At 38.4% G+C, this 144179-nt stretch overlaps 2 protein-coding genes across 2 annotated transcripts in view; both read right to left on the minus strand.

Annotated features, from left to right (window-relative positions):
* CMSS1 (cms1 ribosomal small subunit homolog) overlaps positions 1–341 on the minus strand; it is a 398583-nt gene extending 398242 nt beyond the window's left edge. Inside the window, exon 1 of the mRNA XM_039251962.1 lies at positions 152–341. Coding sequence (XP_039107893.1) covers positions 152–215 — 64 coding nt within the window. The 5' untranslated portion in view covers positions 216–341. The remainder of the gene's footprint in view (positions 1–151) is intronic.
* Positions 342–19184: 18843 nt separating this feature from the next.
* On the minus strand, positions 19185–88996 carry COL8A1 (collagen type VIII alpha 1 chain). Its single transcript, XM_039251952.1, is given in 4 exon segments — positions 19185–23759; positions 26499–26829; positions 73509–73617; positions 88946–88996. Coding segments are annotated over 2 exon segments (2235 nt in total). The 5' UTR covers positions 26827–26829; positions 73509–73617; positions 88946–88996; the 3' UTR covers positions 19185–21852.
* Between the last annotated feature and the right edge of the window lie 55183 nt (positions 88997–144179).

A 144179-nucleotide genomic window follows, 5' to 3' on the forward strand; every position in this document is an offset into this window, starting at 1 on the left:
AAAACTCTCGCACCACTTCCTCTGCGGTGCTCGTGCACTCCCACAGGTAGGCACTTCAGAGGCGGTTAGGGGCAGAGGCTTAACTAGGGATTTGGGATGGGGCGGAGCGAGGTCCGAGGAGGCCCTGCAGCAGCATGGGCAGAGTAGGTACCTGGACTGCTGGCTGCTCCGGAAGGCTGGTTCTCCCACCACTCGTCTCCAAGATCGTCTGCCATCTTCAGGCGGGAGTAGGTCTGGGCGGACCACCAAGAAAAAGCGGACAGCGGCAGTTCTTCTAGCGGCTTCCAAGCCGAGAGGCTAGCGTTAGCAGCACGCGCCGAGTCTCTCTCCAGACACCGTCGCCTCCGCCCCGCGGCGATGACGTCACACCTCCGCCCCACCTCCCCAGCCATTAGGTCTCTCTTGTCGCAGTTTCGACACAAGTACTGATGGGCAATATCTGTCTGGTAACTCAAAATAAATCTTCAGAAAAGCATAAAGTCAAGAAAGCACATAACTCCAAAATGATATTACCTTTTTAAATAACTTTTAAAAGAAACTTTCTTGGTTTTTTCCTTTTCTTCGCCCCCACCCCGAAAAAGCTACTGACGAAAGTGTGAAACAGGATGCTAAGACAATTTTTCCCTGTTGCGTTTCAAAGAACTTGTGCCGCGGGAAAAAAACCGGAGCACGTGGGTATGTTTTCGTTCGTGTGTCTGTGTTTGGGCATCTGTGTGTGTATAGTGTGCTCTTAGGAAACGTGCACGAGGATTCATGACCATGAATTGTTGGGGGCTTTGCTGTAGATTGTTGTACTGTTCTTTTTGTACGATGAGTTAAGAAAATGTTGACTGGCCCGAAAGGGCTCACCCACGAAAAGACGCAAGTGGTCCGGAGAGTTAAGAGTCATCCGTCTCCTTTACGCCCTCTTGTATTATGTTTGTTACCGCGTTTTGTGAAACGAGAGAAGAGAGTCCGTTACTGCTTAACTACTGGTAAGAGACTTAAAGCCTCATAACTCACCCCCGATGTGAAGTGGCAGAGATGGGCAAGGAATAGCTGCTGGGCGCTGAGTGCTGAGGCCTGCTGTAAAGTTAAGTGTGGACGATATTTTTTCAGAATGGTCTGCGTACACAAATAAAAATCACTCGAAAATGTGTGAAATACACGCACTGGGCATGGACTAGTGGTTTAAAGATGAGTAGGATATGAGCCCCCCTTCCAGATGTCACCAGCTAAAGTAAAGGAGATAGAATTTGTAAGAATAAGGATCTAAATTAATGATTGGATAGACTCTCGGAAATGACATTGCCGAAGAATCTTACCTGAAAAATTACCCCAAATCCACCTAGTGTCTTATAAATGTGTTACTGATTAGACTTTATCAGTATGCCTTAAGTATGCCTTACATGCCCTGAAAGGGAAGATATTAGTTACAAATGTGGGGAATGTAAAATAATCTGTAATCTTCAAAAGTAATGTGCCTTTCATGAGAAAATGTAGATGGCAGAAGATTTCAATGATATATGGGTTTTTTGAAAAGGGAAGTTAGATAAATACTAGTATGGAAGAGGAAGTGTTTTGACCAATAAACATATGAAATCATGCTGGGAAATAAAAAAGAGACCACAATGGAATACTGTTTTTCATGCAGAAATTGACAAAATTAAAAAGTCAGACACTGGGATGCCTGGGTGGCTCAGTGGGTAAAGCATCCGACTTCAGCTCATGTCATTCATGGGTTCAAGCTCTGCCTCTGGCTCTGGGCTGTCAGCCAGAGCCTGGAGTCTGCTTCTGAATCTATATCTCCCTGTTTCTGCCTCTCCCTCATTCATGTTCTGTCTCTCTCACTCTCAAAAATAAATAAACAAAATTTGTTTTTTAATCAGACATTACCAGATTCTAGCAAGTACATGCTTCAATGGGAATTCTTAGACCTTACTGGTATGAGTGTAAATTGGTAATAACCACTTGGAAAAGCAATTAGGCCCAATCCTGTAAAGGTAAACCTACACACCTCATGATCTAGCAGTTTCCACTCCTAAATATATACACTTGAGAAACTCTTGAACTCTATAGAATATTCACAGCAGCACGGTTAGTAATAGCAAAATAGTGGAAACAACCCAAATGTGTTTCTATAGGAAAATAGGTAACTACATTATAGCGTCATCATTCAATTAAGCATAGGAAATGAATTAACACGCATAACTCTATGGATATATTTTGGAAACATAATGCTGAGTTAAAGGCCAAGTTTCAGATGCCATTTTATAAAGTTCAAGTACAGGAAAAACCAAAAACTGTTGAGACAAAAAATACATATGGGATTTCAAGGAACAAGAGTGGTAAACACAAAATTTAGGATTTGGTGTGGCCAGGAGATAGGATTAAGAAGAACAAAAGTAATTTATTGGCACAGGTAAAAGATAAGGGAAAAATCCACTTATACAAAATAGACATATTCAGTAGAGTTAAATTAGGTACTATTTAAGAACTAAGAATTCCAGTTCACAACCCCAAATTTCAAATAACGCAGCTTCTAGACAGTTCTGCTCCCTTCCCATGTGAGTTCACTTTCCCACTGTCCTTGATCTTTTCCCAGGATCAGTCTTCATCTAGTGCCCTGGATCCCAACCCCTTTCATGTTGTAACCTCTTCCATTTCAGTAAGTGGCAGCACCGTCCTCTTGGTTACTTTGTCATCTGATTCATTGGTAAATTTGGTGGGATCTGTCTCCAAAATATATCCCAAATCTAACCGTTTAACCAGCCTCATCACTTCCACCACTCAACCTTGGTCTGAGCCACTGTGACAGTCTTCTAACCAGTCCCTCTGCTTTTCCTCTTTCCTCAGTCTTGCTTCCACACACAAGCAGTCAGAATCATTATCTCATTCCTCTTAAATGCCTTAGTTACCTCTTATCACACACCCAATCCCCTTTCACCTCTTTGGGGATTAGAATTTCATCTCTCCTATTCACCACTGTGGCCATAGGACCACAACAGTACCTGGCACAAATAGATACTCAAAATCTACAGACTGCCTGACTGAATTTGAACTTGATTTACTCTGATTGTTTTATTTACCAAACAACCTGATAAGTTTGTTTCCCAAGTCAGCTTTCTGGGCCAATTGCTTCAGGCTGAGAGTAGGCTCATCTTTTCACTCCAGTGTTGAACAAATATAGCCATTTTCTTTTTTCTTCTTCTTTTTAAAAATATTGTCATTTTCTATGGGTGCCATGATCTATAAAGGCTGGAAAGACTGAGTTAGAAGGGAAAAAAAAAGTTTAAAGACTGGTTTGTCAAGGCTCACCGTACAATGAAAGGAGCTTACTTGAAGCCTGGCATTCTTTGTCCTTGAACTCAGTTTATACATGTACTTTTAGAGAGTCCATGAATCCCTCATAATGTATTTAAACTTTTGCATCATATGGACAATAATAGTAACAGCAACAACAGCGTGTTTCAGGTTCTTTTCTAAGCAGTTTTTATCTTAATCATCTAATCATTGTAACACTGTGAGATACTACGCTGGATTGGATATTTTCCATTTACTATTCTCTACCTTTCTGTCTCCTATAAGGCTGATGTAAATCTCCCCTAAGCTCTGATTTCAAATTTGGGTTCAGCAAGCTGGAGGCATCAGTAAGAAATCAAAGGATGAGAGAAAAATGACACCCTATGTTGTCTTCTTTTCAAGGTAGGGACTAGGGTGCCACAAGCAGAGGCCTAATATGCAAAATCTAAAGAGGCACTCACTCTCAGGCTGGCACTTACATAAGTGTGAGAGCAGGTGCCTCCTAAACATTCTTCTGGAGGTACCTGCTTGCTTCACACTCATCCTGGCCCTCATCCTTCCACTGGAAGCCCAAGATTCCCTCAGACTTAAGGGTAGTAACAGCTCCCCACTCTTACTAGTTCTTGGGTTCCATACATCTGTTGTTTTCCTAAATCTACCTCATCTTCACGAATACTTTTACTAAAATCTTTTTGTTTGTTTTTGTTTTGTTTTTGAGAGACAGAGAGAGACAGCATAAGCAGAGGAGGGTCAGAGAGAGGGAGGCAGAGAATCCAAAGACAGGCTCCAGGCTCTGAGCTAGCTGTCAGCACAGATCCCGATGCGGGCCTCAAACCCACAAACTGTGAGATCACAATCTGAGCTGAAGTCGGACACTTAACCAACTGAGCCACCCAGGCTCCCCTAAAGTTTGTTTAATTGTACAACTTAAAGGGTTCATTTTTTTTCCTACCTGGACCCTAACTGGTAGACTTACTACTTTAGTTTAGTGTCCCCTAAAATCAGGCATGGTGTAGGTAGTTTATTTGGGATGTGATCTGGTGAGGGGGAGGAGACAGGAATAAAGGCAGGGAGAATGAGATGAAGGAAGGATGAATATTAAACTGGTTATATCTCTGACTTTTTATCCTCTTGGGGGCCCTGTGAGAAACAATGTAGACTCTGCCTTGGAATTACCTTCAGGAAGGTGAAGCCTAGGGCATTTATCCACTGACTGCCATCCACCATTGGTTGAGGGTTGTCGCCAGGAATTTGAATTTTCAGATACTTCCCAGGCTATGCTGCCACAGAAGAGTAGAGTTATGTAACTCATCATGCTTGGGGTGGAATGTTAGCAACTGCCCAGAACTTTCTCCCCTGGCTGGGCTGATTTCAAAGTGGGCTGAGGGGTACAAAAAGCATCTGCTCCATGTTTGTATTGTTATTCTCTCTATTTTATAGATGGTGAGGCGCAGGGAATTAAGTAACTTGCTCCAGTCACTCATCCAGTAGGTGGTTTCCCATCTGCCTATTGCTTTCATAACAAAAATGACCCGCATCCACTGGACTAGGGAAAAAACAGTATAGAAAAAGGAAGAACTGAATTGAGGATCATCACCATCAATTTGTGACTATGGTTAGGAAATAAAATTGTGAGGAAAAGAGAACCAAGAAATCATTTCAAGTCCTAAAAAATGAAAATATGATATCATCTTTGATGAAACTAGCAAAACAGAAATGAAGGAACAGTTTAAGGGTCAAATGATAAATTTGCTCTTAGAGAAGGTGGAAACAGACAACAAACAAATCAATAGATAATTTCAAATGATGAAAGTACCCTAAAGGAAATAAGCACTGTGACCTGGGTGTAAGGGTTAGTGGAGGGGTATGGCAAGAGTGGAGGATGGAAAGGGAGGCAGGGGCCAGACCTGAAAGGGCTTCTTAGCCATGGTAAGGGTTTCACTAAGGAGGCCATGGGGGATTTTTAGCCTGGGAGATCTGCTTGAATTTTCAAAGCTGGCTAGTGTGCAGGAACTGTAGAAGCAAGACCAGGTTGCAGACTGTGGCAGTCACCCAAGTAAGATAGCAATTGCTTGGAACATGATGGTAGAAATAGAATGGAAGAGAAGTGGGACTGGATGAGATCCCGTAGACAATGTGGAGAAGAGGATGCAGTGTTCCTCGGTGCAGTATACTGACTACATCCCACCTCCCACTCCGCCCCCCTATTCATGTTGAAATCCTAATACTGCCGTGATGGTATTTAGAGATGGACCCTGTAGGAGGTAGTTAGGTGATGAGGGTGGAGCTTCATGAGTGTATTTAGTGCCCTTATAAGAGGCCAGTGAGCTAGCTAGTTCCTTTCTAGAATGTGTGGACAGCAAGAAGATGGCCCTTTCTAAATTAGAAAGAGGGCCCTCACCAAGAACTTGAACTTCCAGCCTCCTGAACTGTGAGAAAGCTTGTTTGTTGTTTAAGCTAGCCAGTCAATGGTAATGTGTATGGCCTGAAATGACTAAGACACTGAGCCTCCACTATTCCAACATCAGGTAGAGGAGGAAAGACCAAAGAGCCCAGAGGAGAATGGCTAGAGAGGGAAGAGCAGAATCAGGCAAATGTGATGTTATGGAAGCAAGGAAGAAGAGTGGTCCCCAAACAAAGGTGTGCTGCTAAAAGTCAAGGAAGAGAAGGTATAATTATAGAAATCAGGTCCTTACAGAGAGGAACAGTTGGAGACTCAGAGCCAATGGAGAGATGCAATCTGATGGGAGTGGGGCCACTTGACTGCAACCAGATTTGATGGCATTCCTGTCTGTTTTTTTTTTTTTTTTTAAGTTTAGTTATTTATTTTGAGAGAGAACGTGCAAGAGCACGAGTGCGGGAGGGGCAAGGAGAAAGGGAGAGAGAATCTTAAGCAGGCTCCGCACTGCCAGGTCAGAGCCTGACTCGGAGCTTGAACTCACAGACCATGAAATCACGAGCTGGGCAGATATCAACAGTCAGACATTTAACCAGCTGAGCCACCCAGGCACCCCAATGACATTCCTATCTTGTAGCTTCTATTTTCTCAATGAATTCTGAGATCTAATAATGATCTGGTACAGTGGTTCCTAATTCTGGCTATGTGGTAGAATTTCCTGGAAAGACTTATTAAAAATTCAAACTCCTAGGTACTATCTTCCAGAGGTTCTGATTGAGTAAGTCCAAAATGGGGCCTGAGAATTCAGTTTAAGAATGCTTTGGAGATCTGATGCACTGTCAGTTTGGGGAATGACAGGTCTCTGGCATTAAGTGACATTTTAATCCCAAAAATGATAGAGGAGAAATGAACTAGGTGGGTTGCCATGGTATCTTTCTGCTAGTGTGTTTTTCTTATCAAGTGACCCTTTCTTTATAGTGATTTTGTCCATAATAAATAACCACTGAAACACCCTCTCTCCTCCCCACCACATAACATCTTTGACATCTGTGTGAAACCAAGAGTTCCCTTGGAATTTATTCTTTACCATGAGTGCATTTGGATTTGATTTATGTAGTGGTGTTAGGGTTGAATCCAATTTCACCTTTTCTTCAGGATAAGCAGTAGTCCTAGCACCATTCATTTAAACAGTCTTTCCTTTCTTCCATAACCTGCAGTATAGCTCTGTCATAGACCCAAGTGACCATGTGTTTGTGGGACAGTTTTAGGACCTCATGTTCTGCTCTACTGGTCATTGTCTATCTCTTTTCAGATGTCACAGTGTCTTCATTAGCCTTTTCATATTTTCCATACTGTTATCTCTTTGTTTTTGCCTTCAGGGTAGAACTGCCAGTTCACTAACCTTCTCATCAGTTGTAACGATATGCAGGGCTAACCCCAGTAGATTTAGAATAGATTGTATATATTCTGGGAAAAGCACTCTCGTATTTCTCCTTTACTCTTACACTAATACCACACTCACCATGCTTCTGATACAAGATGTGTATGTTTTCCACATATCAACCAATTCTCTGACACCACACCAATGGGGTGTTCTATAATCACTTCTGTTCTGACACTAACCAGAGTTAGCACAGACCCCAGAGATTAAGAGCTTAGTCCTGTAAGATGGCCCACAATCCACCTCAGATGCCAGTTGTATTGTCAGGTTGTCACCTGTGCTTCTGACATACTGGCTATAATCAGAGTTTCCCATGACCTCCTTGTTGGGTTTGATCATTTGCGAGAACAGCTCACAGAACTAAGAAATACTTATGTTTATCAGTTTATTATATAAAGGATACAGATGAACAGGAAGATGAAGATATGCATAAGGTCTAGAATGGTCCCAAGCATGGGAGTTGGGATGCGCCAACCTCTACATGTGTGAATGTGTTCGCCAACCTGGAAGCTCTCTGAATGCCATACTTGTAGGATATTTATGGAGGCTTTATCACGTAGGCATGACTCATTAACTTAATTTCCAGCTCCTTTCCTCTTCCTGGAAGAGTGGGGAGTGGGGCTGAAAGTTACAATCTTCGAATTATGACTTGACCTTTCTGGTAAACAGCCACACTCCAGGAGCCCATCAAGTGACACTTTATCAGAAAAAAATACTCTCCTATCATGCAGGAAATTTTAAGGAATTTAGAAGTTCCTTGTGTCAGGAACCAGGGTTAAAAACAAATTTTAGAAAGAAAAGGTGCTCTTTGTGCCCCTATCACTTAGGAAATTCCTAGGGTTTTAGGAGCTCAGTACCAGGAACTGGGGGCAGAGACATTGTTATTTTATTCAAACTGTGTTCTTTTTCATTATTCAGTATTATTTTGAAGCAAAACTGTGAATGCCCTACTCTATTTTCCCTTGGCCCATGTCTAAGTTCCCTTGCAGTTGTGGTGGACCGTTTCCATCATGCTGACAGGTTCCTTCCCTGAGCACCCCTACTGTCTTCTTCTTTGGCACCGTGGGAGCTTACTGAGCCAAAATTTAAAGAAGTTAATGCTCCCAAGGGCAACCAATGGGGAATAGGCATTAGTAGATAATTCCTCCAGGTTCTCTGTCCTTTGGTGGAACAATTCTCAGATGCACTTTACACAGCTTCTTAAAGTGTCCCCAGATCGACACTTTGTTGCTTTTTCTGTATTTCCTGTCTCTTTTCCCCACTCCCTTACTTGTGCTTCCTGAGATCACTTCCTCAAAAATCTACCTGCACCAAAGTCTGTCTTAGAGTCTGCTTTGGAAACAACCTAAAACTAAGATAGTTAGAATTAGAAATAGCCTAGAAAGCAGACCCGCAAGACAAAATTTGGGAGCCTGTTTACTACACTGATTAGATGGCAACAAAGATGTGATTGGTAATGGTGAAAAAGAGTGTTACAAACTTCTGGTGTACTATAGCAGCACAATTACTAAGACACAGTCACTTTACCTATGGTAGATTAGGAAGTACAGGTTGAAGGAGAAACTTTTGTTGTGTGAAATAGCTTCAGCACTTAAACGATATGAGGCAATTGTAGTTATAAAGATTGTGGAGTTGGCTGGTTGTTGTCAACTTCTCTAAAAGCTTTGGGGAAAGAGAATGATAGATTCTTATAAATTCTGAACATGCTAAGAAAGCCAGATATTATTCTTCGTAATAAGAGGCCATACTGTATTGGCCATTCAGCCCAGAATTTGATTCAAAGGGTGGCAGAATTATAAAGAGATTGAATGCACAGGTTGACATGTTTCCTGTGCTGATCTCAAGTCCCAAAAAGGAAGGAGAGAGACTCTGAGACGGGAACATTTGGGCAGATGTGCTTGAAGTCTCTAAGCCTCCAGATTTCTGAGCCTTCTGGGAATTCAGAGAAGGGTCTTTTCCCCCTGGCTGAAGAAAGTGGCCTTCTAATACCTAGAGACCACTCAAGGCCTATCTTAGTTGCCTCACAAGGTGATGTTAGAGCCCTGACCTCCCCTCGTTGCTTCTTCATCAATAACTACTATTAGATTTTAACACAGACAGTAAAAACTATAGTCTCTACTGTATATGAAAATTATTTATTCAGAAGAAAAGCCACAGATTAATATATGTATCAGTTGAAACCAAGAATTTCATAAGATAATGGATCTTGAGAGTATTGGACTAGCAGTGTGTAAAGCTGGGTAGGAGAGAGGTTATTGATATAGGGACACTCTGCAGTGGCTAATGATTTAATATGTTTCAGCAAGTCCTAACACCCTTTAAGAATGGCAGCTTGAAGCTTGGACACACTGGTAATCTACAGTAAAGGAGATGTCAGAATTGCTTTGGTAGGTATTAAGGAGAAGGTCAGGAGGCTCAGAGTAGTGGGCTTCTTAGAATGGTTTTACTTTGTATGCCTAGAGAATCTACCAGCTGACTGTTCCTTGGGAGAGCCTAGAAGACATCCTTTCATTAAAGCAGTAAGATTGCTGTAGTGAGTAGGTATTGACATAGTTGACAGGCTCAATGGTAACTGTCCTTTGCAGGCCAGAAATGACAGTAAGAGATGCTGTAGCATCATTGAGTGAGTGATAGAATTTCAGAACAGCAAAGGTAGTTGGCAGCATTTAACCATCAAATAAATGTAATGATCAATCAGGGATCCATAAAATGTAAGGGATCTATGATATTCTATAGACCATGGGTATTCCTAAGAGCAAAATAGATCAGAAGTTAATGAGGGTCTTGTTGACCTATGTAACAACAACCAAAACAACACAATTAAGAACTGGTGAACACAAGGCAGATGTCAGATGCCCGAGTGGAAAACCATGATCTCTGGAGCTGTTTCCAGATACGAGCTGGTTCAAATCCAGAGCGCATTGATTAAAGGCAATATGATTAAAGAAACTTCTTCCTTCTGAAGTTCTCTGCAATGCCACTAGTGTATGCACTACATACTCATACCTTTTCCAATGTAACCTGTGGCCTTCTTCTCAGAGTAATGGTACATTGAAAAAATGGAAAATACCCAGCTCTTTAAAGGGCTGTTGAATACAGGGTGAACTACATTGATTCAGGGAATCCTATAACCTCCTGTTAGAGTGGGCATATGGGTGCAAGGTAATAAAATCCTGACCCAAATCTGTATCATGGTGACTCCAGTTAATTTGTGTCTCCAGTTGCTGAGTGCATAATTGAAATGGATATATTTAACAACTGGTAGAACCATCACATTAATTCTCTGATCTGTGAAGTAAAAACCATTAGAATAGGAAGAGCCAAGTGGAAGCCCCTGCAACTGCCTCTCTCCTCCCCACTCCTCAGCAAAGATAGTAAATTGGAAACCCTATCTCACTCGAGTGGAAATGCAGAGATTAATGTCCGCCTAAAAGACCTGAAGGTTTCAGGAGGGTTGGCTTATCAGTATGGTGCCCCTATGCCAGATGGGCCATGTGAAATAATGGGTTCATAAACTTAAATGGTATATGTAATCATAGAGTATATACCAGGTGTTGTATCTTTGGTTGAATCTGTCAACACAGCACTTGCTATGTGATTTTTTTTTTCCCCTCCCCAATTGCTATGTGATTTTGATCTGGCAAATGTGTTCTTTAAATCCCTAGCAAGGGGCCATCTGGATGGCTCAGTTGATTAAGCTTCCAACTTCAGCTCAAGTCATGATTTCATGGTTCTTGAGTTCGAGACCTGTGTTGGGCTCTGTGCTGACAGCTCAGGGTCTAGAGCCTGCTTCACATTCTGTGTCTCCCTTGCTCTCTGCTCCTCTACTACTCATGTGCTCTCGTGCTCTCTCTCTCTCTAAAATAAACACTAAAAAAATTTAAAAACAAAATCCCCAGCAGGAGAGAAGATCAAAAGCAATTTGCATTCACTTGGGAAGATTGAGTTCATATTCACTCAAAACTGTGAATGCTTTCCTATGTACGCTCCCAAGGCTGGTCAACTCTCCTGTTCTTTGTCATAATACAGTTCAAAAGAACTTTGATTATTTTATTCTTCCTCATAATATCATATTGATCCATTATATTGATTAAATCATATTAATTGAATCTAGGAAGCAGGAAATGGCAAATATTCTAAGTGCCCTAGTAAAATACATGTATGCCCAAAGGTGAGAGATAAGTTACAGATGTTTAAGATCCTGCAACATTGATCACATTTTTAAGAGTGTGGGTATCAGGTATGTCTGGATATCTCCTTCATGGTAAACGAAAAGTTCTTGCATCTTTCATCTCTTACCACCAAGAACAGAAATGGTATAAATGGTATTTGATTTACTTCTGGGTTTTGCAGGTAGCCACTTGTAAACAATGCTCTAACCCATTTATCAGGTGACTCAAATGGCATTGATCAGATGCCAGTTAAGTCAGGTGACTCAAAAGGCTACCAGTTTTGAGAAGAGAGGACTCAGCAGCAGTTCCAAGCTGTGATACAAACTGCTTTTCCACTCAGTTCATAATGATGTGGCAGATCCCAAGGTGCTAGGTGAAAGATAATGATGCTGTGTAAAATCTGGCTGGACCTAAAAGGAGAATCACAGCACAAACTCCTAGGGTTCTAGAGTAAGGCAATGCCTTCCATAACTTGACCATTCAGAAAGCAACTACTGGCATGATACAAAGCTCTAGTAGAAACTGAGCATTTGACAATGGAACATAAATAATTATATGAACAGAGCTGCCCTTCAGGACCTAGGTTTGATAAAGTCGGGTGCACACGTCAGCAATTCACTGAACAATAGAAATGGTTTACATGAGTTCACATCTAAGCGGGCCCAGAAGTCTTCAATAAATACATGAACAGATGGCCCAGGTCCCCATGTCAGTTGTATTCCTCAGCTCACACGTATGGCCTCCCAGCATTTTCCCTGTGACCACCTGATGATAGAGGAAAATATTCAAGACTGGTTCAAGCTTGGCATGTTGGTAGAACTGAAAATGGACTGTTACTGTACTACTGTGCTCCTTGGAGAGGGGCCACAAAGGACAGTGGTAAGGACAATGCGCAGAGCTCCTAGGTGTACATTTAACCATTTCCTTTGAATGGAAAGAGAAAGTGAGATCAGGATAAACAGTCTTTATTTATTTATTTATTTATTCATTTTTAATTAATTAATTAATTAATTTATTATTTAAGAGCGAAAGTGTGAGATGGGGAGGAGGCAGAGGAAGAGAGAGAGAGATAGAATGCTCAGCACATAGCCTGATGTGGGGCTCAATCCCATGACCCTGGGATCATGACCTGAACTGAGATCAAGAGTTGAATACTCAACTGACTGAACCACCCAGGCACCCCAAGGTTAAACAGTCTTGAGCAATAGTGATTGGTGTGTTTGAGTGGGTCAAAGGCCTGAGATATAATATTTGTTCAACATCAAAGAAAGCTGGGAAGAGGCATGTGGAGGGACCTAAGGGAGTGGGCAAAAGTGTGTGGATCTTTGTGTCCCATGTCTAGGTCCACTGGGGAGTATCTACCACAGTCAAGACACTAAACAACCAGACATGGCACGTTGTATTTTCTAGAGATAGCCACTAATATTTCCCATCCTGCGTAATTTGCTTACAGTATGACACTTATTCCTTGGCATGTTCACTTGGAACCTAGATGTCATGCTATGAGAAAACCCAAGGTAGCCCACACAGAAGCAACCTGAAAATAAAACATGGAGGTATTCCTAGCTATAGCTCAGCTGAGGTCTCTGCTAACAACCAGTATCAATAGCCAGACCTGTAAATGAAGGTATCTCTTGGTGATTTTAGGCCCCGGTTGTTGATTCACCCTCCGTTGTAGTCCTAGACATTACAGGGCAGAGAGAAACCATCCCCACTTGGTTCTCTACAGATTCCTGACCCACTGAATTCATGATAGAAAAAAACCTGCAAGTGGAACTGCTTTTCCTCTTTCAGCCATGAGAGGGAGCTCTTGTTCTTCAGTGACCTGTAAGTTGCTCAACAGTGCTCACTCACTTCCTTTCTAACTGAAGCAGGGTATCTGCTTAGCGTGGCAGTGAGTTTTCCCTTTCTTCTGGTGAAGTCAGGTTGCTTAAGTAAAACTTACTTTTGTTTCTCTCATATCTTGAGTGTGTATAGGCTCTATAAAGATCCCCTCAGTATAGGATGAAAAACCCTACTTTTAACTTAATCTTTGGAACCATAAAATTGGGATTCAGATTTCATGTTTATGCTTGAAAAAGAAAGGAAACTCAATTCTAGTTTGCATTTTGGGGCCTCTGGGTGAAGGTGGACTGTCTGGCATTGAGGTCTAAGTTCCTGGGAAGGTATCATTTACTCAAGTAGAGAAGGTGCAGTGAGTGGCAGTCCCCGCAACAACCTGCAGAACTTCCGTGTCAAAGGTTGGGACATACAGTTTTTGGACCACCACAGTGGTGGTGCTTAGACTCCTTACCCATTTGGTGAACACTGTGGTAAACTGGGAGGTAAGGGAGGCTGCTGGAGTCATTTCCAATTATCTTCTACATCATGGGCTATTCCTATTAATAGGTAGTTTTTCTTCTAGTTTTTTTTTTTTTTTTTTTTTTTAGTTTTTAAAACTGTGGTAAAATGCACATAATATAATGTTTACCATCTTAACTATTTTTAAAGTGTACAGTTTAGTGGCATTCAGTACATACACATTGTTATGTAGCCATGACCACCACTGATGACCAGAACTCTATCTTGCAAAATTGAATCTCTATATCCGTCAGCAATAACTCTCCATTCCCATCTTCTCCGTTATTGGCAACCTTCCTTCTATTTTATGTCTATAAATATGACTAGGTACCTTATATAAGTGGAATCATACAATATTTGTCCTTTTGTCACTGGCTTATTTCTCTTAATAATGCCCTCTAGTTTCATCCATGTTGTGGCAGGTGTCACAATTTCCATTTTTCTTTTTTTTTTTTAAGTTTATTTATTTTGAGAGAGAGAAATAGCACACCTGGGTGGGGGGGTGGCAGAAAGAGAATCCCAAGCAGGCTCTGCACTGTCACCATGGAGCCCTGCACAGGGCTTGAAATCATGAACCATGAGATCATGACCTGAGCCTAAATCAAGAGTCAGATGCTTAATTGACTGAGCCACCCTGATGCCCTTCGTTTTTTCTTTTTAAGGCTGAATAATATTCCATCCTACACACATACCACATTTTGTTTATCCATTCGTCCATTAATGGACATTTGGGTAACTTCCACCTTTTAGGTATTGTGAATGATGTTGCTATGAACATGAATGGACAAATATCTGTTGAATCCTTTTAATTCTTTTGGGTATATACCCAGAAGTAGAAATGCTTGATCATATGGTGATTATACATATTTTTTGAGGAACCACTGTACTGTTTTCCATAGTGCCCAGTTTTACATTCCCATCAGCAGTTTAATTTTTAAAGCCACATATGGGGACACCGGGGTGGCTCAGTTGGCTAAGCGTCTGACTCTTGATTTCAGCACAGGTCATGATCTCACAATCGTGAGATTGAGCCCCAAGTCCAGTTCTGTGCTGACAACGTGGAGCCTGCTTGGGATATTCTCTCTCTCTCTCTCTCTCTCTCTCTCTCTCAATAAGTAAATAAATAAACAAACATTAAAAATAAATAAATAAAGTGCTCTTATCTCCTAAGATTCACCAGAATTTGGCAACATGGTCCTCTGGTAGCTGGCCTTTTCTACTGTCTCTGGTAATGCCAATAACTAAGAAATAACTTCAGAACTTGGTTGTCTCTGTTTCTCTTTGAGGCAAGCTAATATTCTGAACCTTCACTGGTAGTTACTTAGACAGCTGAGAACTTTTATCTTTCTGCCTTGAGGCAATATGGTATAATAGCTCAGAATGTGGACTATGAAGCCAGATGCTTGGGTTAAAATCCTGGCATTGCCATTTAACAAGTTACTATGGTATAATTTCTTTAGCTATAAAATGGAGCTAATAATAGAGTTACTATGAGGAGTAACTAAGTTAATATAGAAAAAGTAGTTTTGGGTACGTGGTTTGGCACTCAGTCAGTGATAGCAATTGTTACCCCTCTGTAGCATACCCTACTACTTCATCTGCTCTTCCAACTATTGTAAAAGATAGTAATTATTATTACTTACTATTTTACAGGTCCAAAAGCTAAAGTTTAGAGAGGTTAAATAATTGACTCAAGGTGACCAGCTGACAAATAGAAGAGTTGAGATTTGTTCTCTGAATCTGGCCCAGAGCCCTTTCCTACATCTTCTGTGTTGATTACTCTGGTTTAGTAGAGCAAATGACAAGGATCACTTCATCTTTAATGGGAAAAGCCAACTATTATTACCAGTAGACAATCAGAGACTGGTAGGGTAAACATTTCATGAGCTTTCTCTCTTGTATCTCTCATCCCATGAATAAAGAGCAGATGTGAACATGCTGCCAACTTGTTAGATGAAAGGTGACTTGGCCATGCTCATTACAAAATTAACTTTTAGGTCTTTCCAGGCATGTGAAATGTAAGCCTCCCCAGGATTCATAAACTTTAATTTAGAAGTGCTTTTGATTCTAATAAAAATCTTTTTTTACTTGCAATAAGATAGCAAAGAAAAAAAAAATCTCCGGAAAGGTTCTGGATTCCTCAAAGGAAAATTTGATTAGATGGTCCTGTGTTTCAGTAACACATATGAGAAACTTCTGAATAACTTGTTAAAATAGAATGATATGCCCCACTTTTGATTTTAAATTCCATTACATTTGTCTCTAGGAATTAGCAAAGAAATCTTTTTCTGATAATAAAAATCATTAAGAGGTATTTGATATCATAAAAAAATGAGTTGTTTGAAGATAAAATTTATCATGATATAAATGCTGGTTTTGGAAGTGAAAGAAAGCATCAGAAATTTTGTATAACTCTTTGCTAGAAGAAAGAGAACTCTAAGTCTTACTCCATAGAGATTTTTCTTCTTCATGCATGATAGGGGGTGACATGAACATTTGTATTATTAGAGTCACAAACCATTAAGGAGAAAACTTTTCTGAAATATAGTAAAATATGATTGATTCTTTTTTTTTTTTGGCCCTGTGTACTTAGAATTCATTGTAATTACATATGGATTGGGATGATAGCTATCTTTGCTGTATCTATTATGAAAGATTTCTTAAACAAATTCTTGTAATAAGTAAAGAAGGATATTTTAAAGCTATTTAATGTTTTTTATCTGCAAATGGTGCTACTAATTTCAAGTTGACCTTTTTCTCCCTTACTACAATAGGCCACAGGTCTCTCTCCAGGCTGGTGGATCTACCTTTCATCTTCCTACTAAATGCATTTTCATCCCACTGTCAGGGAAATCCCACAAGTCTATAAATAAACTGAGTGTCTCCTCATTTCCCTGCCTGGCATGGGCTTTTCTAGTGGACTACCTGTGTCTGTCCATGGCGCCACTTCCAGGTGTATCAGTGAGAAGAAACCACCTTTGGAACAAGCTTCCTTTTCCCTCATAAGGCCATCCTAGGATTGTCCCCAAGTTCACCTTGGTCTTTCAACTGTCTTTTCAATTTTCCATTCTTCTTTGTTTAATTTCCTCGTCCTTAAACTAGTTCCATTGTTTTGCATTCCTTAAATCCTGACCCTTGACCTGACATGTGACCTTTACTCATGAGACTTGTTTAGGACTGTTTACCACCAAACCATCATCCCGTTCTGGAATGAAGCTGTTCTGATTTCCTCACTAGTTTTACTACTTGTAATTCACCTTCTTCATAGGCTCATCAAGGTAACTTTTCTAAAATACTTATTTTCATACCATTTTCCCACTTAAAGATGTACAATGTCTTCTTGCAGCATATTAGATAAAGTATAAATGCCTCTCTCCTATATGTAAAGCCCTATATCATTCGACCCTTCTTTGGTTATTAACTTAGTTTCCTTTACTAGTGCTTGAGTAGATCCTCTGATCTAGTTAGGCTATTTCCATGATCCCAAATTGCCCTGTTCCCCTCCTGCCCCAGAAAACACACACACACACACACACACACACACACACACACACACTCTCACAAAAATAGCTGTTTCCTCCTCTCTATTAGAGGAACAGAGCCTGTTCCTCTTGGGATGTCCTGTGCTATTCAAAGTCCATCAAATTAAAGGTGATTTCTTTAAAAATCCTCTCCGAAACACTGTTATTAGGTTTCATCCCACACTGAGCTTCTAAATAACCTTGGACTACATAACCTTCTGTGGAATCTTAGAATCCTAGAGCAACTTATACCAACTTTAGCACTGCCTCCCAGAGCTGCCTCGAGAGATTCATTCTTCTTTCTTCCTTCTGACTAGGTAAGGGACCAGCACTCTGTGAGGGCTGTGGATGAAAGATGAAACAGTGCCTGCTACTCTCTCTCAAACACGGGATACAGAAACAGGTCAGTTACAAGGCAGGGAAAGTAAAGGGACAGAAGTCACAGGGGAGAAGGTGACTAACTGTGAGCAGTCCGGAAGAGGAGGTGATGCTTGAGCTGTGTTTTGAGGGCTGAGGAGGAATTATGCAGGAGACAATTCAGAGCATTTCTAGCAAGGCAGCAGCATGGAATGGTCTTTTTCTTTCTGAATCTAGCATGCATCCCATCCCGTGTGCATCCTCTCCGCACCGCGCCACATTTGTTTATATTTGTTTGCATATCACATGGAAATTAATCTCTTATTTAACAAGCATCTTAATATGCTCCAAACAGAAGATGATTTTTTTTTTTTTTTTAAGGATGAGGGCCATGTTTTCTGTTGCCTTTGTATCCTTCACATTGCCCTTGAGTACTAATAGTATGAAATGCAGAGTGGGGCTACTTTGTGTTTTGTTTTAAGACAAGGGGATGCTACAGACCTATTATGATGGATTTGCCTTGCTTGTCTAGCACTCTGAATTCCAACCATTTATTCCTCCTTGCTTGGGTCTCCTGTATCCATCCTTCTGTTTACTTTTGTGACAAACAGTGTGTGCATACAAGATGATTGGTCCATGTTATGGAAGAGTCTTTACAGTCTTTAGCTGTGGAATGAAATAGAACTAATTGGGCTGATTGGGAATGGAAACTGTGGTCTTGGGCTTCCAGATTGATGGTTTAAGCAAGTGAGTCAATCAGCCCACAGTTGGGTGATACACACTTGCTTATGGAGTGGTTTAAATGGTTTCTTTATAATATCATAGACATAGTTACAATCATTCTGAGCTTGATAAATCATTGCAGCAGAATTCTTTCATCAGTGATGCTTAAGACCCTTAGATTCTTGAAACAGGTCTACTTCTGCTCTGTACCTCTACTCCCCACTATCTCCCCTTAAAATATTTGGCTCTAGTGTGGCAAACCAAAAAGAGTAGAGTATTTGAGGATTGGTTTCTTGTTGGGGAAGAAAGGTTTGTTGCAGTTTTTTTCTTTTATGATGGATGTGACAGATGCAGCAGCTCATTGTCCCCTAATATCTGTTCTCTCTTCTTCCATGTTAAGAGAATCCCTGATTTCAGCTGGGCATGTGGTTACCCTGAATAAATACTCAATTTCCCACACTCTCTTGGCAGCTTTGGGCAATGTGACTAAATTCGGAACAATGGGATGTGGGAGGGAGTAATGTAAGCAACTCCTGGGTTCAGTTCTTTAATTAGGGAGCATGCTCTCCCCTTCCTGATTTTTTTACCATCCCACTGGCTGGAATGTAGCTATGATGGTTAGCTGCCCTGGACCTTGGGGATGAGGGCAACAACTTTAGGGTGGAAAAGCAGCAAGATAGAAAGAACCTAGGGCCCTGACTGAGCTGCTACCAGCTGGCCCTGGACCGCTGATGCTCAGACCTGTTGTGTCAAAGAGAAATAATCATCTTGTTTAACCTATGATTTAGGTCTCTGTTTCAGCAGCTCATTATTACATAGGGGGATAAAAAAATTATGAGGTTCAGTGTCAGCTGAGTGATACAAACAAGATGAGAAACATACTTTTAAAGGTATTTAATAAGTCTTTTTTTCAAATCAGTACAAAAATTTAAATACAAAAGTGATTTGCTATTGACAAGTCTCAAATCTATCATGGAAACTCAAAAAAGTTACCAGTCTGTTCACCTTTCATGGTGTTCTGTAAAATATTTGAGAACAGTCACCCACTACAGACATTCTTTTCCTCTGTGGGATGTCATACTGCATTAAAACTCTCTGTTTAAATAACATAATGCCAATTTGGTTCATTTCACATGGAAAAGTTCTAGTTGATTTTGAATTAAGTAGGGATTATAGCACTATCCCTAGACTTTCAAACATGTGGTTGTTTCATCTGCTTTTATGCTAATGTGTTAACAGGATGTGCAACACTTAAGAGGGAAACACAGACACATATATAATTATTTAAAACTCTTTTTTAAATTAAATGGAGTAATTCATTTAGCTCTGAGATTAGCACCATTGTAGAATACACAGTATTTGGCATAAATTTTGCTCCTCCCCTATTTAAAAGTTAGAAGCATATGCCTGATGATATACACACTCACACACATTTTATATATATATATATATATGTATTTTATATATATATATATATATATATATATATGCAATTGAGTAACAACCAATAAATAAGTTGGAAGGTATTTTAAAATGTGAAATTTGGTTTTACCTAAAGAGGTACTTTCTTACTTGGTGGAATGAAAAAGCCCATACATGTACAGATAAATACAGATTTACAGATCAACTGATCTGACTTGCTTCCAAGCCATTTCAATGCATCTGTTTAGCTGAAGGAGCCCAGTGGATCCTTCTTGCCTCCATAGTCATCAGTCCAAAACCAGCATCCGCAAGACGAACCTGAAGGATATTTGGCCACATAAACACTGTCTGTTTTGAAAATGAAGATTGGGTTGGGTATCTTTTGATGGGAAAAGTTTGTCATATAATTAGCAGTGAATAAGAAACCCTCTGGTAATGAACTCATTTCTCTGTTTAAGAAATTGACAAGAATGGTGCTCCGATACCATCTAAGGGAAAAGACACCTATTAGGTTGGGGAGGATTTTCTTGATGGTTAAAATGTTTCAGATTTGACATAGACACATTTCCATGTGTGTTTATACCGTATTTATTTGTGTATTTTTCCATCTGTACCGTTCCCCTCAACTTCTCACTTGTAATTTTGAGGAAGAGATACAAGATTTCACCACTGTAACCCCACATTATATCCCCCAGTGCCTTATAGTGTCAGCAGCACACTCATAGCTGACCAAAATATTTTGTCTGCGTTTTGAGACCAGATTTGAATGCCCGAGGCAGTTAATATGTACCTAAGCAAAAACCTGGAAAGACACTTATTTTTCTCTTAAACTTGTATTGATTCTTGACTTGTGCTGAGTATGAGGTGACAAAAGAAGCATGGGCTCTTATTTCCCCTTTGACATTTGAGATAGCTCTTCCATAGGTTGCTCCTAAAGAAGCCGTTTGTTTCCTACAACTTTAGTTTCTACACTAGGAAATATTACATCTATTTTTTTAAATTTAAAACTTCAAAAATAATTTTTTCAAAAAAAATATTTTCCCATGTAATTCTGAAACTTCTTTTCCTCCCCAAATAAAGAATGGCTTGGAGTTTTGGAAATTGACTTTGGGAGCTCAGACATACCAATTTGAATATATACTACACCAGGAAATTTCTTCAAAATTCAATAGCTACTGAGAAACACTTATAGCTCCTTCATGGATGAAACCTCATTGTAGTCACTTGTATGGGTAGGCAAGGAAGGGGAATTTTTATAGGCATGTAAGCAATTAAAAACTGCTGTTGATAATGAACATTCCACAAAACTGGGAAGTTACTATATTTTTTCTTATGACTTCCACGTGTGTATATTGGTTGGGTCATAGTGGAAATTACATGAAGGGAAGAAAAAAGAAAAAAAATTACAGAAAATAAAACAAAAAGAACCCTTGAGAAAGAAGTGAATTAACTACTGCTCCTGTCTCCCAGTTGGTTTTTTAGCTTCTTTTGGGGCACTGTCTATGTCCCTCAAATGTCTCACCCAGTGCAAGGCACAGAGAAGGCACTGAATGAATTACACGGCGGTCTATTGGTTCACTTGTTCTTTTAGAGAGACTGGACAGTTCTGAGTAGGACTTGTGCTGAGAAAACATACAGCCTCTGACAGGAGGGAAATATCCCTTGGACTAAAACCCCACTGGTCCCCCCTGATTCCCTCCCACAGGGCCTGTAACACAGGAGACCCCTTCTTCCACATTCCATGGCAAAATACCTGCACAAATACAGAGGAAATTTTGCAAGTAAATACGGTATGTAATTGTTATCATTGACATTTCTTTAAGCCATATTTATAAATCTTTAAACAGTATGAGCAAATTACTTTCATTAGCTATGATCTTTCATACTGAGATACTCTGAATGATCTGAATAAGCAGGTTATGGAAGCATATAACAATACAACAGCTAATATGATTCCAGTGGGTACAACACAAGTGTCAGTACTTGGTACAAAAATCTATCCCATCATTTTCAATTACAGGCTGCTGTGCAGAGCATTAAACATGCATCTTAGTTTTTATTTGTACACGATGGTTCAAATTTTCACTGAAATATAACTTTCCAACTATATAATGTTTCGAAGCAATTATGTTTTTCATTTGGATTTTTTCGGTGCGTCATTTTCTTTTCTTCTAGTAAATCTCTTTCTTTTCTTTTTTACATGGGATACAATAAATATCCTGAAAAGGAGGAATGGACATACTGCCCAGCATACAGTCCTGCAGCCTGTTCTGAGGGCATCTGGAGGAACACTCGGTCTCCGGGCCTGAGCAGCAGCACCGCACTCCCAGATGCCTGGTCCAGAAAGCCCTTTTTATACTCATCGTACGTGTACATCATGGGCTCATTGTTCTTGAACAGAGCAACCCACACGTTGCCCCCCTTGCAGTGAACGTGGTATGCAAAGTAGTAGACCCCGGGGACCTCGCAGGTGAAGATGCCTGTCTGTGGGTTGTAGTTCTGTCTGCCATTATAGAGCAGTTTGTCAAACTTCACCGGGGCCCCCACAGGTGGGAAAGGTGCAGTCAGCTCAGCTGTAAAGGCAGGCATCTCATAGGCTGGCCCTCCATTCTTGCCTTTCTTAGCCCCATAGGCATGGGGAGGTTTCACTCCATCAATTCCTAGCCCCATGTCTGGCAGATACTCTCCATGGGGTGGTGGTGTAGGGGGCATCACAGCCGGAGGACCTGGAGGGCCTGGAGGGCCTGGGGGCCCTGGAAGGCCCGGCTGCCCTTGAGGACCAAGGGCACCAGGCTTCCCTGGGGGGCCGTGAAGTCCTGCTACTCCAGGCTTCCCTACTCCAGGGAACCCAGGGGGCCCTGGGATGCCTGGTTCCCCTTTGGGGCCTGGCATTCCAGGTGGTCCAATGGGCCCACTGGGGCCCGCAATCCCTGGGATGCCTGGAGGGCCCTGTAAACCCTGGTCCCCTGGGATTCCTGGCTCTCCCTTTGGTCCAAGCAGCCCAGGAGCACCAGGGAGCCCTGGTAAACCTTTGAGCCCAGCTTCCCCCTTGGGCCCTATGGGACCTGGCAAACCCCTCATGCCAGGAGGCCCTACTTCACCAAGGAAACCTGGCTTTCCTGGGAAGCCTTGAAGCCCTGGCTCACCCTTGGGACCTGGTGGCCCCTGTGGCCCTACTACCCCACCTTCTCCTTTGGGTCCAGGAAAACCAATAGCACCTGGAGGGCCCATAGGACCTGGGATTCCTGGCAGGCCTGGCTCTCCTGGGGGACCCCCCATTCCCGGGGCGCCTACTGGGCCTTTCTCCCCTCTTGGTCCCAGAGCCCCAGGAAGACCTCCTATGCCCTTGTCACCTTTGGGTCCTGGGAAGCCTGGTTTCCCAATCCCTGGAAGGCCTGGGGGTCCGGGAAGCCCTGGCAGTCCTTGCTCCCCTTTTCCACCTGGAAATCCTGGCTGGCCAGGGAGCCCATCCTGGCCTGGTTTCCCAACTCCAGGCATCCCAGGAGGCCCTTGAACTCCTGGGACCCCAATAGGGCCTTGTGGACCAGGTTCTCCTGGAGGACCTGGCTTTCCCAGGGGACCTTGGGGCCCAGGGAAGCCTGTCACTCCTGGTTTGCCCACTCCTGGAAGTCCAACAGGGCCAGGAGGGCCGTGCATCCCTGGAGGGCCCTTCAGACCTGGCAGACCTGGCATCCCAAAGCCCTTCTATCCTTTAGGACCCTGGAGGCCTGGAGGTCCTGGTGGTCCTTTGGGTCCTCGCTCTCCCTTTGCACCTGGCTGCCCTGGTAACCCTGGCCCACCTGGTTTCCCAATGCCAGGAAGTCCATGAGGCCCTGGAGGCCCTTGTGGTCCTGGGATCCCCATAGGCCCGATCTCCCCTTTTGGTCCAATTTCACCTTTTGCCCCAGGCATTCCCATGGCTCCTGGCTTTCCTGGCATTCCAGGCATACCTGGTTTTCCAATTCCTGGATATCCCTGTGGCCCTGGCTTTCCTTTGGTTCCAGGTATCCCATGACCTGGTAAGCCAGGGGGCCCAGGCGGTCCTCTTGGGCCCGGCTCTCCACGGGGACCTTGCTCCCCTCGCAGACTGGCTAATGGTATTTCTATTAGGAGAGAGGGGATGGGAGTCGGGAAGGGGGGGAAAAAAGAGAAAAATTAGTATTTATTATTCCTCACTTAAAGGAAGTCATGACGATTATTATTTAGTTTTGACACCTTAGCTTGTTACTTACTGAGAAGAAAGACTAGGAATGTTGTGCTCATCTTCCAGGACTGTGTTATCAGTACTTAAAGGACAATCAAGCTGATAACTGCTTTGTCATGTTTGAAATACTGTTTTAAGAACTGATATCTACAGCTGCTTTTATCAGCATTGGTTATGTAAAAAGCTAAAAAGTAGTGGGGAAACATTTTTCTAAGTATAAAAGTTCTGTGATGGTATGTCTGCTATGAAGATTTTGGAAAATTCAAAGAAGGATGAAGAAAAATCAAAGTTGCCTATAAGCCCACTACTCAAGAGGTAATCACTTGACATTCATATGTATTTTCATCTCATATATTCTAGGTGTGTGTGCGTGTGTGTGTGTGTGTGTGTGTGTTAAACAGTGTCGGAGTTCTTCTCTGTTTTTATTTTCTTTATAACTTACTCTACCAAATGTATTTTTCCATGTCCTTGATTTTTAATATATTTTCTATATATTAAATATAATTAACATATTTTTAATGACTAAATAATATTTCCTATTTAATATTTATGGCTAGATAGTATTTTTATATATTAAATATATATTAAAATATATTAAATATATATTTTGTGGCTAAATAATATATCCTCTTAATGCTGAAAAGCAGTATGATGTGCTTAAGGAAAGTAATTATTATGTGGCTTCCGGGGAGAATAGAAGCATTCTATTTTGTATGTAGCTTAATAACATCTTTCATATCTGTCTTCTAGAGCCAAAGAGATTTGCTTAATTCCTTTAATGTGCTATAGGATTTCCTAAGCCTCAAATATGAATTCTTAAATAAGTTATTCCTCATTTGCAAATTAGGTTTCAGACAGGAGAAGTGAGTACGGCACTTTAGGCTGACAAGCAGTGTGGAGAGGAATTGAGCTGGGATCGGGGGCAGAAAGCTCTTCTTGGCCTTGAAATGAGATCTGGACTGGGCCACTTAAGCCTTCACTGTCTCTGATTGTCTCTCTGTGCAGCAAGGTTAATATAGTCACACTATAAGATTATAGATATGAAAGATGGTATGCTTTCTCAGATTGTTATTAAAATACAAAGCACATGTTTGTTAGGATGATTATGCTGTGCCTTTCACAGCAACACAACTCTGGGTCTCTATGCTACTGAAACGAAACGTAAAGAAATGAAACTTATGGTCTCAAAGTTTTATTTTAACAAAGAATCACATCTTAATCCTGACCATTATATTTTTCATTGAGCTACTGTCAGGGAACAAAATAGAACCATAGAACTTATATTCTTAGCAAATTCCCCAATTGCAATCTGGTACCCATCAGAATAAGTACAGGAAGTGCTACGAGCCAGGCAGCCCACTCAAGAAAGGAAGAAAAACAATCCTGATAATCCCTTAAGTGGAATATTAGCTCCTAAAGAGAAGAAAATTGGGAATACTTCTTTTATGCTAAGTAGATATTCTAGTGCTATTAAGACATGTTATTTCTAAGCAGTGTGTAGCTACTATATCAAGAGCTTCTGGGGCAGGGTCATGTCTTACTCATCAGGAATCCTTGGTGTCTAGCGCAGTGCCTGGAATATACTCTGTTCTTACCTAGGATTTCTTGAATGACCAGCTGTAGCAACTCATAAGTTTCTGTGGTGCTTTAGTATTTATGTAGCACTTTTACTTACCTATGACATTGATTTTTCTCAACAAATCTTAACTTTATAGATGAAGAAAACTAATTTCAGAGAGGGTTTTGTTTTTGTTTTTGTTTTTCCCATTGAGATATAGTTGACATACAATATTATTCTCAGGTCTCTCATTTCTGGCCTCTAGACCTCTGAGCACTAAATCCAGCCATACCCAGAAGGATCCTACCCCAGAAGGAGAGCTTCCTGCTGTTGCAGGGAGTAGTAGGAATGGCTTCCACTTCCTCAAAGGGAATTGCTCTGCTGATACAGTTCCCTTCCTACAAATGCTAGGCTTCCTCAGAATCCAGATAAAACAACTGAAGTTTTAGGCAAGTGTCTCTCACAGTGCTAAATATTTTGCAGGTGCTGAATAACTAATGAATATGGCTAGAAAGCAATGGGAAAAATTGTCATCTCTTCATGCAGTCCTTACCCTTTATAGTCTCCTTTTATCAATTTACTGATGACAAGGTGTAGTAGCTTAATTCAAGCACACTTAAAAACTGACATTTATTCAACTCCTAGATCACAAAGTGCTTTCAAATATACATATTTTTAACATAGTAAGTCCTTACAACTTTGTTGTCCCAATTCAGAAGACTGACTTGTCACCTTTTTTTTTTCCCACTGCATAAGGCCAGAGTCTGACACAAAAATAGATGCTCATGAAATAGTTGCTAAATGTTTGAATAGATAATGAGTAAGGGAATAAATTGTTATTAAATGTGTTTTGTGCCACTTACTGCTGTTAAAATAGTAAAACACAACATAAAACTAATTTTGTCTGTATTTTTAGGTCTTGAACTTTTCGAGAATAGAGTTTAGAATACAGTGAACGATTAATGAATGTCAGTAACACATTCAAGAATAAAAATTTCTAAAATGTAGCTTTTCCCCTGATCTCATAGTTGAGGATTTTGGAAAGCTGTTGTTTCATAACAGCACAGAATGTGATGTTACCTTTGCCTTTCTTAGGTGCTGCTTCCTTGCCCATTCTTGGCACTGGCTGAATTTCCTTCATATATTGGGGTAGATGTGGATACTCTTTGCCATACTGCATGTGGGGCAGCTCCTTGCCCATGTTAAGGCCATCTTTGCCCAAAGGCATGTGAGGTACTTGCTGGCCCAGAGGCTGGTATTGTGGAATTTGTGGTGGGATCTGAGGAGGAATTTGTGGTGGCAGCGGCTTGATCCCATAGTAAGCACCAGCCTGAATGAGCCTGACGGAGGCCAGGGAAATGGTAAGCAGCACTCCCAGCAGCTGCAGAGGGCCAGGTGGCACAGCCATCACCTGTGGAAGGAAGGAATGCACCAACATGGTGAAAACCTTACAGGCCAAGTGACTTTTCTATTTAGAGAAAGAAGGGGGGAGAAGAAGGAAATAGAATTATCAGTAGAATTATTAGAAATAGATTATCAGTAGAATATCACCAGTGGAAGACAAATGAAAAGGAAGAAGGTGGTGTCTTTTGTAGAAAACAAGCAAAAAGCAGAAGAGTAGGAACTGTCAAATGAAGGCAATTGGAGGGATTATAAGCTATGGGAAAGACTGCTGTGTATCCCCAAATATCAATTCTGCCTTCTTCCAGAGTATTGGAACCCTTGATTTTTAGCTGGAATAAAACATCCCAGAATAAAGACATTTCAGCCAGGTGTGGCCATGTGACAAATGGATGTAGTTGTAATGGGTACAACTTCTAAGAATGACCCTAAAAGAGAGTGGCCCTGTTCTTCCTCTTTCTCCTTCCTGCTGGCTGTAATGTGGATACATTTGCCTGGAAGCAGATCATACATCTTGGGCCAGAAGTGAAATCTGTGCACTGAGCATTCTAGCAAGAAGCTAGAATAAGCCTCAGTCTTGGTTGAAAAAGAAGGCCCCATATTAATTCATAAATTTGGAATTTGTTTACACAAGAAAGAGCTAAAAGTTTATCCTCTTCTTTAAATCATTGTTCTGAGTATCACATTTGCACTAAACCTAATCCTAATAGATTGAGTAGATTGTCCAAAGGAGGCAAACTTGGTGGCCAAACTTTGTTAGTACATACCAAAATTCCATTCTAAGTGGAAATGGTAAGTAATTGATAGGCTTTATGCCAGGGACTGAGATTTTTCACCTGCCCTTTGGCTGCTTTGGCGTGGTCACAAATGTAAAAGTTGAAGAGCAAGCAGACAACAACAATGCAAACCACAGAAGTCTTCTGAATTGGAAAGAAGGTACTATATGACAGTCCCCAAATGTTTTAAAAACCACTATCATAATTGTGCACGTACAGCAATGCCATTTCATTACAATACTTACATACCATAAAGTCATTAATTTATAATCTGCTCAGTTGAACTGGGAGTCCTTTGAAGTTTATCTTTGTACTATTATGAAAAGAGTTTACTCAGCAAATTAGTTGTATAAAATAGAGCTGTTTAGCTACTCACATGGATAAACTGTACAGGTCCTTTAAAAGTACCCTTTGCAATTTAACACTTAATAGGATAAATACAAATGGGGCTTATATGTTTATAAAAACCAACTGGAAAAGACCTCTAGAAATGCCCAGGGCTGAAGACCCAGAAACCCAGGGAACTGCAGTGCTCACAAAAGCCCGCTAGAGGGCAACTGTGGTACACACTGAAGTCTGTTCTCCCTGGTACTGACAGGACATAATAAGGTGCTCCCCACAGGTTATTATAGGACTTGAAAATCTGAATCCTAAGTGCAGTGTCATCATTATGCTGGAGAAAGAGGTGGCAGGGTTCTCGCAATTTTTAATGTCAGAATATTCTGGAGAACTCTGAATAAACTTCTATCTCTAAATAATTTAATTTCCAGTCTACTCTGAGTTTGTTTTCTTTGCTTCTGCCTTACTTAATTCTGGATCACAGTTTTCCACTTCTTAGAAAATATGTGTTGACTTTGCGACATCCTATTCAAGAGTGATGCCAAGAGTGTGAACAGGCTACAGGAGAATTTGGCTAATAAAAAGCACCTAAGAAAATATTTAATGGAATCTCTACCACAAAATTCACTGCTTTATAATTTTCATAAATATACTAACCATATTTTCCCCAGAACATGTCAGTAAAATGATTTCTAAAACTTTCTCCATTTCATAAGTAAGAATAGTCTCAAGAAACTGTTTGATTCAAGTGTATTCTAAAAAGTACATGTGCTGGTAAGTGAGAGAAGATAGAATGTCATTATTTTCTGTCTTTCTAAGAATGTTTATTATAAACCATTTGGAAAGAGCCACAAAATTGGTGTTGATTTATACTCAATAGTCCATTTTATTTATTTTTTTGAAAAGTTTATTTATTTTGAGAGGGAGAGAGAGTCTCAAGCAGGTTCCACAGTGTCAGCTCAGAGCCAGATGTGGGATCAAGCACACAAACTGAAATCATTACCTGAGCCGAAATCAGGAATTAGACACTTAACTGACTGAGCCACCCAGGTGCCTCTCTGGTCCATTTTTACTTCAGATGGGAAAAGAACATCTGTTTTAAGTACTTGATAATTTAGTGACTAGTCACCAAATAATGCTAGACCCACCTAGGGATTACAAAGATAAATATAATTTGGTCAATGGGCCCTGCCCCCACAGAGCTTATACTTTTTTTAGTAGGAGTGACAGATGTGTAAACTATAAATGAGTAGCAAGGGATATCCTGAAAAAAGTAAATTTCTCATCCAGGTCTGTTCTCTAGTGTCTTTAAAATTTTTTAATGTTTATTATTTTGAGAAAGAGACAGAACGTGAGTAGGGGAGGGGCAGAAAGGGGGAGACACAGAATCCAAAGCAGGCTTCAGGCTCTAAGTTGTCTGCACAGAGCCCAATGTGTGGTTCAAACCCATGAACCGTGAGATCATGACCTGAGCTTAAGTCAGACACTCAACTGATTGAGCCACCCAGGAGCCCTTCTGTTCTCCAGTATCTTAAATCCTTTCCCTTTGAAGCAACAACTTTTCCCATTTTCCTCATATGTTTCCAGATGTATTTAAGCATATGCACATATAATAAATACTTCTTTAAGACACAAATTACAGCATACTGTACAAACCACCATTCCTTACTTTGTTCACTCAGAAGACCAGACCTTAAGACCTTATTTCTAATTTTAGTTTTGTGTATCTGAACAGATCCCTTCAAGTTCTTTATTTGTTAAAAATAAGACTCAAAGGTTCTCTAGAGTTCTTAACATTCAGGGTCTAAGGCAGTCACCAGAGAGCTGAAAGCGTTCATCTATACCAGAAATACATGGTAATACCTGGTAATTGAGCTGGGACTGAATCCTATCTTTGGGGATGAATGAATTTAATTACTAAGCCCTAAACTTGTGGTGATGTCTTTAATAATCTAGCATATTTGGCCCTTCACCCTTCCATCAATTCAGTGAATGTGTTGGATTATACTTAATAATCTTTAAACCAGGACAATCTAACGAAACATTGGAAAACTGGAAGGAAGCAAAATGCCTGGAAGAAGACCAATTGAATACCAAAGGCCCAGTGGGATCCTACTTTACTACAATTATTTCCTCTTGTAGTCTTGGCCTTTCTGTCCTGAAAACCTCCTCCTTAGGTCTGCCATCTGCCATTTCTCTGGCTCTTTATTTAAATAAACTTTGTTCAGTTTTAACTTGAATATTTATTTAGGGGCCCTGGTTAGAATTTACCGCTTGACTTACCCTTACTAATTTCCCTCTTATCCCTGAGGATAGTTTTGGTGGTCAAAGTGGTGTGGTGGTTCTCCCCAAATCACTCAAAAGAATATCAGAACTATACAAACACCTGGCTGGAGGAAGGAGCCTTGGAATTTCTACTGGGAAAAAATGGTGGTAATGGGTTTTCTTGCCTCTTTTTTTTTTTTTCCTGAGGATGCAGGATACAATAATGTGAATTCTAGTTGATGTTTTTTTAGATTGCTACTTGGTAACTTGTGTGTGTGTGTGTGTGTGTGTGTGTGTGCGCGCGCGCGCTCATTTGAGTATACGTGAACATCAACATATATAATGTGTGTGGACAGTGGATCTTTGCCAGTCAGACTGACTTAATGATGGGTTTCATGCCTTGTAGAAGAAGCCAAAGACCTAGAGTTGAGTTGTAGCTCTACCATTCACCATGTCTATGTCTTTGGGTAAGTGCCTTATCTTCACTAAGTCTCGGTTTCCTTACCTATAAAACAGCAACTATAAAAAAGAAATTATAATCTCAGACTCTCCCACAGAGCTGCTTTAGGGCACAAATGATAATAGGAATTTTTTTGTAAGCTGAAAAGCACCATTCAAATTTAAGCTATTATTAATGGAGAGTGACCAAGAAGACAAATCAAAACCAACTGAAATGTCACAGACTTTCAAAGAAGGATACTAGCCAAAATAAATGTGAGGTTAACTGCAGTAATGATAAACCTAACATGAATAAAAAAAACAATAATGGCCATTAAAATGTACTTGTTAAAAAATGGCAAAACAAAACAGCCGAACCAAGGTAGTTATTCATTGTGGTGTCAGAGTTGCCAATCCTAATCATTTTGTGTAGCCCTAAATGATTCCCTATATTTGGGAAGGACTGCAGAGAATTTCAGTTTCCTCATGTAACCTGTAATATATATAACAGAATAATGTGATATATGTCATTTTAAATGCCCCTCAGCATTTTCTTTGTACGTTTATCCCCATGAGATTTTGGCTTGCTGTGCAAAAGAATGTTTAAGTATTTAAACCTTCAGTCCTTGCCCTAAATCCAACTTTCCATTTGCAGGTGTGTGTGTGTGTGTGTGTGTGTGTGTGTGTGTGTCGTGGTGGTGGTCAAGCCTCTCTCATCTGCTCTTGGCACTCCCTCGCACAGGACCTGTAGTTTCTCAAGGCCTCACAGCTTTATCACCCCTGAAGCAAGGGGAAGTCAGGCAGAATCTTGGTCCTGCTGTATTCACCAGAATTGTCTTTTTGGCTTTCCCATGCCTCTCAAAGAAGGTTCTCTTCTGATTGCATTTCTCAGAGCAATTCATTCATCAGGTATAGTTATTTAAGGAGTCCCTACTAAATGTTACTAACTCTCTGGGTATTGGAGAGAGGAGTGAATTAGATGAGGTCCTTGATCTTACTGAACTCACGCTCTAGTGTGGGGAGGCAGGCAATAATAAACAAGTTAAAAAATAAATTTTATAATTTCAGATTTGAGTGCTGTGAAGAAAGCCAAGCAGGGTGAAGAGCTTGAGAATGCCTTGGGGTGGAAGACACTGTTCTGGGAAGGGTGGTGTTGAAGACATCTCTGGGGAAATAAGTTTTGGATAGAGATGTGAAAGCTGAAAGGCTTACTTGTCTCTCTTAAGACACAACACAACACACACACACACACACACACAAAGCCTTACTTATCACACCAGTAGTTATAGGTGCCTTTCACTAATGTAAACCATTGTTTCAAAACTTTATTCCTCATCTGTGTCTATCTTCATTTTGACATCTTTATTGTATTTTTTTTCTTCTTGAGGGTTTCTTTTTAATCTTTCAGATTTCAACCTTGCTGTATTACTTTGCTAGGGCTGCCATAACCAATTATCTTAGACCGAGTGGTTTAAACAGAAATTTATTTTCTCCTAATCATGGATGCTAGAAGTTAGAGATAGAGATGTTGGCACAGTGGGTTTCTTCTGAGATCTCTCTCGGCTTGTAGATGGCCATTTTCTCCCTATGTCTTCACATGGCTTTCCTCTGTGTGTTTGTGTCCTTTATGAGGACACTAGTGATGTTAAATTAGGGCCTATCCTACTGACCTCATTTTAACTTAATTTCTTCTTTTAAAAAACCCTTTCCAAATACAGTCACATTTGGAGGTACTAGGGGTTAGGTCTTCAACATAGGAATTTTGGTGGACACAACTCAGTTCGTATCACCTAGACCATTCCTCTAGACCAACTCAATTCCTACTTCTACAAAGTCTTCCTTACCTTTTCAACCATCATTATCTTCCTCTTCCTATTGAAAGTTTAACACAAAGTTAAATGCAGCTCATCAACCTTCTGTTTTTCCCATTTTATTTTATCCATTATACTTCAACATGATTGTAAGCTGAGGACAAGGCAAATATGTGATATTCTTTCCATTTACTCAATATTTATTGCTAGATCAGTCTTCACAGTCAAAACTCTTAGTGTTCACAGTCAAAACTCTTGGTTGATGCGGCTTTAAAAATATCTACTTCAGCCTCACTCTGCATTTAGAATTCTACCTACGACCATTGAAATATGAAAGCCTTCATTTTTCATATTTGAATATTAATAATGATGGAAACATTCAGAAAGCAACCTATTACCTTGTACAACTATTGTTCTTTTTATTACCTGGTAGGAGCAGCTAGTAGGAGGGATCATCTTTTTTGAATCATAAATGGCAGTGGACATGTAGCTTACTTTTAGCAGGAGATAGGAAATGGAAATTAAAAATACATTCCACAATTGGATAAGGCAAAAGATGTATGGTTATGTGATCTTTTACTGTCATGCAAACAAAACCACCGTAGGATCATTTAACTAGGAATATGTAACTTTATTGCATAATTGATTAGTATTATAGATATTAATGAGCCAACTATGTTGAAAAGGATATGGTTTTATTGCTCTTTGCTATGTTAACCAATTTTGTATCTAACTGTATGTTACTCAGCATTCTTTTTTATCAGCCCAATATAATTTAAAAAAACAAGTTTTTAATATTTTATTTCAAACCAACTTTGTCACCATGTTAAATAAAACTTAGACATGTTCACTTATGAATGAGAATCATTTTTAACATTTTGACAATTACATTTTGATGGAGACACAAAAAATAGCAAAACACATAAATTTAAGTAGTGGTGGATAATATGGAGAAAAACAAAGCAGGAGAGGATAGGTAAGGAGGTAGATAGTTATCATTTACCAAGGTGATGTTCTCTGAAACCCATTTTACTATAGAAACAGCCTTCTCTTCTTGGATGGACTGGTACCTGGGCTTTAAAGGAAAAGAGAAGCAGCTCTAAATAACAAAGGATAGAGAAATTCTGGGGGGTTCTGGAGGAGATTAAGTGTGTGCAGAGTTGATTGCTGCATGGAGAAGAGCCCCAGAAAAGGAGACATCCAGTGGAGGAGCGCTCCAGAAAAGAAAAAACTCATTTCGCATGGGCTTTTTAAGTTCATTATAGGAATGTATTGTAAGTCCCCTCCTCCATCTCCTCAAAGAGGAAGAAATTCTAATCCTTCTGAAGAAAACCTAATTTTGTCAGAATGGATTTTGAGGGGTTAGGTGTAAGAATGGTTCGATGCTGCTCCAGGGTGGCAAGGGGCAAAATCGGTGACTGTATATGAGAAAGCCAGAACCAAAGGACGGTTGAGGCAGGAGGGGCAATGAACATAAAAGTTATAATAATATTAGCTATGCTTTTGAGCACTTAACTTTATGCCAGCACCATGAACATACTTCAAGTACATTATAGTACTAATCACTATATATAACCACTAAGTTATTATATATTAAGAAAACCATTAAGTTTTTCTTGATGTTAAACTCAAATGATATCTCCCCATCCTATATTTATAAAACTGATTATTTTACTATTCAAGACTGTTAGATTCCAATTTAAAAAACTGAAATTCTTTGATTACTTTTAGGAGCTGTCATCCAATACATTAGCTACCAAATCTTTCTCCTTTGCTTTACAGGGTACAGCTCTAACTATCCTGTCACTTTTCTCCATCTTGCCCTCCAAATACCAAGGCTGCCTTTTTAGCTGAAAGAAAGAATTTCTTTGTTATATAGGATGACATCTTGAACTGGATCCCTTACTTTTTGGTTTTTTTTTTTTTTTTTTTTGGACTAGGGACACAAGCTTGGAAGGCATTCATGAAGTCAGAAAGCAACTTGAGAGGTCCCTTCCCCCAAAAAATACTTGAGAAGACCCTTAAAAGAGAAAGTTCTAAAGTGGAATCCTTTTTTTGCTTTGTTTTGCTTTTCTCCCTATAACATGAACACATCATTTTTCTCAGAGCGTCAAGCATCTAAATTCTAGTTCTGACCTAAGCTAGTCCCCTATCCTGCCGAGGCAACAGTTTTCCTCATTTGCAGAATGAGGGCATTGACTAATGACTTCAAGGTCCCTTCTAGTTCTAAAATTCTATGGTAGCCGTGACCATGAATAACATACCCACACTTCATAGCTACATCATTTCATGAATGTGCATGCACAAGCCTTTTGGAGGTCATCAAGTGAAATTAATCTCTCAACTTCTCCCTTCTTACAGCTGGAGATGGTATAGGAAGAGTTTGAATAGCTCCTCCCTCCAAGTATTCCTCTGATGATAAGCTGCACCTGACCAGAAGCAAAAGGAAGAACCTAAATAAGAAAACAAAGTTTAGGGACCAAAAAAAAAAAAAAAAGTCATTTATAATTTTTAAAATCATATTGAAAGATTAAATAAAAATTGAAGCTTATTTAGAGAAATCTAAAACATGGCTACAAATGATTTTTAAAAAACTTCTTATGTAAGCTCAAAAATTCCCTCAGAGTCATTTAGTAGTATTGATGTATACCTCGTGTCAGAGAAATGACAAATGAATACAGAGTATGCATCTTGGGAAGGAGAAGTGGGTAGCGAATAGGTGTGACATAGTCATGTGTTTTAGAAAGAATAGTGTTGACTTTGTAAGAAAAATTGAAGATACAAAATTTAAAGGCAGTTTTATAGTAAAGCAGGCTATGATGTGAGCATCCCAGGAGTAAGGTCCTCCCCATTCTGTGGGTCTGGTGATGTGCAGCAAGGTCAATTCTTTCCTGGTATGTACAGAGAAGAACTGAAGAGCCCTCTGGAGGGCATCTTTCTGCCTTCTCTGCACTAATACAATTTGTGTAAGTTATACAGTGTGAACTAAAGCTGTTTTAGGCCTTTGCAAGGGAGAATGTGTGGAGAAGTTTCATTTAATGTAATCCAATGAACTGGTTGTTGTAAAATTACTTATTTAGAGCAAATATCTATAATCTATTCTGCAAGACATAAATTTAATGGAACATTTGCTTACTATAAACACTTTTATCTCACCCTGAACTCTTATCCAGACCAATGGGATTACAAGTGAATTTCAACCGAGTTCAGCAATATCCTTGTTACACAGACAGTTAAAACTCAGTAGTTGTGTTTGAAGTAGCCCTTTGTAGTAACAAATAAATTGAAACAAGTGATAAAGTCATACTCATTCCCAAAATATCTAAGGTCATGGAAAATAAAAAGCTTGAAACAAGTTAGGTAAAAAAAACAAGAGCACATAACATGTTCCCTGAATGGCCTTCATCTAGGTCCTGAAGTTTAGGAAGTCAGGGGTTCTAGGGCAACCTCTAGATAAGGGAGGGAAAGACAGAGAGGAGAAGATGGCTTGCTTATGGACTCCAACTTTCTGAGGAAGACTGTCATATTAGAAGCGCTTGCCTTTTATCCTTTTCTGTAATCCTGAACTTTTAGATGCTTCAGTATCGTGCAGCATCTTACTCAAGAAAGGCTTAGAGATCAGGTGAAAGTCAAATGAGTTAGTGATTGTTCTTACAATTAAAAGTTCTGATGAAAGTTTTGAAAATTGAGATGGTTGAAATATCAACATTGTGCTCAGTTCCTACCCAGCATGGCCACTTCCTGGAAGTAGGAGAGAGAGCCCTTCACCAACTTCTATGTTTCTCCCAATACTTTCCTAGGATGTTGGCAAGGAAGGACTGAAAAGCATGGGAAGATCTTTTTTTTCTGTCCCGTTCTGATTGGCACTTAGTACTTCTCTATCAGTACATCCAGAAAATTAAGTAAGCAAGCCAGCTTCCTGTGTTAGCATTTTCTTTTTATTAGCAGGCTATTATGGCAGTAGATTGTTCATTTTGGTATTTTTATAGGAAACTGTGAAACAAACAGAATTCTTTGAACCAAGGAACAAATCCTAGCCTTTCACATATTCCATTAATACTAAAATATTTGTTAAATTACTGTATGGTGCATATGTGTCTTTGTGGGTTTAAAGATGAGAGGTACAGGTCACGAGGCCCCAAATTACTGGTTATTTTCTTTTTTGCTTTTGAGCTGGTTATTTTTGGGGTTCAGTTGTCAAAGTTTTATTTAACTAAAATTACTCTGAGTCACATAACCTTGAATGACTTAATATTAAAAGTCAAGCCCTAGAATTTCTATCCCACATGGTCAAAACATTAAATCAAATCAATAGCACTTGGAAATAAAAATAATTAATCAGTTTCTTCCAAAATTGCCCCACCAGCCCCCACTTCAAGCTAATCTCTAGTCAAAACAGTAACCCCACTGCAGTTGTGATATTTTAGCCCTGGAAGTTTCCGAATTATAAAAGAACTAAAAAAAATCACGACAATTTCTTGGTCAGTAAAAGTGAATTTGTTCTTTATCTGTTACACAGTTCAAGAGTAGCAGAGATCATTCCACAAGACTGTTCCCAAAAGTGAATTTAAATTAAAAAAAATTTAGTTCTCAAGCTGGGGCTAAGCCTAAAACACCAAAGTTGTGATAAATTGTCAGCCACAGAGAGGGCCGTCTCTGAAATCCACCACTTTTCTACCACAGCTCCATCTAAGTAATTAGCCCACGTGGTAACATCCTGCCCTTTGAACACAGGCAAAACACTGAAAGCAACCAAACCACAGCTATCTTGGTATTGAAAGTTCCATTTTTTCTAAGGGTGGAATTTATTTTGAAGGAGAGAGAGATGGATGTCCTGTCTGGGAGGAAAAATCATAAGGTTTTCACAGTTAATTCACTAAACATTTTTCAGAGAAAATGGCAGTGGAGAGAGGAAAGGATAAAGAATTATGTAATCAATGCCAGTTCTTGAGGATACATCTGGTAAGGAGGCTGAGAGTGGGTAAGAGACTTTTCTTTTTATTACGAAAATTCACTACAAGGCACAAGAATTCACAGAAACATGGAGATTCACTGATAAATATGCTCCACAGTTGTTATTTTGAGGGCCTAGAGTGTGAACAGGAAACTGAATGGGAGACCAGAGATTTGGGGTGTAGTCACTTCTCTGACACGATACCCTTGTGTGCCTTTCAGGGCCTTGTCTTCCTAAACTATAAAATGAGGAAAATGAACCAGAAGGAAGGGGGAGCCCTAGTACCTAGAGAAGCAGGGAGACAGGGAAGTGAGGAAGTTGGCTGGGCAGTTTGTGGTGAACAAGGAGCACTGCTTCATCCAGCTTTTGAACTCCTCATTGTGGACCTTGTTTGGGCAGGTCTTCAAATTGATCAAGAGAAGCCACACACTGGGAAACAAACCTCTTTGTTTAAAAATTTTGACCCAATTCTTTCTGTTCCTTTTTTTATTTTTGAATTTATTTTATTTTATTTCAATTTTATTTTATTTTAGAGAGAGAGCATGCAGAGGAGAGGAAGGAGGCAGAGGAAGAGAGGGGGGAGAGAGAGAGAGAGAGAGAATATCTCAAGCAGGCTCCACACAGCATGGAGTCTGATGTGGAACTCAGTCCTAGGAACGAGGAGATCATGACCTGAGATGAAATCAAGAGTCAAGAGTGAGGCACTCAACCGACTGAGCCACCCAGGTACCCCTCAATTCTTTTATTTTTTCTTAAACACTGATTAGTAGGGGAAAATAATCACTCTGTGGGCAGGATTCCAGCCTTTAGGCTGCTGGGTACTTCTTTTTTTTTTTTTAATTTTTTAATGTTTTTTATTTATTTATTTATTTTTTTAAATGTTTTATTTATTTCTAGGAGAGAGAGACAGCGTGAGCAGGGGAGGGTCAGAGAGAGATGGAGTCACAGACTGAAACAGGCTCCAGGCTCCGAGCTGGCAGTCAGCACAGAGCCCGACGCGGGGCTCGAACCCACAAACCGCGAGATCATGACCTAAGCGAAAGTTGGAAAGTCGGACGCTTAACCGACTAAGCCACCCAGGCGCCCCGATTTTTTTTTATTTATTTTTGAGAGAGAGAGAGCATACGCAGGGGAGGGTCAGAGAGAAAGGGAGATACAGAATCCAGAGACAAGCTCCAGGCTCTGAGCTAGCTGTCAGCACAGAGCCTGATGTGGGGCTGGAACCCATGAACCATGAGATCATGACCTAAGCCAAAGTCAGAGGCTTAACCAACTGAGCCACCCAGGCTCCCCTGCTGGGTACTTTTATACCGGATGGTCTCAACATCTCTCTTGCTCTAAAAGGCTGTATGGGGGTGTCCCACATTTTTATTTGCTTAAATTTCTAAGTCCTGGCATTGTTTCTCTACTCAACAGTTATTACTTAGTTTAATTACTAAATTCAACAATCCTTTTTCTTTTAATGTTTATTTATTTGGGGAGAGAGAGAAGGAGAGAGAGAATGACCGGGGTTGATCCAATGACCATGAAATCAAGACCTGAGCCAAAATCAAGAGTTAGATGCTTAACCAACTGTGCCACCTGGGTGGCCCAAATTCAGCAATCTTATATTGAAATTGTAAGCTACTGTGTTAAAAGCTGGAAATATATAAACATAAGTGAAAGTAAAACAAGGATCTGTCCTCAAGAAGTTTCTAGTCAAGTGTTGAAAGTTAAATCTTGATCTAGCCTAAGTGTCCCACTAAAGACAAAACAGACCTTAACCTGTTTGGTCTGGTTGGGTGGGTAATGTTGGTCAGACACAGGATCCTTGAGGGATGCTCTCTAGAGTAAGGGTTGAAGAATAAACAGGAATTGTCCAGCAGAGGAAAGAGGCAAGTGGAGGGCATTTTGTGCCCCTTCCTCAAAATTATCTAAAAGTAGACACTGGCAACTAAAACAATTAAAGAGCAGTTGTCAGGACAAATGCTTCAGAGTAGGAACTCAGGTAACCTGCCTGAATTAAATCCCAATTCTATCACTTCCTAGCATGGTGATCTTTGGCAAAATTACTTAACTTCTCTGTGCCTCTATTTCCTTACAATAAATTGGGGACGTGGTAACATTACCTGTTTAATGAGGTTGTTAAGGAGATTGAGGAAATGAATAATGTAAAATGCTTTGGAGAGTGCCTAGATATATAAGCACATATAAGTATGTGTTAGATATTAAAGGAGAAGGAGGAAGAGAAGTAGTAATAGAAGAGGGGATCATGAGCACGTATCTCACAACACTGCTTTATTGCTCTCCTGTTTTTGAAGAACTTGAAAGGTGATGATTTTTGTCCTCATTCTGCTCCAGATATTTTATGAAAATTGGTCGAGATTCTGAAGACATTTAAGGTAAAGAAAGTTCCTCATAAGTGGGTAATAAGTATTGTGTCTGCATTCCCACTTGTTACTGCAGCCTGCCCCCCCACCCCCCACCCCATATGAGGGTACTAGTTCAAATGCTGGATGCCTTCCCATTTCCCTTCCTTCAGTGAACTGACCACTGAGCAGTTCAAAGGGCTTTGGCTTTGAAATTCAGAGAGCTTAAGGCATTTCTTGCAGGTGATAGCAGCAAGTCGGCCTTGTGGAATTGGCTTCAGGACCAAGCTATATTTTACTGCTGAAGGCAGTAAAATTTGCAAGTATAATTGTTATGGACTTTTAGGTCAGAAAAATTGGCAGCTCACAATCACTTTAAAAAAATTTTTTTAATGTTTATTTAGTTTTGAGAGAGAGAGAGAGAAAAGGGGAGGGGCAAAGAAAGAGGGAGACACAGAATCTGAAGCAGGTTCCAGGCTCTGAGCTGTCAGCACAGAGCCGGATATGGGGCTCGAACTCACAATCTATGAGATCATGACGTGTGCTGTGAAGTCGGATGTTTAACTGACTGAGCCACCCAGATGCCACTTAGGATCACTTTTTTAGAAGCTTTTCCATGGTATTTTTGGAGACTCGAATGATGGTAATAACAATACTGCTATAGTTAATACTTCTTTAGTATTTACCATATTCCAAGACTTGTGTCAGAAAGATTCATGCACCCAGCCCCTCACCATAGACCCAGTAAGCCATAGACCTTGGCTTAATCCAAAACTACATTGAATTTCATATCCAAAAAGCTACAGAATCAGTTTAACATACACTTCATTTGTTGTTAGTGCAAAGGTAATCTCAAACCAAAATACCAAATAAATCCCAAACCATGTTTAGCGGCAAGCACTTATTGCAAGAGAAAACATTAATTTCCCAAGTAATGAAGCAAATCTGTAATGTATTTTATTTTGAACAATGAATTTTGGTCATAAATTCTGGGAGCTGGTTATAAGGAGGGAAGCTCCATATAAGAGCTCTCTCAAGGGTCTGGAGGGCTCCAATCAGACTCATCTCTGCAAATTCTTTCTGCACCCAGTTCATAATTGTGTACAAAGTAGGCTTTATAAATGCTTGTCAAATGAATATATGAATGGCACTATATTTCTATCCTGCCTCTCCTCTCTTTTCTAATACAGTAAGATCTTGAGTGATGGGAAGATTAAGAGAAGAACATCACAATTTGCAAACATTGAATCAATGTTACTCTTCTATCTGCCTACTGTTTTCATTCTTACACCCCTGATTTTGTGTCCTGGTGTCTGCTGCCAGCTCACAAGAATGGAAAATCCTACATAGAAGCCATTCTTCTTTGGAAATTAATAAAGAATGTTCTTTTTGATTAAAAAAACCCCACAATCTAGTAAAGAACAAGGAAGGGTTGGTTGAAGATTTTAAAAACCTGAGATCGGTGGTAATTTTCACTCATTGCAGGGTGCTTGTCAGTCTCTCTGCTGCTACTCTGAAGGCCTTAGACTTGTCTTGAGCTGAATGGCTACATCATGGAAGTATTTTCTAAATCCCCAATCTTTTTTTTTTTAATTTTTTAATGTTTTATTTATTTCTGAGAGGAAGGGAGAGAGAGAGAGCATGAACAAGGGAGGGTCAGAGAGAGAGGGAGACACAGAATCTGAAACAGACAGGGAGAGACAGAATCTGAGCTAGCTGTCAGCACAGAGCCCGACGCAGGGCTCGAACCCATGAACCATGAGATCGTGACCTGAGCCGAAGTTGGATTCTTAACTGACTGAGCCATCCAGGCACCCCTTTAAGTCCCCAATCTTAACATCCTGTTGAGGACCTTAGATCTCAAGCAAAAATCCATCCACGAAAGTAATCTCTGAGAATCCATTTCCTTGTTTGTAAAACTGAGTGTTGGAGTAAATGATCATTAATGTTACTTTTCAGTCTAAAAACTCACTATACTGGGCCGTATCCAACCTAGTCCTTTTTTGCTCTGTCCTAATCACACTGGAGACTGGAAAGAGGCAGACAATAGGTTGTGAAGTCAATTATAACATGAAATTGGGTGGGCAGGAAGAGGGGGAGGAGGGATGAGCATTTTACTATTTCACGTTCATGTGAAGTCTTCAACAACACTTTGTGAAGTTTGACGGTTCTTTCCCCTGTGATCGCCTGTTTGGTGGGCCATATTCTTGCCATGAATTTCTGTCTCCTTGCTGTGGAAGCCAGCCAAGGACACATTATTGACCACCTGCTCACTTTCTTACACAAGACAACTCCCCAGACTTATTTTCTTTGCTTTCTCCTCCTGCTGGTTTATGGCTTTCCCTTATGTAGCAATAAAACTCTTGGAAAGAGTCCTCTTAGGGATGAATTAATGCCACTTAAGTATATTTCCGTCAGCTGCCCTTTGATGGTTCTGTTTAAAAATAAAGGGGGAGTTGGGGCAGCTTGGTTCTTATTGAAATTTTCCTTCCCTTTGCTTTAAAGTTACCATTCCTCAGAAACTCTTAGTTACGCTCCAAGAGAGCTTTGCTAACAATAAAAAAATGTCTGGGAAATATTGTCAGAAGACAAACTTACCATCTTTCAGTATTTTTTTCCCATTGGAAAGGTATTTACATTATAAAGAGGCCCAGCCCAGCCTGTGTGAGCTTTCCTCGTATTCCTTTAAATCTTTAAATTTATAAATAATAAATAAAAAAATGTGTCTGAATTCCAGAAGAGCAGAACATGATCTTGTTCTCCACCCTAATAGCAAACAGATTAAGGATCAGGTATCATGATCCCATTTCAACTTTGTATAGTCTGCAATTTATTTTTAATTTTCCCACATTTTATATTTTATTAATTCATCTGAATCTTATATATAATCTGTGTCTGCTCTGAGCAAAACATCCTAAGAGTTTCAATTTTCTCTTCTCACAGTCCTAGCCCTGAAAGTTGGAAAATAATGAGCATCTGTCCTGAGCTTGACACTTGCCTTTGTGTGGCCTTGGATAAGCCACTCAGCTTCTCCAGGCTCCAGGCTTCTCTGCTGTAAGAGTAATAGAATCTGGATATTGAGGAAAAAAATCCCCAGAGTTGGGGGTTTCAGCTACTGTCATGGAAATTACCACTAGAATAAGCTATTTCCATTTATTGCCTCTTTTGTTTGCTTAGAAAGTTAAGCTAACCAGATGATACTCAGTGAGGATTGGGGTAGTGTCACTATGACCCATCCTACTGATTCCACCAAGCCCCTTACCACAAACCACTTCAGTTTTCTTATTCATCTCATTTACAAACATTTTTTGAACCCCCATGCTAGCAACTATGAAGGATTCAAGCATGACTAATATGCTGCTTCTGCCTCAATGGCAATCCAAGGCAAAGACAAATGTGGAAAAAAGAGACAAACTGGTACTGCTTCCTTTCTTAATCTGACTTTCTTTCCCCCATTTCTTTTGTATCTGTTCCCTTTTCCTTGTTCTTTCCCACTCTCCATAATTCCCTTGCTCTTTTCCAGGTTTTTGAATCTCACTTTCAGTTTACAACCTCTTCAGCCCATTTTAAACCTGAGCCCAAATAAAAGCTAATGCCTTCAAAGGCAACAGTGGGACACATGGATCAAATCACCTTCCTTCCTCTTTTGATTCAAGGGCAGACTTCTTATAAGTAAAGAAGAAATGACAATGTGGCATCATTAGCATGGCATTAAAAAAGCACCCATCCTTACCTAGAGTCAAAATATCTGCTCCACAGTTCTGCTAAGTGCTTGAAATTCCTGTTAAAGTTTCAGAATCTGGGAAATTTAATACATTCCAAAGGTTGTTTGTTTGTTTGTTTGTTAACAAATGAGTGATTGATAATAGAAAACAGGACACAAGCACCTAGGACTCAGGAAATTTAGGGGAATGGGGCCTGGGGAAGTCTGGGGAGGTCTGAGTGGGTGGGCCTGGCTGAGAAGGTAGACAGTAACATGGAGATACAAGGTAACAGGTATCTTAGGGAAGTTGGAGGAATGAGATAGAAGCAGAAAGCCTCGCCTGTCACAAGGCTAATAGCTCCAGAAGACAATAGCTGATCATGATGGCATGATTAATTTGTGCCTACCAAACTACCACTGGGAGGCAAGAGTTGATGCATTAGGAGAGATCCCCTGCAGGTTGGACTCTCGGGAAAGGAGTTCATCTCCAGAAAAGCTCCATGGAAACTGGCTACAGATCAGCTCTAAGTTTGTGCTTCAGATGACAAACATAATCATTTGCAAAGCTTGAACCCTCTCTGTCAGATAGGAGAAGGGCTGGCACTCTCTTCAACCATGATTGTTGAGTGGCCTGGAGAGGGCTGGAGCCAAAGTTCTGCCATATCATAGTTGTCTTTTATCTTAGCCTCTGATTACGTCGGGGGAAGGGCTGGTGCTTCCTTCGTCATACACTTTAAATGCCTCAAGGCCAAGGGGAAAGCTCTTTCTCCTGAAGTGTGACTTCCAGGCCTGCTGCATATTTGTGCATGACGCTAGCCTGGCATGTGCTAAGCACAACAGGGAACCCTCCTACCTGCTACTGCTTTTCTCTCTGTAAATTTTCCCTGATAAATACTACTTGACCATTTGCCTTTATTTGCACAATAACCTCCAGATCTTAACCCAGTGCTTTACTTGGAGATTGGAGTTCTAAGATATAAAGAGTGCAGAGAAATGGTCTCAGTCATTAATTGATCAATTCATTGATCCATTCATTCAACATTGTTCAGTACTAGAAAGTGCCAGGTGCTATAGATAACAACAATCAGTGGAAAATGAGGTCCCTGTCCTGGAATGATTTACTGGCTAGAGGGATTGGCTAGCTGAGGAACTGACTGCTCAGACTCCTTTCCATCTCTGAGAAATTAGTCACAGGAAAACATTCGACTCCTGTTCGTGTGTGTTAGGCTGACCGATTCACTTGCATGATAATTGCCAGCATTTTTACAATCTCAAACTGGCTTCCCTCCATCTTCCAGCATGTGATTAGGCTTTTTATGCACTCTAGTCCTTGATGTGCATCCATAAAAAACAAACTTATTTTAATATCAGTCTCAACAAGACTTGCAAAGAATGCAAATAGAAGACATCGGATAGCAAACATAAATAACTTTTGAATTATCTCTATGAGCATCTGGTCTTATACAGAAGCACATTAGAACATGAATTATCCATAAGAAGTCTGAGGCAGGCAAAGAAGGACTAAACCTACATATTATTTAGCATATAATGATATTCTGGATTTTTTTAGAGGAACCATACTAGATTCAGGCTGTTGAACTTTACTTGTCCTAGCTTCTACCAAAAGCAAATGATAACGTAACTTGTGAAGAGAATTCTACCACCTAGTTGTCTTCCAGTCTATCATTTCTTTCCCCATCTACCTGTAGTTATCAATGGAGCATAATGATAGAAAGACACAAAAGTTGGTTATTTGTTTGGTTCTGAGCTCTGATTGTATATGGAAATGGGTATTTCTAACATCTGTTAAAGGATCTCTTGGATTAAACACATAAAGTATGGTTATGTGTTATAATTTATACGAGGCTTTTCCTTCAAAGAGCTGAAGTTTCTACAAAGTTACTTTAAAGATCCTCAAAACAGGATCTTCTGTGAATAGTATTTATAATAGCCTGGATTTTAATTTATTTCGTGTCCTGTCAAATTCATGAAACATTTAGGTATAGACAACAATGAGAGAAGAAGCATCATTCAAAGTGCAGCAGAATCTTGTTAAAGGAGGGTTTGACTCACTCTTGGCTACCACTGCCTTTAACATCTGGAGTACCTTGCTCACTGGGACATGGAAACCAGGCATTACCCTTTGCTCCTGCCACTGGCACTACCAGGGGTTAATTGAAGTCATGTTATTATTAATTCATTGAACACATATTCCATGAGGGATTGGAATGTTTTAAGCACTGTTTGACTCTATTAATAGTAACAATAGTAAGACTAATAAACTTTAAATAAATGTATATAAATACCAGACACTGTGTTAAGTGCTTTACCAAAATGATGTCGTTTAATACAACCACAACAACTATTATATTCATTTTACAGACAAGGAAATGAGGACCCAAAGAGTTTACATAACTTGCTTGAGATCATCACACAGCTAGTAGGAAACAGCAGTATTCATTCTGATGGTCTAGCGTCAGTGGTTTCACTCTTTAGGACTACTCTGGATTAAAGCCAGGAGAAGAATCCATTCATCAATATCTAAGGAAGGCAGGTCAACTAAGTTAAAAGTATCCCCGAATAACTGTTATGTTTGGGTTGCTTGTTTCCGTCACTAAAAATACTGCCAGGAAGGTTGGAAACATGGCTCTCCACATCCCCAAGACCTGCTCCACATATAGCAAATGATTAGAAGAAATTTATTCATTGTCTAACTCCCTTGCTACAACTGTAAACTCTATCGAAAAAAGGGGCTGGCCTGTGTTGTTCACTGTGGTGTTTCCACAAGTGATGGCACATAGTATGTACTCAGTAAAAATTTGGAAAATGAGTGATTGAATGCACAACTCCATGGATAGTAATCCATGTTCTGAGTATGATTGTTTTGTGGGTGTGTTTACCTGCATGTGCTCACCTCTAGAGGGAAGCCCTTCTTTTCTGTTCTCTCTTTTGTTGTCACCTCTGCTATCAGATAGGACATGGCAGTTCATTGACCACTTTTATTTCTGCATTCCCGATGGCTTAGCACAAAATTTAGCACGTAGTCATTGGTGAATACATATTGTTGAGTGAATGGATAAGTTTGTAGGCAATGTTGATGAATCTCTTTAAAAAACAGGTTATGCCTTGTTGACATATAATCCAACACAATGCCAACATCATGAACACTGGTGTCTAGCAAAGCTGTAGTCTCGCCAGCCTTCCAAAGTCCCTGCTGACTCATTTTCCTTTTCCAGAAAGCTCATGAATGCTGGGCAGGCTGCCAACAAGCGGATACCAGAATGTCTGCCCATACCAAAAACAAGAAGCCTTGTTAATCTGGTTTCACTGTAAAATGATGGCAGTCTATGGCAAGGGTTAGCCTCCCTGTTCTAGTGTTCTGTGAAGTGCTGTGCTTGGGAGAATAGCAGAAGGACTGACATTGCTTAAATGCCTGTCATGTACTAGGTGCTAGACATACAGCATCTTATTTAATTGTTACAATACTGCTATAAAGAGTTATTGCCCTCTTTAAGTGGATAAGAAACCAAAGACTCAGAAGATTGATTTACTTTCCTAACTTTACATAGCTGATATTGGCAGAACTAGGATTTCAACTTCTTGCTGACTCCAACTCCTGTGTTCTTTATGCCATAGACAAAGCATAAGATAGTCAAATGATGGAATACCCTCTAGGACGAGATTCATGTGGGTTAATAAAACCCTCTTCTGAAACACAAATACTCTCTAATAGAGTTATCCTTCTAAATTATCTATGTGTTAAAAATTTTAGTGTTAATAATTTTGGTAAGATTAGGGGTGCCTGGGTGGCTCAGTTGGTTAAGTGCCTGTCTCTTGATTTCAGCTCAGGTCATTATCTCCAGGTTCGTGAGATGGAGCCCCCAGCTGGACTTTGTGCTGACAGTGCAGAGCCTGCTTGGGATTCTCTCTCTCTCTCTCTCTCTCTGCACCTCCCCCCACCTCATTCTCCCTCCCTCTCAAAATAAACTTAAAAAAAGATAATTTTGATAAGATTAACTTACTTATTCTCTCTTTTAAAAACTTTTTAACTTTTATTTAAATCCAAGTTAGTTAACATATAGTGTAATAATGATTTCAGGAATAGAATTTAGTGATTCATCACTTATGTATAGGACCCGGTAAGTGCCCTCCTTAATGCCCTCACCCATTTAGGCCATCCCCCCACCCAACACCCCTCCAGCAACCCTCAGTTTGTTCTCTGTATTTAAGTGTTTTTTATGGTTTGCCTCCCTCTCTCTTTTTATCTTATTTTCCCTTCCCTTCCCCTATGTTCATCTGTTTTGTTTCTTAAATTACCCATAGTGTGTGAAATAATATGGTATTTATCTTTCTCTGATCGAATTATTTTGCTTAGTATAATACACTCTAGTTCCATCCACATGTTTCAAATGGCAAGATCTCATTCTTTTTGATTGCCGAGTAATATGTATGTATATATGTATGTATGTATACATGTATATATGTATACACACACACACACACACACATACACACAACCTCCTCTTTATCCATTCATCAGTCCATGGACATTAGGGCTCTTTCTATAATTTGGCTATTGTTTATCATGCTGTTATAAACTTATTCTCTAATAGAAGTTATTATCCCATGAGGAAGCTACAGGTAGGGATGGATGGCTGGGCAGCTGGAAAGTTTCTGAAGGTGTGGCCCTTCAGGAGGAAAGCCTAGAGGGAGTAAGAGGCTCCAGGCAATGAGAATGCTAAGGACTGTGGTCTGAAGACTGCACCAAACTGGGTCTGCACTAAGATTTTGTATCAGACATTCAGAAGGCAGTTTGCTGGGAAATCTGACTGGTAGGCTGACTGGCAGGATAGTGTGAGGTGCAGCTTAGCAGGGCACAGGTCAGTTACTTGTATGAAATCTGCCTTTCATAGTCTGTGTGATGTTGGGCAAGTTAATTTATCTCTCTGCATATTACACTTGGGTGTTGTGAAAAGTACATGAAAGTTTTCTGTGTACAGTGCTCTTAACATTGCCTGGTGGCTAGTGATCCATAAATGTCAGCCCTGGGTGAGTGACTGCCCAGACCACCAGAAGACCCCCCTGTGCCATCAGCAGATTACAGGCACTGAGTCTCATGTGGTCATTTAGGAACATGTAGAATCAGACCAGGTGCTTTGGTGCTTGACTGTGGGGACAGTTACACAAAAATAGAGAAGGATAGTCTCTTTTGGAATTTAGCTTTTCTAGTTTGGGTTTGTGGGGTCCCCATATCCAGGACTATAGGACCTTTTTGGGTTAAAGGAATTTCAAGTTCCTTGCAAAGCAACTTCAAGTTGCTCTTACAACTCAATTAATTTACCTTAATGTCATCAATCATTTTTTTGTGTGTGAAAAAGGTAAGATTTTAAACTATTTGTAATAGCTTATCTCATATGAAATGAGATTCGTTATATGCTGATCTCAACCAAATTTTAGTGTGCTGATGAGTTTCACTGCATTTTGCAGTTTATGACAATCTCCTTACATCACATTCAGAAGACAAATGTGCCAATATTCTTTTCACAGGTCCTAGAATATAAATCATTCTTGTAGTGTTAGCTTCTCATGCTTACTAATTCTCATGCTTACTAAGAGAAATATATCTTATGATTACCATTAGTATTGTCTTTTCTTTTCACTCCTTTATTTTGGGGCATCTCCTTTGTCTTTTGAAAGATCATGTACTCCATTACTTTGTACATCATGTTTTAAGGCCCAGTGGCAGAATGCATTATGTGTTGATTTGCTTTGTGATAATCAATTGAAACAGTGATGATGGGCTGCAATACAATTGGGAGGGAGCAAAATTTTCATCATAATGAAATGTGACCTTACAAAAGGAACACTCCTAAACCTCTCCAGGATTGAGCCAGGTCATCACAGGTAAACGGGGAATATTTGAGGTCCCCCCTTTATTTCCTTCCTTCCTTCCTTTCTTCCTTTCTTTCTTTCTTCACTTTAAAAAAACATGTTGAGTCTACCAACTGTTACTAACAGAATTATTAAAAATCTTGTCAACTCAGAGTTATTGCTATTCCTAAAGAAAAGATAAATGTATGTATTTTTAAATCTGGACATATGAAGTTTTAAAAAATATTGTTGTAGAGTTCTCCTGGCTACTTTTCCTTAGCTCTTTTCCAAGTTTTGGGCTGGAGAAACTTGAAAATGTCTCTGCCAAAGTTAAATATTAAATGAAAACCTTGTGTCTGAACAACTCCAGGATTAATAAACTGTGGCAAAATAGGTAAGTTCCCAAATCATCAGAGAAAAATATCTCCAAAAGGAACAGGGTTGTATCATAAGTGTCACATTCTGAGCTATGGGATAAAACCCCCAGGAAAAAGATGGACCATGGATTGTTTTAGTCTTGGAGGATACACCATCTCTTTAAGGGCTTTGTGGTACTACACTTATTGTTAAGCTAGTGCACACACACACACACACACACACACACATACACACACACACACACACACACACACACATACACACACACACACACATTTGAAAGAGCCAAAGCAGTTAATGGTTTGCACAAACATGCAATGCAGTGCTATAAGAGGGTTTTCTTCCTCTAGAGGACATCATCTTTAACCATCAGTAGCACTAGCTTCCAAAAGTGGAATCCAATTATTATGGTGCATATTAATTTTAATAGCACCACATTTCCCCTTGAGATTCATTATCTTTCTCAAGAAAAACACTAGAGGAAAATGAAATACTGTTGAGGGATTATACAATGAACCAGGAATATAAAAAGTTTAGTTTTCATTTCTAGGTTAATTCTAGTGATCCTTTGCTTCCTAGTCTTGAATTCAAGCACGGACTGGTTGAGCTGTTCGAGTTTCAGTTTTTCCTTGTCAAGTGAGTTGTATTGATTGGAGAAAATGTGCTGACAAGCAGCCTGTGAAGTAGAGACAGTCTGTGGACTGGGAAGTCTGGGCTACCCGGGATTTGGATTCTGGTTCTGCCATTTACGAGGTGTGTAACCTTTGGAGCCTTCATTTCCTAGTTTAGAAAATGAGACTAATCATCCTTATCAGGATACTATTTGATAACAAATGTCTGACAGTTAGCTGAAAACTAGCAGAAACTCAATAAAGGGTATAGCTATTGTAATAAACATATAGCTTTACATTCTTGCTATTACTGTAGTTCCAGGAACCAATAGGATGTTAATATATCTTTTACCAAACAATTATGGTACCTTAGGCATATTCTTAAGCAAAACCATCTTTAAAAGAAATAATCTGATCTGGCTTTGCTGAACTAGCATCTGATATATAAATGCTTGCATTTAATGATGTTTAGAACACTCTCTTGAAAGAAAAAATTTGACCTTGATGCTTTTGAGTAGGCTTCAGAAGAGAAATCTGTTGTGTTGGAGAAGAGAAAGGCATTGAGGATACCTAGTAGAAATAAAATGAAATGTTAATAATTTAGGAAAAACTATAAGAGGCCAATGAGACTACATGGAGAAATATACAAAAGAAATAGAAGAAAGCTATTAAGTGTTAACATTCTTAGAGTGGAATCCAAGAACATGGATATGACCAAAAGGATTTAAAGGACCAACTGAACATTGCTTTGGTTACCTTGCCAGCAGGAACCCCGTGACTCATGCTAATGTATTATAATAAGGAAACCCACATGGCAGTGAGGTAAATAACAACTAAATGTGGTACAATAAGTGCTCCAAACTTCATTTGAATAATGGCCTCGGAAAGAATCTGGGAAGAATTTGTACAGCGAAGTTTAAGATTACGAGGGAAGGAATTTGGGTTCCAAAAAGGATTTAAAGTGGTGTGTATGCTTTGGAACATCTTATGTATTACTGTCCTGCTGTAATTCCCTCTGGCTTCATTGTGGAGAATGTCAACAAAACAGTACATGCTTGTGGATTCCCATTGCATTGTTTCTCCCCCTAGATTCCCTTTGCTAAATGGATGGATGTTGGTCTGGCAATAGTGGTGTGTTTGTTGGTGTGAGTTCGAGCAATTGTAGCTGACTGCAGCTACGACTGACGTTCCTGCGCCTTGTATTCTCAAAAAGGTGAAGCCTGCTCACATGAGAGAGGAGACTAATGAATCAGATGCTTCTGTGAGCCATATTGTCATAACATAATTTATTACATTGCCTACACTCGGTCTAAGGCATCAGGGATTATATTGTTATTCCTGGCTGAATCCTGTTAATTATTATCAATAGTAACTATTCTCTATTAACCATAAAGCAAAAATATCTTTAACTACTTTATCAATCCCTTTAAAATGCAACTATTTTATCTGCTAAAAGATATATTTGTCTTTAAGTTATGGGATGGCTTGGTAGGACAGCTAGCATTCATGGAGGACTTACTATTTTCCAGGAAGTACTGAAAGCACATTATATTGAATTCATTTAATCACCTTGTGTTGATTGAGTAGTTTTATCTTCAGAAAAATCTCCCTGAAAAGAAGGCTGTTATCATAATTATTCCTATTTACCTATAAGGAAACTGAGACACAGCGGGTTTAAATAACATGTCATCAGTCCCATAGCCAAATCGAGGCAAGATTGGAATTTGAATTCAGGAAGGATGCCTCCAGGGTCTATGCATTTAATTACTACACCATATCACCTCTATGAATCAAAATTTTGAATATAGAATAGATTCTGGCATATATATACACTTTCTATATTCATTCCACCTGCAATGACTGAATTCAGAATTTTTATACAATGTTGTTGTTCTGCTGTTTACATATTCCTTTACATGCCATATTAAACATCAGGGTTATTGAATAATACAATAAAGCCTCATTTATTTAAAAGTTTCTGAACACCTCTTTCATGTAAAGAACTCTAATAGGAACTGGAAATAAAGAATAATAAGACACAACCCCTAATCTTTTGGGAACCTTAAAGGCAAGGGAATAGGTAAATTCTCATATATAAAGTACCTCTTTAAAAAGTCCACTTGGGGGGTGCCTGGGTGGCTCAGTCAGTTGAGCATCCGACTCTTGATTTTTGCTCAGGTCACAATCTTGGCTTAGGTCATGAACTCGCCGTTCATGGGATTGAACCCCACATCATGGGGCTCTGTGTTGACAGTAGGGAGTCTGCTGGGGATTCTCTCTCCCTCTCTCTCTGCTCTTCCCCAACTCATGCTCTCTGTCTCTCTCAAAATAAATAAACATTAAAAAAATAAAAAGCCCAGTTAGATGTTGAGAGAATTTGGGGATGTTATGGTTTCTGTGGCCTCAGGTGGGTAATGGCCACTGGACCTTAGAAGAGGGAAGCTGTCCTTATCCCACAGGAAATGGAAAGTTCTAGGTCAGCCAAAGAGATAACTGATATTCCAGGTTAAACCTTTAGCTACTAGGAGCAAAAGCATTTATTTGGAGAAGCAAGGCAGAGTGGAAGGTGTTAAGTGACTGAGCCAGTCCTTGAATGGTAGACCATCTCAAGAAACAGTAGAACATGTTGCTGGATACAGACTCTAGGATCCCTCTGTGTTCAAATCTCAACTCTGAACCTCCTATAGGATCTTAAGCAAGGTTTTTTTTTTTTCTCCTTAATCTTCTTAGGCCTCAATTTCCTCATCTATAAAGTGAGAATAATAATAAAAATGACAATCTCACAGGGCTTTTGTGCAGATTAAATAAATAAAACTGGTAAGGGGCTTAGAATGATGTCTAGCACAGAGTAAGTAGGATGTAAGCATTAGCTGTTTTTATTTTGCTATCATCCCTGATAGAGGTAGGAGCTGGTCCAGGGGATCAGACGGGCAGGAAGAGCATAGCCTACCTCACTTGGAACAAATGTACACCCAAGCAACCCATCCGTCTCTCCCTCACATTTCCCAGAGTACATTTCTCTGATTCCTGCTTGTTTCATCTTCTAAAGAAATGTATGACAATGAAATATGTGTGTGTACTCCCTCCTCTTAAAGTTATTTCCATGTTAGATGATAATTTATTGTTGATGATGTCACCTTTCAAATATTTAACAGATTCTGTTTGTTCATTGGGCTTGGACCATGGAAACTGGAGCAGGAAATCAGATGACTGCACTTGCAATTCTAAGAGCAAATTGCATAATCCTCAGTGATGTTGAGGTACAAATGCCTTGCCTTATGTGAAACTATGGCTCTTGAGCATCTGAGATGTCTTTCTAAATCTTCTGAGATGTCTTTCACTCTAACTTGGAAGCTAGGGATGAAAAGCATCCAGTAAATACTTAGCCACTACAACGAGCAGACACTAACTCAGAGAGGGCCAACAGGAGCCTCTGCTCTGACTTTCCTGAAACTGTGCCTCTATCAGCTGCCATGAAGGAGCCAAGGGATTGTACTGTCCAGAGATCACACTCTTCTGGACCTGCTTTGGATATGCGAGACCCTGGAATTCTCTACCCAGACGATCTTGAGCTTTTTGCAGTGACTGCAAAGGCTTTTTCTCTGGGTTCACTTCTTAGATGGATTGTCCTGGGGTGTGCAACCTCTGGGCCCAACATGAGGCCAGGAAGCAGGTGTTTGTTAGGGATTGTGAGTGGAGTTGGCTATACAATAGGATGTTTACATGCATGGTTGTGAAACCTGTACGGTCTATGGTTCATAGTCTATGACCCAGCTGGAGATGAGAACAATGAATCAGGGTTAGGTTGATATCCCTGAACCTCTGCATTCTGGTGTAGCACTTCAAGGAGTCTGAGAATTCTAAATTTGAACATGGCCTTCTGGGTTGTTACTAATGTATATTTGCCAAGGCAGAGGAATAAAACATAAACTATTTAACAGTTGGCTTGATTCATAACTTTTAAGATTTAAATGTATGGTATGTGGGACTCCATTTGTACTTTTTCCCAAAGCATCACAAATATTAGAGGTGGGCCTGATTAACAAAGATACACATAAAAAATCCTATGTCCATGGTGCTCTTTACTGACACAGAAGTGGCCAAGAAACAGCAGACAGTTCAAAAGGAAGAGCTGAGAAGAACTAACAAAATACTGTGGATGACTATTCATTACTATTTTTATTCTTTCTTTGTCTTGAAAATGAGATTTCTGGAAAGGAAAGTATGATCATAATTAATAAATCAAAACCAATAATGGGACAGTTTAACTGGAATAAAAAATAGAAGAAAGCAGAGGGAAAATCCCCAGACATTGGTTGTATCTGCTCTCTGTCAGCCAAAGCTTGGTGTCTGAAAATTATTGCTGGGATATCTGGAATTCTTAACAAAAGTTCCAGGAAATCTGGGGGCTTCTGGACAGCATATGTGAAGTCAAGAGGAAAGAAATATTTCATCTTCTGTGAAAGTCACAAGTACAAAGAACAAGGTGTTAACAAGGTAGCAGCTAGGTGTGGCAGGGTGAGTCTGTTTTCTTCTTTTCATGTTTCTTATATTTTCTTTAAATGTCTGATGCCAAAGTTTATTGGAGAGAAGAGAGTACCCCTTCCTTCTCCTCTCAGAGTTCCTGGGGGGAAAGTAGCATGTGCCTACTTGGCATGGTGGTACTTCTGGCATGCATTCAGCTGCCAAGTACTCCTGACATAGTAGTTCCAACTTGAACACCAGCTGCCAGTTTATATCTGTACTATGCACTAGGAGGTGGAAACTAGCAATAGCTAGTGTAGAAGAAACTTAGTCTCAGAAATCAGATTCTTTCCATGTGGATTTCAATCCTGAGGATCAGCTGGGGACTCCTTTGCTAAGTCCATCTAGGGGCACCTGGGTGGCTCAGTCGGTTAAGCATCCAACTTTGGCTCAGGTCATTATCTTGCGGTTCATGAGTTTGAGCTCCTCACAGGACTCTGTGCTGACAGCTCAGAGCCTGGAGCTGGCTTCAGATTCTGTCTTCTCTCTCTGCCCCTCCCCCACTTGCACTCTGTCTCTTTTTTTCTCTCAAAAATAAATAAAAACATTAAAAAGAAAACCATTAAAAAAATCTACCTTAGCCTCTCTGTTCTCTATCATTGTGACGTCTGGCAAATCAGTAAATCTCAGTAAACCTCAGTTTCTTTGTGCGTACTATGAGAATAAAAACTTACCTCAGAGGGTTATTGTGAAAGTTGTCAGCACAGTGCCTGCTTTACAACAGACGCTTCCTAAAATGTCTCGGATCCTTTTCCAAATAACGCAGTATTTTAAAATTGATGTATGTTTATATCAAACACACATTGTTTCTTTTTTATTAAAAATTAAATAAAATTAGCTTGTGACTAAATTTAAAATTATTATTTAAATAAATTTAAGTTATCTAAAAAGTAAACTTCTACTCTTCCCCTTCCTCAAGTTTATTCATTCATTGTCTCTACATCATGTAAGGATATATAGTTCCGGAGAGTAAGTCTCGTTGGAGGGCCAAAATGAAACTAGAGGATGTTGTTTGATTATTTTCTGCCTGTCTTCCAAGGATCTCCTGAGTTAAAAATGCATCTGGCTTCCATTTCCTGCAGAATTTTGCTTATTTGAAACGTTCAAGAAATCAATTGATCCGACTTCAAACAGACTAGGTTTTGCTGGCTGTGTAAAAACCCAAACCTCCGTTTGTGTCACTCCCAAGTCTGGACTTCACAAGCAGCCAGCTCCTTTCGTACCTTAGTAAAGGACTTCTTTTTGGCCACTTAGGCTTTGTGCTGAGCCAAGTGTCAGGCTGGGAATTGAGGCAATAAATCTCTGTGATTCCTCATACTTGGAATTTCTCCTGTTGCTTCTGATAAGGAAATGACAGAGTCTCTCAGCTATATGCATGAACCTCAAAAAAATTTGTAATCCAAATCATGTTTTGCTCACAAAATGGAAAACAAAACGTGCTAAACCTGGCTTTGAGTTAACCCAGATGGTTTTGAGGGCTCGGGTAGTGAACATAGAAAGTATCTTTGTTTTTGACTAGATCTCACTTGGAAATTTTTAGAATGAAAAGAAATTCCTCTTATCTTTTAAAATATTCTGATCAAATCTTCATCAATTGTGGGGGTGGGGGGCTTGTGGCAGCAAAATTTTTCCTAGGTGAAGTCTTTGCAAAGGATCTTCGCCTTCCTGTAGTAAGAATAGTCCTCACTATTCATCGCATTGCTTCCTCCACCCCTTCCCACACCTACTCTGGTACTTCCAAGTTTCATACTAAGCCCCAATGACTGACTGAAATAAATGTGATTTGGGATCAGCAATTCCTCAAATATGGAATGATTTTCCCAAGATCTATCCACATTCTCTGAGATGACTAATGAAACCAACCCAGGTCTGGCTAACTCCCTGCATGATCACAGTGAAAAGATATTCCCAAAATATCTTTCCCCCCTAAAAAGTTTTCCTTTTATTTTTTTAAGTTTCTAGTTGCTTTTGAGTATGTTCTATCCAACAACATCAACCGACAACATTCACTGTCTGGCATTTTAGTAGAAGTGGTAAAAAAATTACTTGGAACAAAAAGCTTCATTCAGCAGCCATCCCTCAGCTCTAGCTTTTATTTGTCTGAGATCCACACCATACACAAACGAGATCATTTAGATCGTCCATAGTCAGAGTCCTGCAGGGACTTGGCTAGCATTGACCTGAGGTCAACTAGGCTCCTTTCAAAGGAACCATGGTTTTGAGCCTTACTGTATGGGAAACACATTTAAAAGGAGTTTCTTTCTCTCTCTTTAGTCTACAGTCAGTTCCTGATTTTGATTTTGTTAGCACAAGGTAAAGTCAATGATTCAGACACATTTGCCATTTGTAGTGAATTGGTGGATCCATTCTTTTTACTATTGAGATAATTGGCTTGAGTTTCACTGATTTAACTACTTCTTTTGGTGTCATGCAGATACAGCTTTCTGAACTAGTAAAGCAGAGTCATTGTGTGACCAAGAAAAACAGGTTAATCTAAGAAAATCATGTACATTTGATCTTGGAATATGTTTTCTACTTATATTTGAACATGGAGGTGTCTGATGTCCTAAGAGTTCATTTCAAACAAAATATAGAAGCCATAGAGAAATCTATTCAGAATTTCCATTTTTACCTTTACTTAGTTTTCCCTTTCCCTCATGTCCATGCTGTGTCCTGGGACAGAGTAGATTAGGGAATTAATTTGAGGACATTTTGGGGTTTACTTTTTACACTTAGCATAATAAATTTTGGAAGCTCTGAGAGAACTAAAAAATTATATAGCAAACACAACTCCTTTACTTTGCATTTATTATGCATTTGTCAAATGTATTCACTTAAAAAATATTTCTTTGGTATCTACTGTGATTCAGGTATTGGAGATACGATGACAGATAAGGCCTGTAAGATTCTTGTTTTCACGGTGCTTATATTTTATGGAGGGACCCAGGCGATACACCAAGTCGGATAGTTTTAGATGGAGGCAAGGGCTATAGAGAAAAGGAACTGGATCTTGTGATTAGTTCAGAGTAGTATTGATGCAACTTTAGACAGGCAGTCAGGGCGGGGGCTCTTCTGAGGAGGCAGCAGTTGAATGTAACAAAGGAGCCAGTCATGTGACACTCTGGACAGTGTGAAGGCAGAGTGCCTAACAAGTGTCAAGGCTAATAATAGTCCTTTTTTGTGAGGATTAAATGAGTTAGTATATGTGTAGAATGGTTAGAATAGTGGCATCCACAAATGTTAACTGCTTTTCATTCATTAAAAATTGATGGAATATTTCCCAGATGCCAGTGTCAGTGCTGGGTGCAAGGATGAAAGAGTTGCATGGAGAGTCCCAACTTTCAGGAGTTCACTTCAGACTCTGGTGCAAGTGATTCTCAATCTGTGTGTAGTTTACAGACCATGTGCATCTTACTCACTGGCCTTCCTTTTTCCCAGCCCCCTCCCCCACAGAGTCTAACTAGATAGGTTGGAGACCAAACCAGAAATCCACATTTTTTCTACAGGCTTGCTCCAGTTGATGTTTAGGCCCACTGAAAGTAAAGAACCATGTCCTAATGGATAGAGTGTGACCAACTTGTGGTTCTTTTTAATATAGCACATGTTATAGCATCAAGTATAAGCAATTGCCCCACTGCAGAGTACTTCTTAATACTCAGTAGCTTTGCCCAGTTTATGGAGCCATGAATATCATGGAATTATGTTGCACAATTAACATTCTGTAATGGTTAGGCCTAACTTTTTTTTGTTGATCTTCAGCTGGCTGGGGATGCTGTGTGTTTTGGATAAACTTGCTTTTTGGCTACAGTTTGGAAGGTTTGCCTGACACTCTAAAGTGTCATTTAAAATGTGCCAAAAATAATGGCTTTTACCTTTTAGGAAGAATGTGCCAACCAATGTTTGCCAAAGGCTCTTGTATTCTGGAAGAAATTCTACTTGTAAGTAAATGTGCTTTACTGAAATTCCTCCCTTGGGCTCCACCATGTACCTATTTTTAAAGTGTAGTGTCATCAAAAGGGGAGATAGGAAAGATTTATTTTATTATCTGTCCTTGGCTTTCTAGTAGAATGTATCCTGTTCACTTTCTCACTTTAGAATGACTTATATACATTTCTAAAAGAGCTTAGATACAAGATCTTGAAGAATATTTGATACAAGGACAGGTTCATGCTCATATACTCAAGGCTGAGTGCCAACAGCCTCTAATACCCAGACTGTATCCCAGTCCAGTCTATGCTGTAGATGAGGTTTCCAGTACTTTCCTATAGAGGACTTGGTCTGGGAAAGGTGAATCCCATTTAATTCCCTTTTAAGTTCTTATTTTTTCTCCCTTTATTAATTTCCATCCATAGCTACTCAACAGCTGTGACATATAGAATAATGAAAATGGAAAAAAGGCTGCCCTTGCAAAGGAGGTCAGAAGTGGTAAGGGTGAATAAACTGACGTAAGCTTAAGGCAAATCTGAGTCTTAGACAAGAGCTAAGAATCTTAGAATAGAGGGGCGCCTGGGTGGCTCAGTCGGTTGAGTGTCCGACTTCGGCTCAGGTCATGATCTCACGGTTCATGGGTTCGAGCCCCGCATCGGGCTCTGTGCTGACAGCTAGCTCAGAGCCTGGAGCCTGTTTCAGATTCTGTGCCTCCCTCTCTCTCTGATCCTCCCCTGCTCATGCTGTCTCTATCTCTCTCTCAAAAATAAATAAAATATTAAAAAAAAAGAATCTTAGAATAGACAGGGTGGCAAAACTAATCAATTTCTGGGGCTGCAGCCTGTCAATTATTCAACCTTTTGTTGAACTCTTCAGATTGGTAATCCCCTCACCAAAGAGTATGGAGAATAGGTGGGAAATGTAGACCACATAAACACTGGTGAAAGATAGAGATAAAGATCTGTTAATGGTCAATGTCAGTGAATGATATAACTATGTAGGCAGTGAGAACTGAATTGTTACACCAGAGTAAAAGAGTGTCTTAGACAAGAATGGTTCCCTCTTGTAATTTTGATTACATTTCACCTGACAACATGGCTTTTTTAGACAAATAGAAAAGATTACTTTCCTTCCTTAGCTTTAATCATTTATTTAAGCTTTTGTGTATTCATGTTCAGTGAAGATTTGTTCAGTGCTAAATGTGTGCCAAGTGCAGAGCCAATTGCTGGAGACACAACAATAAAGAAGACTGGCCCCTGTCTTTATATAGTTTATATAATATTAAATTTTGCTGTTCTACACAATGATCATAGCTCATTAGTATCCATCAGACAAGCTAAAATGTTGAAAAGGAGCTGTTCTCTCTGTATAAGTGGGACCTGATAAAGGAACTACATTTCCTTGGAATTTGTGTCCCTTTAGTTTTTTCTGCATATGACTCAAATAATTTCTGTGTCCATTTAAAAACTACTGTTTATTCAGTTTTGGCTCCATCCCAGATTTACTGGCGATGTTGGCTAAGTCTTTGTACTCCAAAAGTGTTTTCTTGCTCTTATCAATCATGCATGGGTGATATGACGACACTGTCCCCAAACCTTTGAGGCCGGTCTCAGTACAACACATCTGCCTGCATATTCAAGACTGTGGTTCCCAAAAAAGAGCCACTGGCTCACAAACCCAGTACATTCCCTCCCTGATTCCACTGTAACATTTCTTTCTCAAGAGTTGAAATCTCAGGCCAATATTTAACATTCCTTTGAAATGAACTGTGGACTTGTACCTTGTACTTCTTGAGAGTGTGGAGAGCTATGCTTCCATTATTTGTATTTATAAACATGTCCTAAACAGAAGGCTTGATTTCATAATTCTCTAGTCATGGGTTTCTGAAACTCTTTTACAAAAGAACATTTAGAAACATCACACCAGCTTAGGCTGATTGTCTGGTTCAGAATTCTATCTTAGGGCAGGGCTCCATGTGGTATCAGGGTATCATTGTTGCTATACATGGCTCATTCTTTCAAAAGTGATAAGATAGCTTAAAAATTCTTAAATTTAAAATTCTGAAATCAGATTAACTAGTACAATTAGAGAGTTCCGAGGTTTGGAAAACTAATTCAACCTCAGGCTTCTCTATTTTGGGAAATGATATTACTACTTAACCAGTTGCTCAGACTCAAAGCTTAGGAGATATTCTTTTTTTTTTATCAAAAATTCTGAGGGTTTATGTAGCCATTTTTTAAATTTAAAAATTTTTTTGTAAATGCATAATAACATTTCCAATTTAATTTTTGAAGTAAGCTATGATTAAATGACATTGCATGATTCACCAGATAATGTTGAAAAGCTAATTTTGTTTTCCTAGAAAATAGTTTCTCAGAGTTATTGCAGTTTTTAAAGTCTGATGTTATTTGGACAGCAACAATACTTTTTCCTTCCTTCCTTCCTTCCTTCCTTCCTTCCTTCCTTCCTTCCTTCCTTCCTTCCTTCCTTCATCCCTCTCTCCTTCCCTCTATCCCTCTCTCCCTCCGTTCCTCTCTCTCTTTCTTCCTTTTTTTTCTATTGTGGTAAGAGCAGATAACATGGGATCTATCTTAATAAATTTTTAAGGGTATAGTACAGTATTGTTAGCAGTGAGTGCAATGTGATACGGTAGATCTCTAGCATTAATTTATCTTGCATAACTGACACTTCATATGCATTTGAGAGCAACTTTCCATTTCCTTCTCCCCCCAATCCCTGGCAACCACCATTCTATTTCTGCTTCTATGAACTGGACTATTTTAGATACCTAAGAGATGTTCTTGATATATCCTTTTCTCACATAGCCAATACATCAGCAAGTTTTAGGACCTATCTGTAAAGACACATCCTGAGCCACTATTACTAAGGCACCATCATATTTTGCCTGGACTTTTGTTATAGTACCTTAACTAGAGTCCCTGCCTCTACTCTTGCCCGGGTCTAATCTGCCCAGAGAAACCAGAATAATGATTTAAAGATGTAGACCATTAGACACCCTGTCAACACCCTCCCGTGCCTCCCTACTGAAATTCCTGTGAACTCTGAGTTGCCTCCACACCCTGCAAGGCATGCATATGATGGCTCTGCCCTCTTCCCGGACACCATCTTGTTAGTAAATGTGCTCTGGCCAGTGGTATCCTTGCTATTCTGGAACAAGCCCAGCTGGCTTCCAACCCTAGGACTTTCCACTCACTTCTGTCTCTGCCTGAACTCCCTTTCAGATCTTTGCATGAATTGGCCTTCTTCAGACCTGTGATCAAATGTCACCTCTTCAGAGAGGTCTGCCCTGATCATGTGATGTAAAGCAATGCTCTCAACTCCTCTGGTCATGGTTTTTCTTAATTACCCGACATAGTATTATATATGTATTTGTTTTCTAGTTTATTGTCTTTTCTTCAACAAGACAGAATGTAAACTCTGAAGGTGGAATGTCATCTCTGACCTCCTTCACTCCTAAATCCCCTAACCTTAAAATAGTGCCAGGCACACAGCAGATTCTCAACATACATTTGTTGAGTGAATTAATGTAGACTTTCTACTATGCTTAAGATCTAATTAATCTTCTAATTAATCTTTCTAATTCAAAGTATCAGAGGGTAGTCATCTTGTGTCTAGGTTTTGTTGTTAAAAGAAACTATAATTGTGGGGCAAGCAAAGCTAAAAATTGGGATATACAGACCCTCAATTATTTATTTACTTTTTGAAGTTGTTTAAAATTTCTGTGTTTCAATGTCCTTCATTTCTCAAATAAAGTTGATAATAAAACTTACTGAGCCTAATTCTGAGTTTGCTGTGGTCATTAAATATATGCAAATACCATAAAACCTTGGTTTGTGAGCATAATTCATTCCAGAAACATGCTAGTAATCCAAAGCACTTGTATACCAAGCAAATTTCCACATAAGAAATAATAGAAAGCCAGACAATTTGTTCCACAACCCCAAAATATTCATATAAAAATGATTACAATACTGTAATATAATACAAAATAACAAAATATAAAGTATAAATAAAAATAAATTAACCTGCATTTACTTTTGAAAACCTTAGTGACTAGTGTGAAGATGACAAGAGAGAGGAGGGTTATTATGTAGGATGATTTTCACTATCACTAACGGAACCACTGCTATTTGTTGGTTCAGTGGAATCTTTTTCTGCATAGGGGCCACTGTATATGCTCACACGGATGTTGACTACAGTACAGTATTAATAAACTCTTGCCATATACTGTGCTTAATATAATTGGAAATAAAGCAGCAGAGGAAAGGGTCTACCTGACCTAGAATGAAGTAAAGCTTTCCTAGGCTTACTCTTGTATGGAAAAGCAAAGGACTGTCCATAGGTGCTTTGAAGCGATAAAAAATACACTAGTGCCAGTTGTGGGCATCTTCTAACTTTCTGAAAAATCACTGATTTCTGCCAAATAGCAAGGCCTGAGACTGAGTATAGGAGACAATCATCCATAATCCTGCAGTGAGAGAGAGAGAGAACCATTGGCTCAGTTGTGATCATGTGATGTTCAGCGTCACATACTACTCATATTGCAAGACATCGCTCTTTTATCAAGTTAAAATTTATTAGAAATGTTTGCTTGTCTTTCAGAACACTCCCAGAACAAGTTCCGCAATCCAAGTTTTTACTGTACTTGGAATGAGATAAAAATCTATTACAGTGAGATATTGATATTTTACTTTACTGTATTTTAATTATTACCTTTTATTCCTCCAGCTCTGTCTGCATGTTTATTTTCCTTCATTATCAAGAATCTTTATATCAGCATATCTTAGCATATTATACATACACAATACAAAGGAAACTGTTAGCACTTTGTTTTGGTAAGCATTCTATATAGTGTTTGGCTTACTGAGGTAAGAAATGGTTTAGTAATGGAAGTGTTAGATAAGAAGCTAAAAGGATTAGCAAGGACCAGGTTTTTAAATCCAAGCAAATCTCTGATAACAGACTTTGAAGTGAGGGGAGTTGAAACCCAATCCACCAGCAAACATGTGAGTTTTCTGCCCTTTGGTGAGGACTCTTGAGAAGCTGGAACATGCAGGGGTGCAGAGTTCAGGCACACAGGCAAGTGCATCCAGGAAGAGAACTGAAGCATAGATCTCCCTGGGTGAGCTCTTTACTTGACTGCAAATGCCATGAGTGTTATTATTTACTGCTAGCACTGCTGGGCAGTAGATCAGAAGATCAGATCTTCTGTCCTGGCTCCTTTCCCACATGTAGGACCATTTAAGAAAAAAACACTGCCCATTGCCTCCACATTTGCTCTTGTGATCACATACACTGGTTGACTCTAACTAATAAAATCCAATCTGGTTTTAAAGAATTCCCAAATAATGTAAACTACATTTTATTTGTATTTTATAGATGAAGAAAGTGGAGTCCAGAGAGGTTAAGCGAGTTGTCCAAAGTTGCATAATAAGTTAGAAGTTGATTCCAAGTTGTTGATCTTTTTGTTGCAAGACTGTGTCTCTGTGTGGTAGAAGCATTTCTTTATTCACATGAATTGACTTCATTTAGAAGAATCAGAAAAAACTCATTGATTCAGTGTGTATTTTATAAGTGTTTTTTTTCCCCAGATATTGACCTGGGACTGATAACTATTTACAGATAACAATTGTTTGGGTAACTGTTTTAAATGGCCAGTATAAGAGAGGCTGGCTGGAGTCATCTCTCTCCAGGAGCTGCCTAGGTTCAATTCCAGCTGTACATGTTACTGGCTGGGCAGCCTTAGGCAAGTTTCTTAATTTTTTTGTACATTGTAGTTATATTTCCTTTGTGGGAAAATGGAGATAATAATTGTATCTATCTCATTGGGTTGCTGTGTATAACCGAACACATATAAAGTATCAGAGCACTGCCTACTACATAGTAAGTGCTATATATGTGTTTACTTTTATAGTATGTAGATACAAATGTAAATGATACCAGAGTACATTAGAGCTTATTCTTAGGGGTTCTCAGCTTGAACATAGTTTTGTAACAAAAAAGCAGTGTCCCAATGAAAGCAGGATTTCATTGTTGTCTCTAGATGCAGTAATTCAAAACCATCACTAGATGGCAACTGTAATCCATTGTGACTTGAGCAGCAGTGAGTTTCAGTGGATGGGTCAAATCCTGCAATCTTATTTTCTGTGCCTCACATGCAGCATTGTGAACTCAGGCTGCCTCTTCCCCATAAAGTAGACCATTAACAAAACTGTTATGGTCAGCAATGTTTGCCTTCTGTGTCCTCTCCTGGAACTCACCCACAGGCTCTCAGTCCTCCTGATGGTAGCCTCACCGATGCCTGGGTTCACTTGCCTTCATCCTATTGTGAATTTGCATTATCAGGAGGGCTTTCAGCCAGGTGACTATGGGACAGTGTCACAAGATTAGAAGCTTAATTAGTGGTTTTCAAGAGGTGGTCCTTCTACCTGCAGCTTCAGCATCACCTGGGAACTTGTTAAAATGCAAATAGCTGGTACCCCATCTCAGACCCCTTAGTGTTTTAACAAGATCCTCCTGATGATTCTGATGTCTGCTAAAGCTTGAGAACCACTGAGATGAGCCAATGTTTAGCATCACATAAATGTTGGCATGGGGTAGATCCCCAGAGAATATTTTGCACAACCCGTTCATTTTTCTGAGAAGAAAACAATCCAGAGAAGTTAAAGGATTCACCGAACACCACAGGGTTAGGCTTGTGGCAGAGCCAGGTCCCAGGGCTGCCAAGGTGCATCTCCCAGCTTTTCCCACCCTTACCTAATTTCCCCCTCAAAACTGAGGCCACTAGGTACACATTCTAGCCCAATCCCTACTCATGAAGGAAAAAAAAAAAGTCTTCCATCTTTTTACACAGGAATTGGTTCACTCAATTGACATTTCTACATGGATAGGAAAAAAAGGAGTGTGATGCATTTTCAGTCCTGTGTGTGTGCATGTGCATGTGTACGTGTGTGTGAGTGTGTGGGTGTGGGTGTGGGTGTATTGGAAGTGAGGAAGGATCCAGTTAAAAAAAAAAAAGTCACATTCTCAACTGCCAGGAGAGGCATATGTGCAGGGTACCCTGGGAAACAGATGAGTGCAACTAATGCAGGTGAAGGGATTAGGGAAGATACCTAAGAGGAGGAGGCTCCAGAGCTGAACTTTGGGTGATGGGTTGGAGTTCAGCTGGAGAAGCAAGGAAAGGACATTCAAAGAGAGATCAGCATGTGCAGGGGCATGGGGCCATGAAACAGTGTGGGGAATCACAAGAGTTTGGTTTGATTGAGGGAAGTGTGTATGCGGAGGAATTGCCATGTCCAAATAATAATAATATTACTACTATTACCAATAGCTGACACTTACTGAATATTAACTGTGCACCAAGTACTACACTAATCATTTTACATATACTACTAATTTAATCATTAAACAATTTTATGAGAGTCTATTCCTTTTTTTTAATGTTTTCATTTTATTTTGAGAGAGAGAGAGAGAGACAGAGTAAGCGGGAGACAGAGAGAGGGAAACACAGAATCTGAAGCAGGCTCCAGGCTCTGAGCTGTCTGCACAGAGCCGGACGCAGGGCTCGAACCAACAGACTGTGAGATCATGACCTGAGCCGAAGTCAGATGCTTAACCGACTGAGCCACCCAGGCGCCCCTCCTATTCCTATCTTATAGATGACAATGGAAACACATGTACTGTTCTTTTTCCTTAAAATCAAGGGTTACTATTTCCATTTCTTGGCCAGACATTGAACTTAAAAAAAGAGCCTTAAAATTACTTGTTTCAGGATGGTCTCCATAATGCATAGTAAGTATATATTTCAAACATGAGAGGAGTATGTTTTTAATACATATAATTTTATTATACGTATATTTTTCATAAAGGAATAAAATCAAGAGGCTTTGACAGCCTTTCTTTTTTAACTCAAGGAATAAATGTCACATTATTCTTTGGCCTATCAGAAGCTGTGAAAGTAGCTAGTTTCTCATAATAGATGATTTGTGTCTGAAAAGTGTCAAAGAAAAGCTCATTTCAGTTATTTGACTCATAGAAGAAAGGAAACTAAGTAAGGAGTGAATGCTCTGGTCTGATATATTGGCTTTGTTATGTCTTTTTTTTTTTTAACTGTATAAGCATTCAGTATGAATGTGCTTTGCATATATTATATGGATATTAGTCAATACTAGCACCTCTCCTTCCTTGTATTGGAGTACCCCCCACCAAACTAAAAACTCACATTTTAAAGTTCTGGTAGGATTTGGAATACCTAGCTCTTCCTAGGTAAGCTTCCAGAAATTCTTGGATTCTTTGTGATATTTTTCAGTGATTTCACTTTTTCCTGAGAAATTAATGTTTCTGCTCCTTAGTTTTCTCATCTGCAAAATATAGTATTGGATGAGATAATCTAGACGTCTCCTTTCAGCTCTAATGGTCTGTGAATTTGTGATTTAATGATTAAATGGCACACAGAACTCATTTCTGAGTTTTCTTTATAGTAAAATTTTAGTGTTTCCATAAAAGAAGTTATCAAAACAAATATTTCTCCCTGAATTTTAAATTGGGATGATTAGAATAGCTCTACATTTCACTTTTTAGGATCACTAAGACCCTATCCAGCCTTAAGAGATGATTTTATGATACATTCCCACATGACATTTTATACATCTCCAGGACTAAAAACTAAAGGCCAGTTTTAAGCAGATGCCATTGAAAATGATGGACGGCCAATTTGCTTCAAGGTGGAAGAGTTACATCTTATAAGATGCTCTGCTTTTCTGATTGCTGCAGTAACAATTTAGAGTTCATATTATAACCTTGATCTTTACACTTGTGTTCACAGAGGAAGCTAAACCACTTTCTCAAGAAAATCTAGAAAGTCTAACTCAATTTTCACTTTTCTTGCCTAAAGAATTCGAATAGTCCACAGGTTGCTTTATCTCGAGTCAAAGGAAGGGCAAGAACCCCTGGAAGGAGAACCTATGAAAGGTATTATTATTGCAAAATTTTGTGATTGAGAACAAAATTTGCATTTCACTCCTCTGAGATAATTTTTGCCTTTCTTGATTGCAGTCGATTTTGGAGTGATTACAAAAGCTTTTCTATTTACTTATTATAAAAAGAATGCATGTTTATTCTGGAATTATTACAGAAAAATACAAATAAAGACAGAGATATCTAAAATTCTGCCATGCACAGTTGGCTATTTCTTTTTCTTTTATTCTAGGTGAGCAAGAAATTGGCAACAGGTTCTACATTATATTTTGAAACCTTATTTTAAAAATTAATATATAATTAGCTAAGTTACACAATTTTTAATCTCTACCTTCAAAGGTAACATATTACTATCATTGTACTAAAAGTTATAAAATTCTTTAGTTTTCACTGTTTTGTGATTTTCAGTGCCATTTTGATTTAAGCCCTTTTCTGTTCATTTTCATCCTCCTTTTTCTAGAAAATATTTAAGATTATTTCAACCCAATTTCCTTCAAATGGGTATAATATAGAGAGGAAAGCATACCTCTGAAATTCATTCCACATTGTTTTTTGGGGGGATTGGGTTTGTTTTGTTTTTAATGTTTATTTATTTATTTATTTTGAAAGGGAGAGCACAGAGAGTGAGTGCAGGTTGGGAAGGGGCAGAGAGAGAGAGGGAGAGAAAGAGAATCCCCAGGAGGCTCCACACTGCCTGCATGGAGCCTGACTCCATGGAGCAGGAACTCCTGAACCATGAGATCATGACCTGAGCCAAAATTAAAGCTCAGATGCTTAAGCAACTGAGCCACTCAGGCACCTTTGTTTTTTGTTTTTTGTGTGTGTGTTTTTGTTTTTTTAACATGAAACCTTTGCATTATAGACAATAGGCAAGTTTCAACACACTGGGAGCAGTGCTATAAAGATTTCTGTTATACAGAAACATTTTAACATAAAGAAAATAACAAAAAATTTTATTGCTACCTTTAGAAAGTGAAGAGTAACTCCTCCTTCATATAATCTTGTAATTAAGCATGTATTTTTCAAAAACACGTTCACAAGCCTACCAACTTGTATACTCTTTGAGGGCAGAGCTCTGGTCTTATTACCCAATACTCCTTCAATGTCTAGAACGGTCCCTGTTCCATTGTGTTTCCTGGATAAGCATTTGTGGAGTCGAAATGAATTAAATGGACTCAATTCCAAATATTTTAATTTCTGTGATAGGTTGCATTGTGATTTCAAATAGCACGCAGTAAGAAGCAGCAATGGTTAAGAGTTTAGCTTCTGCTCCCTTTTGCTAATTTTCAAATCCCCAAATGAGATAATCTTGATCTAACTCTCAGTGTAGTGCTGAGTCCACATAATCAATGCCAGGTAGATGTTAACTTTCAGTGATCTGGGGTATCTTTTGTTATATACTTTTCTGCCAAATAAGAACCCATTTTTTCCTGAGGACTTTCTGTTAGATTTTTCAAAATGGGAATAAGCTACTTCTTTAGGAATTATATATAAAATGTCTTAAAGAGTTGGTAGGGGGAATAAAATATACAATATTTTATAATAAATTTATATATAATTACTATTTTACATTGCCTGTATCACCTAATACTCCCATGTCTCATTCACTCATAATGTTTAATGTGAACATATTTTAAAATAAAATGTGCTACAGAGTCATAAATATAATTTATAGTTCTTTCCATGGTACTTTTACTCTAAGCCTTTCAAGCATCCCGCAAGTCTACCATGACCCTTTTCAATGAATGAGCAATTTGAGGCATCAACTAATGAAGTCTAATTTTTCCCCTCCATGTGGAAGATAAATGAAAATGACCAAATTATTGCTGTGAATCTGCATTGCGCTATGTTTGACAGAATCTTTGAAATTTGTCTCAGCCACATCAAGACAGGTGCATAAACAGGCCTAGTACTGTGAAAACTCTGAACAATGGAATTCTCTAGTCCAGCTCTGTCCAATAGAAACAATGTGAGCCATTCAAACAATAGAAACAGTGAGAAACATGTATTACTTCACATTTTCTAATAGTCACATTAAAAAAGTTAAAAGAAACAGGTGAGATTAATTTACTATTTTATTTACCTCAAGAATGATATAAAAAATATCGTTTTAATGTGCAATCAATATAAAAGTATCAAGAAATATTTAATCGACACTTTTTTTTCATTCAAAGTCTTAGAAATTCCACATGTATCTTACACTCATAATACATCCCAACTGGGACTAGCCACATTTCAAGTGCTCAATCACATGTGGCTCATGGCTACCATACTAGGCAGTACTATCTCTCTCATTTCAGCTTTGGAGTCACCAGAAGGCGGCAGTGTGGTACAGAGGTAAGATGACAAAGACCAGCTTGGAATCATATGTGCCTGTTCCTGGCTCTGACATTTGATATTGAAGTGACTGTGAACGAGTGATTTAGTGTCTCTGGTTCTCAAATTTCTACTCTCTGTAATGGAGGTTGTTAATAACTGCCTTACTCCTCTTAGGAGACTGGGTAGAAGATTAAATAAAATATTGTATGTGAAAGTGCTCTGTCAGATCATAAAGCACTGTACATATGTAAGGCATTATTACCCCTGTTATTGTAGATTTACTCTCATGACTTGCCCAAGGCCACATTCCCAGTGGGTAGGAGAATCAAGGATAGAATCTGGGGCTTCTGACTTCCAGCCATCTGCTTCAGCTAAAGGCTGTTTGTACCAAGCTAACTTTAAGAAACAAAACAAAACAAAACAAAACAAACCCCAGACATTTTATTAAAAAAAAAAAAAAAGGAAGAAAGTGTCAGTAAGAAGTGAATTCCATATTAAATAGGGTCTTCTTGACCACTGTTCTGAAGTTAAAATTAAACATATAGGATATTTATATACTTATAAATCAGAATTACAGCCATCAAGGATTGGACTTTATTGCTGTCATATAATATAAAACCCCACATTCTTCAGTGTTTCAAACAACTTCTAAATTGAACTTGTGGTTTCCCCACTCTATTTATCTCCAAAATATAGTACAACCACAAGAAAGCCCTTCTGTAGTGGGCTTGATTAATAAAACAGATATGGATAAATTCAGCACATTTTCCATGGATATTTTTGGTTACAGATGTAGCTCATTAATTCCCATGTGTGAGACACCTCGCTAGTGTGAATCCAAAAGACACCTTAGTCTCTGAACATAAAGTGTGAATAATTCAGTTTAATTCACCCTATTGAAGTGCTTACTGTGTGTAAGGCACATCAGGTATTTTAATGAGTGAAAGGAGTTTATTTTTATGATAACTGTCACTTAGAGATATAACTTGAAGGAAATATGGAATTTATGTACCAAAATGTCTATGACATATGATTCAGTAATCTGTATTTTCAGAAAGTAAAAAGATGATCTGAAGGGTAAATCCTGATTACTTAAAAATAAGGAGCACCTGGGTGGCTTAGTCGGCTAGGAGTCCAACTCTTGATTTCTGCTCAGGTCATGATCTCACAGTTTCTGTTAGACTCTGAGCTGACCCTGCAGAGCCTGCTTGGGATTCTCTCTCTTTCTCTCTCTGCCCCTCCCCTGCTCATGTTCTCTCTGTGTCTCTCAAAATAAACTTAGAAAAATTATTTAAAAAAACAAAAAATAATTCTAAAAGTGACATTCTTTAACTTTGAAGGGCACACAGCTGATTAACTCTCACTGTTTCCATTTTTCTAACTATAAGTCTATCATGGTTTTCATATTTATACTTTTTTGCTTATTTTCTACATTCCTTTCAAATGAATTTCTTCATAGAACTTTAAAACCACACAAAATATTTAGAGCTTTACACTATGTGAAATTAGGCACAAACCAAGTTCATTTTCACTAAGAACAGACATATTCAAAAAGTTCTTTATTCTTTTTTCTGTCAAAATTCCTTCTTAGAAATGACTTTCTATTGGTTATTTTTATTAGGAAACTATCATATATAAGCTTTGAGCCTGCTGACTTGATGACTGTGTTAAATAAATGTAACTTCTATTTTCATTTGCTGAATCATTGCTGTTGACGATTGAATGAAATCATTTTTTGAGTAACCTTTACATTTTATTGCTTTTGCACCCTAGTTTAAAAACAAAGCTTAATTTTTAAAAAGTCCAATAAAGTGTATTTTTGATATTTCCACCATAACTTTACAAGCAATTCCTCTCCTCTGCCCTATAATAACCACCTCCTGCATTTTTATGATTTAGTTTAACATTATTATTGTAATTTTTTACTGGGTGAGCCCATCAATGTCCTTGGCAACAAGATTTTGTTACAAGAAATCCAGAAGCTGAGCCTCTGGTTGATTGCAACAATTATAAAATTTCTCTGGATTGCGTTCAGAGCCTTACCCTGACATTATGAATGTAGCAGAGTCATACCTCCTTCATCAGCTTTTCCAAAATATAAGATTGGTTTGAGTACTATAAGCTGTTACTTAAACGAGCATATATTTTTTACTCAATGGTTTTGCATTATAAATATTTCATTTGATTAACATCTGGCTTTGATGGAATCCAGCCAAGATCATTAGAGGTACCTGTAGTAAAAATGTGATACCTAAGGAAAATCATTAATGTACTTGTATTTCTTCAAAAATTCTGAATGAATTCATTCTAGACAGGATGTGGTCATGTGGCATTAACTCTTAAGGCCAGATGCTGTGCTTTTTCTTTTTGTTCAAGTACACCTTGAGCAGAATGTAAGAATCTGAGGAATCTTAACTATTTATTCTTTAAATTACTAAATAAAATGAAATAGACTATGAAAAGTCATTGTACTATTGAATATTAGGAAATATTGAGTTGCATGTCCAAAAGTCACACTTAAGACCAGGCAATGGTAATAAGCATAGGATGGCTGGGGATACTATGAGATAATGTCTACTCTTCAGAAATGAATGGTATTTTTTTTCCAATTGATGTTTAAAAGTTAATGATGTGCTTTATATTTTAATTGCTTCTACTAAGAGATGAATTAAAGAATAAGAAATACTGGCATACTGTTGTTTTCAAATTGTGGATATATTCAATACTGAATACGAATAAAACTGCTATTTGTTACATCATGCTCTGTTTCACAGATCCTAGATTGTCATTAGGAAAATTTAATACATGACACTTCAGTCATCTGAAAGGAATCATTTCTTCATTACAGCTCATAACTTAAAACCATAAAGTATCAGCTAGGGAAAAAAAAAACAAAAACAAACTTGGCCCAATTAAGAGAAATTTGATAATGGTAGGAAAGTACATACAGACATGATGGGAGATGATAAGATTATTTTAATTTTCTCATTTGCACTGGAATTATTTATTTTACAAATCTCCAGATCTTTTATTACTTAAAACCCTCTGCTGAATCATGAAAAGAAGCTTAAGTTAGCAATTTTCCTCTGCAAAATCTAGCTGCTAGCATCTGGTGAACACTTGGATACCTAGTCAGGGCCTATGGAAATAATTATTTTAAGACTGTATTCAACATGCCTGGGCTTAAAAATCAGCTAGAATCACACTCTGCACATGTATTTTACGCTGGGGAATTTTAAAAGCTGGCATTAATAGCCATGGTCTCAAGGCTCTTACGGCAATGAAGATGAGGATGGAACACAGGACCTGAAGGCAGGCCAGATACCCCAGTGTCTGCCAACTGTCCCTATGTTCCCAGACAGCAACATCCTTCCGTCTGCACTTGGCCTATGGCCACTGCGCTGCCCTCCATTGCTTCTCACACTTACATTGAGACTTGGCCGGCCTGAGGAATCGAGAACCAGTGTCCTTGCTTGTGCCTTCCTGGGGCTGATTTCTGTCTCTTTACTAGATGTTGCTTCACTTCCTGAACAGCTTCTGAGGTAGAGAAAAGAGGATACTTTTACTCAACTGGAAGACAACAAGAAGCTGAATTATTATCAAAATATATTGTTTTGGGATCAAAGGAGAAATTATATAATAGGGATATAATTTCAATATATAGCACTTCAATAAAAAACTGCTATTATTTACCTGAATGTAAGTGATCTTTTAGAAGATATTAGAGACCCTGGTATGCTGATTAGGAAAGAATAATTTTTTGTGTTTCTACGTATGAAAGTATGCAGTTATTTTAATACATATAGTATATAGAGTTTTTTCCAGATAAATAATCTATTGTCTTTCTTTATTGCTTTTCATGATTATGTTATGTGTTAAGTTCTCATTAATGTAATTACTTCCCATTAGTACACATTTGAAGTAATTAACTTAATTCCCATTAGTACACATTTGAAGTAATTTAGAAAGGATTTGGGATTTGCTATACAGGAAGAAAATTTATGAGGAAGTAATGCCTAAGGGAGAAAAGTTAGATTTATTTAAGAAAATTAAACTTTTCCATCTAATTTGCATAAAACAGTATTTGAGTTAAAAACTATTTTCTTTGTTACTTATCAAGTCTGATCTGATAGAGCTTTAATTTGGCAACACTTTTGGGTTTTCATTTGAGCTTTTGCTGTCATTTGGTTAGTTGGATATACTTTAGAAATAATCTGTAATTCAGACTTTATCACATGGGACTTCTCTCCACTTAAACTCAATTTTCAGAAATTTAACTTTGTGTTTTGGGTACAGGTACTCTTTATTTTATTTTGCTAGATTTCATATGAACTTGATTAGGAAACAGGCTTAGCATTTGTTGCTCAAACAAGATTTAAACAGGAACAACTTAGACACTTAGATAAATATAAGATTTGAAAGCCATGATTGGTTGATTAAGAAATAAGTGCAGAGCTGAGTATCCAGTTCAAAATTTCTCCAATGTGATATAAATAGTACATTCTAGAGTAGTAATATTCAGTAAAATTTTCTGTGATAATGGAAATGTTACGTATTTCACTATTCAATTTGGTAGCCACTAGGCACATATGGCTATTAAGTTCTTGAAAGGGGGCTAGAATGATTGAGGAACTGAATGTTTAGTTTTATTTCATTTTAATATTATTTAATATCTATTTGTGGCTAGTGGAGAGTATAAGTCTAGAGTTTTCCTGTATTTAACATGAAATGAAGAAGTCATTGAATGTCTTCTAACTGCTGAATGTCTATAAAACACAAGTGTCCCCAAAACACAAGGCTCAGGTTCTGATGTGTGTGCACAGGCCTAATGGCTGGATACAACACGTTCTGAACTTTGGTTCAACTTGTGGATATTCAGACATAAATAAAGTCTGGGTTAACCATATGTGATTTGAGAGTGCTTTATCTCTAGAAAGCCATGGGATCTCAAATTATTTCTAATAATAAAGTTCAATGATGGTAAATGGACTCAAGGACTTGACTTTTCTAGTTCATTGCTTGTATAGTGTGACTGGCAGTTAATAAAGAGAAATATGAGGGAGATTCTGCAAAAACTGCTTCAATGAAAAAGAAACTCTTCATATTCAGACTGGGTAGGAGGAACAGGCTGATACACACTTCTGTGCCTTTTCCCAAATTATTCCTCAATATATATTCATTGAACACTGCTATGTGCAAGGAGACACAATGTTGTATTTGTGTTGGAGACAAAATGTTAAAAAAAAAAAACTAAAACTAAAACAGAGGGCCCTTCCCCTTATGGTGGTTAATTGTATTAGATAATAAGATTTTTTCCAATGTTTTCCTCCAAAATTCATTTTTTCCTGGATATGGTGAAAATAAAATAGGAGACTGATACACAGAATAGACAGAAATGCTGATCACTCTTACATGTGGGTCATATATCTTAAGCATTTTATTTCTCTCTGCAGCTTTCACAGTCCTGCACCCAGGGAGATGACAAAATCAGTTTTTGGAATGCAATACTGCAAGCAGAGAAAATAACCCAATAGACCTCAATGGCATTTTTAGAACGTGAAATGAGTGTCGCCATTTAGCATTTACTGAGTGTTTACAACATATGTTTAATATGAGTTCTTTCCTCTTTATTCTCCAGAAGAATGTCTTTTAAAATCGTTACTAGTTTTTTGTTGCTCTTACCGGATGACACTTTTTTTTTCTTTGCCAGTTGAAACACTGTAAGAAAGAGTACTACAATTACCATTTAAAATGAATCAAATCCTGGGGACCTGGGTGGCTCAATTGGTTAAGCATCTGACTTTGGCTCAGGCCATGATCTCATGGTTTGGGAGTTTGAACCCCATGTCTTCTCTGTGCTGACAGCTCAGAGCCTGGAGCCTGTTTCTGCTTCTGTGTCTCCTTCTCTCTCTGCCCCTCCCCCACTTATGCATGCACTCTCTCTCAAAAATAAATACCCATTAAAAAATAATAAAAATGAATGAAATTATTCAATATTTAAACATAATTGCAAGACCCGAAAAGAACAATTAGCTACACAGGGCTAAAATAGCTCATTGTATTTTAGTTCATTTTGAAAAACTGAGCCAGAAATGTGGCAAAGTATTAAGCAAGAACTATTTAGTTAGACTTCTTTTCTTTTTTTTGCCTCTACACAGCAACTACATAATTAAATGTATGGTTCAACCTACATTTTTACATGAATTTTCAAAAGTGTCACTGATGGAAATTTAAGGACGAAAAGGATTAAGAATTAAACTCAGTGGGGGCGCCTGGGTGGCTCCGTCAGTTAAGTGTCCAACTTTGGCTCAGGTCATGATCTCATGGTTTGTGAGTTCAAGCCCTGATGGAGCTCTGTACCGACAGCTTGAGGCCTAGAGCCTGCTTCAGGTCTGTCTCTGTCTCTCTGCCCCTCCGCTGCTCCCACCTTCTCTCTCTCCCTCTCTCTCATATAAATAAAACACTAAAATTTTTAAAAAAAAAGAATTAAATTAAGTGAATTCAACTACAATACATAGTACTTAAAAGTATCTAAAGAACTTAAAATCATTTCTCCAAATATATTATTTGATAATGTCCTTGATTTTGTGTACAGGCACTTTGAAAATAATTTTTTAAAATGGCTTAGAAAACAATGAAAACTCGCATAAAAAAGAGATAAAGTTATACAATACTTAAAAACCAATTGCATATTAAAACTTATGAACAAAATTAAAAGGTAAAGCGGAGTTTGCTTTACTGTTTGAACAGTTCCATACCCTATGGAGGGTTGAAAATATGGACACAAGTTCTTTGATCCTCTTCTGTGTTTCACCCCATTGATTCTGGGTAGATTTGTGTCTGTTTTGACGAACAGTGCACAGTGAAGATGACACCATGTAACTTCTGAGCTTGGGTCATAAAAGGCCACAGAGTTGCTGCCTTGTTTCTAAAATACTGTCTAAGTAAGAAGTGAGACTCCCGAGACCATTGTGCAAGAGCACACACATTCTGGTGTGCCAGTTGTCAATGCCGGTAGAGCTCAGGCTTCCTTCTCTCCTTGCCAACTCACTAAACACGTGAGTAAAACCTTCTGGGGCTCTTCAGAGCAAGTAAGGAGTTAAGAGCAGAAAAAGCAAGCAGCGGAGGCCCATAAAATTATGAGATAAAATAAGATGTTTGTTGTTTTAAGCCACTACATTTTGAGGTGGATTGTTATGCAGCAATAGATAAGTGGAGCATACCCTCCTGTCCATATGATGTTTTTACAATGAAAATTTAAAACTTGAAAGTGAAATACATGCCGGGAGGTTATATGCAAAAATTGATAAAGACAGTCTTTATTTTTTTAAAGACAATCTTAATAGTCGTCTTATATAAAGAGCTCTTACAAATGTGGTTGGGTGACTCAGTCGGTTAAGTGGCTGACTTTGGCTCAGGTCATGATCTAATAGTTCATGGGTTCAAGTCCGGCATTAAGCTCTGCACTGACAGCTAAGAGCCTGGAGCCTGCTTTGGATTCTGTATCTCCCTCTCTCCCTGTCCCTCTCCCACTCACGCTCTGCCTCTCTTTCTCAAAAATAAATAAACATTAAAAAATTAAAAAATCACCAAGAAAAATGTAGTAACACCATGTAGGGAAATTGGCAATTAAGCAAACATAAAACTCACAAAAGGAAAATGAAAAGACCAAATCACGTGTAAAAAATGTTGAATCTCATTAGTAAGTAAAAGAAATGTGAATTAAACAATAGAGATAAAAGTCTGGTTATCAAATTGGCAAAGATAAAAAGACTATATTTAATGTTGGTTTTGGGTTAAATGAGAGTATAGATGACACAAACTTTTTGGAAAATAACTTGATATTACAAAGTAGAGTTTTAAAAATATCCTATTATTTGGTATGCCTGGGTGGCTCAGTTGGTTAATTGTCTGACTCTGTACTTCAGCTCAGGTCATGATCCCATGATTCATGAGATGGAGCCCTGTATTGGGATCTGCACTGACAGCACGGAGCCTGCTTGGGATTCTCCCTTCCTCTCCCTCTGCCCCTCCCCCATACTCTCTCTCTTTCTCTCAAAATAAATAAACAAACATTTAAAAAATCATATTTTAGGGCGTCTGGGTGGCTCAGTCGGTTAGGCATCCAACTTTGGGTCAGGTAATGATCTCACAGTTCGTAGGTTCGAGCCCCGCGTCGGGCTCGGTGCTGACAGCTCAGAGCCTGGAGCCTGCTTCAGATTCTGTGTCTCCCTCTCTCTCTGACTGTCCCCTACTCACTCTCTCTCTCTCTCTCTCTCAGAAATAAATAAAAACATTAAAAAATTTTTAAAAAATAAAAAATAATATTTTTTGATACAGCTAAGAATCTAGGAATTCGAGTGAGAAAGTAATGAAAATGAGGTAAAGTAATATATGAAAGATCACAATCTTATTTTTTAGGAGTAAAAATAGAAATAGGCTAAGTGTCAATTAGTACATTAAATAAACTACGTACGTATTTTATATTACAGAATATTATTTAATATTTAGAATGGAATTTCAAATATAATTTGTTAATTCTGATCTAGGGAAACCATAGTATAGTAGGAAAAACCAGGGCTTTAAGTCACATAGACCAAGTTTTGAATCCTGGATTTGCCATTTACCTTTGCTGGATATATGGAAATTTTATTTACCTCTCAGAGTTTCAGTTTTCATATATGAAAAATGGGGCTAAGTAACTATTCCTTCGGTGGTAGTGATAATTAAAAGAGATTATGTATATAAATTATGTATATAAATATAAAATTAGCATAATAGTTTCTCAGTAAGTGTTGTTGCTTTTCTTACAATCCAAGGACACCATCTGAACTCCATATCCAAATTCACATCATTTTCCAAATTCACTAAAATTTCTTCCACTCTAGCTCCCTCTATTACCCCTTTCTACCATAGTCCAGTCCTTATACCGTAGAGAGATCTCAAAGACAAAAGCAAACAAAAATGAGTCAATTTTCTTGCTTACAGTTCTTTAATGATTCCAGTTGCATTAAAAATGTATCTACTCTTGGGGCGCCTGGTGGCTCAGTCGGTTAAGCGTCCGACTTTGGCTCAGGTCATGATCTCACAGTTTGTGGGTTCGAGCCCCACGTAGGGCTCTGTGCTGACAGCTAGCTCAGAGCCTGGAGCCTGCTTTGGATTCTGTGTGTCTCTCTCTATCTGCCCCTCCACTGCTCATGATCTGTGTCTCTCAAAAATAAGCATTAAATATTTAAAAAAATGTATCTACTCTTGCCCCATTCTCTACACAACAGCTGGGAGAACTTTGAAAAAGTGAATCGGATTGTGCTATACACCTACTTACAACCCTACTCCTTGCACTTAATAGTTCCTCATAGCACTTAGAACAGACCTAAACTTGTTCCTTGGCTTCCATGCCCCATATGATGCCTACTTTGCCTTTACCCAAATTCTACCTCTTCTTCCCCTTGCCCTTTATTCCCCAGCCACACTGGCCTACCCCTTATTGAAAACATAATGCTGGTCCCCACCTTCAAGCCTTTGCTGTTCTTCTGTCTGGAATGCTCTTCCCCCAGAACAGTGCATGGTTGAGGCTTCACCATTTAGATTTCAACATGAATGCCATTTCCTCAGAGAGGTTTCTCTTGACCATCCAGTCTACAGTCAGTCACTCTTCTTCATGTATCTCTAATAATCCTCTTTAATTGCACAGTAGCAGTTATATCTTTCTTACTTAATTATATATTCTCTGCATTTATAATCTGCTCCACACCAATGCTTCCTTTCTCCCCACCCCTCCTTGAGAGCAGGGAACTTGTTTCTTTTGTTTACTGTAGCATCCCTTGCAATGAGAACTAGCCTGGCACATGGTAGGTGTTCCATGAGTATTCACTGGATGCATTGGAAGTACTTTCTGTACTTCTGAGACATAGCTTAGCAGTGCAACAGAAACAACATTTGACATTTAAAAAAAAAAAACACAGAAATTTTAAATTGTATGGACATTTTTTTAAAGCTTTGATGGTTCTGATTAAAGTTAAGCACATTGCTCCAATTTTGAAAAAAGAAAAAAACCACAAACAAAATCATAACAGTGTAAAATTATTTCAGGAGTGTGATGAGAGCTCTCCTGTCAAATCAGATGCTTTTAAAAGCATACCACCACTCAACAGGCTCCTTGCTTTGAAATGAAAAATATGCACCTCCCACCAATATTTTTCCTGCTGCAGAACATGTGATTTATTTACTGGATAGGGAACAAGTCTTAGTAAAAGACTACCCTTTCAGCACTGAAAGTGTTGAAAAGAGGGTTTCTGTTTTGAGGCTGGTTTAATATAAGCCTCAATTAGATGTCCTAATGACCCCACTGGGTAGATGAGAGTTAAAGCTGTTCTTCTTGTCACTCAGTCTGGGGATTGCAGGCCCTTAGTGGTTGGGCCTCAATGTCCAGGGATGATCACAAGATCTTACAGTAGTTAGATCCATTTCTATAAAATCCATGAGAAAAATTCTGAATTGCCATTTATAGATATGCCATACCATTTCAGAAATTATATAACATTCAGACACTCAGGCACAACTTTGGAGAAGTGTTTCAACATAGTCTGTCCTCACCAGTTTTGAATTTCCTCCACAAAGCAGGCTGGCCACATTCTTATGATTCTTGAAGAGAAAGGAAATACATGTTTATTAAACATGTCCTTTGGGCTAGTCTTGCTAATTGTGTTATCTGTACCGTTTCACTTAATCCTTATGACTGTGTAATAAATGAGTAAAGGCAAGAAGAAGACAGAATCTATTCTTTCACATAATGTGGAACAAAGTTGGTGAAGCAGGAATTAGCAAGATGAAGGAATGACTTATTCTTATTCCACTGACATTATACCATGGTTTATTTAAAAAAATTTTTTTGTTATGTTTTATTTATTTCTGAGAGAGAGAGAGAGAGAGAGAGATAGCGTGAGCAGGGGAGAGTCAGAGAGAGAGGGAGACACAGAATCTGAAGCAGTATGCCATGGTTTAGTTTCAAGTTTTTCAACACTATACTTCACTTTACTGATTTAGGCAGTTGTCTGGAGCATGGTAAATGTTCACTGATTAATAATACTATTAAATTGAGCATCTGAGTTATTTAAAAATGCCAGGATGCAGAAAAAGACAATTGGATGAAGCAATTTGAGGTTTCTGGAAGCTGTTTTTATCTTCTCATAGAGTACTATATCTGATTTGGTTTCATTAATAATGTTTGGAGAACTGAAGGACCCATTTCCTTTTCTCTTCCCATCCAGAGAATGACTTTATCCTTCAGCTGATTTTTACAAAGACTTAAGATAAAACTAGGGTTGAGAATTTTATTTCTACTAAGGCAGGATCAATTCTGAATTATCAACAAAGTCCTGATACATTAGAAGAGAGGAAAAACAATCTCCTGAGGTTGTACTAAGCTAGTATTGAAGGTCTGGCTTGCTAGATCACTGGCCACCTTTTAGGTACATTATGGTTTTAGGTACAGAGATATTAACTTTCCTTTATTTTAAGATATACATTATTTTCACACAGTTCAAAAAGTCAAATCTAAATGATCTGGTAGATGAAAGGACTTGAAAGATCTAATAGCTAAAGTATATCTGAAATCTTCGGATTCCATTAGTTTGGAATCGGGAAAGTAGAAGTGAGAAATTAACACTTTAATGTGTGAAAAATTTGAGAATTAGTGACTTTGGTTCAGAGAACTGGAGAGGTGTAGCTTCATGAGTTGAAATCTAAAGTTAGGTCCTCATCATGCAACTTAAAGAGGTGATATTTGACAGAAAATAGTCTGTTATTTTCATTCTAGGTGCATCTTTCTGATACTTTTGCAACAAATAGAAATATAGCAAATATTTCCCAGAAATTCCTCATCTTTGCCCAGAGATTATACTCCTCTTCAAATGAAACCACTGGATGAAACTTCAGACAGGATAAAATATTGGCACTATAATGGTGATTCAAGATGTGGTCATCTATGAAGTACATGTATGAGATCTCCCAGTATGAAGTCTCCTTTCAGTTATGCAGGTATTTGACATTGTAGAGCACTGCTTAAATTGAACCAAAACTGCAAAGTAAATGGGTTCCTTTGTTTGGGCTAACTTTATTATGACATCATTGGGTTTAATCATATTGTCATTTACATTATAATCCATTCATATATTTATGCAATTAATTGAGTAATTGATAAATTAGACATACCTTATCTAAGATGACCTATAAAGCCATTTGTTTTGGGCAAGGTTTTTTAAAAAAATGCCTTGGGTGAGTAAAATTAGATTTGGCTTCACCTCTCATTAAAAGTTGATTTGTTGTTATCTAAGACTAATGGATGATACTGATTCAGTAACAGCCAACCAATTAAAATGATGCCCTAACATAATCATTTTATGTACCTTTTAAGTAAATCTTTTTAGTCACTTGTGGAATAACTATGATCCAAATCATGGTAAGAGGAAGCAAGAAGGAAAAATAAGTGCTATGTGTGTTTGGGATATGAGTGAGGTTCTGAAACACTCCTGAACCTTCATAGGAAAAGCAAGATAAGAACCAGACTCTCTCAGGACACCAGGACATGGCTGAGCTCCATTTTTGGTGGAAAGGTATTTACTTCGATGTTCTAGACATAGGTTATTTTTGCACTTGAATGCGATGGTTCCTTTAACCCTTTAACAATCAAACTGTATTGTTCCTAATCTGAGGTCAAATTTGGTCTCCAAGGAAGGGGGCCCCTCTCAAAAACTTGCTCTAAAGTAAGCCATAACTCAATAATTATAGTAATAGCTATTAATTACTGAGGATGTCTTGTGAGGCAGGCTCTGTGCTAAGTATATTTTACATACATATTACATCATTTAATCCTTACCATGAGGCTATAATGAAGCAATCCTCTTATATTTAAGATTGTTCAAACTTTGAATGAACTCATCACACAGACAGACATACAAACACACACAGACACACAGACACACAGACACACACACACACACACACACACACACACACACATTTTGAGGATAGATTATGTTTTGCTCCCTTCTCCCTCCCCAGCCCACAACAAGTGTGTCTAAAAATAATTGGTGCCTAGAAAATATTTGTTGAATTAAATGAAATGTCATTTCCTGTGCTTCCCCTGAGGGAAGGGTTCTCATCAATCACTTTGTCCTTTGATGTAACTTTGAGACTCTTAGGAATGAATAGACATTGGAAAAATTTTAACCCAATACTAAGAAATGTGGATTGACTCATCTCTGTCCTCTTGGGCCAGTGAGGAAGACTGGAATAAAGGAAGGCTGGGGGTGCTGTGCAGGGATTGGGAAGAAGAAACAATTATTAGTTCCGGTGAAAATGGCTTTTGTTCTTTCCGGGCTGTAAACAAAGAAATAAGAAGGCAAAGACACTATGAACTTGATAGTCTTGCATGGAGTATCAAACATAACCTCTTGGGGCAGTGGGCACTGACTGGTGATGCTCTGAGCTGAGAACCCCAGCAAGGTTGGGCTTATATACCAAGAGAATGGAGTGCCATAGTGGAGGGCAAGCTTCCAAATACTTGTCGTCTTGCTTTCTGTGCCTTTCAGACCCTGAATTATTAGGTTTTCCAGTTGTTGACTGTACCTTTGTCCGCACTGCTCAGTTTCTAATGATCCCTGGAACCCATTATGACTTCAGGGTGTTCCATATAGGAGGACCATGGGATGACACAGACTCTTTTTTTATTTTTATTTTCTAAATGTGTATTTATTTTTGAGAGAGAAAGAGAGAGGCAAAGAGAGAGGGAGACACAGAATCAAAAGCAAGCTTCAGGCTCTGAGCTGTCAGCACAGAGCCCAGCATGGGGCTAGAACTCACAAACTGTGAGATCACACCCTGAGCTGAAGTCAGAAGCTTAAACAACTGAGACACCCAGGCACCCTGACACGGCCTCTTTGAATTGAGTCCTCTCCTTCAACTTCAATTAATCCATGAAGTTCTAAATTTATTATTAATTTTTGGAGCATTTAGTCATGCCAGGAACCATCACCGTAGAGCACAGTCACACGGTGTCCACCTGCATGTATACCCACAGCATTGCGCAAAGCAAGTTAAACAGACTTCATTCCTCGCCTCCAGGAGCTCACAATAAAAACCAGACAATAGATGTGGTTAACACGACGGGGCAAACAGATGCACAGCTGTATAAACAGAGAAGTATAACAAATTAGAGAATTTGGGTATGAATTGTGAGTGCAAGTGCTGTTCGTGAGCTGGAAATAAGAAGCACTGCAAGTGGCCTAGAGCTCGCTGGAGTCCACGTGAGGGTAAGGAAGGAGAGGGTGACAGTAGTAATGGAATTATCTTGTCATCTGTAACAGAATCATCTGTTTCTTTCAGTTAGGAGGCAAAGAAGCTCTTTTTTGGAGTGCGGGGAGAGGTTTTCTCCTGCAGAGGTGTTTCCTCTGAGGGCACATGTATTGTTACTTAGGCCTAGTTTCTTCTAAGAGATTTGGTTGTAACCAGCCTAAAGAAGACAAATAAAAATCTATTAAGCAGAGCATACTGCCAGAGAGACTCCATAAGCCTTCTCTCTACTGGAAACCAGATTAAAAAGAAAATAAAAGCCAGAATATATTATAATTGTACATTCCACTTATAACCAACTATCATATGCCAAATGATTTTCTGAGGAAATGATTACTTTGGGTGAATTTTTGTTTACTAAGGAACAACATTTCTTACCATTGTCTAGTGTTTATTGTCTTTGACATCTTAAACATTGTCAGGAGTTTATCTGGATTTACAGAATTCAGCTGAAAGCGAATTCCAGGCAGGTTTCTACCTCAACCACCCTGGGCTGATAGGTATCTCTCTTCTCTTAAATATATCCAGACAGGGAATTTGAAAACTTCCCTAGGAATCTTTTCCAGGGTTCATAAAACCGTCAATGCCAGTAAGATCTTTCCATCTAACTTAAATTCCTTTGGTTGTAATTTAAATTCATTTCCTCCTCTTCTTTCCTCATTAGAGAGGAGAGTATGACCTCTCCCTCAACCCCCACCCCCACCCCAGCCATAGCCATTCCTCCAAATACAGCTGTTAAACACACACCTCAGGCTTCCTTCCTGGACATAAACGAGTTCTGTCTCAGATGTCATCTATTTATAATTTCTTTTTAACATTGGCTTCTGCCTTTTTCTCAAGGTAAGATAATCTGCTATGATCCCCTACCAGTGTGAATTTCCATTGTGATTTTGTGAGGTTTGTTCTACAAATATTGACATGTTAAGATGCCTCATTTCTGAAGTTCCAGTAAGATCTTATGTATTAGGTCATAAAAATCTAAAACAACATTGGAATTTATGTTGCATGCCTTCTTGGAAGGAGTGAGATGATAATCTCAGTGTATTAATGGCCACATCCTAGCCCTTACCACCTCAGGCAAGCAATTTACCTTGAGATATCACAATGTGGGGATGCCTTGCTTTTCACAACTATAAGTGAGGAGAGGAACAAAATAATTTCAAAGTTTTAATCACCTTTAATGTTCAAAAATTCTATGAGTATGTTCTAAGCAGTTCTTTTGCCAAAAAAGAATGCTAGTTCCCCTTAACTACCATTCTTTTTACTCACAGTGGCCAACATGTGTCATCCTATTACTGATCTCTTAAGTAAAAACCTCTAAGTTCTATTCAAAAAATTGTTATTAAGGTATGACTTTCATATCTTAATACAGCCCTCTTGAGTACCTACTTCTGTTTATATGATACTAGTGTCAAAGAGTACAAGTTTTTGCTTATGATAAATCATTTTTCAAATATTATGACCTAAATATTTTCTCAAGGTCATTGATATTATATATGAATGGGGTTTTTTTTTGTTTTTGTTTTTTAAATATTTTATTTATTTTTGAGAGAGAGGTAGAGACAGCATGAGCAGGGGAGGGTCAGAGAGTGAGGGAGACACAGAAACTGAAGCAGGCTCCAGGCTCTGAACTAACTGTCAGCACAGAGCCTGATGCGGGGCTCGAACCCACGAACCGTGAGATCATGACCTGAGCTGAACTCGGACACTTAACCGACTGAGCCACCCAGGTGCCCCTATATGAATGTTTTTTTAAATAGCTTTTATTCCACTGGAAAGGAGCCTATAATTTTCTATCTTTATTCACCTGGGTATATTCCCCATCTTATATGCTCTGGGATCTTTGAAAGTCTATACAAACACAAGGAGCATTTTGAGAATGTGATGACACATAGAATTCCCTTTAAAAGATAATTCCTTTATTTCAAATGCTCAAGTAGTATGGAATAAAAAATTATATTATTGAAAGAATTCTCAAAAGTAGGACATTGAAAAAATTCCACAGCAGAAATATTTTTGGGATGGATCTCTTTCTCCAGTGATAATATGTTGAGTGATCAATTTTCATTTCATTTCCGTTTAAACTTTTACTGAACTTTGAATTAAGCATCAACAGGAACATCAGGGTTAGCCACACCACCTCCCTCAGTTAAAGAACCCAGTGTCTGCTGAAATATTCTCAAGGATTTTACACTAAAGGTGGATATTTTCTTCTGCTCTTTTGCCTTTTCATGCCTAGCCTGGCCTTCCCTTGTCCCTTGTCTGGCAGATATAGCTTATTTTACATCATGTTCTGTGTGACTTGAAAAATCCTCTTTGTTAAACCTAATGGCTAATTCAACAGGGGAAGTCTGAATTTAACCATATTTCAGATATCAAAATGGGTTGAATAAGATTGTATGAATCTGAGCCACTCTTTCTATTATAAGATTGCCAGCACTCTATTGTCTGCCTCAAACAACACATCTACCTGAGATTTAAGCCACTGCCTTCACACCCTTGTGGCCATCACCATGCTCCTCTCCTCAGGCCTCTCTCAGCCCTGGTGGCTTTTGTGGCAACTGAGCATAAAGTAAGTGCTCTGGACTCACTGGTTTGATGACTGGTCTGCTTGGCAATCAGCTGACATTTCTCATAGTACTTTTCATGTTTTGTCCAGTCTTGCACTACACAGGTCATGCTACTTGTCTCCAAATGACAATTGAAATTTTTTTTTTAATTTAAATCAAATTTAGTTAATATGTAGGGTAATAATGGTTTCAGTAGTAGAATTTAGTGTTTCATCACTTATATATAACACCCAGTAGTCACCCCAACAAGTGTCCTCCTTAATGCCCATCACCCATTTAGCCCATCCCTCCACCCACCTCCCCTCCAGCAACCCTCGGTTTGTTCTCTGTATTTAAGAGTCTTTCACTGTTTGCTTTCCTCTCTGTTTTCATCTTAATTTTCCTTCCCTTCCCCTATGTTCATCTGCTTTGTTTCTTAAATTCCACATATGTGTGAAATCATGTATTTATCTTTCTCTGACTGATTTATTTTGCTTAATATAATACGTTCTAGTTCCACCACACTGCAAATGGCAAGATTTCATTCTTTTTGATCACTAAGTAATAACCCATGTGTATATATACCACATCTTCTTTTTCCATTCATCCGTTGATGGACATGTGGGCTGTTTTCACAATTTTGCTATTGTTGATAGTGCTGCTATAAACATTGGGGTGCATGTGCCCTGAGTAACATTCGTACTTTTGACCAGTAGGCATGCCTCCTGACTTGGTATCTGCAGCGCTACTCCCTAAATTATTAATGATTTAGAGATTGCTCTCCACTACTCCTTTCATCTTGTCTCCCTTTCTTTACCTCTAGTTCCCCACTCCTTCTCTCCTGCCCTTTGTTTCCTGTGTCTCCCACCCATCAGTTTCTCCCCCCAATGGAATCAAAATGAAGCACTGAGAGGGAAATTGGGAGGGAATCATTAGCAGGGTCTTTCCCTTCATTTGTTTTGGTTCTCTGAAGCGCCTCACTGTCCTTCTAAGGTCATGACTTAAATAATATTCCCTCCACCAGGATTTTAATTCCAGAAACAAAGCTTGCCTTTTCTTAGCTCATAGTCTAGTATTAGTTTCCAGTTTTGAACACAGGACCTATTCTTTAATTTTCCTGAGACACTAACCAGTAAGCAGCTGATTAAACCAATTGACATATAACTCAGGGTGATGGAAAAGATTGTTTTAATTTAAGTTCTCTCAGATATTTATGCTAATTACATGAAAGGCTGTTTTGAGGTGAATATAATTTCCTTGGAATCCCATGCTGAATATCTATATATCATTGTTTTCCTTGTGTAATGTCTCCTTGAATGCTGATAAAAAGAAATTCAGGTTGGCTGGAGGACTACTTAGGAAGTCATCCAGAGTAATACAGTATTCATGCCCATTAAAACTTGGCATCAAGAACATGTTAAATGAAAGGTATATAGGATTCTGCAGCTTTTTTGTTCTACGTCTTGCCACTCACTTCCTTCCCTGATATTTCTCCACCTGTCGTTTAATACTACAAAGTAATAAAAAAAAACATGCTCAGTCTGAGGCTGGGCCAGTCACAAACCATAAGTTAACTTTCCACCCTTGCTGTAACCTTAGCAGAGTAAGATCAATTGATTGAAATATAACATGACTGAGGTAGCCAAGTGACAACTTCTGTGACATAATTGGACCTACTCTTGATATATCAAGAACTGACAACCTCCATAAGACTCAAGATAGCGTTGGTCTTAAGAGACCTAGCTCAAAGCAACTGTTAGAACTCTGAGAACCCAGAGAGATGGAGGAAGCCACTAGTGGTGACATTTCTAAAGCCCATTTAAAGGGCTCCACTAGAACCAAGTCGATGTCTCTGGTACTGTACTCAGAGCCCTGATGGTCTCTGCAGCTTCATTTCTACTCTCTCCTTTCTCACTTCATCTACACTGAACTACATACAATTAAAGAAAGTAAAATACTCTCACCTTCTGGGTTTAGCATATGCTGCTGCAGTAGTTTCCCTCCTCTTGCCTTGGTTTCAGTTTACCCAAGGTCAACTGTGGCACGGAAGCAGATGATCCTCCTGATGTGTATTGTCAGATGGTCAAGAGTAGCCTAACACTACATCACAACACCTGCATCACTCACCTCCTTTCATCTTATCACGCGGGCATTTCATCATCTCACATTATCATAAGAAGAAGGGTGAGTACAATACAATAAGCTATTTTGAGAAAGAGACCACATTCATGTAATTTTTAATTTCAGCTATTTAATGATTAGCTATTATTGCTTAATCTCTTGCTGTGCCTAATGTATAAATTAAACCTTATCATAGGTATGTATGTGTAGGAAAAACATAGTACATATAGGGTTCAATGATATCTGCTGTTTCAGGTGTCCACTGAGGGTCTTGGAATATATCCACCTTGGATAAGGGGGAACTACTGCACTTCTAATTTATCAGACTAATTCTTACTCATCAGTATGGATGTCATTTCCTCTAGAAAGCCTTGTATGTTCCCTTGAGTTTAAATTTGGTATTCCTTATACCTTCAACCAAATGCCTTATTTTACCGTATCAGAACAATCACACTGTATTAGGGCTGTCCATTGACTTCTCTGCCTTCCTTGCATGTTCTGCCTTTGTCTGCACCAGACCTGAAGGTTAGGACTCTGTCTTGTTAAATGTTATGTTCTGAGAGACTACCATTGTAAGGCTGTTATGAAGAGTAAATGAAACCACTCATCCATTTAGCCATTATTTACTCACTGGCTACTGTGAGCAAGGAACTCCTCTTGGTGTTTGAAATATAACAAGGAACATACTCGTAAACTTTTACAAACTTTATATCTGCTAAAGTATATTCAGCACAGTGTTTGATATTGTATTTAACACTAATAATGATAAATAATTGATAAATGATATAAATAAATAAATGATAAATAAAATATATCGAGTACTTACTATGTACTACATATTTACTCAAGTGTTTTTTCATGTATTATCACTTACAGTAAATCTTACAATCCTTATGGTAAATCTCTTAGCTACTATTATTATTATCCCTACCTAATGGGTGAGGAAAGTAAAGCACAAACATGTTAAGTAACATGCTCACACAGTTACCTAGTTACAGAACCAGAATTCAAACTCAGACAGTTTGACTCTTGCACTTTGGCTCTTGACTTTTTAATTATATTTAGTTAATACTTAATATCCTATTATTAGTATCATTATCATTATTGTCAGGCACTAAATAAATACATTCTAAATAAAAAGAAGCTGGATTAAGAAACCTTTTCCTAATATGTGCCCAATGCTACTTCATGCTTATATAAAGAAGTTGTGGCATTCTGCATGAATAAGTATTCATTTTTTAAACTAATTTTGGCTCATAGAGCTCCATAGTATTTCATCACATGGATTTAATAAAGTTTTTCTTTTTAAAAAATTTTTTAATATAGTTTATTTATTTTTTAGACAGAGAGAGACAGAGAATGAGTGGAGGAGAGGCAGAAAGAGAGAAGGAGACAGAATCTTAAACAGGCTCCAGGCGTTGAGCTGTCAGCACAGAGCCTGATGTAGGGCTCAAACCCACAAACTCTGAGATCATGACCTGAGCCAAAGTGGGAGGCTAAACTGACTGAGCCACCCAGGGGCCCCACAATAAAGTTTTTCTTACCCCAGAAAAAAAGTACACTTCTAAAGACGAGCCATATTGTCAGAAATTGATGATACAGAAGTAGACACCTCATTTAGATACAACTGCAAATCTCCTGAGCAGTCTCAAGTGGATTTTCTCTACATTTCAAAGAAAAGATTGCAGGATGGGATTACAAGTAGCCTATCTGCTTTCCTTCCCTGCCCTCCCTCATTGGTTGTAATTACTTCAAAACCTTAATCAACCTTAGCAGTTTTAAATTTTTGTATTAACTTTTGTGGATTTTCAGAAGATCATCAAGAATGGTTACAGAAGCAAGAAAATGTTTGTTTTCCTCTCTGCCCTCTTGACCAAGCCACTGAATAATAATTGAGTACCTATGATGAGCATCCTTCACAGTGTTCTGTCTCACTGCACTTAGAGAAGTCTAAGCTATAGTGCTGGCCTTCAAGGGGCTGTTAAGTCTAATTGGGAAGATAAGATGTACACAAGAAACAATGAGGGAGAACATCATACACAGCAGATATGTGTGTTCTCAGTTGTGCAGACTCATCTTGAACTCTGTAGGAATTCAGAAGAGAGGAAGATTCATGAAGGCCACAGAAATGAGGAAAGATATTGGGGAGGAGGTGGGAAACTGAGTGGGAAAGCCACAGAAGCGAGGAAAGATATTGGGGAGGAGGTGGGAAACTGAGTTTTGCAGAGTGAACAGGAGTTGTATAAACATAGAAGAAAGGGGAGATTGTGGCATATGGGGAAAGATTTGGCAATGGAATAAATATTTGTAGGATCATAAACACAGTGGTCTGGCTAGAAGAGAAGAAACATTTTGGAGATTGATGAACAACATGTGTCAATGTAGTGAAGGGTATCCTTGAGTAACAAGAAGATGAATAATAAAATATTTAGAGCTAGATGAGTCCTTGGAGAGTATCTGAATTGGGCAATCCCACTGAGAACAAATGATCTATCCCCCAATTTATTATTGGTTTGCAATACTGGGAAAGTCAAGCTCTCTGAAAGATTACCATTAGTTTATTTTTTTTCCCAACATTTTATTTAAATTCAAATTAGTTAACATATAGTATAGTACTGATTTCAGGAGTAGAATCCAGTGGTTCATCACTTACATATAACACCCTGTGTTCATCACAACAAATGCCTTTCTTAATGCCAGTTACCCATTTAGCCCAACCCCCCATCCACTTACCTTCCAGCAAACCTCGGTTTGTTCTCTATAGTTAAGAGTCTCTTGCTTTCCTCTCTGTTTTTATCTTATTTTTCCTTCCCTTCCCATATGTTCATCTGATTTGTTTCTTAAATCACACATATTAGTGAAATCATATAGTATTTGTCTCTGACTTATTTTGCTTAGTATAATACCCTCTATATAATTTTTCCAAATGACAAAATTTCATTCCTTTTAATGGCTGGGTAATATTCAATGATGTGTGTGTGTGTGTGTGTGTGTGTGTGTGTGTATACATACCACGTCTTCTTCATCCATCAATCCATGGACATTTGGGCTTTTTCCAAAATTTGGTTACTGTTGATAATGTTGCTATAAACATTGGGGTGCATGTTCCCCTTTGAATGTCTGTATCGTTTGGATAAATACCTAGCAGTACAATTGCTAGGTTGTAGGATAGTTCTATTTTTAACTTTTTGAGGAAACTCCACGCTGTTTTCCAGAGTAGATTCCATTATTTTAAAACAGTAGGAGAGGTTTTTAAGTTATAAAGCTAACTGCAACTTGGTCTTCTGATGTTATCTCATCACTAAGTTGTATGATCTTGTTAAAGTTGCTTATCTTAGTGGGGCCTCTGTTTCAATATCTGTAAATAGTAGTTGTTGAGCCATTTCATTTCTTTTTTAATAATATAATTTATTGTCAAATTGGATAACATACAGTGTGTAAAGTGTGCTCTTGGTTTTTGGGATACATTCCCATGGTTCGTTGCTTACATACAACACCCAGTGCTCATCCCAACAAGTGACCTCCTTGATGCCTATTACCCATTTCCCCCTCTCCCGACCCCCATCAACCCTCAGTTTCTTCTCTGTATTTAAGAGTCTTTTATAGTTTGCCTCCCTCCCTCTCTGTTTGTAACTACTTTTTCCCCTTCCCTTTGGTTCCCTTTTTCCCCATGATCTTCTGTTAAGTTTCTCAAGATCCACATATGAGTGAAAGCCTATGATATCTGTCTTTCTCTGACTGACTACTTTCATTCAGCATAATATCTTCCAGTTCCATCCACATTGGTGCATCTGATCTCTAATGATGCTTTGAACTCTAAGATTTGTGACTTCATGATTCCTTTTGCATTTTTGCACTTAAAATGGATGTACTGGGATAGGTTTTCAGTCTAAACTCAGTTAATAGCTTGAATTTCTTGGGGCACCTGGGTGGCTTAGTTGGTTAAGTGGCTGGCTCTTGATTTCAGCTCAGGTCATGATCTCACAGTTCATGAGATCAAGCCCCACACCAGGCTCTGTGCTGACAGCATCAGGCCCACTTGGGATTCTCTCCCCCTCTCTCTCTGACCTTCTTTCCCTGCTTGTGTTCTCTCTCTCAACATAAATACACGTTTAAAAAATAGCTTGAAATTCTCTTAAACTGATTGTTCAAAGTAGCATATTGGATGTGTTATGATTTTGTGTGGTCATGAAAAGTAAAATCATAATATCAAAGATTTTGAGGCTAAAATAAGCCTTGCCAGGCATGGGCTGAAATGGAAAACCATGTTCAGTCAGCTCCTACCTTTACATAAATGGAGTGATGTTGTGATGTTGAATAATATATTCTATTTACTGAATGCTTATTTTGTGCTAAGCATTTGACATGTAATATTTATATATTATCTTCTATTTATTACACAAAGCAGAAGTTTGATGACTTTCCCAAAGTAACTTAACTCATCAGTAGCAATGCTGAGATTCATTTCCAGGGATGTCCACGCACAAACCTCTGCATTTTTCACTAGGAAATGTCTTTTTTCTCGGTGAAGGATTAAGGGGCATACATTGCTAAAAGCTAACACAGGTCCTGGTTCCACATGGAACTGGGAAAATTCAAAGTAGGAAAGATGAAAGAATTAGGTCTTTCAGAAATCATTAGGAGTTTGAATTCCCTTTATATTTAGGCCAGAGAGTCAAATACCATGGCTGGAATTTAAAAGTGACTGAACAATCTTATGACTAATAATAGCATTTGTAGTCATGAGGATTGAGACAAAAACGGAGCAAACAGCAAGCTTTAAGGTCAAACACTCAGCACTAAGGGGTTAGCAAAATATTCTTTTTCCTAAGTTCAAATGCCATGCAAAGCAATGCTGAGGACTGACTGCAATTGTGGCTTACATCATTAAGAAGTCTTCTGAGGAAAAGGGTCATGAATTGTCTGGTCTGACAGAAAGGCTACCTACAACATTTTCTATCCGGGTTTCTATTTTTTCCAAAATTGTTGACAAGGTATGCTGATTGAAATTCTACCTAATAATCTTTCTTTGTGTGGCACATTTTCAAGTATGCATATAAAAATTCCACTGTCAGTATTATTCAATGAATCTAGGTATTATCTTCATAGAGGGAATGATTTTGCATTTTGGTTCTAATCATTCTGATGGAATGTTTGTCTTAGAAGTAATTTTTTCCAGTGCAACTCCCTGGGTGCTTATTCAAGATGCTAGTCTGATGGATGAACTTTTGTTGGCTCAAGGAATTCAGATAAACAGGGTGCTCCCAACCAACATGAGAATTGGGAATTCTCAGAGAAGTCTTTTGCATATGTTCATGTGCCAATTGGTTGCAGTTTATAAATCTACTAACAGAACTATCACCCTACTCTTTACCAGTTACTTCTGGCCCGATAGTTACCAACCGATAGATATGGCAGAGTATGGAAACTGAGATGGGGCACACTAGGCTTTAATTTCTATTCAGAAGGGTACCACAGAGTAAGGAGTTTGCTGAGTACAACTTCTTCCATCTTTCGAAGAAAGGGGTTATACTAGTGTAAGGGTCATTACACTAATAAAGGCAATCTAGGAATTGCCCCTAGAGTGAATACATAAGACCTTTTATATTCTGTCTTAGACTACATGAAATATAGAAAGATAGTACACTGGTTCAGAGAAGCAATCTCTGGGAGTCCCTTAGGCTTTGCAAATTGGTCTAGAGAGTAAACATTTCAAGTCCTCACCCAGTGCCACTTTTTACATTCCCACTGACTAATGACTCAATCAAATTGCTTCTTTCAGGGAACAAAGGAGGACTGCAAAATCAGAATGACTGCCTTTGTTGATTCACTCATTTTTTCAGATCCTAAGAAACAGAATTTTCTTTTTGCTGACCATTTATGCAGCCCTGGCCCCAACAAATGTTTGCTTGTTCTGAAATACATGCAGAAAAAAACGGTTGCATCGGAAGGCTTTCATTTCAGATACTAATTGCTGGAAACATAAATAGCCTCTTGGATCTCAAGAAAACACGGAATAAAGTGGAGAAAAGTTAACAGGACTCATTCTCTCTACTTGGTGTAGATTTTTTCATGGAGAGCCATGAAATGGCATTACAACCTCCCCAGTGGCATAATTACAGTACTTCAGAGTAATTCTTGACTCTCTTCTTGCCTCATCTCCCAATCTAAACCATGGTAAGAACTGTCAGCTCTATCTTTAAATACATCACTAATATATTCACCTCTCACTGTCTCTACTAGTAGTCCAAGCCACTATCATTTCTTGTTTGTTTACTCTTAACAGTCTCTTGAATGTTCCGCCTGAGACCATTCTTTTGTCCTCATCCCACCTGACAACTCATTCTCCACCTGGCAGCTGTATTGATTCAGTAAAATGATAAGTCAGATAATATCACTCCTCTACCCTCAAACCTTCCAATGGCGTTTTGATGCACCTGGAATGAAAAACAAACTCCCTTTAGCCGAAAAAGCCCTTATACGAACCTCCAACTCTATCTTATATACTCAATGATGCTCATTTTCCTATAACCACAATGACTTTTTTGCTATTCCTGTACCTCACCAACCTTATTACTGTCCCCAAGAGCTTTGAATTTATAAATTCCTTTGACCTGGAATATTCTTCTTTCAAAATTTTAAATGATCCAGGTCTGAACCCAAATGTCATTGCCTTAAAGGGCATTCCCTGTGTAAGGAGGTTCCTTCTCCCCCACATCATTCTCTATAGCATTCACCTATTTATTCTTGATGGCATTTGTCATCTGAAAATGTTTTGCTTATTTAATTGTTTTCTTATTTATCATCTGTCTACTAGACTATGTGCTACTTTAAAGAACAAACTTTGTCCTGTTCTTTGTTGTACTCCCAGAGGCTAAAATCATTCCTTAAATATTTGTTGAATGAATGAATGGATTTGTTGAATCCGTGGATGGATGGAGAAATGAATGATGGACAGATGGATGGAAATAGATCCTTGGGACTATGGCCAACAAACATAAAGCGAGCTGCTCACAGGTGGTCAGTAGAATCCAGAAGTGTGTTTAAGTTGTAATAGCCCCAGAACAAAGGTCAGTTCCTCAGCTAGATTCCATTTCATCATTACGTCTGTGGAAACTTTGGGAAGTACTAGATACCTACACCAAGAGCTCCATGAGTCATATGTTTCCTTGAGAATCTGAAAACATTATGAGATTGGCTTTAGAAAGTGCTTCCTTTTAGCCAGCTGGTCTTAATGCTTATACTTTACTTTCATAGTGAAGGGTGCCCATGGGGAAAATAGAATGTTGTGATGTTGAGATGGGTCAAGTTTTAGGAAGTCAAGTAGAGCACTAAGTCAAAAACAGATGGTCTGGATACAAAAAGGAATAGAACTACTTGTATTACAGCCACAATTGTGTGGTGGAGGTCTCTGGTCCACTAGTCATAAATACATGTGTTTTTAGACACGATGAGAGAGAGATATGTCAAGGGCTCTCATTTAAAATGTGAAAGTCTGAATTTGTCATTCAAACACGTCTATGGTTGGACTCCCAGTTGGATGTGTTTTCCATTTGCTAGATTCTAAGTGTTAACCTGGAGAGACGTCCAGACTGCCTTTTCTCCTCCCTCCCATCAAAGACACAAACTCTTGGCATTCTGTTTTTATACAGGAACCAGATTAAGTAAAACAGCATCTCTCCATAAGACAAATCCTCTGGTGGCCAGACTGGAGCAACCTGTCCTCCTGTGGAACTACACACTCTGTATTTGAATAGAACACTGTTAACATTTCTTTTAATTGTATTTTCTCCACAAATCTATTCCAAGAGCCTGTAATACTCTTAAAAGGTAAGCCAAGGAATTATGGTGGCAACTAATTCAAACAATACTACTACTCCTTGAGAGAAGGATTAAACAGGGCCCCTAGGCAGCTGTCTGACAGGGTACTTAGCTCTCTAGAGGTTGCCCAGTACCCAGGATCAACGACTGAAAGAATACTTTAGAGAGAAGGTACTGAAGGTCTTGACTAACTCAGGACCCAAGTAGCCTTGCTGTAAGCGTTTACTGCTTTCTTTCATAAAAACTTGTGGATTCTGTTCCTGAGGGAGCATCTGGCATTTAGCAAGCTCCTGGGATAGAAGAAAAAAAAAAAGAAGAAGAAGAGAAGAAATGTGTCTGTTCTAATTCCATCCTAAAGCTTAAACAGGCTGCACGTGGGGGTGTGAGGAGACTTTGAGTCTTGGAAGGTGGGAGGGATCACTCTTGGTTAAGTTCAATGTATTTCATGATGTTCATTCTGGCCCTATCCTTGCTGTTTGTGTTAACTTGGGCAAGTTAATTGAGTTTCTCTGTTCCTCAGTTTTCGCATCTGCAACATGGGTACAGTAACAAGTAACTCTCAAGGATGTAATCAGAACTCGGAAATAATGTTTGCAAAGCACATGGCAGAGGCCTGGCACAAAACAAGGACTCTATAAATGTTAACTGCTATTATCAGAGTTTTTATTTCTATTTCCTCCCTTGCTCTGGTTGGACAAGCTGTTCTCAGTATTGCTACGAATTTTTTTCTCAACATCTGAGACACAAAGGCATCCCAGAGCCTCTTTTTGGGGTGACTGGTGGTCCCAGTTTGCCTGGTACTGAGAGGTTCCTATGGACACCAGACCTTCAGTGCCCAAACCAGGAGAAAACAGGCAAACTGGGCTGGGCAGTCACTCTACTTTTGGAAAGGTCCCATGCCAGATTGCCAGTTCTGTGAGGTCTTCGTTAGGCTAGGCAATCCTTCAAGAAATAGTCACTTCTGATGGTCTTTGAAATCTACCTTGTTTCTGGAAAATCTTTAGATCTTTTCCCTTACATCATCTCTGCAGACATGGGGCAAAAGACAGTGCTGTGTTTCACATGCCAAGGGAAAGCGGGGTTCTCTAGGCATCTTCAGTGGCTTGTTTTTCAATTCAGGGCTTATAAATCACGGGTCCGGACATCCGGCAGGCTGGGAGGTGGACCATGGAAAGGAATCAGGATAAACTGAAATGACTTCTGCCATTGGCTTGGCCAGTACACCTTGCCAAGAGGTTTTTCCCTCAATTTTAAACAGATCAGTGTTATAAAGGGAAATGTACTCCATATGTTGCTCATGACTTTTCTCTCAATTCACAAAAATGCCATCTTCTTAGAGAGGTAGAGTTTCCAGGAATTGTTTGGAATCTTTTTCCTCAAAGAAAGTACCACTCCAATAGTCACAAATGACTCAGTTTTTCTTCATGGTTCTTGGTGGGGATAGTAAAATCTGATTTTGCTTTCTCCCCCAAATGGCCCTAAGAGCATTCTCTCCAAACCTTTTAAAATCTCTTATTCCAAAGTATAACTTTGTCCCCTTCCAAAGAGTACAGATTTTTCCCTCATGTTCATTTTCAAGTTACCTGAATTTAATAGAGGTCAACAAAAACCAGACAGGCTCAAGTATTTTTATTAGTGGAAAAAGAAGTCACAAACCAAGAACGTTACTTCTATGTATTGATACCATCAAATATTGTTTTTGTTAAAATTTTTAAAGCCAGCCTTAGTTTAGAGGCATAAATCATTATTAGATAAATAGATATGTAGAAAATATTATCCCTATTTTGCTTATTTTTTCCTCTAAAAATATTCTCACAAAACCAATGAACATAGAATCAGGGGCGGGGGAGGGGAGAGGCAAACCAGAAAACAGACTATTAATTATATAAAACAAACTGACTGGAGGGGTGGCAGGTGGACGAATGGGATAAAGAGGTGATGGGGATTAAGGAGTATACTTGTGATGAGCAGTGGGTGATGTATTGAAGTATTAAGTCACTATATTGTATACCTGAAACTAATATTACACTGTATGTTAACTAACTGGAATTTAAATAAAAACTTGAAAAAAGGAACTATTCTCCTTAGCTTAATCTTAAAGTTCTTTCTAGCCCATGTTCTTTCCATTTACTTTGAAAGTAAAATTTACCTGTTTTTCCATGAGCCCATCAGGACTCTAAGCCCTGATGTGGTTCAGTTTGTCAGTAGTCTGAGGACCAGACAGGCCTGAAATACTTTGCCATTTATCAATAAGGGGCCCCACCCCCACCTCCCCCAGGTATTAGGTCACCTCTATTTGTTTGTCTGGTGAGAACTGGCTTCCTTTTCCAAGACTGGAAGCCAGATTGGTTCATCACCAGAATAGGAACCTGGAACTGACATTGGTTTTGCAGATGTGCAAAAAAATCCCAGGAGTTTTGAAAAAAAGAAAGAAAGGGGAAAGGGTTTTGAGAAGACAAGACAAAGGGTTTTTAGAGGTCTAAAAACAAAACAATTAATCATATGGTGACTATTACACTTGTTTCTATTAAGGTGACTCACTTTCTCTGCATTTTTAGACTAAAATTCCATTCCATTTTTATGCAACTACTGAATGACTATCACAATTCTTTTCTTTGTGTCTTTCTCTTTTATTGTTGTTTCTCAAAGTCAAAAAGAAGAGTTTCAAATTGTCTTCCTAATCCTGAACCAGAAAAGGAAGTGATTTCATGTGTGAGATAATGAAGTGAAAAAGCAGTGTTCAATCACTCAGAGATTTGCAATTAGAAAAAATAAAGTCTAGAAAAGATTCTTAGAATTGTCATAATAAATTGCCTGGGCAAACAAAGTTTCTCAGGATCCTTCCTTCACCATTTCTGATTTGAGGCCAGGTTTGCCTTTTTTAGTACCTAGACAGAATTCCAAAATGGAATGGAATGGAATTTTGGAATTCTATAAGTGAGTCCTTGGAGTGTGGCCAGAAATCATAAAATAAAATACTGTATTTTTTTTCCTACTTCACATTTCCCCAGTTCATCAAAAAATTATGACTCAGCAGCAGAAGTGTCCCGAGTCTTTAACAGTGCAGGCAGCAGGGGCCCTGGACTCATATAGCCAGGATGTTAACTTTAGTACTTTCTATTTGTGTGAATGTGGGCTTAGCATTTCTAATTCACCTATAAAATAAGAATAATTATAATATTAATAATGATAATAATAATATGTTTGCTCAGTACAAGCATTATTAAGTCAGCAGACTGGTTGTTCCTTCCTGACAATAACTACCAAGTGGATTAACCTCTTGGAATGTCAGTGAAAACCTCTTCCTCTATGGTTGCATTTTTTCAATTTTGGCTCGTTCAGTGTGTTTTTTGGAATTTTGTTTATGGGGCACTGGAAACAGCTTAGTTTGACAATGTCCCTTTTATTTGGACATAACTGGCATTTAAAAAATAGTAAAGCCTGTGGTACTTGGAGAATATATGGAAATAACAGAGCTGGTTTATTTTCTATGTACTGTAGCTTTCCATTTGTCACCACTTGCTCCTCCTCCATGGATGCCATATTTCTTGTGGGTCGGGTAAGGAGAGAGAATTGCAAAGTATCTTGGTTGGGGTCTAGGACATAACCCAGATTCATAGATGACAGTGCTTTGCTCCAGGACTCCTTGGTCATCTCTCTCTAGTCTAACATATGACCCAGTATTTCTGGGGTATGACATTTTTAGTGAGTTAAATAGCCAGGCAATCCTCATGCCAGTGAAGGGATCTGAGTGTGTGATTAAAACAAATTTCCTTGAGTATCATTGTAGTTCTCTAATTGGATTTTGATTTTAAAAAATGCTTTTTTTAAAGCTTTGTCTTTGAATACCTTTCAAAAGACATTACAAGAAAAGGCTCATCTTCTGGACAAAAATTACTTTTTAATCACCAGATTATACCCCTGTTGCTATTCAGAACATAAGTGGTGATCACACAGGTCAAATAGAAAGGATATGAGGTCAATTCAATACAGAGAGACACGTGATCACTCTGTGGGTTCTGGTGTCTGACTAAATAGTTCATATCATGCTTTATGACTTTTTGTTAAAAATTGAAGTAGATTAATTCCTGAAATTGAGGATTACATAAAAAACAGTTCTAAGACATTGATTTGCTTCAATTTAGCTCAACAAATATTTATTGAGCATCTATTATAAGCTACAAAGTGACAAGGTCTTAAAATTCAGCAATGTCCCCTGTCCTGATGGAGCTTACAGTCTAATATAAAATAAAGATGCTAAACAAGTCAATTTCTAGTAAGATAAGGGAGTAGATAAGAACTATTGGAGGGTAGAGCATAGGAATTCACTCAGCATAGAGCAGAGATTCTTAAACTGTCACATACATATGAATCTCCTTGCAATTATTAGAGATTTGTTTTCTGGGCCTTGGTCATTCTGATGTAGCGGTCCATGGGCCACACTTTGGGAACACTGGCAAAGTGGCTCAGGAAAAGCTGCCTTGAGAACTGAAGCTCAACTAAGACCCAAAGGATGAAAAAGAGTGGTCTCAAACTGGTGATTGGAGAAGAGCTATCTAGTCAAACAGGAGCAAAAACAAATGTGTTAGAGATGGGGAAGAGGGACACAGAATGATGGGCTTCCTTCCTGGAGGACCCTAAACCCAGTGTGCCCAGTTCCATTGCTTCCAGGTGTTAGTCTGAGGGAAATAACATTTTTGTAGGGTTGCCTTCTTAGGTGAGCACTTGGAAAGCAAGGCCTAGATTTTCAGGCAATACTTTCTAACACCAAAATGGAAAAGAAAGAAAGAAAGAAAGAAAGAAAGAAAGAAAGAAAGAACAAAAGAAAAAAAAGAAAAGAGGGAGAAAGGGAAGGAAAGTATGCACCCCAGGTCTAATTTCACCCTCAGACATTCCCACCACTGGAAGTGGAGTGGTTGGAAATGCCTTCATAAGCAGAATTTGGTGGTATAATTAGAAAATTATCTCTTCCTAGAACATTCTGTGAAATTCTGCCGTGAGGTGTCAACAGGTCTTTGTGGGGCTCTCTCCAGCAGAGATCGACTGACATGTAAAATATAGCAGAGTTCCAAAAAAGCCACTGTAAAATCACAAGTATGTAGAAGGAGTTTGGTGTGTTTGCCAATATGGTTTTTCCAAAAAAGAAAAATTCTGCAGAGATCAAAGAAGGGTGGAAGTAGTGGGTTCTAGCCTCAAGAGGAAGGTTTTATCATCAGAATAATTCAGGCTGGTGAGTTTCTGGCAAGGTAAGTCTTTGGGCCAAGAGAGAGAAGTGAATATCCTAAGTTTCTGATGTGAGGCAAGAGGAATGGAGACCCAGTGATGAAGGAGAAATGAGGAATTAGGCATAGCCACTTATCCTGAGTTATGTCCCTGACCACAGACTGTCTTGAGGCCTCTGGCGTCTTTTTCAGTTTCCAATTCTAGAACAGAACTTGCTCAGTGCTTCCTCAGATGCCTTCTCACCACATATCACCAGCAACCATATCTATGAGAAGAATGTTGGGGATGCTATATGGGCAGCACAGAGAATACTCCAGGATTTCTCTTAATCTTCCTTGCCCCCCTTTATATAAATGGAGGGGGAAATTGGGAGGCTAATCCAAGGAGAAAGGAAGTCAAAAGTGGTAGTCCCAGGAATGTGTGCTAAAGCGTGAAGGCTGAAAAGTGGATTTTGGAGTTCACAGATGGGAGAGCAGCTCTGGAGTGAGACCCTTAGGGTTGCAATCCTGACTGCATCTCTTACCAGCTATGTGATTTGTGGAGACAGCCTAACCTCTCTGTGCTTCAGTTTCTATATCTACAATACATGCAATAGTATCCACCTTACAGGGTTATTGGGAAGATTAAGTGAATGAATGTAAAGCTATTAGAGCAGTATCTGCATATAGTGAGTGCTTAATAGATGCTTACTATAATTTTATTAAACATATATACATTGATGTAGATTAGCAGGCATTTAATTTAATTATGTTTTTATTTATTTTATATTTTTCTTTCTTTCTCTCTATTTTAGAGAGAGAGAGAGAGCGTAAGCAGGAAACAGGGGCAGAGAGAGAGAAAGAGAGAATCTTAAGCAGGCTCCACATTGAGTGTAGACCCTGACATGGGGCTCAATCCAATGACCCTCGGATCATAACCTAAGCTGAAATCAAGAGTCAGATGCTAAGCTGACTGAGCCACCCAGATGCCCCTATTTTATATTTTTCTTACTTGATGGCACTTTCTCCAAATTTATCTCTCAGAATAGTACCCTAAGTTAGTCAGGGCCTGGGCTGCATCATGTAGATCAGAGTCTGACTTTCCTACACCCGTGTCTAATGCATCAGGACCAAAATAAAATGGAAGCAAGGGATAGTGCAGTGACTTCTTCCTGAACACACACGCAAGGCTTGTCGGGGAGGCAGTTATGCACTTGCCCTCCATAAGAAATAATAGGTCATTACAGGATGGATAAGGAGGATAATGTTCAGCTCACTGAAGTTTTGAAGGTTTTTCGTTTGACCTGTAATATGAAGAGGAAGATGTTCCTCTGTTGCATGTGAAATTGAACTAATACTTGAGGGCTTGAGGGCTTGGTTACTCCGTCCAGACTGGTGTTTTGTAACCCTTCTCCACAGACCAGCACAGCTCTACCCCTTCGTGTCAGCAATGGTGTGAGCAGAGGGTTCGTGTGTGTGTATATGTGTGTGTGTGTGAATTTTCATAATGATCATGTTTCCTTTTTACACATGGTCTGTTAGAAAGATCTGGGCCCAATAGGTGGCCCACCTCTCACAGCTGTACAGCCTGTCATGATGCACATTCAGTGTACCTTCTTTCTTCATACTCTGTTTTACTCTTCTACCTTTAGTTCCTCTTTGACCCATCTTCACATATCTGTAATCTATGTATTCTTACTACATTGTCTACATCATTATAAGCTGACCCAAAGAACAAGGAAAATCAAACATTTAAAAACCACATATTCTGTCAAGATGATGTGGTTTTTCCATACGATGGAATACTACATGGCAATGAGAAAGAATGAAATTTGGCCATTTGTAGCAACGTGGATAGAACTCGAGGGTGTTGTGCTGAGCGAAATAAGTCAGGCAGAGAAAGACAGATACCATATATTTTCACTTATAAGTGGAACAGGAGAAACTTAACAGGGGACCATGGAGGAGGAGAAGGGGAAAAAATAGATGGGGGGAGGGAGGCAAACCATGACTCTTGAATACTGAGAACAAACTGAGGGCTTATAGGGATGGGAGAGAGGGGAAGGGGAGTGATGGACATGGAATAGGGCACTTGTGGGGATGAGTACTGGATGTTATATGGAAACCAACTTGACAATAAACTATGAAAAGAAGAAAAAATAAAATAAAATAAAAACCACATATTCTGTAAATCAATCCAAGGCATTGATCACTCAGTGAGATTGGTACAGATCCAGGCAACTCCCTTACATACATTTCATTCTCTTTCTTGACACTTTATTTTTTTCCTATTATTTATTTATTTATATATTTTTTCCTATAATTATGTTTTCTTACTTCAATTAATTTTTTCAAATTTAGATTCAAGTTAGTGTAATAATGGTTTCAGGATTAAAATTTAATGATTCATCACTTACATATAACATGCAGTGTTCATCATCACAACAAGTGCCCTTCTTAATGCCCATCACTCCATTTAGCCCATCCCTCCTTCCCATCTCGCCTTCAGCTACCCTTAGTTTGTTCTCTATAGTTAAGAATATCTTATCATTTGCCTATATATGAGAATGTCCCTTTTGCAGTGCTTCCACGAAAGCCCAGATGTTACTCATGAATAGCCAAGTTTATATACCTTTCATAAGTAGTCACTGAATCTACTATTGCAGACATGTAAAGGTCAGGTCTGAGTTAATTTAGAAATGACATGAAAATATGAACATTTAGGTGACTGAACTGATGTAACTTGTGTTCTATTGAGAAGGCTACTGACAAGCTCCAAACTGAACTGTCCTAACCAGCCAAGGGGTCAGAACTGTTCAAGATCAAACAGAAAGGTCATTTGGTAAGAACACAAGGCCATCAGTCTGAAAATATGCTTAGCGTTTTGTAATCCTAATTCTGGAATTCTTCCCAGAGTTCAGCAATTTTTCCTCTATATTTCCTTGGGAGAATAATCATATCAAGTATGGTTGAGCACCTTATGTTTTAGAAAACGACCCTGAACTTGCAACTCTCATTAGCTGGGTTCTAACTAAGGAGAAACAAAAAAGAAGAAGAAAGAGAAGGAGAAGGAAGAGAAGAAGGAGAAGGAGAAGGAAGAGAAGAAGGAGAAGGAGAAGGAAGAGAAGAAGGAGAAGAAGGAGAAGAAGAAGAAGGAAGAAGAAGAAGAAGAAGGAAGAAGAAGAAGAAGAAGGAAGAAGAAGAAGAAGGAGGAGGAGGAGGAGGAGGAAGAGGAAGAAGAAGAAGAAGAAGAAGAAGAAGAAGAAGAGAGGAAACCACTTGGGAAACAAAGCTAGTTTTCACTGAGAAAAATTTCCTTGTTCTAAATAAGATTATGCCAGGAAAATAGAAGACCTGAACTGGAGATTAACATCTTTTCTGATGTTTCTGTCAAGAGTTCATGCTGTCCATGTTTTTCCAGTTTGCAACTGCAAACACAAATGTCTGTGGGTTTCATTTTGGGGGGGGGGTTATAGAGAGGACAAACTAGGTTGCCCTTTGCTCTTCTGCAGTATGTATATAGCCTACATATTTTTCCTGATCTAACAATAATTTACTTACCTGTCAGTTCACTGTAGTTATTATTAAGAACCACAAAATTTGGACTTTTTCCTAAAATGACTAAGATGTTTGTAAAAATATAGAAAGAGATACAAAAACATAATGTGTACTGTAAAAAGATATATTGACATTTTGAAACAAGTATTTAGTTATCATAATGTTTGTTCTATACTGGAAAGATATCAAAATTGGGTAAAGTGAATAAATAAAAATTATTCATCTTTTACTTTGTTTATTATGCCCCTAAAAGGATTATATCTGAGGGAGGAGTTTATTCACCCATGCAAATAAGAATGAAGTCCCCCCTACTTCTTTAAAAAAAGTGAACTTTTGACTTCTTCCAGTTTTGAAACATAAACCATGTTCTTTATGTGCAGACTGTTTTATAAATCAAATGTTCTGTCTTGTATTATAGTTTTCTCAACCCCCACTGTGATAGATCTCTCTCTTGGGAACTTAAAAAAATGCTGTCGCATGAGCTTTTCCCAGCATGCAAATAATTCAAACACAAGGAAAGGGAGAGAAATAAATAAAATAAAGTGGTGTGTACCCTTCTTCTGGACTTTCATACTATATTTACATTAAGGAGCAAGCATCATGCAAATTCTAATACAGAAAAAAATATAAAGAACTCTATTTACTACTGAGAAGAGTTCCCAAAGGTGTAAATCAGTAGTTGGGAATTCAGAACATAGATTGCCTATAGAAATGATGGAGGTTGGGCTCCAATCTGGTTCTCAGAGGCACACTTAATTCACAACAGAGGCTCCATAAATTTGTTAAGTGAATACATAAACTCTCACAGTGAGTTACTACATTAGAGCTAACTGAGTATTATAATGGGAAATGAGGTTTGGGAATCAAATAACTCTATCATTAGCTTATTTTGTGGGGGCCAGGAGCAGAATAATATATAAAATTGTCATATGTTTCCTAGGTATAGGGTCATGCCTGCAAATCTGAAAGAGAACCCCCGACATGGCTTGCTGGGCAACTTTCCCACCATTTAATATCTTCTTTCCCAAACTCCTGATGTCTAGTACCTACCATCTTGCTCTCCTAAGTTGCCTCCTGGGTACCTTGCCTCAGACCGTCATGGATACCTATTTATGGTATCCATGTTCAAAACTGCCTGGCTCAGTCTTTCTTCTCTCAAGTCAATCAAAACTCCTGCTCTATCAGTGGAGGGGCCCTCTGACTGTAAGTGGAGGGAAGTCCCTTCACACTCCTAGAAGTGTACGTAAGTAATTTACAAGATTCAGGAGGGCAGTGCAGAAGTGTAATAATGTAATGTAAAATGACCCAGGCTGTTCATAGTCTGGAGAGTCTGGAAAGAGTGGAAGTTATCTGACTGGAAGGAAGAAGTGAATGTTTCGGTCAGAGCTGCTTGGAACCCGAAGAGCAGAAGCAGCTGCCCTACATATTCAGCATTGTTATTAACTACTATCTTTGCATTTCCCCCACCTTTGGATATATGATATATAAACCTTGTCAGGTTGTAAATTCCCTGAGTGTAAAGAAACCCTATGTGTAGTACTTGTTCAGCTTCCCCTTCAAAGTGTAAAGGCATTCAACAGAGTCTCTTTGAGATGAACTGGGTTTTGGGTTATCTGGTGAGATGCATTTAATTGCCTTGGCAATGTCTAAAAAGTGAGAAAAACCCACCATGCTTGAAGTACAATCTTTATTTCATAATTATTTACGTATATGTCACCTAATTATTTAACATAATTATTTATGTAAAAAAGATAGCTTTTTACTAATATTATGAATTCTAATTTTGAGAGATATAAAATTCTGGCATATCATAGAAGGAGCTATTTTAGTTATGTTTCTTTGTGTTAAAAAAGATTTAATGAAGATAACTTTCTCTTCAAACTTTTGACAATCAAGTGTTTAATCTTCAAAAGAATTATAGGGGAGGGGTGGCTGGGTAGCTCAGTGGGTTAAGCAGTCAACTTTTGATTTTGGCTCAGGTCACAATCTCACAGTTCATGGGACCAAGCCTCGCGTCTAGCCCTGTGCTGACAGCAGCAGTCTTCTTGAGATTCTCTCTCCTTCTCTCTCTGCTTCGCCCCCTCATATACACACGTGTGTGCTCTCTCTCTGAAAATAAATAAACATTAAAACAAAATGCCCTTTTAAAAATAAATTTAAAAATCAAAGGGGAGACTTGAAATGGTTATAATACAAATTTTGTGAAGAATTTATTTATAAGTTTTAAATAATTGGAGAAATCTGAGTTATCTGGGAATGAAGGCTGAGAATCACTTGTGAGTAATATCAACAGAATGATCACTAAAAAGGAATTTCAGCCCTTTCTGTGTTTCCCTTAATTTTGCACCGTGCAGGCAAAGACATGTACAAGGTTCCCTTCTACTCTTGCAGTTGAAAGTTTAGGTACCTGCTACAAAATTATTATTAGGTTCTGCTAATAACACCCATATTCCTGACTTGTAATAGACTTTTTTAATGAAAAAACAATGTGACACAGGCATGTATTTCTGACTCATTGCTTAGAAAGTGCAATACAGTCCATGAAATAATGGAGGTGGAATGAAGAAAAATGAAGCTTTTTCTCTCAATTAGGACTACCCCTCATGGTCTCCATCCAATGACATTTGCATAAAATTTCCCTGCCTCAGCCTTTGACATCTTTCTTGTTAGGTGGTAGAGTGTAGAGATTAAAAGCATGACCTTTAGAGCCAGGTTTCCTGGGCTGTTATCCTGGTTCTGCTATTTATAATCTGTGTGTCTTCCCTCAGTTTTGTCTGTGCAAAATGGGAAAGAGTATGTATCTCATAACTCATGATACTTAGCGAGTTAGTACAAACATCTTTCCTTGGATCTTTAAAGTTTAATCTAAACAGAGTAGCCAGAGTGAGTCTTTTAAAACATGATTCAGATCCTATCTCACTTCTATTCAACACTCCCACAGAAATCCCATCTCTGCTAGTGTGTAAAAGCCCAAAGTCCTGATGATTGGTTTTTAAGCATCTTCTTGGACCTTCCTGGCTTCAGCTTCTACCATTCTTCCCTTGGATACTAAACTCTAGTCTCACTGGCTTTCTTGCTGTTCTTCAAACACACCAAGCAAATGTTCAGGGCATTGGTTCTTGCTGTTCCCTCTGCTTGAAACACTCTTCCTAGAAGTATTCATAGCTTCTTGACTTATTTCCTTTAGATCTTTCCTCAAATCTGACCCTTGCAGTGAGGTCTTCCTTGACTATGTCTATAAAAAAGCAATTTCAGGTTCTGGTTTCTGAGTTCATTTCCTCCAGACACACTGAGTCTACAGTTATATATGGAACAATCTTCTCTTAAAAAACCTAAAGCAGGCTGAGTGACAACTACATCTTGGGCAAATGATAAGAAACCACATCAAAGCAGGTAGAACAGTTTGGGACACAATCTTGCCATAAAACCCATTCCCACCATAGTGACCCAAAACTGAGAGGGAATGGAAAGCCTGGAGCTCCTCCCTGAGGAGTAAAGGGTTTAAACTCCACATTGGGTACCCCAACTTTTAAGACATGCATTTGAGAGCTGAGTCCCCAAAATATCTAATTTTACTTTATTTTGTTTTATTTTATTATTTTATTTTTACTTAATTTTATTATCATTTTAATTCTAGCATTATGAACATAGAGTGTTATATTAGGTGTACAATATAGTGATTCAGTAATTCTTATACATTTCTCAATGCTCATTATGATAAGTGTACTTTTAATCCCCTTCACCTATTTTACCCCAAAACATTTAATTTTGAAAAACAATGGGGTAGATGTGCCAAGACCTACAAAGTGTTAGCAATCTGGAAGACAGGTCTTAAAGGGCGCTGTGTGCTCAGACTCACCTGACCCCAAAAATAGCAAATTGCACCCAGAGATAAAGTGAAGGTGGCTCACCTGCTTATGATTAAAGCCTTGGCCTGACCGGCAGCCATCTATTTAATATACACATCTAGAAGCCTGCTGGAATATTCTGTCAAGATAGAGACTGGTTGGTGGGCACCATGTTTTCATTTCCCTTTGCCACACTCCAAATTACCAGTATCTCTTGGAAGAGAGCCTTTACATGTGTGTGGTATACTGATTTTTGCAATTGCTGCCCAGTGGATGCCTCTTGATTTCTTAGCTCTGGAGGCCAGGAGAGCTTGTGATCCTGGTCATGTGGAACTGTCATAATCTGTGTCACCCAGAAAGGAGCTCATAACCCAGTTTGGTATGCTGAGTTTTGTGACTGCTGCCAGGGGACACTTCTATATTGCCTGGCTCTGGGGGCCAGTGGGGCTTATGCTCATGTGCCCCACAGGACTATAACCAATGGAGGAAGAGTTCTTAAACAGTTATTACCCTTCTAGGGCACAGCAGGAGGCAACAGGTCTGGGACCTTAGTCTTTCTGTGCAGGAGGCCTATTAGCTAATTATAATGACTGTGGCCTGAGGGCCAGTCTCCTAATTAAACACACACAGAGGGGCTGACTGCAGTCCTTACCAAAGACCTTGGAGGGTGAGTGATAGCTTAGTGCTCACTCTCTACCATGCTCCAAAGCACCACTGTCTCCTGGAGGGAGCTTTACATGCATCTGGTACCTGTTTTTTTTTTTTTTTTTTTTTTTTTTTGTGGCTGATACCTAGAGGATGCCCCTTAATCACATGGTTCTGGTGACCAGAGGGCTTGTGTTCCTAGGTCCCAAAAGACTGTGGCAATCAGAGGGACTCTTCTTGGCAGGGCAGAGTGCCACCTCCAGGGCACTGCACAGATCGTGGACTGATGCACACCTTCCAGTCTTTCTGTGAAGGAGGTGACTTTGTCTTGGGGCTTTGGACTGAGAGGCAGGCTTCAGATGTGGCACACATTTAGTAGAGCTACTTTTAAGAAATGTAGGCTGTGTTGGGGCGCCTGGGTGGCTTAGTTGGTTAAGCGTCATGACTTTTGCTTAGGTCATGATCTCGCGGTTTGTGGGTTAGAGCCCCGAGTCGGGCTCTGTGCTGACTGCCAGCTCAGAGCATGGAGCCTGTTTCCGAGTCTGTGACTCCCTCTCTCTCTGACCCTCCCCTGCTCACGCTGTCTCCCTCTCTCTCTCCTAGAAATAAATAAAACATTTAAAAAAAAATTAAAAAAAAAAAAAAAGAAATGTAGGCTGTGTGGGGCACCTGGGTGGCTCAGTCGGTTAAGCATCCAACTTCAGCTCAGGTCATGATCTCACGGTTCATGGGTTTGAGCCCCATGTCGGGCTCTGTGCTGACAGCTAGCTCAGAGCCTGGATGGAGCCTGTTTCAGTTTCTGTGCCTCCCTCGCTCTCTGACCCTCCCCTTCTCACTCTGCCTCTCTCTCTCTCAAAAATAAATAAATTTTAAAAAATAATAAAAAAAAAGAAATGTAGGCTGTGGATGCCACCTTGACACTCTCCCTCTGCTTTGCTCTAGCTCTCCAGTATCTCCTATAAAGGAGCCTTTACACTCACCTAGACTCCCAATATTTGTGGCTATTGCCCACAGAACACCTCCAGATTGTCTGGCTCTGGTGGCCAGCAGGGCTTATGCTTGCAGCCACTTATAACTGTATATATTTGCATACTTTAAAGTTGCTTCCAGGTCTGGCTTCCAGTCAGCCTGAACCTAGGTGCTGAGACCTTCACCTTTAAGACCTTTAAGGTTGTGGCACATTCTCAACCACTAGCAACTATTAAAAATATATTAGGTTGCTTAAACAAGTACAAAGGTTTGAGAAATGACCAAGGGCTGGAGCAGGGCTGAATGAAAGGTTCATCTCCTACATGAAGTCACTCCTTCAAGACTGGGAGAAGTCACTGTTTCATCTACTGTATAAAAAACACAACAGAGCAGTAAGCACAATGAAGAAACAGGAATATGTTCCAAGTGAAATAACAAGATAAAACTTCAGAAAGAAATCTTAATGAAATGGAGATAAGTAGTTTATCCAATAAAGAATTTAAACTAATGGGCACAAAGATGAACACAGAACTGGGGAAAAGAATGGATGAGTATGGTAAGAACTTCAACAAAGAGCTGGAAGACATAAGAAAATACCAAACAGAAGTCACAGAATGAAAGAACACAATAACTGAATTGAAAATTACGCTAGAGGGGTTAAACTGCAGCTTAGGCAAAACAAAAGAAAAATTAGTGAACTGAAAGACAGGGCAGTAGAACTTAATTAGAGCAGCAAAGAGAAAAAAAAGTAAAGATATATTAAGGGAGTTATGGGATAGCATAAAATAGACTGACATTGGCATTATAGGACTCTCAGAAGGAGAAGAGAGAGGAGTAGGAATCTTGTTTGAAAAAATAATGGCTGAAACTGTCTAACTTGGGGAAGGAAATAGACATCCAGATCCAGAAATCCTGTTAGTGTTTCACACCAAGGAGACCCACACCAAGAGACATTATAATTAAAACGTCAAAAGTTAAAGAAAAGGAGGGAAACTTAAAAGCAGCAAGAAAATAAACTTGTTACATACAACAGAATTCCCAGAAGATGATCAGCATTTATTTGGCAGAAACTTTGTAGGCTTCAAAGGGGTGGTACAATATGTTCAAAGTGCTAGAAGAAAAAACTTCCAACCAACAATATGCTACCTGGCAAAGTTTACATTCAGAATTACAGGAAAGAGACTTTTCCAGACAAACAAAAGCTAAAGGAGTTTATCACCACTAAACTGGCCTTACAAGAAATATGATAGGAGAGAGCGCTAATTGGTAAGAAGAATACATATGAAAGAGTAAATCTCACTGAAAAAGTGAATATACTTAAAAGTAAAATTACTTATGAAACTAGTGTGAAGGTTAAAAGACAAAAATAGTAAAAATTACTATGACTATAATAATTAATTTAAAAATGCACAAGATAAAAAGATGTCAATGTGACAACATAAACATAAAACATGAGGTGGGGAGTGTAAAAATACTGAATCACAGAATGGGATCAAACTTATGTGGTTATCAACTTAAAATAGATTTTTATAAGCTTATATATATAAGTTGTTATATATAAGCTTCATGATAACCATAAAGTGGAAACCTGGGGCGCCTGAGTGGCTCAGTCGGTTAAGCATCTGACTTCGGCTCAGGTCATGATCTCACAGTTTGTGGATTCGAGCCCCGCGTCGGGCTCTGTGCTGACTGCCAGCTCAGAGCCTGGAGCCTGTCTTCAGATTCTGTATCTCCCTCTCTCTCTGACCCTCCCCTGATCACACTATCTCTATCTCTATCTCTATCTCTCTCTCAAAAATAAATAAAACATTTAAAAAATTTAAAAAAAGAAAAAAGAAAACCTATAGCAAACGCATAGAAAAGAAAGAGAAAGGAATACAAATTATCAAACCACAAAGTAAAAAAAGCAAAAGAAGAAAGGAATAGTAGAATTGCAAAAACAGCCAGGAAATAATTAACAAAATGGCAGTAAGCACATACCTATCAATAATTACTTTTTTTTTAATTTTTTTTTTTTTATTTCTAGGAGATAGAGAGACAACGTGAGCAGGGGAGGGTCAGAGAAAGAGGGAGATACAGACTCTGAAACAGGCTCCAGGACCGAGCTGGCAGTCAGCACAGACTCCGAAGCGGGGCTCGAACCCACGAACCGCGAGATCATGACCTAAGCGAAAGTCGGATGCTTAACCGACTAAGTCATCCAGGCGCCCCATATCAATAATTACTTTTAACGTCAATGGAATAAATCCTCTAATCACAAGACATACAGTAGATGAGTGGGTTAAAAAAACCGAGACCCATCTAAATGCTGCCCAGAAGAAACACACTTTAGATGTAAGGACATGCACAGACTGAAAGTGAATGGATGGAAAAAGATATTCCATGCAAATGAAACAAAAATAAAGCTGGAGACAAAATAGACTTTAGGACAAAGACTGTATGTATAATAGACAAAGAGGGACTTTACATAATGATAAGGGGGTCAATCCAAGAAAAGGATATAACATTTTTAAGTTTTTATACACCAAATATAGAATCACCTAAATATACAAAGCAAATATTAACAGACATGAACGGAAAATATTCAGAAATACAATATTAGTAGTGGACTTCAATATCCCATTCATATCAATAGATCAAACACACAGAAAATTAATAAGGAAACATCATCCTTAAATGCCATGTTAGACCAGATGCACTTAACATATATTTACAGAACATTCCATCCCAAAGCAACAGAATACACATCTTCTCAAGTGCACAAGGAACATTTTCCAAGATAGGTCATATGTTAGGTCACAAAATTAAGTCTCAATAAATTTAAGAGGGCTGAAATAATACTAAGCATCTTTCCAAACACAGTGACATGAAACTAGAAATTAATTACATGAAGAAAACTGGAAAGTTCACAAATATGTGGAGATTAAGTAACACGCTAAGAATAACCAATGGGTCAAAGACGAAATCAAAAGCAAAATCGGAAAATACCTTGAGACAAACAGAAGCAAAAATGTAACATACCAAAACTTATGTGATGTAACAAAAGCAGTTTTAAGAGGGAAGTTCACAGTGATAAATGCCTACCTCAAGAAATAAAAGAAATCTCAAACTATCAAACTTTATACCTCAAGGAGCTAGAAAAAGAACAAAGCCCAAGGTTGGAAGGAAGGAAATAAAGATTAGAGCAGAAATAAATGAAATAAAAAGCAGTAGAAAAGATCAATAAAACTAAGAGCTGTTTCTCTGAAAAAAAAAAATAGATACAACTGGTAAATTTTTAGCTAGACTCATCGAGAAAAATAGAGGACTCAAATAAAATCAGAAACAAGATGGGAGATGTTACAACTGATACCCCCAAAATACAAAGGACCATGAGACTACTATAAACATTTATATGCCAACACATTGGACAGCCTAGAAGAAATGGATAAATTTCTAGAAACATACAACCTACCAAGACTGAATCACGATGAACAGAAAATCTGAACTAGCAGGGAGACTGAATCAGTAATCAAAAACCTCCCAATAAACAAATGTACAAGACTAGAACCAGATAGCTTCAAAGGTGAATTCTACCAAACACTCAATGAATTAATACCATTCCTTTTTAATGTCTTCCAAAGAATAGAACGAAGTGGGGTGGGGACTCTTCCAAACACATTTTATGAAGCTAGCATTATCTTGATACCAAAATCAGACACAGATGCCACACACACACACACACACACACACACACACACAGAAATTACAAGCCAATATGTCTGATGAACATATATGCAAAAACCCTCAACAAAATATTGCAACCCAAATTTCACCAATATATTAAAAGGATCATAAACCATGATCAAGTAAAATTTATTCCAGCGATGAAAGGATGGTTGAACATCTATAAATGAGTAAATGTGTTATACCATATTAATGAAATTAAGGATAAAATCATGTGATTATCTCAATAGGTGCAGAAAAAAGCATTTGACAACATTCCCTGTCCATTTATGATAAAAGCCATCAACAAAGAGGGTATAGAGGGAATGTACCTCAACATAATAAATATATGACAAGCCTAGAGTTAGCATGGCACTCAATGATGAAAAGTTCAAAGCTTTTCCTCTAAAATTCAGAACAAGACAAGGATGTCCACTCACATCACTTTTATTTAACATAGTATGGAAAGTCCTAGCCAGAGCAATTAAACAAGAAAAAGAAATAAAAGTCATCCAAATTGGAAAGAAAGTAGTAAAACTGTCACTATTTGCAGATGACATATTACATATAGAAAACCCTAAAGACTCCACCAAAAAACTATTAGAACTAATAAATAAATTCAGTACAGTTGCAAAATACAAAATCTATACACAAAATTTTGTTGTGTTTCTTTATGTTAGTAACAAACTATCAGAAAAAGAACTTAATAAAGCAATCCCATTTATATCTACATCAAAAAGAATAAAAGACCTGGGAATAAATTTAACCAAGGATGTGAAAGATCTGTATATTGAAAACTACAATATTTAACATTGAAAGAAATTGAAGAAGACACAAATGAGAAGATATCCTGTGTTCATGGATTAGAAGAATTAACACTGTCAAAATATCTGTACTACCAAAGCAATCTAGAGTTAGAGTTTCAATGCAATGCTTATCAAAATTCCAACGGTATTTTTCATGGAAATCAAACAAACAATCCTAAAATTTGTGTGGAATCATGAAAGATCCTAAACAATCAAAGCAAACTTTAGAGAGAAGAACAAAGCTGAGGCATCTCACTCTGATTTCAAACTATATTAACAAAGCTAGTAGTTAAGGCAGTATGGTATTGGTATAAAAATAGACATATAGATTAATGGAATAGAATGGAAAGACCAGAAATGAACCCACACATATTTTGTCAATTAATTTATGGGAAAAAAAAAGCAAACATACACAATAGGGACAAGACAGTCTCTTCATTAAATGGTGTTGGGAAAATTGGACCATTACCTTACCCCATACACAAAAATTAAAAACTTGAACATAAGACGTGAAACCATAAAACTTCTAGAAGAAAACATAGGGAGTAAGTTCCTTGACACAGATCTTGATAATGATTTTTTAAATTTCATCCAAAATGCAAAAGGAACGAAAACAAAAACTAACAAGTGGGACATCAACCTAAAAAGCTTCTTTCTGCATAGCAAAGGAAACCATCAACAAAATGAAAAGGCAACCTACTGAACAGGAGAAAATATTTGCAAATCATATATCTGATAAGGGGCTAATATCCAGAATATATTTTAAAAACTCCTATAAATTAATACAATCTGATTTAAAAATGGGCAGAAGATCTGAATAAACATTTTCCTAAGACATATAAATGGCCAACAAGTACATGAAAAGATACTCAACATCATTAATCTTCAGAGAAATGCAAATCAAAACCACAACACAATATCATCTCATACCTGTTAGAATGGCTATAATTGCAAAGGCAAGAAATAACAAGTGTTGGTGAAGATGTGGAGAAAAGGGAATTTTTGCATTGTTGATGGCAATGTAAATATATGCAGATGTATATATGTATGTGTGTAAAAAGGACTGAAATCTTGCCATTTGTGACAACACAATTGGACCTTGAGGGCATTATGCTAAGTGAAATAAATCAGAGAAAGACAAATACCATATTATCTTTCTTACATGTGGAATCCAAAAACCAAACAAAAACTGAGCTCGCAGATACAGAGAACAGACTGGTTTGTAAGAGGTGAGGGGTGGGAGAAATCGGTGAATTTCTTCAGTTTAAATAAACCGAATAAAAAAAGGTTTTAACTAGTAAAAAAATATCCCCAAAAGAGCACCTAACCAAGTTTAGGGATCTTGGGATATGTGCCCATTGTTAGCTCCTTTCCCATAACTACCCAACAAATTAATTAAAAAAGAAAAGATAAAGCAATTCCACCTGGCGACGCTTGTTTCCTTTCTCCATGGCATTTTATACAATCTGATATGTTATGCATCTACTTGCTTTCTTATTATCTGCCTCCCCACTAGAAAGCAAGCTTCATCAAGGCGAGAGCTTCCTTTTTCTTTCACCGCTGAATCCCCAGCATCCTTACACATAGGAAGTAGTACTGAGTGAGCATGTGTTGAATGAATGAATGCATGAATGAATACACTCAGAATAGTATCTGCCACACCTGATGTTGCCTGTTGTCATCATCATCTTTATTACTATCTCACATGAATTGCAATCTCCCCTGGATTTTCTCTGGAATGTTAGTTGCCAAAAAAAAATCTTGGTTCAATTGGAAATGACAACTGATCGTTATATTCTCTTTGGGCACTAGTCATTCCTTAGCTACAGTTATATAGACAAGTAGAAACTATGTGGATTTTGTGCCTTGTATATTATGACCTGTCAACAATGTTTTTAATATGGTCAAGGCCTGGCTTATGCAAGATGGGAGCAGATTAAGTTTGGCATATTTCATCTCTGCTTTCTGAACTTTTCTCTCTTTTCTGAGTTTTCTGTCACTTAGGTCAAACCTTATTTCTCCCATCCTGGAAAGAAGCTGGTTTATATATATATATAAACCCTCAAAGTTAACTGTTAGTGATTTAAAATACCATCTCTCTCAGAATTTTTGCATTTTAAGAAAGGATAGTAGGGATAAGGTAATATTTACTTTGATGCTCAGAATCCCAAATGGTGGAAGCTATTGAAGTATGATGGAATTGGGGAGACAGGCAGGAAAATCTTCCTGCTGCACTTTAAGTGACATAATTAGGGAGATTACTTTGGCCCATGCATAGCTGGTGGCCTTAATCCCTCATTCGTCACTTACAAGCTTACTCCTTCTGAATAACAGATATGGGAAGGCAGAAGACAATAATGGACTCCAATAACACCTAAGTGCTCTTCAGTTAGTGTGAAACTGATGCAGTGAAAAGAGCATAGGATTGTGGGTTAGGAATTCTGGCCCTACCTTTAGTTAAGAAATAACTCAGGTTTTTGGCTCAGGTCATGATCTCGCAGTTTCGTGAGTTTAAGCCTTGCGTCGGACTCTGTGTTGGCAGCCTGGAGACTGCTTGAAAATCTCTCTCTCCTTCTTGCTCTTTGCCTCTCCCTCACGTGCACTGTCTCTGTCTCTCTCAAAATAAATAAATAAACTTAAAAATAAAAAAATATTAATATTTCATTGTTAAGGGCCTCAATCATACATGCATGGGATACGGTGGCTGATGATCTTCCAGATAAGATCTAAAATTAATGGTTTCTAGAATCCATAATTAAATGCAAGTTGATAGCTGATTTTGTTGCTGTTGTTGTTGTTGTTAATGGAGGGTAAGAAAGAGTGGGCATAAGTTTTTGTAAACTTCATTCAGATGAAGCCTGAGAAGGAATCTGGCAATTCAAGAATAATCATTAAATTTCTATTTTCAAGAGGACAAAATTAGGAGGATAATATGTCTCTCTTGGTGAAACTGCTTCCTCAGTGTGTCTAATTTCCTTTTCTGTACTAAAGAGGATGGGGTTCCCAACAGCGAAGGAGAACAAAGATCCTATCAGGTGTGTGTTTGTATCCTATAGACACTGAAACACTCTGGTGTCAGAGGACACACTTCTCTTTTTCCATTAGAAAAGTCTTACCCATGAAGTCTAGGGGTAAAGCTTTCTAAGGGAGAGTTTGCACTGTGTCCACCCATATCATGTTATGTTTGGCTTTGGTCAGCACCCTTATTTTTCTCCTTTTATGTTTTAAATGAGGTGAAATCTGCAAGCAGAAAGGAAAACAGAAGCACAAGATCTTTCACTATGTATGTGTTTTGTGAAAAGTAAATTGAAACCAAATGAATTCAAGGCTGATATTTGGCTTACTAGACTGACTGAAAGTGAGTGTTCTCTTTCCCAGATCCCTCACCCAGGTCCTCACTGGTCCTATTCAGTGAGCTTGTCCACTGGTCCTTATCAAAGGAAAAGAAATGTATACTATTGTCTGAACATTCCTCTTGTTTCACCTTTCTTCATATAATAAAGTTCTTTCTGAACTTAGGAACCAGAGGCAAAATCATGAATCTATGGTGAGAAGGGTGGCGGCCTATGCATGGGAAATTGTTAGAACTTTCTAAGTGTAAGTCTGACAACCTGCATGTCTGTAAACATGGAGATTCCACCATGTAAATTAAATGTGGTTGAGCACACACAGTGCCAGGGGTAAGGGTGTGTGTGTGTGTGTGTGTGTGTGTGTGTATTCTGATACGTGTACACACAACTCAAAGGATGCCTCAGAATGTGGCTTAGCAGTGACAGTGTGTTCATGTCTGGGCCTCTCATATTTCACAATCAACTGGTTTAATAAAAAGTCATATTTTCTCTCAAGGTTTTGGTAAAGCTGGGGTAAAAATAGAGAAAAGGCAGCCCACTGATCTGGTAGAACTAAGAATATTCCTTCTGATTCTGTCATTGGTGGGTTGGAGGTTAATGTCAGTAAGTGATGAAGATGAGATTTGAGGACTTAAGCTCCTTTCACAGTAGAAGCTGATAAGAAACATGCTGCTCTTGTGAAAGTCTGACCTCTCCCAGCATGTAGGTCACATGGGAGAAGGGTATAGGGCTGCACTCGGCACCAACAGCATGGCACTGGGCAGCCTGCCAGCCTGAGTGGGAGGTCTGTGCATCTGTGCCAGTCTCACTTCTGCCAGTACTAGCTGGAGGGGACTGGGGCATGGTGTTTCCCCGATCTAGGCCTCACTTTTCCTGTGGACATGATAAAGCTTAATATGCCAGTTTCTAAGGTTCCCTTGTGATCTCACACCTTGTCCTTGGCACCTTGGTTCTTAGACCAGCAGCATCTACATCACTTGGGAGCTCATTAGAAGTGCCATTTGAGGGGCACCTGGGTGGGTCAGTCGGTTAAGTGTCCGACTCAGCTCAGATCATGGTCTCATGGTTTGTCAGTTAGAGCCCTGTGGGAGGGGCTCTGTGCTGACAGGTCATGAGTTTGAGCCCCACGTTGGTCTCCTTGCTGACAGCTTGGAACCTGGAGCCTGCTTCGAATTCTGTGTCTTCTTCTCTTTCTACCCCTCTCTTACTCATTCTCTCTCTCTCTCTCTCTTTCAATCTCTCCCCCAGAAATAAACATTTTTAAAAAATTGAAAAAAAGAAGTGCCATTTGAGGCCTCACCCCAAACTAAATGCATCAGAATTTGTCTTTTCATAATACCCCAAGATGGTTCATGTGCACATTAATGTTTAAAAGGTATTGTTCTAATGTTCCTTTTTGTTCATCTAATTATTTCATCAACAACGATTATTTTCTTAAAACATTTTTTAAATATTTATTTACTTTGAGAGAGAACCAGAGAGCCAGAGCATGAGTGGAGGAGGAGCAGAGAGAGAGGGAGACATAGAATCTGAAGCAGGCTCCAGGCTCTGAGCTGTCAGCACAGAGCCCGACGTGGGGTTCAAACACAAGAACCAGGGGATCATCACCTGAGCCAAATTTGAACACTTAGCTGACCAAACCACTCAGGTGCCCCTACAATCATTATTTTCACCACATTATAAGCATGACTCTATATTGATCATGACTATTTCATCTACACTTAAAAGGAGTAAGAAACAATGTGTGTGTGCGCGCAATATGGAATGGGGGAGAGATTTTGTGTAGAATGGAGAATTAACCAGGTTTTTAAAAATGAGATTTTTAAACTTGACTTTTTTACTTAGGATGGAAAATTAGCTGTTTTTCTTAGAATGAAGATAGTCCTATGCTTAGAGTAAAAATGTATTTGAGAAAGTAAAATAAAGCCTAGGAAATAAATGTTTAAAGGATTTTTTATTTGAAATTCTAAGAGAAATTTTCAACAGTATTTGAAAATACAACACAATTACATTAAGTTAAATAAGCTTTGTACATTCCCTCTGTCCAAAGCACAGTGCTAGGTCTGTAGAGGACAGATAACCTAAGATTCTAAGGTTTGAGGATAGGAAGGGACCATGGAGATTGTCTAGTCCATCCCAGGTCCTCTCTGTACAGCTGAAAAGACTAAGGCGTATACAGATTTGCGAACTCTGCCCAATGTCACACAGGTAACCTTGAGGCAGAGCTGGTACAAAAAGAGAAATCAGGTCTTAGAAAGTAGATTGGGGGTTTTGAAGACCAGTTAAAAAAATGCTAATGAGGGCTTGATCCAAATGTTGGCAGTGTGAGTGGAGGATAGGGTAGAGATGAAAGAGAAATAGTTGGAATACAGCCTTTAGAGTTTGGACACTCCTTGCCTTTAGGACAATAGTAAAGGGTGGACAGGAATTGGAGCTGGCCACAATGTTGTGAGCATAAGTGATGGGAAGAATAGCATTTTTAAAAATGTTTATTTATCTTTGAGACAGGGAGAGACAAAGTGTGAGTGGGGGAGGGGCAGAGAGAGAAGGAGACACAGAATCTGAATCAGACTTCAGGCTCTGAGCTGTCAGCACAGAGCCTGATGTGGGGCTTGAACTCACGAACCACAAGATCATGACCTGAGCCAAAGTCAGAGGCTTAACTGACTCAGCCACCCAGGCTCCCTGAAAGAATAGCATTTTTAAAGAGCAGAGGAATGTGGCAAGGGGAGGTTTTAGCACTGAACATTGATCACATGGAAAAATTGGGGAACTTACCTATAACTATCCTACCAGTGGTACATGTTTTTGTTTCTAACTTCCTACCTCACTTTGGCAACAGTCCTTCTCCACTACTTCAAATTTGACTCGTCTTCAACGGCTTCCCCCTCTTCTATGGAGCCTTCCTTTACAATAAAATCTCACTCTGCTCTTCCACCGAATGCTTGGAGCTCTTACTGTCCTTATCACTTACCGCTCATCAAGAACTTAATGATATACAGCTGCAGGTGATCTGTTTTATTCATTTTTGATATACTCATTCAACTAATGTTCTGTTTCTAGGTGCTGGGAGGACAGACTGAGTCCCTCTCTACACGAAGCATAGATTCTGATGGGAGAGACACATCATAAGTGACAAAGATACAATAAATAAATATACAAAGCAATTTCAGATAGTGACAATAAAACAAAGTGATGATAGATGGGAGGGGCTACTGAATTTTTTTTTTTTATGGAGTGCTGTAGCTTGTAACTGTTTTCTCTATCTAACTAGATCACAAGTTCCTCAAGGGTAGGTCAGTTTTATGTTACATTGGCATCTTTCATAACACAGAGCAGCCTACTGATGACAGAGTAAGAGCTTATGACACTTCTTTTTTGAATAAATAAATAAGTGTTGAATGCTTTATCCTAGATCTTTTTCTGTCATCGACTCAGGTATTTCCTTTATAGTAATATCTGTATTCTTGGCTGGCCGGATAGCAGTAGTGCTATCAGGATGGAGGAAAAATACAGTATGGTATGAAGAGGATTATGTGTTAGGAAGAGAAGAAGAAATTAACGGATGTGTATTCACAAATCTCCCCCCCAAAATAAGTCCTCTAGATGTGAGCAGCTACCTGACTCTTGAGTATATCAAGGCTCCTTTGTCTGTTGTCAGTGAGAATTTATAAACCTCATTGTTAAAATTGTGTATTTTTCAAGCTAGAGTCACTCCTAAGTGCTGAAAGATTCTCAAACTACTTCTCTTGTGCCAAAGTATTTCCAGTTAACTCCCTGAAACATTCTTTTATCTCAGCTTCCTTGATCTTTTTAGGTAATGCCAGCATTTTTAACAATTTGGTTGCTTTCCTTTTAACTTTCTAATCTGACTAATTTAATTCTGAGTCATAAACTATAAAGTTTATTAGCAGATCTAATCATCCCAAAAGTTTCTTTAGAGAAGCTACTCATTTAATTTCTCATGGAGTTGACAGGAAACATTTCATATCTCAAATAAGCCCGCAGATTTTTGTTTGTGATTTCACATTTTCATATATTTTAGGTGGGGATTATAGCAAACTGACTAAATTACTACACAGGAAATCTTTTAAATGAAAAACAACAACAAAAAACAAACTTAAGAAAAAAAGAGGGTTAGAGAGGAGGATGCTGAAAGTATGACAAAAGAGATCTGAATGAGTTATGATGAAATCTGTCAAATGAATTCCAAAATAAATACCCCTGTTTCTACTTTAGTTACCACCTGAAAGTCTGGTAGTCATAATCTGGTGTGAGCATGACTAGTATTAGTTTCTGGTATGATGGTACAGGGCTTGAAGAGGGGCCTGGCAGATCCAGTCTCTGGTGAGCCACTGGCCACATGCAAACAGGACCCCAATCCTTCCAGACATTGTCCTCTGCCTGTCCCCTCAGGTGGATATTTGGAGGGTCACTCAGCCCTTCTTTGGTTCCCCTTTAACCTTATTTCAAGGTTTCCCCCTCACTGACTGCTGTTGGCTGCTCTTGGTGAAAGTATCTGAACTCTCAGTACCTTATTCCTTGGTCCAGACTTTTCATGTAGGTGTCTCTAGCAAATCCTTCCTAATTCTGGGGGTGAGACCCAGACAAGCTTTAAATCTCATTAATCTTGACATTTGGAGGAAGAAGTTATGTTTTAAATATCCAAGAATGTGTTACAGAAGTTGAAAATTGTGATACCAAATTGACTCTCTGCATTTTTTTCAATTCAGGTATTAGGATAAGTAATATTTAGAATTCTAGGTGTATTATTAATGAATAAAGATCTTTGCCTTTTACTGACCTAGCTGATGTTCCTTAATTTGTTATTTAAATTCTTTTAATGAATACTGAGTGATTCTCATGTGTCAGGCAGGAGGGGCAGGTACCTGTGGGTCTTGCCCTAATGAAGCTTATATTCTATGGGACACAGTTGAGAAAGAAAACAGAAGAAAAAGTGAAATGATTAATAATTGTGGTCTTGCTGTAATTGGAACAAACACAAGAATGAGAAGATGGGGGAAGGAGGAAGAGAGGGAACATACAAGTGGTCTTATGATTGTAAATTATGTTTTATTTTTAATTCTTTTAATGGAGAACTAGACCACTAACTGCAGGTTCTCACTCATAGAATAAGTCGTGATGAGAAAAACCTTTAGTTTTTTATTTTTTTGAGACATTGATACAGAAAAACTCCAAAACAAGAAGTCATTACAATTCAATTATCTTAGGGCTTATTTTAGTTTATTATTGAGAATGTTTTTTTTAATTGCTTAAAAATAATTCATACTTTTCTCTAAATTATAACCATTTTCTCCTCCTAATCTGTTAAGATTAACGTGCTTTGTGGAGACTACCATCACTAATGTGAAATACCTCATTAGTAATTTTTAATTTTTAAAAAAATGTTTATTTATTTATTTTGAGAGAGACAGAGGGAGAGCACGCGAGCATGAGCAGGGGAGGGGCAGACAGAGAGAGCAAGAAAAAGAATCCCATGCAGGCTCCTCCCTCCTAGTGCAGACCCTGATGCAGGGCTTGATCTCACAAACCATAAGATCATGACCTGAGCCAAAATCAAGAGTTGGATGCCTAACTGACTGAGCCACCCAGGTGCCCCAAGAGTTTTTAATTTTGATTACATGTTGAAATGATAATATCTTAGACATATTAGGTTATATAAAATATATTGCTAAAATTAATTTTATCTGTTTTACTTGACTTTTTAAATTATTTTTAATGTTTATTTCTTTTTGAGAAAGACAGAGACAGAGAGAGACAGAATAGCGGGGAGAGGCTATTGGGGAGACACAGAATCTGAAGCAGGCTCCAGGCTCTGAGCTGTCAGCATACAGCCGAACGTGGAACTCGAACTCATGAACGACGAGATCATGACCTAGCCGAAATCAGACGCTTAACTGACTGAGCCACCTAGGGGCCCTCACTTGACTTTTTAAATGTGACTGCTAGAAAAATTTTAATTACATATGTGGCTCTTATATTTATATTGAGTTGACTGCTATAGAATCTTGGTATGAAAATTTGTTCATTATTTGGATGGATTGTGGTTTAAGAAGAACACCCTAGATAATTATTACTAAAAAAATAAATTAATAAAAAAATTTGGCTGGAGAGGATGTTAATTATATCCCAATATCTTTTTATAAAAATCCACTGCAGTGTTTGCTTCTGCCAGCAGTCAAAAATGTCTCCAAAAAAGGGAGTATGCATTTTGATCTATTCTTTGCTTCCTATACATATGCTAGATAGCTGTATTATTTGGCTACACATTATAAATTAGCTAACTTTGTCACTCAATCTTGCTGGCCTATCAAGAAGCCTCACAATTTTGTATAGGAAAAAAGATTAAGGACAAGAATCCCCCACATTTTACAAAGATTTATAGGTAGTAAAGAGTTAAAGAATAAGAAAGATATTTTAGATTAATCAAACATAAATAGTGAAATGTACTTCTGATTTGACACATTTGATTTGACATTGCTCAGATGATATAATGGTATGAAGGAGGAGATGAAAAGATCATTTTCAAAGAGTAAACATGACACCATGAAATTCTTTTTTTCCCCTTTGTTTTAAGTATAGTTCCTGGGACTTTTATTCCAAGCAAAACCCAGAATAGTCTGGAAGCAAGTTAAAGTATCTGACAGTACACTGAGGCCAAGTACAGTATGCTCAATTGTTCATTCAAATGGTTTTGTTATTCTTCTCGGCTATGGTCATACTGAGATCCCTTTTTTCTAGGTCATCACTCAATGACAACAGTGAGAACAAGAGTGGGAACAAAATGGAAAAGAAAAGGTTGCCCCAAAGTGAAAAGAGAACACTTGTCACTGGGAACATACACATGCCCATTACAGTAGGCACCCCTCTTCCTCCTTCTCTGCGGTTTCTCTTCTGGTGGTTTGAGTTATCCACCCTCCAGAAGCAAATGATCCCCCTTCTGACATATCACCAGAAGTTAGTAGTAGCTTAACAGTCTGTCACAATGTCTAGGTCATTCACCTCCATTTACCTCATTGCATGAGCATTTTATTATCTCATGTCCTCACAAGAAGGAGGATGACAGTACAATAAGCTATTTTGAGAGAGAGAGACCACATTCACATAGCTTATATTATAGTATATTGTTATGATTGTTCTATTTTATTTTTAGTTATTATTGCTAATCTATTTCTGTGCCTAATTAATAGATTCAGCATTATCATAGGTGTGTATGTGTAGGAAGAAACATAGTATGTATATAGGAATTGGTCCTATCTGTGGTATCAGGAAGCCTTTGGGGGTCTTGGAAAGTATCCCCTGTGGATAAGGGGGGACCACTGTATTCTCAGTGTTGGATTAGTGAAATTTGCTTAAATATAAACCACAATACTCTCTTAACCTATACATCCATCCATTTCTTTGTGGTTATTTGAGATACATTTGGTTTTCAAGCCACAGAAGGTTTCCATTGTCTCAGTCAAGGCTGCTGTTTGCAAAGGGGTTATTGACTAAAACCGGACTTGTGAGTATCCTCGATCATGGACTCATGTGGTTTTTGCAGTTATTCGTAATTGAATTACATGCCGTCATGGAGGAGTGAGTGTGTGTGCCTGTGCGGGAGGAGTGAGTGGGTTTCAAGAGAGGCAGGAAAGGGGAGAGGAAGTGTCTGGCTTGAGTACAGAGGCCTTCCTACTGCCTGGATCAGGAGTGAGACACCCTGTAACTTGATTCTTCTCTAAGTACCTCCAGGAATAACATAATTTCATTAAAAAGCAGTCATTTTTAAGCTTGAAAAAAGGAATCTTTTTTTTTTCCAAGAGAAGAAAAGCATTCCTGTTCATTTGTTGTAACATTAACACTTGGCAATTTAATCCCACCATTTTGGTAGCATTTTTGTGAAACAGTACAGTCAACTACACTGGAAAAGCTAATAATAAAATCTCTGTTCTGCTACTAATTGGCTGGGTGGCTTCAGGAAACCTGCTTTACTTCTTTGGACCTCCATTTCCTTACCTGTCAAAGGAAAGGCTGGATTACCAGAGCTTTTAAAAAATTAATCCTTACTGCTAATTCTGCCCTTAGGTTCCCTGTCCATAAGGGTAGTTGGGTGGCAGTTATGGTTCGCAGGGAGGTGGTTTGAGGTGCTGGGAACAAACTTAGAAAACCAGTGTATTAGATCATCTGGGGATCTTGTTAAAATGCAGATTCTGACTCAGTAGGTCTGGGGTGAGGCCTGAGTTTCTACGTTTCAAACAAGATCCCAGGTAATACTGATGTTACTGGTCCATGCACCACACTTTCAGTAGAGAGGAGCTAAATGATTTTCTCCCCCCAGGCTTCTCATTCAATAGATGAAAGTGGATCCTACACAGGGAAATTGATTTTCCCAAACTTGCACAATAATCGAGGGGTGCACCCCATATAACAATTTCTGGTATTATCACCAGCGGTTTGAAGACAATGTCACTTTCTACATCTCTTCTATCCTTTTCAATGCTAAAACTTTGGGTGATAATATTTCGTGGCTTCACATTTCCATGGAGCCACTCTGGGCTCAGTGTTTTGGCTACACCATCTCACTCACTCTCACGGTTTCATGTCAAATCATATGCAGTGGTTGCTAGAAAAACTGAATTTGACAGATTGACTACTTTTCAATTCATGGCCTTAATCTCTAATAGAATGACCCTTGCAGGTTTATGTACTGTGTGTGGAGAGAAATTAAGAGTCCACTAAAGACAATGCCTTTTCTGATTCCATGAATTTTAACAGGTGTCTGTTCATGCACTTCAGGAGATATCAGCTCCAAAAAGGTTTTTAGCCAATCAGGAGCCACTAAAGATTAGCCATAAATTAATAACACTAGATCTTTTGAATTCTGTGAGTTATTGCCTTTAAAGAGCTCACTACAATAATATGGTTGCTTTCTGTTAGATGAATACTTCTGTACTGAGGTTGAACATTTTCCACCCAGAGTACACTTGGCTATGTATGGACACATTTTTGGTTGTCACAACAGTGGGGGCAGTGCTAGTGGCATCTAGCAGGTAAAAGCCATGGTGTTTCTAAAATTCTCACACTGTACAGGACAGCTCCTCACAATAAAGAAATATCTGTCCCTAAATGTCAATAGTGCCAATGGTGAGAAACCTTACGCCAGACTGATGCAGGCAGAAAGAAATGGACATAATGATTGCAGAACTCTATCACAGGCTCTTTGGACATATTTGACCAAATTTTTTATGTTCCCAATGCGTTATTTTCCTTCAGAGAAAAAGTAGTGATAACACAATAAACTATCTGTGGTATGCTGGATACTGAACCCCCAAAATGTCCATGACTTAATCCCTGGGGCCTGTGAATATATTATTTCACATAGCAAAGAGGATTGTGCAGATGTGATTAAGTTAAGGATCTTTAGATGGAAAGATTATCTTGGATTGTCTAGATGGGCCCAATTAATCAAAAGCGTTCTTATAAAAGGGAGGCGGGACAGTAAGATTTCAGATTTTTAGTGTATGAGAACACAACATGCAGTTAAACCTATCATTATTTGGAATATTTTCCTCTAAGGGCATGGGAGGCACTTTGGGGTTTTGCATGAACATTGATGATCATACTGATGAAGATGTGCCTGTGGCCCTGACAGCTGGTTGAGAGACTCCAGCTAACTTTCTCTGTGCCCCTTTCTTTCATAGGCAGGTTATGGGCAAAAGAATTCATCAAGTATGTTGAAAAATGCAGAACACGAGGAACTATTGTGGCAGCGGCTGTACAATTATTCATGAAATCTCCAAAATGACAAACCTCTGCTCTCCTCTCACTTAAATGATTTCATTAATTTTTACAACAACCATAGTAAGTTACTTGTTAAGGTGATTATTATAAGTTTCTTACTGAAGCCTCACTGCAGTGTTGCTTTTCAATTTGAATCCCAAATAAAGATGGTATCAGTTTTTTTCTGTCCATATCAAGTATGTTGGCAAGCAATTAGATGGCATCCAGAGTGCACCAGGGAGTCTTACAACTGTAGCATACAGTATATGTATTCATTGGTGTACCAGCACACACAGCACTGCCTCCTGTCCAGTCACAGCTCTATACACCCCTCAGCTCACGGAGTGCGACTCCCGTATCCACCCCTTCCCATTTGTGAAATGTAAAAGTTTAGAATCATATAGTCCACAATACTACTACTACTCCTCCTACACACACACACTTACACACACACACACACACACACACACACAAGCAGATCAGCGTAACATTTACATAGCACCTAATAGTCCACAAAGTGCTTTTTCACCTCCATTGTTCTACAATCTTTAGCATATTATTTCTACCAATATTTCACAGATTAAGAAATGGGACTAAAAGAATACCAGTGATGTGTCTAATGTCAAAAAGACATAGGAGGCAGGAAGGCCTTGAATTTTATTTCTCTGACTTAGCAATTATGGGTCCGCCTGCTGCTAGGTGGCCCCATTGCATGTGGACTTTGAGACAGCAACAGGTGTAGAGCTCAGCCAAAGTCATTGTGGTGATCACACTGAGAGCTTAGAGCAGGAGAGCCCTACTATGTGGCCTTGTTAGCTGGCCTCTAGGGTTCTCCTGCTTTTAAGACTTTCTTTCTCTGCCTCTGGATCTTGGAAGATCTCCTCTTGGACTTCACAGTTCTTAGTCTTGGGGAAGAAAGCATTTCTCTGGCTCCTGACTTTAGCATAGCTCTCTCCCCAGAGTCCTCTGGTTCTTACTCTGTGGACCGTTTTATGGATTTACACTCTCTAAAATCTATTTAATAAACCAATATGAAGTGAAATAAATGATTAGCTACTTAATTGTTCTCTTGCTTCATTTTCATCTATTGTAAAAAGGTTTATACTAAACATTAAAGATGTATCACTAAAATTATGTAGTAATGTAGTAAATGCTATGAAAAGCTCAGTGCACGTCTTTGGTAAAAAATGTAACCCTTCATTCTACTATTGTCTTAAAGATGCAACATGTTCTTTACATTTATTTTGCCTTTTCTGAGAATTCGTAGGATCTATTAAGGACTACATGGTTAGTTCTAATGAAGTGAGGTTGTGAAGTTTTTAAAAGTAGCTACCTTTGGGGGATTTCCATTCCAGAATTTGATGAAGAAGGATATTAAGATATTTATTAGAGGCAAAATTCTTTTATATAATATTGAAAACAAAAAAGTCAAAAATAAAAACACTTGTATGGTTGGAAAGGTTGCCAAGTCCCCAGCTGAGTACCTCACATGGGCAAGGTAGACTGACTATTAGAGCCATATTTTTTTAAATCACAGAAAACTGCCATGGTGGATGAATTAGCACTCTTACTAAGAACCTATTCAATTTATTACCATATTTCAGACTTAAATAAGCAAAATCAACATCACATGGCCATATCCAGAGGTAAATTCTCCATGTTTGAGTTGAAAGCAAAATCTTTTATTCCAGGAGGGAAGCCATCAGAAGAATTAGAAAAAGAAAACCAATGTACGGGGATTTTTAAGAAGACTTTAAAATTCTACAACACAGAGGAAAAATGTAATATTGGCATAAGGTGTGGTATAGGCCATGTAGGGAAGGGTTAGCCTCATTTCTTTTCTTCACATTGACACGTTTTTATCTGGCAAAGTTCATGAGGAAAGTGAGAAAGAAGATTAGCAAGGGATGGAAATAACAGCATACTAATTTTATTATCCACTAGAATGTGATTAAATTAATATTACTTCATGGCTATGTTATATACATAAAATAAAATCCCAAATAAAAGACTAAAAGGTATGGCAGTTGGAAGATATTCATATTTTGAACACACCAAGAACATGTAAATTCTTATTCTTTCCTCCCAGCACTTTGGATGATAGTACGACTGTGTTAAACAGTATCCCTTTCCATCAGATTTTGATGCCATACTTTGCATTACTCACATGTCTTCTTACTGCCTGAGATTTCACTTTAGTTGATTGGCATTTTCCCTTAGAGGGAAATTATTTTATTATAATTTATTATTTTAAAATAATAAATTATTTTATTTTAATTATTTTTAAAATATTTTATTTTTTATTATTTTAAAAATAAATTTATTTTTTTTCTCAGAGTGAGGCATTAAACTAGTACATGCATGTTTTTTAGAAGATGGTAAAACTTGCAAATTACTCAGAAATATTTTCTTCATGAATAGCATAACCACTGGAGAAAGTGGGGAGAAAAGTGTTGCCTTTTATTTTCCCCTCCCAGCTGTAGTTACACCAACAAATAGGATGACGATCCAATCCAAAAATATTTCCATTTCTTTTAAGAGTGAGACCTTGAGGTCACTTGAATTCTTGTACTGCCTCCCCTTTCCAGAGCCTTTTAAAATTTTGGCAACTTTTTGCAATTAGGTAATGGAAGCACAATTCCCGTTCAGAAAATTATTCTGTAAGGTGCCAAACTCAGACATTATAAAGCAAACATACAACTCTACCCTAAGAAATGATTCTATCACAAAATAAGAGTGTCAATTTGCAAACAGCAACAGGAAATGGGTTATTGAGGTTTGACAACGCTCCATTTCAGTAGGAAAAAGATGTGCAACTCGTTTGAACTAAATGACAAACAGATAGCAACTTCTCATGAAGTAAGATTTTGTGTCTCCTGGTCACAGCATTCAGGCTCAAATGCCTGTAAATAATCCAATAATCCGCTGACCCTCTCTAGGAAGGAAAGCCGAGAGATACATCGGATTAGAATCCGGACTCTAATACTAGCTAGATGGCATTAGGCAGTTTGTGCAACCTCTCTGAAACCCCGTTTCTCCAGATATAAAATGAGAATGATGACCCATGTTTTCTAGGATTGTTTTTAGGGTTATAATGAATATATGTAAAATGTCTAGTACAGTTCCAGGCATTAAGGAGGCATTCGATACCCAGTGATTAAACTTGAGAAGAGAGTCCTTCTTATAAAGTCATACCCTACATGTGGTCCCTGTGGCATGGCTGACTTGCATCATCTGCTACTGAAAGGCCTGAGTGAATACCGGAGGATTTCAGATCTGATGTCACTGAGGTACAGTCCCAGAACCCCACCTATTTGACTCTCCTGAAGAATTTACTTCATCAATTCGCTTAAAAATATTAGCCCATTTCAGATATGGCCCCCAAACCTGGTTTCATGAAACGTTTGAGTTTTCACCCTGTAGGGATGTCACAGTCTCTCCTCGCCCACATACACAGTACTTTTGCTTGGCTGAAGGAATTCACTGATGTAAAAATGATCTTTGCAATATGACAATATTGGGTTAAATATTTGAGTTCTTTTAATGTAAGCTTGTTTGAGGCTCAGTCCGAGTAACTGGAAAGAATCATTCGATTGGAAGGATTCCCGAGGGTTCATTTGGAATTACTGAGTCACTGAAGCTCAGGCTGAAAGGAATCATGTGGTCCTATCCACCTGCTTCCGGGCAGGACCACCCACTCCTTTCACAAACTAGAATTTATTCTGTCCCCTCAAGCGCTGCTGCTTAGAAGGAAGTTCTGGAGGTTTCAAACACTCATAAAAGATATGTACATATTGTTCCTAGTTACAGCTCTTCCTACATCGAAATAAAGCAAAAACTGAATGGTCTACTGCCTTAGTACGTGAAGTAAGTTTCAATTTATATTTTCTCTCTTGTGATTTAAGTCTTATTTTTGCAACCAGGAACCTCTATCTATCTATCTATCCATCGATACACCCACCAATCCACATACCTAGCCTACCCACCTATCATTCATTCGAGTATTTTATGAGTGCCTAAAATGCACCAGGCCTAGGGTGCATTTTGTGTATGATTTGGGTAAATACAGAAAGGAGCAAAGGGCCCACTTCGTCTTTTAGAATCCAGAATCTCATGGGGGAGAAAGATATGTAAAAGAATACCTTATATATGATAAGCACTGTAATAGAGGTATGAAATAATTCTCTGAGAGTACAAAGGAGAAAGTAAGTTATACACTTGCTGGTGCTTTTTCTCTTTGGACTTTTTCTGGAAAAAGCATCTTTCATTCAGAAGATAAAAATTTATTCTCCTTTCTGTACTTAGAAGCATATATCACAACCCTTAATGTCAGAAAGTTCTTCCTTTTGTAACACAAGTCCCTTGTGTAGGAGGGAAAATAGGAAGGACACTCACAGTGACTGAGTGGTAAGCACAGCAATGTTGTGAGATAGTTATTATTTTTCTCATCTTCCAGATTTTATTCACCATTGAATTTCAGATGTAAATAGGTACTCAGTGAATAGTGTTGAATAGGTAAAAGAGGAAACTGAACATCAGAGAGGTTAAGTGACATGTCTGAGGTCACAAAGCTAGTAAATTCTCATATGTTCTGTGGTCTTTACACAACTCTAAGCCACTAAAGCCTTTTTCAGTGCTTTCAGAATTGGTAGAGAAGACCATAAGATTATATTTCTTTGTATAAAAGGTCCTCCTACACTTGGTCAAATCCAGTAGCTTCCTTGTATTATTCCCTAAAAAACTGCAATTAACTAGTTGAGAGTCAATCCATTGCAGAGAGGCAACAAGCCTAGTGATGAAGAGAGCTGGCTGGGTTCAAATCCCAGCTCCTCTGCTTGCTAGCTACCAAAGCAAAAATCAAAACAAAAATAAACCCTGTAATTTTCTCATCAGTCAAGTGAGAATAACAATAACATTTCTCTCATGGGGCTGTTATGCTGATAAAAATAGGTAGCACATGTGATGTGCTTAGTGTAGAGTCTGAATATGGAAGCCTTGAACACAAATGGGCTAATATTCGCTGTAGCTGCCCCAAATCTCAAGATATCCTTGAGGGCGGTGAAAATCTTCCTTAGTGACTTGTTTCAGAGACCTAACCAGGAAATTCTTTGGGTCTAACTCAAAGCACTGCCTTCTGCTATAATTGAAAGCAGTTTCCTCAGGTTCTAGTCTCTGAGGAAATATGGAGCAGCTGGTCCTTCATATTCTTGATGAATTTTACTAAGCCAGCCACACTTCAGAGTTTTTGTTTCTGGACTAAATACACTCCCAAGTCAGAAACTCTACATAAACCTTTTTCCCCCTCCCTCTAATCTTTCAGTCTCCATTGGATCCTTAAGGAACACGGCCATTGGTGTGAAAATTTTGCAGATGGAAAATACAGAGATTTTTCTTAGAAAATGGAGACTACAATTGCTGACCTAGTGTTACTGGAAAATCTCAGCCAGGGGTAGGTGAAGTAACAGTTGCTAATGAAGTAACTAAGAGATGGAAACTTCTCTGAAAATTAAAAATACACTCAATCCATATTTATGTATCTTTTGGCCACAGTTAATTCATCTTCTAAATGTGTTGGACTATTTTTCTCACTATCCCAAATAGAGACTGAACCTTTTCTTCAAGCAGAAAGCAATTTGCAAACAGAATAGAATAATTCTGGAAAGACTTACGGAGATAATTTATCTCATATTTCTCATTTGACAGACAGACAAGCAAGGCTTAGAGAGGTTAAGTAACTTGCTCCAGATCATACACCAAGTTAGCAACAGTGAAATAATCTGACTTCCATTAAAGGGTCTTTATTTGATATTAAGAATTGCTTTTCATGCTGTTGATTTGAATAAATTAATAAGCTACTATTGACATATGAAATGAAATTGCCTAACAAGAAGATGAAACTATGTTATAGAAATACAGGGGGAGACTTTTCATAACATATTGAATAGATGCAATATCCCCATTTTCTGGGGACTAGAAAGAGCAGATAGTAATAAAATCCTGCACAGAGAACATAGGAAGGAAGGTTGCTGCATCCTTCTCCTTTTCTTTGCTTTTACACAACTGTCACTTCCCATGTGTTCAGCTTCCATCTGGATTGAACATGGAAAAGGGCAGTCAGTAGTAATATTATTTCATATTCTTAAACTGATTTCCCTTGGCTTTTACAATTACCTAATGACTGTTTTCAAGCACGTCTTGGACTTAGAAGATTGCAACCTTGGCTCAGAAAGGAGCAGTCTTATTCCTCAGGCTATTTTCTTAAGCTCTGAAAGCTTTAGTGAAATAATGCATTATTATGTCACATATGGTGCTCATCTCAGAATACTGTTATAAGCTGCTGAGTTCTATATCTGTAATACATATCCACATGCTGGTAGAGTGAGTATGTGTGTCAACATTTATGTGGAGAATGATCTTCTGTGCTTTTCATCTCTCAATATTTGGGACATTTTTATTTGTAGTGGAAAAAAGAAAATCCAAACATGTCTTTAAGTATAGAAGAATCAAACATGAATATTAAGGAGTAGTTTTATGAATAAATTATCTTGTATTTCCTAATGTGCAAAATACTATCCAATAAATTTTTGTTGGTATACTGTTATTTTTCTCAATGACCTTCCACCAACATTATAAGTACTAGTAACTAGTAACTGGAGAATTTGAATAATTCTGCCACAGATTTTTTAAATCACACGTAAGGGAGGAGTAAAGTTCGGAATGGCAATATAGTTACCAAAAAAATCCAACAACAATAGAAAAATGAAGATCTAGTTTACTATTTGGGAGAACTTCTGGATGCCCAAAATGTTTACTTTCCTGGTTTCAAATCTTATCTTCTAGATGAGGATAGTCCTATCAACAGACCCTCTAGTGCAAAGGTGTAAAATGCTTTGGCTTCCATATTCACTATTGTCTTCCCTTTCCATGGAATGAATAAATCATGGGAATAAAAGGTGCAGCATAGGGAATAAAGTCAATCATATTGTAATAGCTTTACATGGTGACAGATGGTGGCTTCACTTGTGAGCATAGCATAATGTATAGAGATGCTGAATCTGTATGTTGTACATCTAAAACTAATGCATCATTGTGCATGAACTATACTCAACAACAATAGCAACAGCAACAACACCTTTAAGAAGCTACTTTTCAGAAAAAAAAAAAAAAAAAAAAGCCTCCTCTAGGCCAATGAGGAAAATTTCATCCCAGTCACTTATATTACATGGTGTATTGAGTCCAAGTTAGCAAGGCCAAACAATGATTGAGAAACAAACCAGCAGTTCGAGAATTATCATTGGCCAGTGACTCAGTCCCTAACATTTCAGACAAGTTGTTTTGGGAATTGTATGGCCTCAAGCAGTGAAAGGCAAACTTGTTCACCCACATGTTGAGGGGCCAGAAAGCAAGGAAGATGGTAATTTGTTCCTCTGTATAAATATGTTCCACCCACTCCTAGCCACAAGTGGGAGTGAAGGATGGGGCTTTTGGCTTAAAGGGTGGAGTCACATTTGTCCCCCTCATTTTCTTGTAGGGATGTTGGGGAGACCAGTGAGATCATGTCTATGAAATGGATTGACTGGAATGTGCTCATGTGGTCCAATGTAAATTATGCCAGCAAGATTTTTTTAAATTTCCCCTTTCTTTTCTCACAACTCACAAACCACTGGCAACCTATGCAGATTGTCGCATGTCCTTAAGTTCAAATCTCTCTGCCAACACATTCTGGGTAATACATTTATGGCCTGCGTATAAATAGCCAAACCCTAGCTCTTTGTCTTTCAGAACCTTCCCATAGTCAGCTAGAGCTATTCTGAGAGTGGAACTGTATGGAAAAGTACAGAGGGCCCCAGGGTCTAGCATATTCATCCTAAAGTGACATAATTTGGGTACTCAAGAGCTTGCCTGAGATGGTATTGAGAAGTTCTCTATTAGTTCAACATAGTACTGGAAGTCCTAGATTCAGCAACAAGACAGCAAACAGAAATAAAAGGCATCCAAAGTGGCAAGGAAAAAGTAAAACTTTCAATCTTTGCAGATGATATGATACTCTCATGGAACACCTGAAAGACTCTACCAAAAAACTACTAGAACTGATACATGAATTCAGCAAAGTCGAAGGATATAAAATCAATGTATAGAAATCAGTTATATTTCTATAAACCAATAATGAAACAGAAGATAGGGAAATCAAAGAGTTGATCCCATTTACAATTGCACCCAAACCATAAAATACCAAGTAATAAACTTAACCAAAGAGGTAAAATATCTATATGCTGAAAACTATAAAAAGCTTATGAAATAAATTGAAAAAGACACAAAGAAATGGAAAAACATTTCATGGTCATGGATTGGACGAACAAACATTGTTAAAATGTCTATACTACCCAAAGCAATCTACACATTCAATGCAATTTCTATTAAAATAACAGCAGCATTCTTCACAGAGCTAGAACAATTTTAAAATGTGTATGGAACCAGAAAAGCTCCTGAATAGTCAAAGTAATGTTGAAAAAGAAAACCAAAGCTGGAGGCATCACAATTCCAGACTTCAAGCTGTATCACAAAGTTGTAATCATCGATACAGTATGGTACTGGCACAAAAACAGACACATAGATCAATGGAACAGAACAAAGAACCCAGAAGTGAACCACAAACGTATGGCCAATTAATCTTTAACAAAGGAGGAAAGAATAACCAATGGAAAAAAGACAATCACTTCAGCAAATGGTGTTGGGCGAGCTGGACAGTGACATGGACCACTTTCTTACACCATTCACAAAAATAAACTCAAAATGAAAGAAAGACCTAAATGTAAAACAGGAAACCACCAAAATCCTAGAGGAGAGAACAGACAACAACCTCTGTGACCTACACCTCAGCAACTTCTTACTAGACATGTCTCTAGAGGCAAGGGAAACAAAAGCAAAAATGAACCATTGGGACCACATTAAGATAAAAAGTTTCTGCACAGTGAAGGAAACAATCAGCAAAACTAAAAGGCAACACATGGAGTGGGAGAAGATATTTGCAAATGACATATCAGATAAAGGGTTAGTATCCAAAATCTGTAAAGAACTTATCAAACTCAACATCCAAAACCACAAATAATTCAGGGAAGAAATGGGCAGAAGACATGAACAGACACTTTTCAAAGAAGACATCTAGATGGCTAACAGATACATGAAAAGATGCTCAACATCATTCATCATCAGGGAAATACAAATCCAAAAACCACTATGATATACAACCTTACACCTGTCAGAATGGCTAAAATTAACAACTCAGGCAACAACAGATGTTGGCAAGGATGAAGAGAAACTCTTTTGGAGTGTTGGTGGGAAGGCAAACTGGTGCATCTACTCTGGAAAACAATATGGAGCTTCCTCAAAAAATTAAAAATAGAGCTACCTTATGACCCAGCAATTGCACTATTAAATATTTAATAGTTCATAATTGCTCCTTTAGATGCCTTGTATACTTTTATGAGAAATACTATAAGATGTTCTATATGAAGAAGCTATCTGATTAAATGGAGGATTACACTTCTAAGAGATCCAGAGTGACCTGTGACTGCATGTATTAATTCAGTCCTTTTTGGTACTCCCCCGTAAGATATGAAGCCAATGTAAAACCACTGGCTTCCATGAAAAGTTTCCTGAAGTCCATTTCTATATTCTGCTGTCATTAGGGAACACTGGTGAATTTCCAAATGACTGTATATCTTGCTTTTAAGAAATACAGCAGATGACAAAATGGAGAAGGAAGGAAGATTTGAGTATTGGTTTTAGAAAATAATTATTAAAAATTAGTTATGTTTACATGAATTTTGGATGTATTTTGAAGTACTTGTCTGATCAGATTATTGTTCCCCTTAGAATAGTCATTTCTTGATGTTTATTCTTTACATTCCTTTGTACATACCTGCTAAACTGTTGTTTTCAATGTTATTGTAATTGTATATTTTAAAAGGTTTAATTTTCTATTTGTTTCATGTTTATAGTATATAGAAGCTAAATGCTCTTTGAATATGAGACCTTGCATCCAATGGGTTTCATGAATGTACCTCTTCATTCCAGTAATAACCAATGAAAATAGTGTTTTTTTTTACTTTCCAATTATTACATGTTTTAGTCCTATTTCTTGATGTATTGTACGGACTAGGACCTCTAGTTTTATGTATTTATTTATGTTTTATTTATGTTTTATTTATCTTATCTTTGTGAGAGAGTGAGCACAAGCTAGGGAGGGGGCAGAGACAGACAGGGACAGAGGGTCTGAAGCAGGCTCTGTGCTGACAGCAGTGAGCCCCAAGTGAGGCTTGAACTCACATACAACAATGTTGTGATCTAAACTGAAATTCATATCTCTACTGACTGAGCGACCCAGGCACCCTCCCCCCAATATAATTTAAGCAAAAATGGTGATAGTATTATTTTGTCCCAAAAGTCACAAGTAAGGATAATATTTGCTGTAGAACTTTTGCTTAGTATGCTATCAGATTAAGAAAGTCACTTTATTTTGTGAGGCATTTTTATCATCAATGGGTGTTAAATTTTAACAAATGCTTTTCCTAAATTTATTGAATTTATTATGTAGTTTTCTTCTTTTTAATGTTAATGTGGTAAATTACATTGATTGGTTTTTGAATCATAAACCACCTTGTTTTTCTGAAATAAAGCCACTAGGTCAGGCTAATATTACTTATGAATTTTGTACTTAAGTGTCTGCTATTTTTCTTCTTTGTAACACCTTTCTCAGGCTTTGGCATCAAGATTATGCTGGGCTGATAAATAATAGAGAAGTGTGTCTTATTCTTTTTTCTTATCCCTGGAAGTGTTTGTGTTAGATTGGAGTTATTTATTCTTTAATTTCTGTGATAATTTACAGGTGAACTATCTGGATATAGCATTTTTTTGTGGGAAGGTTATAAAAATAGGTCCGATTTCTTTAATAATATTGAAGATTTCCTGTCTTATTCTGTGTCAGTTTGGTAACACTTTCATATAAGTTGTCATAAAATGTTTTATAATATCTTCTAATGATCTTTTTAATGTCAGCTGATATCAACTGATAGTTTACAATGCTATTATTCTTACAACCAGTAATAGTGCCAAAAATGATTCTTCGTTCTTTGAAGCTTGCCAAGCCATTCCATATTGATTATCACATTTATTTATGTCATTAGATGAGATGAAATAACACTGATGTGAATCACGCATTCTTTTTATCTGCATGGTTTCAAATGATTCCACTAATGGAAGTATTTCTTTAGCCACAGGGGGAGTAAAAAACTAGTTATATTTGTGTTTGGAGGCTTGTGGCTTGGGTGAACTGAGGTACACCACCAATATCTTATTAATGTTTAAAATGTTGCCTTTCAGCTGCCTTTTGTTCTTGAGATTATTCCAAGGGTGAGTTGGTGAACGTATAAACTCCCTGGATGAAGAATGTGATGTTCAGTGGGGACGAGAGGTGAAATTATTAACTAAAGTACTTCTGGTGTCAAGCATTTCAACATCAAACAGCATAACTTAGTAATTCTGTCACAAAATTCAGCATCTTTAGCTTTATTAGTAACCCATGGGTGACTTGGGCAAGTAACCTAACTACCTTATGGTACTTTTCCCCAGTATCTGAAGGAGAGTTAACACAATTTTCCCCTCATGCATCTCTGGTGCTCATGGCAGATAACGAAATATTGTATGTAGTATCTTTTTGCTCTTGGGATCATCCAGAAAGAAGGTCCTAACTTATGAAATGGTTAAAGGCATTCTTGATCCCCATCCCCTGCCTCTGGGCCGAAAACAAAGCAGGAAAGATCATCAAAAAAGGAGATTTCAGAGGGAGTTTCAGAACATCAGTGTACCATCCTTCTGGCTCTTTCTGCCCCATCTGCAAGGCAGTCAGTCTAGCCCCATTGTGAAGTGTCAGGGAGATGTTTGGGAAACTGATAGTAGAAAGCACGTACTCCTTCAGGCTACAAAGGAGAAAAAAATCAGAAAGAATGACCAAACAAAAGGACATTCCTCTAATTATTCCTAGACTGCCTTAGGAAGACAGTGAATTTTGAGCTTGAAAAGACATGCAAAGTCACTGAATCTTGTGCTCTAGTATTCCCCTAAAGAAAGCTGAGCACCCAAAGTTTAAGTGACATTTTTATTGGAAAAACTAATGTTATTGGTACATCCTTCTTTAAGGAAAATCAGATTCCAAAATTCTAGACATGAAAACAGATAAACTAGGGTCATTATTACTTTACAAGGAATTTCATTATTCAGTAAATAGTCCTCTACAATATTCATTAAGCAGCACATTCTTAATGCATTTAAGAAGTGATTTAACTTGCGAATATTTTATTTCCATGCAGGTTTAGCAACACATTTGTTAAGGAAAGCAAGGTGTGCTGATATTCTTTCTGTGATTGGCTATTGAGTGCCCAGTCATATACCTGGGTTTTTGCTAGGCCACGCATGACTGAGACAATTTATGGCATTTTCCCAGGTGGTGAGGTATGTGAATGTTGTTGCTTTTATTAAACAAAATGTGGAGCCTGAGCTCTACAGAGAGGGTGGGCCATGAGCTGAGCCTGGAGTGCCTTTCATGTCTGAGGCAGTGGCAGGATATTGCTTTCCTTCTTGTCAACCACACCTTCGAGGCCTTTTTTATTTTTAAATGGATACAATACATTTTATCACAAAGGTATATTAAAAATGGAACAGAAGTTGGGTGGAGTTGCAATACCACAGTCCAAAACCTTCACCTCTGAGTTGACAGGGTGGAGTGAGCAAGGCACTCCTTACCAAGCATGTTTATCTTGGCCCACAGGAGCAGCAGGGGTGGGGGTGAAGGCCCTCTCTGGCCATAGAGCTGAAGGGTTCTTCTGTTGCCTCAACTCCCTCCATTCTCAAGAGATTTCCTGTAAACAGTTTCAATGAAGGGTTTTGATCGAAAAAAAAAATAAGGTTATTTGGATTCATTACCTTTAGGATGTCCATTCAAAAAAAGCAAGAGATCATGAAAAGTGATAGCCTAGAACTATTAATATATGCCTCAAGATATTGTGCCTTGAGATTTTTCCATAAAACCATGAAATCATTAGGCAAGGTTATGGCTAGGAACACTTTCTTAGAGATGCCTGTACAAAATCCTCATGGAAATTTTAAATATAATAATAATAATATATATTGAGAGCTGTTATAAATGCTTTATATGCATTAATCCATTTATTCCTTATGACAGCCCTGTGTGGTAGGTACCATTATCAGGAGCAGCATCCCTATTGTTCAGATGTAGAAACTGAAGTACACTGAAGGTAAAAAGCTTGCCTGTGGTAACATAATTCATAGTAAGTGGTGGAGTCTGATTTGAAACTTAGGCAGTCTGAGTTCAGAACTGGAAATATATGCTTATATATTAATATATGCTAAGCATATATGCTCTGCTACTTCTTTAAAAATGGTACATAAAGTGACGTTTTAAAAGAAATACTCAAAAATCAACAATTGCCTCAAAATCAGAGTGAAACAAAGGCAGGAAAATAAAAGAATAATAAAAAACAAGAAAAAATATTTTCTTTCCAAATTTGTTCCTCAAAATTGACTTTCACATATTTATGTTAAAAACTAGTAATAGAGAAATTAATATAGTGAATGAAAAACATGTTAGTCATACCAAAGGCAAAAACTGTTTTAATATATAAAGATCTATGAAATGATTTAGACAAATTAATGGATGGTAGTTTCACAATGGCTTTTCGAAGGAAAAAAGATGTTCCTAATATCTGAGTCTGAAAACTCACTCAGATCCCATTTTAGTAGAAAATGTAGATTTTAACTCTTAATCAAGGAGGGCAACCAAGCCCTTCTGTCTCATATTTTGTCTGCCAAAGTAAGTGATACTAAACTATGTGTTGCCCATTTACAAATTACACATAGTAATGTAGATAGACTTATGATTTTGTATCATTTTTCACAACAAAGTGTTTCTTAAATGTTAAAAAGGTTCACAAAAAATGGAAGAGTCAACAGAAATGAAAGTTTGATATTTCAAAGAAGTAAGTTTGTTACTTACTCACAAAGCATTACTTTAGTAAGGCATTGAACAAAATCCTATAAAAATCCCCAAATTTACTTTTTCAGCTATAATACCGATTTCTGAAAAGGTTGGTTGACTAAGTAGATGTAAGAAACGTGTCTTCTAACTTGAAATTCATAGTAATACCAGCTATAAAATAAATTTTAAAAACATTAGCTACAAAGCTGAATTCAAATGCCGGAAAGGGAAATCTCTAAGTGGCAAGAAATGGAGAGAACTTGTCATTATAATGAGCAGTGGTTGATGCCAGGCAGGTTAAAGGTAGAAACATGGGTATAGGCTTTAGAAGCTAATGTCTAAAGCTCTTTGTGCAATGGATAAACATATCTGAAAATAGTTTGTCCAATTCATGAAGGGAGCTGGGAAACTCTGGTCCAGAGACAGGCCTGGTATATAGCATGGGGATGTGTCATGGAAACATCATCTGCTCTGAGTCATGGGTGGAAAGATTTGTGGAGATTGGAAGTCCAATCTAGGCTCCCTTTGGGACTTGAATTTGAGTAACCCAAGTAGTGTAGAAACAAAACTTCAGAGTTTAAGGGAAAGCTGGGGTAGAACTGGTGAAACTCGTAGAGCTCCAGCAGAGGAAATGTAAAGCTATTCCTAAAAGGAAGCTCCACACTTCAGGGTATAATCAGTATGGAGGTGAGAGGCAGCTTTCTCTGAGGTTGAGCTCACAGTGGAAATTACAAAGTACAAGCAGGAACTCACTAAGAGAGACTTAGTTGATACAACTAATGCAAGAATTCTATTACATAAATTAAACTATTGATAGTATAACTATCTAAAAGAGGCTTAAAATAAGTGTAAAAATAAGTGTATTAGGAATGATAAAATCATAAAGATAAACATAAAGTACAGGATCATGGTTCCTTTTGGGAAGAAGAGAGAGAGAAGAGACCAAAGAGGCACACAGGATGGATTTGGCTCCAAATCTTACCAGTACAGTGTTACACGCACTGGTAACAGTCCATGTTAATACTAGATTTTGAATATGTGAATGTTCATGATATTGTTATTCTTTACACTTTACACATATGCTACAGCTTTTTAAAAATATATTTAGTACCTAATAAAATCAATAAAAATTAAAGCCATAAAAAACACATGTAATACTATAAATGATGAATGCACAATAGCAGAAACATTAACAGTAACATTTTAAAAAATATTTTATTTATTTCTGAGAGAGAGATAGAGACAGGATGAGCAGGGGAGGGTCAGAGAGAGAGGGAGACACAGAATCTGAAGCAGGCTCCAGGCTCTGAGCCAGCTGTCAGCACAGAGCCCGATGTGGGG

The sequence above is a fragment of the Hyaena hyaena genome, unplaced genomic scaffold (assembly GCF_003009895.1).
Source record: "Hyaena hyaena isolate Hyena2069 unplaced genomic scaffold, ASM300989v1 scaffold_407, whole genome shotgun sequence".
In the NCBI taxonomy this organism is placed as follows: domain Eukaryota; kingdom Metazoa; phylum Chordata; class Mammalia; order Carnivora; family Hyaenidae; genus Hyaena; species Hyaena hyaena.